The sequence below is a fragment of the Sphaerodactylus townsendi genome, linkage group LG01 (assembly GCF_021028975.2).
Source record: "Sphaerodactylus townsendi isolate TG3544 linkage group LG01, MPM_Stown_v2.3, whole genome shotgun sequence".
Classification (NCBI taxonomy): domain Eukaryota; kingdom Metazoa; phylum Chordata; class Lepidosauria; order Squamata; family Sphaerodactylidae; genus Sphaerodactylus; species Sphaerodactylus townsendi.
Window position 1 is genome coordinate 195,168,099 of NC_059425.1, and position 142,377 is coordinate 195,310,475.

At 60.0% G+C, this 142,377-nt stretch overlaps 1 protein-coding gene across 1 annotated transcript; it reads left to right on the forward strand.

Annotated features, from left to right (window-relative positions):
* Window positions 1–5,823: 5,823 nt before the first annotated feature.
* Window positions 5,824–80,649, forward strand: LOC125438395 (fibrocystin-like). Its single transcript, XM_048506843.1, has 21 exons — window positions 5,824–6,020; window positions 9,416–9,567; window positions 13,608–13,685; window positions 15,040–15,157; window positions 19,149–19,242; window positions 23,932–23,989; window positions 29,276–29,354; window positions 34,665–34,733; window positions 35,373–35,437; window positions 39,441–39,480; window positions 41,047–41,117; window positions 43,143–43,244; window positions 45,024–45,119; window positions 66,153–66,232; window positions 69,126–69,231; window positions 70,869–71,147; window positions 71,991–72,121; window positions 73,414–73,549; window positions 77,152–77,347; window positions 79,010–79,077; window positions 80,639–80,649. Exons 2-21 carry the CDS (start codon window positions 9,516–9,518, stop codon window positions 80,647–80,649), a joined length of 1,929 nt encoding a protein of 642 aa, XP_048362800.1. The 5' UTR covers window positions 5,824–6,020; window positions 9,416–9,515.
* Window positions 80,650–142,377: the final 61,728 nt, after the last annotated feature.

The following is a 142,377-nucleotide window of genomic DNA, read 5'->3' on the forward strand; positions in this document are numbered from 1 at the left end:
GAGAAAACTTTATTACAGTGAGAGTTGTGCAGGCGTGGAATCAGCCGCCTAGGAAGGTGGTGAGCTCTCCCTCACAGGCCATCTTTAAGCAGAGGTTGGACAAACACTTCTCTGGAATGCTGTAGGCCAGGGGTCTGCAACCTGTGGCTCTCCAGATGTTCATGGACTACAATTCCTATCAGTCCCTGCCAGCATGGCCAATTGGAGACCCCTGCTGTAGGCTAATCCTGCACTGGGGAGGGGGTTGGACTAGATGGCCTGGACTAGATGGCCTCTATGGCTGCTCTATGGAGCAGCAGTGGCGTAGGAGGTTAAGAGCTCTTGTATCTAATCTGGAGGAACCGGGTTTGATTCCCAGCTCTGCCGCCTGAGCCGTGGAGGCTTATCTGGGGAATTCAGATTAGCCTGTACACTCCCACACACGCCAGCTGGGTGACCTTGGGCTAGTCACAGCTTCTCGGAGCTCTCTCAGCCCCACTTACCTCACAGGGTGTTTGTTGTGAGGGGGGAAGGGCAAGGAGAGTGTAAGCCCCTTTGAGTCTCCATTAGGAGAGAAAGGGGGGATATAAATCTTCTTCTTCTTCTTCTTCTTCTTCTTCTTCTTCTTCTTCTTCTTCTTCTTCTTCTTCTTCTTCTTCTTCTTCTTCTTCTATGGATCCATCCAACTCTTTCAGCAAGAGTCCAGCATGTTCATCACGAAATTCTATAAAGAGCCAGCATGATGTAGTGGTTGAGAGCGGTGGACTCTAATCTGGAGAACTGGGTTTGATTCCCCGCTCCTCCACATGAGTGGCAGACTCTTCTGTGATGAACTGGATTTGTTTCCTGCTCCTGCACGTGAAGCCTGCTGGATGACCTTGGGTCAGTCAACAGTTCTCTCCAAACTCTCTCAGTCCCACCTACCTCTGATGTGGGGAGAGGAAGGGGAAGAGTTTGTGAGACGCTTTGAGGCTCCTTGCAGGGGTGAAAAGCAGGGTATAAATTCAAGCCCTTCTTCTTCTCTTCTAAGTATAATTTGGAAAGATGATGCAGAGGCACTGCTCCTAATCAGTGGTGGCGAACCTTTGGCACTCCAGATGTTATGGACTACAATTCCCATCAGCTCCATGCTGGCAGAAGATGATGGGAATTGTAGTCCATAACATCTGGAGTGCCAAAGGTTCGCCACCATGGTCCTATATGGTGACGCACACTCTGGGAAGTTTCCCCTTGGTGAATGTTCCACTTTCCTCAACTCTTTATCATGTGAGAATTGGCACAACCCCTGGGTGGATTTCAGGGGTCAACCAGCTTTCTGGAAAATCCCATCCACATGTGTGGACTGCTTTTGGTCAATTCAGGCGGATCTGAATTGAAATCAAATTGTTGTTGTGTGCTCCCGGGGTTGTGGAAGGGTGTACGATGGCGCCATCTACTGTGGATGTTTTAAACTGTTTCTCTGTGTTAATATTTTATGATAATCCTGTTTTTACGTTGTTTTACTATTGTTGTTCACCGCCCTGAGCCCTGCGGGGGAGGGCAGATTATAAATCGAATTATAAAATAAAAAAAAGGTTCTAGGCTCTGAACTGAATGGCTCAGACTACCTGGATCTGATCAAAAGCAGATCACTCTGTTTAGTGCTTGGATAGGAGACCACTGGGGTCTTTATGCAGAGGCAAGCGATGGCAAACCACCTTTGTTTGTTTTGTGCCTTGAAAACCCTACCAGGTTGCCATAAGAGCTGTAACGTGGTGGTACTGATAGCGGAGTCAGAAGTGATTTTATTCCACTGCTGATCTTGGTTTTAAACAAAGATGGAACTATGTTTTATTTCTGTGTAAATTAGGTAGGAACACACTGTATTAGGTAGAAAGTAGGAATTATAGCTATCTTTTATATTTGTGTCTGCATGGAACCTCCTTGGCTCAAGGCAGGAATCCACCCCTGCTTCACCTGGGCAGGTCCCTTTCATTTGCTAAAACCATGGATGGACGTTGACAAAAGGGACCCCGGATGAAGCGCCTCAATCTGCCTAATCCCACCAGCAGGCAGATAAGGGTGTCACCATCGTTAAGTTTCGTTTCCTGACCCCAAGCACCCAAAGGACTCCTTTGTGTTCTTCCCGCCAGTGCCTACGTCATCGCCTCGCCCTGCCTTTGCCGCGAAATTCAAGAAGGGACTGCCCACTGGACTCTAATTGGTTCTCATGTACCTGTAGATGTATGATTGGTTGTCATGTATTTTGTGAATGAATGGTTGTAGGCTGTCCTGTGTTCTCCCGGACTCCCGATGGGAGAGAGTGTATTTAAGATGCTGTAGAGCTGCTAGGCAGCGCAGTTGCTGTGGTGCGGAGGTGCTGACACGTAGGTCGGCATCTCAATAAAATCTTTTATTATACTCGCTGTGTCGGGTCCCGTTTCTGTTCCCCTGAGCTGCCGAGAGCTGGTTGGTCTGGAGCTATTAAAAGTTACAAGGCAGTGTGGTAACAGTACTGTCCAACACCCAAAACTTTAGAAAATATGAATAGAACAGGTTGTTGGAGGGTGTTCTGGGCTGTGTGGCTGTGGTCTGGTAGACCTTGTTCCTAACGTTTCACCTGCATCTGTGGCCGGCATCTTCAGAGGGGTGTCATAGAGACAGTGTGTAACAGACCATGACCACACAGCCCAGAAAACCCACAGCAACCAGTTGAATCCGGCCATGAAAGCCTTCGACAATACAATGAATAGAACAGATCAGCCTGAACAGCTCCGAATCCAGGAATTGCCAATTGCCCAGAGGTGGGATCCAGCAGGTTCTCACCAGTTCCCGAGAGTGGGTTACTAATTATTTGTGTGTGCCGAGAGGGGGTTACCAATTGGGTCCGCTTTTCCATCTCCACGCCCTCGCCTCCCCGAGAGGCATCCTGCCTTTAAACTGCCTTTGAACTGCCTTTGAACAGAGATTAAAATGTATTAAAATGTACGGTCAGAGGCGTATTGGGGGGAAATGGCGCCCGGGGACAAAACCTGTTCCAGGTGTCATGCCCCCTGCACTCCCTGCCCCGCACTTGAGGGCAGGAGCAACTTGGTCGAGCACCGCAGCGGCAGCAGGCTGGCAGTACCCCTGAGCCCTGCCCTAAGGAGAGGAAAGGAGATGGCTCAAACGGGCACCGTGGCAGCAGGCTGGCTCTGTCTTTAGCCGCCTCCCTTGCACCGACCCAGCTCTTCTGAGCCAGATCAGCATGGGGGAGGAGGGGCGATTTTGCGCCCATCCCCGTCATTGCCCACCTGTCCCCGTGGGCGGCACACTACTGCCTACGGTTTTCTAAGAAAGAACTGGTGATGTTCCAGGGCTGCCAATCTCCAGGCAAGGCCCAAAGTTCCCCCTGAATTACCTCCAGAATACACAGATCAATTTTCCTCCAGAAAATGGCAGCTTAGGAGGGTGGAGTCTATGGCTGAGGCCCCGCCCCTCCCCAAGCTCCGTCCCAAGGCTCCACATCCACAGCCTCCAGGAACTTGCCAACTCAGTGGGCCGTATGGCATCACATCTCCTCTACCCAAACGCTCACCCAAATCCAGAGGTGGGATCCAGCAGGTTCTCACCAGTTCCCGAGAGTGGGTTACTAATTATTTGTGTGTGCCGAGAGGGGGTTACTAATGGGGTCCGCTTTTCCATCTCCACGCCCTCGCCTCCCCGAGAGGCATCCTGCCTTTGAACGTGAAGGTTCCATATATCAATTGCGACTAATAATGTAACTCCCTGAACTGGGTTAATCCCTTTCAGGTCCTGCAATTCACTGATTCTCAGCCTTTCGTACCTTTTATCTCACCAGTCTCTATCAAAGAACCTGTGTGTTTCACCATTGCTGTGTTTGGATTTGTGAGTTGGGGCACTTTCTATAATGTGATGATGATTTAGAAATGACCTGGTGCAAAAAAATTTGGGGGGGTCGTGGTGGGGTGGCTGCCCATGGGGGGGCATCCAACTCAGGTTTTGCCCAGGGCTCAGGATTGCCTAGGTACGCCTCTGCCCCCTTTGCTGGGGTGGGGGGCTGACGAGGGAACCTGTACTAAAAATTTTGGATCCCACCACTGCAATTGCTTGATAGTATAGGATCGAATAATTAATTATAGAGTTGGGATAGGGGTATACAGTGCATCTAGTCTGAACCCCTGATCAATGCAGAAAAGTGGGAGAAAGAACCATTTGCATTGGTTAACAAGTGTAAAGGGTGCAATTAGCAAATATGATTTGCATGTGTTGAGTGGAATCCACCTATTTTAGCATATGCAAGAAACTATTAAGTTGCATGATCAATTAGTGAAGGCGTCTGAATAGTAGTTGCCTGGCGTTTTAATCCCTTTGAATGCTTCCTGCTGGGAGACTGGGTGTCTGGGTGGGGTTCACTAACCCTTGTCTTGATTCTAGCCTTTGTGTTTTTAAGTACTGGTAGCCAAACTCTGTTCATTTTCATAGTTTCTTCCTTTCAGTTGAAATTGTCCATTCTTTCTCCCTCCCTGGATATTCAACAGATCTCTCTCTCTCTCTCTCTCTCTCTCTCTCTCTCTCTCTCTCTCTCTCTCTCTCTCTCTATCTATCTATCTATCTATCTATCTATCTATCTATCTATCTATCTATCTATCTATCTATCTATCTATCTATCTATCTATCTATCTATCTATCGATATCGATATCGATATCGATATCGATATCTCTGTCTGTCTGTCTGTCTGTCTATACATATATATATAGAGAGAGAGATACTCCACTTGCTTTAGTACCATCAGATCCTCTGAAGATGCCAGCCACAGATGCAGGCGAAACATCAGGAGAAAATGGAACACGGCCACACAGCCTGGAAAACCCACAACACTCCAGTGATTCAAGCTGTGGAAGCCTTCGACAACACAACGCACAATCAGCTCAGAGCATCCCTGGCAAGTGATTGTCCAGCCGCTTCTTGAAGGTTGACCTCATTCCCCTCCCCATGTGGCCGATTCCACAGCAGCGGCGTAGGAGGTTAAGAGCTCATGTATCTAATCAGGAGGAACCAGGTTTGATTCCCAGCTCTGCCGCCTGAGCTGTGGAGGCTTATCTGAGGAATTCAGATTAGCCTGGGCACTCCCACACACGCCAGCTGGGTGACCTTGGGCTAGTCACAGCTTCTCGGAGCTCTCTCAGCCCCACCCACCTCACAGGGTGTTTGTTGTGAGGGGGGAAGGGCAAGGAGATTGTAAGCCCCTTTGAGTCTCCTACAGAAGAGAAAGGGGGGATATAAATCCAAACTCCTCCTCCTCCTCCTCCTCCTCCTCCTCCTCCTTCTCCTTCTCCTTCTCCTTCTCCTTCTCCTTCTCCTCCTCCTCCTCCTTCTCCTCCTCCTCCTTCTCCTTCTCCTTCTCCTTCTCCTTCTCCTTCTTCCTTTAAAAACGTTTTACCTAATATCCAGCCAGTTCCTTTCCGCATGTAGTTTAAACCCTTTATTGTGAGTATGAATTCTTTTGACTCCGGACACGCTTTCTTATTTGCCTGACTGTTATTTGGAGGGTTGCTCATTCACCAGTTGCTTTACTGATTTATTTGTCGGGAAAGACAGGTTAGGATGAGGTCAAATTTCAAATTGGCCTTTTCTTTAAGTTGAAAAAAAAAATCAAGTCAGAAGAGGGTCCGTGCTTTTGCAAAAATATTCTAAGTTCCGTCCTTATCTTGCGGGTGTTTATTACCAGAGCTCAAAGCTAGTTGGTTAATAGCATTAGCAGCTTATGTTAATCTTTAAACTTGCCTCAAGGATATTGGTTTTTCCCTCCTCTTTTTGCTATCCTGAGCATTCGGATTGATGGCAAACGTGTTTGAGTTTGTTGTGGGACTGGCTTCACTTTCCAAAAGGGCCGGTCGCTAGTAAGGCTGGTTTGGCATCAAGAAATAAAATAAAGCCCTTCTACCCTACGACCACCCCACGAGAGGAGGCAGAAAAGGACAGATTCACTGGATGATAAAATTAATTGGTTTATGACACCCTTCTTCCTGGGTCTGAAAAGTGACGAAGTCATCTGAAGGTAGGAGATGCAACAGTATGTGCTTCTAATTGTGTATATAATTGTGTGTTTGTATTTGTGGCATGTAAGAGGGAGATGGATGCTGCAAAGGAAACCACGTCCCTCAGTTTGCAAGACCTGAATAAGGCTGTTAATAATAGGACATTTTGGAGGACGTTGATCCACAGGGTCGCCGCGAGTCGGAAGCCACTCGATCGCACTTGACACACACACATAAAGGTGTTTGCTTTGACTCAGCAAGGGTGAAATGATGCTGCATTTGGATGTTGTCTGCCATGAAACTAGAGATGCCAGCCTCCAGTTGGGACTAGAGAAGGGGTCTGCAACCTGCGGCTCTCCAGATGTTCATGGACTACAATTCCCATCAGCCCCTGCCAGCATCTCAGGAGATTTTTGAATTAACCTACCACTTCTTCCTGGACTTTCTTTGTAGTGGAAAGCTCCGTGGGGGTCCTGCTGCCCACCTAGTTCTCTCCACCCCCCACTTTGATTTACTATGGACGTTAAATAATCATTTTAAAGCAGAGCCTTTGTCAAAAAGCATATTCCTGGGCACTATTGAAAATGGACCTTTGAAAAAATAGCATTTATCAATCCATTTATTATCATCATCATCATCATCATCATCATCATCATCATCATCATCATCATCATCATCATCATCATCATCATCATCATTATTATTATTATTATTATTATTATTATTATTATTATTATTAAAATTTAGTATACCGCCCTATCCCCGAAGGCCTCAGTTTTTTTCAGTCCATTCACATTCATCAATGTAAATGGACTGTAAATGGACTGTAAATGGATTGAAAACCCCACCCACAATACAGTGCAGTCAACCACACCTTTGCATAGCAAGTTCCACCCAAAACACTTACTGATTGGTTCCTCACTCTGGGACATAGACAATAAACATTGATATAAATAAACATTGTCCATGTCCCACTAAACATTCCCTTCTCGCTGGATACAGTGAGTAACACACTTCTCTCTGTGATACACCTCTGAAGATGCCAGCCACAGATGCAGGCGAAATGTTAGGAACAAGATCTACCAGACCACGGCCACACGGCCGGAAAACCCACAACAACCAGTATAAGAATAAAGTTTGGCGATCTTGCACACGTGTGGTGTTTTCTTTTTTTCTTTTTGTTTGAGGAAGGTGTCTTCTTGGCTTCACAGAGTTTGTATTAAAATAGCGACTGTTTGAAGGACTGGTCTACCTCCTATTAAGAAGCATCGGTAGGTGGCTGCAGCAGTCCGGAGGATCCTGAACTGGGCAGAAAATGGCAGACACTGTCATAGAAAAGGCAAACCTTGCTGATAGTTGCCCAATGCACTATATCTGGACTATTTGCAAGAGCAGAAAGGCACTTCTGTCACTTTGCCGCACCATGCACGACCACACTTAGATGTTTCGGTGGGACAGGGTATAGTTGTTACATATATCTAATTACCAGCAACTTCATCTGGGCATAGACTTGGGTGATCATTTCACCCTTGCTGGGTCAAAGCTTTCTGTAGCTGAGAAATCTTGGGGCACCCTGTCTAAAGAAGAAGAAGAGTTTGGATTTATGTCCCCCCTTTCTCTCCTGTAGGAGACTCAAAGGGGCTCACAATCTCCTTGCCCTTCCCCCCTCACAACAAACACCCTGTGGGGTGGGTGGGGCTGAGAGAGCCCCGAGAAGCTGTGACTAGCCCAAGGTCACCCAGCTGGCGTGTGTGGGAGTGCACAGGCTGATCTGAATTCCCCAGATAAGCCTCCACAGCTCAGGCGGCAGAGCGGAGAATCAAACCCGGTTCCTCCAGATTAGACACACAAGCTCTCAACGTCCTATGCTACTGCTGCTCCTGTGCTCCTGTGCTACAGCACAGTTGCCTAGCGGCTCTAAATAATTTGATGCCGTGTTTCTCTGAAAATAAGACAGTGTCTTATATTAATTTTTGCTCCCCAAGATGTGCTCTGTCTTATTTTCAGGGGATGTCTTATTTTTCCTGTGTTCTGTTCGTCGGGCGTGCTTCCAAACAAAAACTTTGCTACGTCTTACTTTCAGGGGATGTTTTATATTTAGCACTTCAGCAAAACCTCTACTACGCCTTATTCTCAAAGGATGTCTTATTTTCGGAGAAACAGGGTATGAACATTGGGTGTTACCATGCACAGCATGAAATGTTTGGAAAGTTCAAGAGGACAGGAAATGTCCACTGCCCCACCCAGTACTTACAGGCTCTCGAAAATAGTTCCAAACAAATGGTGAGGGTGGACTTCTTCCTTTTGCAGAAACTGTGCTGATGCTTTTTCGACCAGACTTTTGATGGTTTCCTATAGAACAAATTTGTGCCAACTGGGTTCAATTCCCCACTCTTCCAGGTTTGCTTCCCTGCTCCTCCACATGAAGCCTGCTGGGTGAGCTTGGGCCAGTCACAGTTCTCTCAGAACTCTCTGAGTCCCACCTACCTCTCAAGGTGTCTGCTGGGGGGAGAGGAAGGCCGCTTTGAGACTCCTTACGGTTGAGAAGAGTGGGACATAAATCCACATTCTTCTTCTTTACTTATTTCAATATTTTAATGATCTTTGTGTGCATATTTACACCGAAGCTTCCTTATCTTTCTTTTTGAGAAAAGCTTGGTCTTCTTAAAATAGACCCAATTCAGAGGTGGGATCCAGCAGGTTCTCACCTGTTCCCGAGAGTGGGTTACTAATTATTTGTGTGTGCCGAGAGGGGGTGACTAATTGGGTCCGCTTTTCCATCTCCATGCCCTCGCCTCCCCGAGAGGCATCCTGCCTTTGAACGTGAAGGTTCCATATAGCAATTGCGACTAATAATGTAACTCCCTGAACTGGGTTAATCCCTTTCAGGTACTGCAATTCATTGATTCTCAGCTTTTTGTACCTTTTATCTCACCAGTCTCTATCAAAGAACCTGTGTGTTTCACCATTGCTGTGTTCAGATTTGTGAGTTGGGACATTTTCTATAATGTGATGATGATTTAGAAATGACCTGGTGCAAAAAATTTTTTGGGGTCGTGGTGGGGTGGCTGCCCATGGGGAGGGCATCCAACTCAGGTTTTGCCCAGGGCTCAGGTTTGCCTAGGTACACCTCTGCCCACTTTGCTGGGGGGGGCTGGCTGGCGAGGGAACCTGTTACTAAAAATTTTGGATCCCACCACTGACCCGATTGCCTTAGTTGGGCTAGAAATCTGCCCTGAATGTGGATACTGATTCTTTTAAAAAATCTAACAGACAGCTTTTTGATTTCTTATAGATCACCCTGAACTTTTGATATTAAAAAAATACATACCTGTAACAAGCCCAGGTGCCCTAAGGGTTTCTAATGTAAATAAAGAACAAGCTATTTATATATTAAGATGCGTTTCTTTAACAGGGAGAAATGCGCGAGAACAGAAACTGTGTGGGTTGACTATGGACGAGCTGGTAACTTCAGTCCGAGGGTCTCATCTCCAAAGCAGAGGAGGAGATTGAAGATGAATTCTCTGCTTCAGGCCCCTCTGATGTCTGGGCTACTGTTCTTGTCAGGTAAGAGCAGCCGCACCTTTGGGAATGAGAAATCAGCACAGATTTGCACCTGTCCGCCGTTCTCTAGAACACCGCGTGCCTTTTGGAAGCTTTGGCTGCCATTCTGGACACACATCTTAATACTGGGATGTGGTTTCTTCACACCTGTCCCTCGAAATTCTTGCCATTCATTGTGCCCCTGCCAATAAATCGTTGTGTGTTTTGCTGACCAGCTTTGTCAACTTTTGTTGTGCTCCCCCCATTCTCCCATCTGTCAAGACCAGGCCTGTCAGTGCCCAGATGTCTTGCTGTGTAAGAATTGCAAATGTTTTCCTGTAACTGCTTTCCCGTTTCCCTCTTCCCTTCCTGGCAACCTCCTGGCGCCAGCTCTCCTGCAAGAAGGTGTGAACGGTTCCCAGGTTCTTTGAAGCTCTGTAGTGCAAATGTTGTAGAAATTGTAAGGCACATTTGGTGTGGGACAAATGAGGGGGGGGGGTTGAAGGATATAATCTCTGGATCTAAGCTGGAGAGCTTAGATTCAGCTTTCTATTGTTACTCTATGCGTTGTTAGTAATAAACTGCTTTAGGATTTTCCTACGGTCTCTGTTATTTCCACGTTCGAGAGCCTGACACCATCTGCCCCTTTTAGGAATTCCATGCCAATTGGAGTTGCTAGAGTGTCAGACTAAGATCTAAGAGGCTCAGGTTCGAGTCCCCACTATATAGGGAAAGCTCAATAGGGGCCCAGTGACTTGTACTCAGCCTAACCTGCCTGAACAGGTGCTTATAAAGGTGAGGTAGAGGGACAACATATGCTGCCCTGGGCATCTTAGAAGAAGGGTAGGAAAAAAAATATCATAAGGAGGTTAATCGAAACAGTGTACATCCAGTATATCTTGTTCGTGTAGGGGTTTTTACCCCTTAGAGCTGCAGAGCACACAAAGGTACATACACACAGCCAAGCATTGTCTAGTGATTGTATGCTGATGTTAAACTAAGTTGCACACAGGGCTTCTTTATTTTTGCAAACGGATATACTTCCTATATGGTTAGGAACCAGTGGTGGGATCCAAAAATTTTAGTAACAGGTTCCCATGGTGGTGGGATTCAAACTGTGGCGTAGCGCCAATGGGGCTGGGCGGGGCATGACGGGGGCGTGGCAGGACATAATGGGGGTGGGGCATTCCTGGGCTGGGCTGTGGCAAAGATGCAGCTGCTGCGCCAGTCCTTGGGCGGGAAACGAATGCATGCAGGCGCAGGCTGCCACGCACGTCGGTGCACTTCCTGCTAGACTGCTTCAAGTTCTGTGCACTACTGCTGAGAGGAGGGGCATAACTAAGGCAACAATCAAGTGGCAAAGTCCCCAATTAGTAACCCACTCTCAGCACACACAAATAATTAGTAACCTACTCTCGGGAACCTGTGAGAACCTGCTGGATCCCACCTCTGTTAGGAGCGCCATTGTCAATAGGATACGGCAGAGATAGGATTCTAATGTAGTCTGTCAAGCTAGGATGAACAGAGATACCAGATTTTCCAAGATGATGAAGAAGAGGAGGAGGAGGAGGAGAATTGGATTTATACCCCATCTTTCTTTCCTGTAAGGAGACGCGATGCGGCTTACAAACTCCTTTCCCTTCCTCTCCCCACAACAGAAACCTTGTGAGATAGGTAGGGGTCAGAGAGTTCTGAGAGAACTGTGACTGCCCCAAGGTCATCCAGCGGGCTTCATGTTCAGGAGTGGGGAAATGAATCCAGTTCACCAGATAAGAGTCCGCCGCTCATGTGGAGGAGTGGGGAATTAAACCCAGCCCTCCAGATTAGAGCCCACTGCTCTTAACCACTACACCATGCTGGTGTAGTAGTGTGTGAGAAGATGTGAACGGGCTAGGATGGGAGTTTTCACCCGAGAGTACCAATCTACACATTGAAAGGATAGATCAGTAGAGGAAAGGCTATTCCGTGTCCTGATCTATCTTTCTCCCTGACTCTCCTGTTGTCCCCTCCCTCGGAAGTCTGAGGTTAAGAGATAATGTGAAGTCCTTCATTTCCCTCCGTTTAGTTAAACCACAGTTTCCATTAATGTGGTGGAAAAGTGCTTTCAAGTTGCCACCCGCTGAAATTGAGGCTGTAAGGTTTTCAAGGCAAGAGACATTCTGAGGTGGTTTGCCATTCCCTGCCTCTGCATAGTGACTATGAACTTATTTGGTGGTCTCCCATTTAAGCATTAACCATGGCTGACTTTGCTTAACTTCCAAGTTCTGTTCAGAGCCTGCTAGCCTGGGTTGTCCAGGTCAAGCCTTCATGAAAGCAGGCTACACACATTTCTCTTCCTGGCCAAAATGTGGATTGGTTAATATGGCCATTTTTGTGTGGTGCTTGTCTTGTCCTGCAATGTTTTTTAAAACAAAAGTGCTCATTAATAGGCAGATTTATGATGTCCTAGGAGCAGCAGTGGCGTAGGAGGTTAAGAGCTCATGTATCTAATCTGGAGGAACCGGGTTTGATTCCCCGCTCTGCCGCCTGAGCTGTGGAGGCTTCTCTGGGGAATTCAGATTAGCCTGTGCACTCCCACACACACCAGCTGGGTGACCTTGGGCTAGTCACAGCTTTCTGGAGCTCTCTCAGCCCCACCTACCTCACAGGGTGTTTGTTGTGAAGGGGGGAAGGGCAAGGAGCTTGTAAGCCCCTTTGAGTCTCCTGCAGGAGAGAAAGGGGGGATATAAATCCAAACTCCTCCTCCTCCTCCTCCTCCTCCTCCTCCTCCTCCTCCTCCTCCTCCTCCTCCTCCTCCTCTTCTTCTTCTTCTTCTTCTTCTTCTTCTTCTTCTTCTTCTTCTTCTTCTTCTTCTTCTTCTTCTTCTTCTTCTTCTTCTTCTTCTTCTTCCTCCTCCTCCTTGGCAGAACATCTGGCCCAATCCTTGTCCTTTGCTGTCGAGAAACTCCTGCACAACCCCATAATACCCCTTCCTCCGTGTTAAAAGGTACAAAATAAATTTCCATAGCTGCGAGGTGTACCCAGCAGCATACCAAATACCGTAATCTGCTCTGAACTCGGCCAACAGAGATTAGAGACGAACGCTTAGGTTTCTACATTCTGTTATTGGTTAAAGACTCACTTTCGCTCCCAAGCTCCAAGCCTCACATTCTACATGCCGAGGTGACACATTTACCTGCAGTTGGCACAAATTTGTTCCAAAGAAACTTCTCCAGTTGGGTTTAGACACAAATTTTTTAGATGGTCTAGAAGAAAAGTCTATCTTGAGACTAATCGGTGAACAATTAGAAGACCATAAGAGGCAAATTTTTGCAGGAACTAAAAACCTGTGCATTCCATTTTTTTGGTCTTTCCTACCTACATAAGAGACCAATGTCTTATTTAAGCTTCTCTGGACTCTCCATCTATCCATTGGGCATTCATGTTGCCACATTTAAATGTCATCAAACGTCACTTATGGACAGGGGAGGAGCGAGGGAAAACTGCACCCAGGGTGCGCATGCACCCTGCGCCCCTGGTGTGGCCCTGTCCACCCCCACCCTGGAACGCCCTCCCCTGCCACGCCCCCTTCATGGCCCGTCCACCTGGGGTGTCATGCCCTCCTGTCCCATTGGTGCTACGCCTCTGCTTCTGGGAAATATAAATGGAGTGGATTCCAGCAAAAACTATATTTCTTTGGTTTTGACATTCCAGATTCTTTATCCCATTTATTAATTGTGAACAATATGCTTGTTAACACTTGCCTTTGGAACATTTAATATGAGGTCATAAAGGTCACAATGATGACAAATAGAAACCTTCTTAAGTGATAAAGACCCATTCACAACAGATGTGGTAGCTAAATTCTTGCAGAAATTGTGATCCAACTTGCTACAAACGTGATAAAGTCAACCACTCTTCAACTATTGGTCCTGCAAGCTGATTTTAAAAATGTTTCTGATGTACCTGTGGAGGTGCTATTTTTTATGTGTTTACTGGATTTCTTTTTGTACAAATGCCAATAAAAGTACTCATTTTAAAAAAAAATTTCCATAGTTTGGCAACTGTTTGCATTTTTTTTCCAGTTTCATTGGCAAAGGTAATCATGGAGCCAAAATATGGCAGTATTTGTGGAGGAACGTGGATCACACTAACATTGGATGGTATGTTTTGGAGTTGTGTAGCTACGGTTGAGTATTTCTAGATACAAAGCAGCATTCGTGAGACTGATAGTGTAGTCCTCAGGAGAGTTACTGCAGTCAACACTCATTCCAATGGGCAAAGGCTGGAGTAACTCTGTAGAGCATAGGTGTCAAACTTGCGGCCCTCCAGATGTTAAGGACTACAGTTCCCATCACCCCATGCCAGCATCATGCTGGCAGGGGATGATGGGAACTGTAGTCCATAACATCTGGAGGGCCGCAAGTTTGACACCACTGCTGTAGAGGATTGCTCTGTTAGAATGAGAAAATCACTTTGTTGAAAAATTGCTTTTTGAGTCCAGATGAGCCAAAGTGGTCAAATCTGGCTGCTGCATTCCCAGCTCAATCTCCATCGGTGCCTACGGCCAGCCGCCTCCCTGCCCCTCAGCCCAGCCTCGCAAGAGGAAGAGACTGAAGACGAGGCAGCAGGGAGGCATCTGGCTGCAGGCAGCGATGGAAGTTGAGCCGAGGGTGGGCAGCAGCTGCCAGCGGGTCTGCGCTTGTAGCCAACAGCCTCCCTTAAGAGCTCGTGTGTCTAATCTGGAGGAACCGGGTTTGATTCCCAGCTCTGCCGCTTGAGCTGTGGAGGCTTATCTGGGGGATTCAGGTTAGCCTGGGCACTCCAGCACCTTCCAGTTGGGTGACCTTGAGCTAGTCACAGCTTCTTGGAGCTCTCTCAGCCCCACCTACCTCACAGGGTGTTTGTTGTGAGGGGGGAAGGGCAAGAAGATTGTAAACCCCTTTGATTCTCCTGCAGGAGAGAAAGGGGGGATATAAATCCAAACTCTTCTCTTCTTCTTCTTCTTCTTCTTCTTCTTCTTCTTCTTCTTCTTCTTCTTCTTCTTCTTCTTCTTCTTCTTCTTCTTCTTCTTCTTCTTCTTCTTCTTCTTCTTCTTCCTCCTCCTCCTCTTGCAGGCCAGACCAAGGGGCACCCGGCAGGCCTGTGGAAGGCTTTGGTGTGTGTGGGGTGATTTGGGGGCCCCATGTGACCAAATAGTTGGCGCCTGGGGACATGGGTTACCCTACGTCCCTCTGGCAGGTATGCCACTGTTTCAAGTGGACATTATTTTTACCTCTAGCATTTAAATATGGGCACATGGTAGCAGGAAGGAAATGTTTGAATGGCCAGATGCAAAACACTGATTCATGGATTCGGCAAGGCTGGTGTTGAACTGCAGCAGCACATTTTGATCCAAGTCCAGTTAGCACCTTGGAGACCAATAAAATACCTGGGGCGTACGCTTCCAAGGGTTGGGGTGCGGTGGAGTGGTCTTTTTGTTACAGTTCTCTTTCAGAATGTTTTTCTCACAACCAGGCCTCTCTGTCAATGAATCTGAGCTGAACGTAGCCCTGGTGAATCCTGTATTGCCTACAGTCCTGTGCGACATTGAACCTCTAAGTTTTCATCTGCCTGTTATAAAATGCCAGACAAGGTAAAATAATATTTTCTGGGATTTTGTCACAGTTCTTACCGTGTTTGGTGAGATTCACAGCTAAAAAAGCCCACCAAAAGTGCACTAGACTAGACCAAAGTTTAAGTTAGCAATAATTATCCAGAAATCCAGTCTTTAGGATTAAACATTTTTGTCTCAGGACACAGGCATGCGCTACGCTTGTTAATGATTGTTCTTAACATTTTAAACTCTGACTTCCTGTTTGGTGCTGGGTAGAACAATGACTCCTTTTTTTCTGGTGTACAAACGAAAATCATATTTGGCATTGTGGGTTTTCCAGGCAGTGTGGCCGTGGTTTGGTAGCTTTTGCTCCTGACATTTTACCTGGAAATTACCAAAACCCACAACAGCCAGTTGATTCTGGCCATAAAAGCCTTCGACAGTACATCAATATTGCACCTCTATTATTTTTTTTTCTCATCGTTCACATTTAGAATAGAATAGAATAGAATGGAATAGAATAGAATAGAATAGAATAGAATAGAATAGAATAGAATAGAATAGAATAGAATAGAATAGAATAGAATCTTTATTGGCCAAGTGTGATTGGACACACAAGGAATTTGTCTCCGGTGCATATGCTCTCAGTGTACATAAAAGAAAATACATTTGTCAAGAATCATAAGTCTTTATGATTTATTTATAGCCGTCTCTTCCACATGGTGACTTTCCCCATCATGGCTTTGATATATTGCAGATCGGCAAAAGAAATTAAATGGCAATTTGGGGGGAGTTTTGCGGAAGCCACAGACAACACGCAAAGGCCCGCGGATGAGACATAAAAAGTTTAGAAACTCAGAAATGCACAAAACATATTTATAATATTGTATCATATCAACATATTTTGCCTTTTAATGCCATAAATATACAGAAGTTTGTTTTCAAGGATAAATTAAAAGAAAAAAAAAATCAGACTGCTGGTATGTAGGGAGGGCCAAACATCTTTATGTGAGATTTCCAGATTGTGTGGGGTGCTGTGCCCCTGTTACCGCGGGGCAACGGGTTCAAAATATTCAAGCCAAAAAGCTCAAGCCGACAAAGAATAAAATCAAAGAAATATTTTATTCTGGCCAACAAAGGGCAAGCTAGCATCAGAGGAGCCACGCTACAATGGCTGCTGTCTCTCACTTTTATAGGATAAAGGCAGGTTACATTAAAAAGGCAGAAAAAGAATACACCCCAAAGTACCATCATCATCAATCAATCATTCAAGAAGGAGGAGATTTTCCCTTTACCCAAAACATTTTAGACATTTTAGTGCATTCATTGGAGGATGTCAGTATTTCACACTTCTGACGTCCTGTGAACGAGGACCTAGCGCCATCTTATCAGTATTGTTCTCAGTTGCCCCACTTATCTACACAAAGAGCCTAAACGTTTGGCTGTGTTCTAACTTGTATCAGAAAAAGGACAGACTCATGGTGCCAACAGGCATTACAAGGCCTAAATGAACACATAATTTAATATTTCCTAAATTCCACTGGGTAAGTTAGTATAAGAACATAAGAACATAAGAACAAGCCAGCTGGATCAGACCAGAGTCCATCTAGTCCAGCTCTCTGCTACTCGCAGTGGCCCACCAGGTGCCTTTGGGAGCTCACAGGCAGGAGGTGAAAGCAATGGCCTTCTGCGGCTGTTGCTCCCGAGCACCTGGTCTGTTAAGGCATTTGCAATCTCAGATCAAAGAGGATCAAGATTGGTAGCCATAAATTGACTTCTCCTCCATAAATCCGTCCAAGCCCCTCTTAAAGCTATCCAGGTTAGTGGCCATCACCACCTCCTGTGGCAGCAGGGCTTGGAGTACAAGCAGGGCTTGGAGTACAAAGGGTATTCATCAAGGCTGTGAATCTTTGGTCAATAGAAGAAAAATAAAAATATAGTGCTTGAGGCCTGCAGGATTCTTGTTCAGCTGCTTTATGGTTGCCAACACCCCATTACAAGGAAAAGAATAATGGGGGGGGGGGAATCCTATTTATCAGTTACTTATTGGGATTAGAAAAATCCTTTTAACCGGGCTATGCGCCTACACCCCTAACCCCTGTGATGTGGAAGGGACAACTGTATTTATCTGATTCCTTTATACCTCTCCTTTCATCCCAGAGGAGACCCAAAGCAACCTATGTTGTCCCCCCCTTCTCAGTGAGATTCCATATGGCAGTGTGGGGATTTCAACAGGGCTCTCTGAGATCCTAGTGCAGGATGCCAGCCAGTAACCACACCGACTCCATCCCTCCTGCCTCCTGCTAGGCTGTATCCAGGGGATTTCATTTCTTTTTTTAAATACTTCGAACAGACTAAAGAGAGTGAGTAAAACTTGGGTGGTGATAGTGGTCTTGATTCATCTGTCTAGGCCATAGGTGTCAAACTTGCGGCCCTCCAGATGTAATGGACTACAGTTCCCATCATCCCCTGCCAGCATGATGCTGGCAGGGGATGATGGGAACTGTAGTCCATTACATCTGGAGGGCCGCAAGTTTGACACCTGTTATCTAGGCTATAACCAAAGGGAGGCTGGGATGCAAAAACAGCCTGGGAAACGTTGGAATTTTAACTTTTGTATGTTATTGTGTTTTGAAGAGATAATTTTACGTAAGGGGATTTTAATGTTGTAGTCACATAGAGAACTTGGTGAGATATTAAACAAACAAACAAACAAACAAACAAACAAACAAACAAACAAACAAACAAACAAACAAACAAACAAACAAACAAACAAACAAACAAACAAACAAACAAACAAATAGGAGTAATTTTATGTTTTAATGATGTTTCATATTAATTATTTGCTGTTATTACTGTCTATGTAATATTATCTGTTGTCCACCGTCCAGAGCCCTCAGGGGATGGGACGGTATGTAAATATGATAATAAATAAATAAATAAATAAATAAATAGTTTGGATCTATATCTCCCTCTCTCCCTCCCTGTCTCAAGCTCCTTTCCCTTCCTCTCTCCACAGCAAACACCTTGTGAGGTAGGTGGGGCTGAGAGAGTTCTGAGAGAACTGTGGCTGGCCCAAGGTTATCCCTCCAGAATGTTGAGCGGGAAAACAAATCCAGTTCACCGGATGAGACTCTGCCACTCAGGTGGAGGAGTAAGGAATCAATTCTCTAGATTAGAGTCCACCTGCTCTTAACCACTACACCTCGCTGGCTCTCAATGTGATGCCTCTGTGGTCTCCAGTCCAAGTACTAACCGGGGCCAACCCTCCTTAGTTTCCAAGAAAAGACCAACTACCCTGGGCTATCCAGGTCAGAACATTGGTAGCTATTTTTTAATTTCTTTGCTGTCCAGCCATAGCTGACTTATGATGACCTCGAACGGTTGTCAAGGCAAGAGACCTTAAGAAGAAGAAGGAGGAGGAGGAGGAGGAGGAGGAGGAGGAGGAGTTTGGATTTATATCCCCCTTTCTCTCCTATAAGGAGACTCAAAGGGGCTTACAAACTCCTTTCCCTTCCTTCCTCACAACAAACACCCTGTGAGGTGGGTGGGGCTGAGAGAGCTCCGAGAAGCTGTGACTAGCCCAATGTCACCCAGCTGGCGTGTGCTGGAGTGCACAGGCTAATCTGAATTCCCCAGATAAGCCTCCACAGCTCAAGCGGCAGAGTGGGGAATCAAACCCAGTTCCTCCAGATTAGAATGCACCTGCTCTTAACCACCACGCCACTGCTGCTCCTTAGAGGTGGGTTGCCATTGCCTGCCTCTGCACCATGCCCTGGTCTTCCTCAGAGGTCTCCCATCCAAATGCTTGCCAGGGTCTAGGCTGAGAGTACGTGATTGGTCCGAAGTCACCCAGCATGTTCCCGTGGCAGAGCAGGGATTCCAACCTGGGTCTCCCAGATCCTAGTCTGACACCTTAACCTTTTCCCCCAAGCTATAGCATAGCATGGTCTCCATTCTTCCACATGAGACTCTTGCCTCTCTTTCCGCCCTTGGTTTCTACCCGCTGCTTCTGCTCTTTTCTCCCAAGGTCTGCACATCTGGAAGGACTTTACCATCCCCAGTTGAATGGGCTGACTGCACATGTGCCAAGTCAGCTGCGATGTGACGACTGCGCATTCCAGGTATCTGTTCAGATGGGCTGAGGAGGGGACAGTGATACCCTTTCCCCCGCATCGAGGGTGTGTGATACGGGCTACTTGTATAATGTAGCAATTTGTTATGGACTCCTTTGGGAGTCCATAGCTTTGGAATCCATGGACCAAACTTCACAAAACCTGGGTGGTATTAGTAGGAGACTCTTGTGGTGATACTACCCAGGTTTGGTGAAGTTTTGTTCATGGGGGCCAAAGTTATGGACCCTAAAATGTGTAGCCCCCATCTCCTACTAGCTCCCATTGGAGTGTTTTTTTTCCAAAAAGGTGCATATACAAGCAGGTCCAGGAAAATCCTATGATAAGGGGAGGGGGGGAGGAGCGCCAGAAACAGGACTGATCTGTGCTACGTGGTTCGGCTGTGAGGAGATCTCGAGGGAACCTGGATATTTCGGGTGACTATCCCAGGATTAATCGCCAGTGAGGAAATCACTCTACACTGGAACTATCCATACAAAACACCTCCAGTTAGTTCTAGAACCAGAGACTCCAGAACTAGAGACTGTAGAACTAGAGACTCTAGAACTAGATTCTCCAACCAGCTTTGAATCTCCTACACCAGATCCAGCCTTCAGTAATGGCAACTTCCTCTTCTTTGCCAACCACAGAGAGGATAACTTAGGCAGAAGTTAGAAATAGCAACCTAATGTGGAGCATAATAATCGCCAGGTGCTCTTGTGGTGCCGGATAGTCTACTCATCACCTCGAGTTAGGAACTGACCTGGATATATATTGATAATTATTTATATTGTTGTTTAGATAACTTTATAATTTATGATATATTCAAAAGAGGGGGGGGGGAGGTAGATGTCATGTATACCTATAGGTATCTGAGTTGATGGGGTAGTTTAGAGACTCGGGAAAAGCAGTTAGAGTTGAGACTAAGAGGAGTCCAGACAGAGAGCTTCTGCATAGTTGTTTATAGATCTAACTAGACCAGTGATGGCGAACCTTTTTGAGACCGAGTGCCCAAACTGCAACCCAAACTCACTTATTTATCGCAAAGTGCCAACACAGCAATTTAACCTGAATACTGAGGTTTTAGTTTAGGAAAAATGGTTGGCTCTGAGGCGTGCGTTACTTGGGAGTAAGCTTGGTGGTAGTCGTTGGCTTTGCTTTGAAGCAACCATGCAACTCTTCGAATGGGTGAATCACGACCCTAGGAGGGTTTACTCAGAAGCAAGCCACATTGCCAGCTTACTCCCAGGTAAAGGATTGCGTTTTAGTTCTTTGCATGAAAATCAGTGGGGTTTAACAGTACTTAACAGGGTTACCTACACTGCTTCCCCAAAACTAGGTCTTAGGTTTAATGCTAATAATCGAGCCCAGCAGCTCAGACCAGCCTAGATGTGTGTGGGAGGGGGCAATTCCCCCCCCCCACATGATGAACTCTGTTTCTTCGTGCCCACAGAGAGCGCTCTGAGTGCCACCTCTGGCACCCTTGCCATAGGTTCGCCATCACTGAACTAGACTCATGGGTCAATTGTTGGTGTGTGCAGTGGGATGGGAAGTGCATTGTGTTACCCAAAATGGTCTTTGGTTGGGGAAATTAGCTACAGAGCACAAGGTTGCTTAGAGTCACTTGAGGAGCGTTGGGTAACTTGATCACTGTAATATATATAGATTGCCTCTGTATACGGGCTTCAGCTCACCATAAGAAACCAGCAGAGAAAAATAAATTCTTTTAAAAAGGATTTTATTGGGAAAATAACAAATGGAATAAAACAAAATTTCACTCACTCACTCTCTCAGTTACTGGGTAAAAACACATGTATTCAAGGTTTCCTAGGCAAAGACTGTACTATCTGAGACTTTTAAGGAAACAACAACTGAATGGAAAAATCCTGGTGTCCTTTTACCGCTGTGCTATAGAGAGTGTCTTAACCTGCTGCATCTGTGTATGGTTCTCCGGTTGCACAGCGGCAGATAGGAAGGTGCTCCAAAGGGTGATCACTACTGCCCAGAGGATTATCGGCTGCCCTCTCCCCTCCTTGGAAGAACTCGATAATTCCCGAAGCCTAAAGAAAGCCCAAAATATTCTGAGAGATCCGTCTCATCCAGCACACTCTCTTTTTGAACTGTTACCACCCGGCAGACGATACAGGTCTATCAAAACTAGGACAAAGAGGCTTAGAGACAGCTTCTACTCTAGAGCTGTGGCGATGCTGAACTCCGGGGCTTCATGTTGATGTGTTTGGGGCTGTGTAGGGATGGGTGGAGGAAGGGGAAAGTGAGGATGGGGTATGAGTCTGAAATTGTGTGCATCGAGGAATGCTGCTGTAAATGTTGTTGTGCGTGCACAATGACAATAAAATGCTTATGCTTATGCTTATGCTTAGGATATAATTTAGAGGTGAAAGATAGGTTTTGGATATACAGAGAGAAAGGATGGGATATCAAAGATTATATTACCAGTCTTGTAGTGAATGTCCAGGAAACAGAGACCTAATGGCGAGGCTCTGGATGATCTGCGCAGCTGGAACAATATCATGGACCACCATGGTGGTGTGATAATATTGAACAACTGACTGGGGTCTGAGACATGCTCGTTATAGGGAAAAACATGTCTTGGGGCAAAGGAAGTCCTTTAAGGAAAGGATTTTTCCTGCTGTTCCTGGTGAGGTAATGGTCTTGAGTATCAGACCATTGAGCTGATGACTAACCCATTATCTTGATGGATTTTGCCAGGTGTTGGACAATACAGGTAATGACCCTTAATGGGTTGTCGAAGGCTTTCATGGCCGGAATCACTTGGGTTCTGTGTGGTTTCCGGGCTGTATGGCCGTGTTCTAGCAGCATTCTCTCCTGACGTTTCGCCTGCATCTGTGGCTGGCATCTTCATCAGATCCTCTGAAGATGCCAGCCACAGATGCAGGCGAAACGTCAGGAGAGAATGCTGCTAGAACACGGCCATACAGCCCGGAAACCACACAGCACCCTTAATGGGTCTTGCAACATATATGGTCACAAGGGGATGAGTCAGAGGGAGACTCTTGAGTAGATTAAAGAAGGTAGACAAAAAGACCTGGTCTCGCCCAGGTGTGCTATTGTGCATATTCATCATCATCAATACCTTTTATGGGTATAGAACTATTGTGCATATTCAAATGCTGTTTTCTGAGTATGAGCCAGGCATGAGGTGGGGGGGGGGGGTGTTTCCCTTAAGCATTCTTGCTCATAAGGTCAAACACAGTCCCACAATGGAGTTTCTGAACCAGACTCCTTATGTCCAGGGCAGTACTTGTTCTGTTGCCTTCTGAGGGTGGGAACCACCTGGGTGGATCCTCTCCCAAAAACCACACAAGACTGTTTGCTGGGATAAACACTTGGCCACAGCCATTTATTAACCAAACAAAACAGAAGCGTGAGGCGTAACGTGGGTCTAGATCTGGCCTGTCTGCTTCCTGGCGAAGTTCCCCCGGGCGGATGCCCTGTATTGGGCTTCGCTCTGCTGAGGGGCTCTGCCGGGCAGACGCTCCCGGCAAGAGGCGTTCCCGGTTTGCCGGTTCGGCAGGGCGGTTGCCTCTTGCCGCCGTCAGCACTTCCAGATCAATACCCATGCGCCACCGCAGATGGCTATGATGGAAAAACATGCAGCACCGTAATAAAAGTCCAGGGAGAGGTGGGTGGGCAAATCACCAGCCTGCCTGAGCACATGGCCGGCACAAAGAAGGGCCAACTCCTTTAAAGGTTCCGTCAGCCCTCCCCGATGGTAATGTCAGCCCTGTCCCAACATGCTGCGGGCTTTGCTTCCGCCCTTGGTTGGGCGGAAGTAGTCACCTTGGCAGGCTCCCGATAGCAGACTTGAGCGGTACTACTCAAAGTAGACAAGTGGGCCTGTACAGCAAACCCCCACCTTCATGAAGAAAAACTCCACACAGCTGTTTCTTTCAAAAGAAGGCTTTTACCGTTGAGTTGCTCTATGTACAAGATACTATATACAGAGTATATTAAGCAGTCCAACAAAGTGCTTCGCCAGGCACTTGTTTCCCTAAGGAACAAACACACAGTACATTGCTGGCGCTTATATACATGGTTCCACCAATCACTGTAAAGGTCACTTGCATCTGGATAGAACCGGTCTGCTTGCTGTTCTCTAGCTGTCAGATCATTCCTTTCTTGCTGACTCATACCTCTGCTGGATAGGATATGATCACCATGATCTAACTGTCATGACACCCCTTCTCATATCCTAGGAAGCAGACATTATATACATTTACTTGTTTACATATTTACATTTGCAATGCCTAACATTGGCAACATGTTTTACACCTCCCCCACCCCAAGAGGCAACCACAGTCGGTGGGTGATTCACAGCTGTCTTTAGATTCTGACAGGGTAGCATTCCAGGAGAAAGACCATTCTTTCACATTTTGCGCTAACCCAGGTCAGTTGGCTACAATTGGGGCAAGAAATCCTGGTCCTACGTTCTTCCTCTTGACCCGCACATGCTTCTGGCTTTCTGTGGGGAAAGCAAAAGCACTTCTGAGACTTTTTGCACCACAGAGGGCAGGGAACCGGCGGCAGTGGGTCATCGGCCATGGTTAGCTGTAAATAAACCTGTGTCAAACCCACAAGAACCATCCTGTCATCTTTCACAACTCAGAGAGCAGGACTTCAGGAGAGTACCTTAACTAGTTGTCTTTCATGTTTTAACAGTTCTCCATCAAACATACACCTGTTCTGTATCATGTTGACCCACCATGCGGCGTTCCAGGTAAGGGACAAGTTTTCAAACAATAACCACATTTCCTTAACATTGATTTGAGATTATTATCATTTAATCCTCTGTGAAAAGGGTTGTATTATGTCAGTTAGGAGGGAGATAAATGTTCTCCTGCATCCAATTTCAGACCATCATATAGTTTTTCTGATTGTTTGTCATGATTATTTAATTAGTCGCAGCCCAAATTTTGAGTATTCCTGAATAGAACCTTTGAATTTTGTTGGGATCATATATCTTACTTGGGTTTGTTACTGCATAAATTTTATGGCAATGATATTAAGTAACCACATAAGTAAGTAAATCATTAATCTCAAGGAAAGGTGAGATATAAAAAATGTAATAAACAAATAATAAACTTCACTTTCCAATGTCATATTTTTTCCACTATTTTTGGTTGCCCCCGGTGCCATTTTTTTGCACGGTAAAACCTTTTGTTGGCATGAGCAGCAGGACTCTAATCTGGAGAACTGGGTTTGATTCCCCACTCCCTCACATGAAGCCTGTTGAGTGACCTTGGCCAGAACTCTCTCAGCTCATGTGGAGGCAGGCAATGGCAAATCAACTGCGAATGAGCGGTTGTTCACAAACCCTCTGACGGAGTCACTATAAACCGACTGTGACTCAATGGTGCTTAACTATAGTGACCAGACGTCCCGCTTTTGGTGGGACAGTCCCACTTTTAAGCAATTTGTCCTGCGTCCCGCGTGTTTTTAAAATCTCCCCTTTTTGGAAGGCTGCACTGGGAGTGCTTGCTGCGCATCTTGGCCTGCGCCGCGATGCCACCCGCAGGAAGCGCCAGGTGACAGAGGCGGGGAAACAGGCTGGAGGCGCCCGAAGGCAGTCGCGGCAGCACTCCTGCTGCCAGCGGCCTCCAGGAGTTGCACTGCCTTTTTTGGGAATGCTACGGTTTCCCAGCCCTGTCACCTGCTGGCTCCTATCAACGCAATCATGCAGCGCATCAACACCAGTTAAAAAAGGTGAAAATCTGGTCACCTTATGCTTAACACACATGCAAAACCTTGGCAGGAAGTTGAAGAAAAATTATAATGTTAGTGCCGTTTTAAGCAGAGGGACACCCTTCAAACCCGATGATGGCAAGAGGGTTATAATGCTGGTGAAGGTGCTGTTAGGGAAGCATGCTAATCCCCCCTGTGAATCTTTCTTGTGGTTCCTTTCTTTTCCTTTATTCTCTGTACAACATGTTAAAGCCTCAGGTATCAGAAATACAGATAGATCCATTAAAGCCTGCTCTATGCTAGTTGAAAAGACACCTTGATTAAGGTGACCAGATGTATGTGCGTATGTGCATTTGTGCGCAACCGCAGGAGCACACTGCCTTCTGGGGCACTGCCGTTTCCCGCCCTGTGACAGGGTGGGGAGAATCGCCCAGTGCCCAAGAACTACGATAACTCCCTGGGGCCGCCTACATCTTTCTGCGCCAGCAGGCGCCGGAGCGCACTGCCTTCTGGTAGCTGCCATTTCCCCACCCTGTCACAGAGGCGGGAAATGGCAGCGCTTAACAACCGTCTTATCCCTGCGCGGCTTCTTGCTGGAGAGCTGCCGCTGCCTTGTACCTTTTGAGAAGGCAGTCTTGGCAGCCCTAAAGCGCCCGAGGACAATTGAAATAACCCGTGGGACGCGGGACAAATTGTTTGAAGGTGGGACTGTCCCGCCAAAAGCGGGACGTCTGGTCAGCCTAACCTTGATGGACGGTTACCCGAAGTGCATGGAGGCAAGAAATCTTGGCCTGATGTGCTTCCTCTTTGCTGCATGGCGAGGGAGGAGGCACTTGGGGGTCAGAGTTCTTGTCCCGATGTGCTTCCTCTTATCCCGTTTGTGCTTCTCACTTTCCACACGGAAAGCGAGAGTACTTCTGGTGCGACTTTTCACGCCAGAGTGGGACGAGGGTGGGAAAGGCAAGGAATCAACCTGCAGCGGGTAATTAACCAATGATTTAGAAAAAATCACACAAAGAGCTACCAGCAAGTATCATAGGTCCCTGGTTCGGGACATATCATGGGCCATTTCCTGTACCCCTTTGCTTTCGTCTGCTTGATTGGCAGATGCTCCATAAATACTCACCCGAATTTGAGCAAAGGTTTTCGATTCCCATCATTTCAGCTTGTTGGCGACTCTCACCACCCTGTCATTTGGTTGTAAAAAAATCTATTCTAGCTCTGCGCACATGCTCACCCGCATTCATGAATAAGCATATGGAATTTTAAAAAGTCCTTTTGCCGAATTCTAATCCCAACTCTGTACTAGTTTTTCCGCTGATCCATCGAGCCGTCCCAAGTGTTTTTGGCTGTTCTCCCTCATTTAGGAGAAAAGGTTTTTTCATAATAGTTCAGAGCTGTCAGACTCTCAAACGTGAAAATAACAAAGACCGTAGGAAAGTCCAAAAGCAGTTTATTCCAGGTGATACGAAGAGTAACAAAGCAAAGCAGGATCTGAGCTAGAGAGCTCAGATCCAGGATCTATATCCTTTAACCCGCCCCCCCCGTTTCGCCCCACACCAAATGTCCACTACAGTTTCTACAACAATTGCACTACAGAGCTTCAAAGAACCTGGGAACCTTTCACACCTCTTTGAAGATGGGTTGGCGCCAGGAGGTTGCCAGGAAGGGAAGAGGGAAACAGGGAAATATTTACAGGGAAACATTTGCAATTCACACACAGCAAGACATCTAGGTCCTGACAGGAGCGTGCCTCCAGCTTTGGGTGTGACTTTTTGAATTAGGCAGGGTAAAAGGTGAAAGCAGTCTTTTGTGCAAGCGTTGGGTTATAACTGACTCATGGGATGGCATTCATTGAAAATGCTGGGGGGAAGAATTAGGACTAATAAAAGGAAACACTTCTTCACGCAACGTGTGATTGGTGTTTGGAATATGCTGCCACAGGAGGTGGTGATGGCCACTAACCTGGATAGCTTTAAAAGGGCTTGGACAGATTTATGGAGGAGAATCGATCTATGGCTACCAATCTTGATCCTCCTTGATCTGAGATTGCAAATGCCTTAGCAGACCAGGTGCTCAGGAGCAGCAGCAGCAGCAGAAGGCCCTTGCTTTCACCTCCTGCAGGTGAGCTCCCAAAGGCACCTGGTGGGCCACTGCGAGTAGCAGAATGCTGGACTAGATGGACTCTGGTCTGATCCAGCAGGCTAGTTCTTATGTTCTTATGTTCTTATGATGTCACATCATGACGTTTATGAGGCAGCCTTTGCGGACTGGGTGGTTTGCTGTTGTCTTCACCGGTCATCTATATCCCCAGCAAGCTGGGACCCCCTTTTTACTAACCTCAAAGAATGGAGGGCTTAGTCAACCCTAAGTCGGCTACCCGAAACCGACTTCTGTTGGGATCAAACTCAGGTTGTGAGCAGAGCTTTGGCTGCAGGACTGCAGCATATCCCTCTGTGCCAGGGGGTTCTTTAAATTAGGAAGGGGGGGGGCGCATTTAAAAATAGAAATAAAATTACATCTCACATATCAGGCTAGAGAATTGTTTTTAAATGGGATTCATTTAACACTCTTTGATGCTGCAACTAAAACATTTTGGGGTAAAAACAATGGGGGACTCCATGGAGTAAACACTTTATTTCCTGCCCCAAACTGTTTTTAGAGGTTTGTGAGGAGAGGGTCGATTTCTCCCCCAACTTGGGGGAGAAGTGAGGAGCAGCAGTGGCGTAGGAGGTTAAGAGCTCGTGTATCTAATCTGGAGGAACCGGGTTTGATTCCCAGCTCTGCCGCCTGAGCTGTGGAGGCTCATCTGGGGAATTCAGAGTAGCCTGGGCGCTCCCACACACGCCAGCTGGGTGACCTGGGGCTAGTCACAGCTTCTCGGAGCTCTCTCAGCCCCACCTACCTCACAGGGGGTTTGTTGTGAGGGGGGGAAGGGCAAGGAGACTGTAAGCCCCTTTGAGTCTCCTGCAGGAGAGAAAGGGGGGATATAAATCCAAACTCCCCATCCTCCTCCTCCTCCTCCTCCTCCTCCTCCTCCTCCTCCTCCTCCTCTTCTTCTTCTTCTTCTTCTTCTTCTTCTTCTTCTTCTTCTTCTTCTTCTTCTTCTTCTTCTTCTTCTTCTTCTTCTTCTTCTTCTTCTTCTTCTTCTTCTTCTTCTTCTTCTTCTTCTTCTTCTTCTTCTTCTTCTTCTTCTTCTTCTTCTTCCTCTTGCAGGCCAGACCAAGGGGCACCCGGCAGGCCTGTGGAAGGCTTTGGTGTGTGTGGGGTGATTTGGGGGCCCCATGTGACCAAATAGTTGGCGCCTGGGGACATGGGTTACCCTACGTCCCTCTGGCAGGTATGCCACTGTTTCAAGTGGACATTATTTTTACCATATTCAAATGTTGTAATGGTCTTTGTGTGTACCGTCGTGGGAACTCAGGTGGAAAGGTGGCATGAAAAAGTTTTAAATTTTTGGAGAAACCAAGGAGCAGCAGTGGTGTAAGAGGTTAAGAGCTCATGTATCTAATCTGGAGGACCCGGGTTTGATTCCCAGCTCTGCCGCCTGAGCTGTGGAGGCTCATCTGGGGGATTCAGATTAGCCTGTTCACTCCCACACACGCCAGCTGGGTGACCTTGGGCTAGTCACAGCTTCTCGGAGCTCTCTCAGCCCCACCTACCTCACAGGGTGTTTGTTGTGAGCGGGGAAGGGCAAGGAGATTGTCAACCCCTTTGAGTCTCCTGCAGGAGAGAAAGGGGGGGATATAAATCCAAACTCTTCTTCTTCTTCAAAGTGAAATTCTTGACAGGATATATCCAGTGCTTTAGGGCAGAGATGCAAAACATTGTAGAACCTGGGGCCACTTTGAGAACGTATATGTAAGACAACGCGCAGCACCCAGGCTGAGGCAATAAAAGTGTAGTAACCAAGTTACCTGCCTCAAAATGTTTTAAAAGGATTTTAATTATTTTAATGGTTTTAATGGTTTTAATGGTTTATTTTATTACATCTTATATGTTATTTATTGCTGTAAGCCACTCTGAGCCCTTGTGGGGAGGGCAGCGTACAAATCGAATGAAATAAATAAATATTTCCGACAGATCCTAGACCTGTTAAATTGCTTATTAGATGTATCGTTGTATCAATTGTATTCATTGACACTGTGTGTGCTGCTGAATCTCAGTGAGAAAGGTGGAATATAAGTAGTACAAACAGAGTCCTAAAGTTGTTTAAGGGTGTAAGAGAATGGAATCCAGCTTTCCCTCATCATTTACACAGATTCTCATTTTGTGCTTTTAATGTAATCTTTTATTTATATCCACTGTTTTCCCCCGATAGGAAATGTAATTCAAATCTATGGTCAGATTCTGGCCTCCAAATATGAAACATATGATTTTGATGTGGATTTTATTGATGGGTAAGTGTATTTGTTGTCTTCCAGAGTACTGATACAGATGTATTTTTCAGCCATTTTCCATACAGTATGTATGTTCCCTTTGTCTTCGTACTTGCTTTGAACTGTCACATGGAGGTGGGAATTTATCTAAAAAACTGCCCTTTTGGCGCAAATCACACAAAAACATTTGTGAAACATTTAGAATCCCTCCTGGCTCCCTTTGCCATGATGTTTGTTTGCATTCACCCCCTCAAAATGATTCTTGGCCATCATTTTATGTCCCCCCCTTTTTTGCGTTATTTGCTGAATCGATGCTTCAAAACTTCTTCCTGTGATTCCTCTTGCTCATATATTTGATGCTTCCAAGATTTCAACAAACAGGAATGCTGAAATAAGCAGGTGAGGGGAAACAAAGAGAGCTCAGAAAATGGCACCAAGGAGGAAGCAGAGAAGTGTGGAAGTGTGGAAGCAGAGAAACATTTGAAAATTTTGGAGAATTGTTTTTAAAGGGCGAATCCCCACTGAAAAAATAAACCTGTTTCCCCCCGTTCAATATGATACAGCACCTTTTTATCACGGTTGCTCCCTCTCCATTGCAACGTGCGTCTATTGAGGGGCTCGAAGTTAATCCCGGTATCAAACAACGCAACTATTTCCATGAACCCACGATCTGCTCTGCGGCTCTTTTGTTCTTTGGGATGCATTTAAAACTTTTTGAGGCTGCAAATAAAATGTCTTGGGGTAAATTTCACCCCCAACTTGGATAGCAAAGTGAAATTCTTGACAGGATATATCCAGTGCTTTAGGGCAGAGATTCAAAACATTGTAGAACCTGGGGCCACTTTGAGAACGTATATGTAAGACAACGCGCAGCACCCAGGTTGAGGCAATAAAAGTGTAGTAACCAAACTATCCTTAGGATCCAAATCCCTATATGCATTTATATTAATCAGCACAGTGAACAAATATCATGCATAGGAAGTTCATACAATGCAATTATACATGAAAGTCCAAGTTTCATTGAATATCCATACTGTTACTCAATAGTAAATACAAACAGAGATGTAAGTAGTCCTTCTCATAAATGTAATCCGATGAAACCCAAAATAGGAAATGAATGGCAAAGGCCTCTTAGGCAAAACTGGTGTGAGAATCGAGTTCCATATAATTGAATCCCCAAAATATATAAATTCAGTATTTGAACGCTTCATAGGTAAAGTAGTATTTTCAAAGAGTCTTCCTCAGAAATAAAAATTCTTTTTTGCTTTTGTTTTTAGCCTTATTAACAGCAGGTTTCTAGAATACATGAAATATAAATAATAAGCATTGCACAATATTATATAATACATGTAACATTGGGAGGATTGTAAACATGCAAGTAAATCCCTCCACCGGCCATCAATATATTAACAGTATATACTACATAATAATAATTAGTAATCATAATGCTCTCACATTTACTCTCATGCAGAGTTGATCCACCCCTCTAGGCTGTATATCATTTCTAAAGAAAGGACTTACACTGCATTCCTATAAGACCCTAATGAGTTTCAGCTGGGAATTGCCAAGTAATAATTTAAAGTGATACTAATTTTACAAGTGACAGGAAAAAGCCAAATCTCTATTTAACCCAAAGACATGACTTTTAAACTTAAAAATAAGTCTGTTTTCAGTTTGCAAAGTTAATTTTCGTAAATCCATATGTCTAGTTGCTGGGAAATGTAAAACTACAAACTTCAGATCAGTGTCCCTTTGGTTTGCTTCAATGAAATGTGTCACCAGAGGTTCATCCATATTTTGATCTCTGATATTACTTCTGTGTTCAGCTATGTGCACTCTGACCAGGCGCATTGTCATTCCCAGATACATTTTCTTAGAGGGGCAAAAAAATAATATATACGCATTGTGATGTATTGCAATTTGAAAATCCAGTTAATTTCCACGTTACTCCAGAAAATACATCATTTATTTTAACACTCAAAGACAGGGGGCACTGTTTGCAAACTGCACATCTATCGTGTCCAGTCAAAATGGGTTTTATAGCCTTCCTCGGATTCAGGTTAGCTTCTATCAATCTCTGTTTTAGATTTGGTGTATGTCTATACCCTATTCGAGGGGGAGTTGAACAGCCTGGAATATCCCTGACCAAGTCCCAATGCTTATATACCAGTGATGGTGAACCTTTTCGAGACCGAGTGCCCAAATTGCAACCCAAAACCCACTTATGTATCGCAAAGGGCCAACACGGCAATTTAATCTGAATACTGAAGTTTTAGTTTAGAAAAAATGGTTGACTCCAAGGTGTGCATTACTCAGGAGTAAGCTTGGTGGTAGTAGGTGGCTTTGCTTTGAAGCAACCATGCAACTCTTCCAACGGGTGAATCACGACCCTAGGAGGGTTTACTCAGAAGCAAGCCCCATTAAAAGCAACCGAGCTTACTACCAGGTAAAGGATCGCACTTTCGTTCTTCACATGAAAATCAGTGGGGTTTAACAGCGCTTAACAGGGTTACCTACACTGCTTCCCCAAAACTATGCCTTAAGTTTAATGCTAATAATCGAGCCCAGCGGCCCAGGCCAGCCTAGATGTGTGTGGGGGAGGGGCAATTCCCCCCCTTACACGATTATCTCTATTTGCGCGTGCCCACTGAGAGGGCTCTGAGTGCCACCTCTGGCACCCGTGCCATAGGTTCGCCACCACTGTTATATACTATCTGTTTGATGTCTGCAGCCTTTAGGAGAGATGTCGGGAGTGGTGTCCCCCAAGGATCCGTTTTGGGACCAGTGCTCTTTAACCTATTCATAAATGACCTGGAAGTAGGGGTGGGTAGCGTGGTGGCCAAGTTTGCAGATGATACCAAATTATGTAGGTTGGTGAGAACCACAAAGGATTGCGAAGAGCTCCAAGTGGACCTTGATAAATTAGGTGAGTGGGCCCAGAAATGGCAAATGCAGTTCAATGTAGCAAAATGTAAAGTGATGCACATAGGGGCAAAAAATCCAAACTTCACATACACGCTACAGGGGTCAGTGCTATCAGTCACAGGCCAGGAAAGGGATTTAGGCGTCTTAGTTGATAGTTCCATGGGAATTTCAACTCAATGCATGGCAGCTGTGAAAAAGGCAAACTCTATGCTGGGGATCATTAGAAAAGGAATTGATAATAAAACTGCAAAGATTGTCATCCCCTTATATAAAGCAGTGGTGCGACCGCACTTGGAGTACTGTGTCCAGTTCTGGTCGCCGCATCTCAAAAAGGATATTGAGGAGATAGAAAAAGTGCAGAGAAGGGCAACAAGGATGATTGAGGGACTGGAGCACCTTCCCTATGAGGAGAGGCTGCAGCGTTTGGGACTCTTTAGTTTGGAGAGGAGGGGCCTGAGGGGGGGGGGGGATATGATTGAAGTCTATAAAATTATGCATGGGGTAGAAAATGTTGACACAGAGAAATTTTTATCTCTTTCTCACAATACTAGAACCATGGGGCATTCATTGAAAATGCTGGGGGGGGAAGAATTAGGACTAATAAAAGGAAACACTTCTTCACGCAACGTGTGATTGGTGTTTGGAATATGCTGCCACAGGAGGTGGTGATGGCCACTAACCTGGATAGCTTTCAAAGGGGCTTGGACAGATTTATGGAGGAGAAGTCGATTTATGGCTACCAATCTTGATCCTCCTTGATCTGAGATTGCAAATGCCTTAGCAGACCAGGTGCTCAGGAGCAACAGCCGCAGAAGGCCATTGCTTTCACATCCTGCATGTGAGCTCCCAAAGGCACCTGGTGGGCCACTGCGAGTAGCAGAGAGCTGGACTAGATGGACTTTGGTCTGATCCAGCTGGCTTGTTCCTATGTTCTTATGTTCTTGTTTGTGAAATCCAGTGCCCAAGTGAGGCGTTGTGTTGCCGATTGGATTCTGGGTGTCAACAAATCCCCTCCATCCTTTGTTGTTGGTTTGCCACTTTGAGAACCCAAGAAAAGGGTGGTGGACATTACAACAAAATGGCTGCCAGGGAGTCTAAATGGGATGCCAACCTCTAGGTATGTCCTGGAGATTTCCCTGACAGCTCCTCTCCAGACAACAGAGATCAGTTCTCTTGGAGCAAATAGCTATTTTGGACCGTGAACTCTGTGGCATTATGGTCATTGCTGTCCCCAACCCCAGCCATCCCCGAGCTTCACCCTAAAGTCTCCAGGAATTTCCCAACCTGGAGTTGGCAACCCAAACAATCAAAATTCTTGAGCAGTTCCATGCCACGTTTTCTTCTACAATGAAGGTATCTGTCTCCAAATGAGTGCTTCTGGATTCTTCTAAAGGACTTCCTACTCCAGTGATGGTAGCCAAGATTAGCACTTCACTTTGGGGAAGAAGTAAGTGGGCGCCAGGAACACACTGGTGTGCTCCATGGTGCCCATGGGCAGTGTATTGCAGACCACTGAATTTATGGCCACAGGGAAGATAAATCTCAATCACTGGCTGCTCTGAGGTGCTAAAAGGCCCATTGGCCCCTCTTTCAGGGGAGGGGGAGTGAGGGGGCTTTCAGAGCAGCAGCGGCAAGGCCCTGTTGCCCCCCTCCACCCCCAGAAGAAGTTCCTCTGCAGAAGGTAAGTGGGCGGCGGGGATGGGGCACAGGTGCAGGGAAGATGAACTGGTTGTGAAATTATTAGAATCCCACCACTAGTCAATAGTACCAGAATACATTGATGGACAATTTGGCAGTCACAGGCACCATGTTTGGGATCTCTGCTGTATATTGTTGTGGGTATATATATATGTGGGTATATATGTGTGTGTGTGTGTGTGTGTGTGTGTGTGTGTGTGTGTGTGTGTGTGTGTGTGTATGCATGCATGCATGTATGTGTGTGTGTATATATATATATGTATATGTATATGTGTGTATATGTGTGTATAAATATATGTATGTATATGTATGTGTATGTGTATGCATATGTGTGTATGTGTGTGTGTGTGTGTGCGTGTATGTGTATGTGTATATATATGTATATGTGTGTGTATATATGTATGTATGTGTGTGTGTGTGTGTATATATGTATATGTATATGTATATATGTATATGTATATGTGTGTATATGTATATATGTGTGTGTGTGTGTATATATGTGTATGTATATGTGTATGTGTATGTGTATATATATGTGTGTGTGTGTGTATGTGTATGTATGTATGTATGTATGTATGTATGTATGTATGTATGTATGTATGTATGTATGTATGTATGTATGTATATAATTTAAATTTGATAGACCGCCCACCCCCGAAGAGCTCTGCGTGGTGTACAATATATATTTTCTCCCCTCCTCAATCCTAGGCCTGTTATTCTCAAAGCAGACGGATGGATTACCATTTGCTCACTTGCAGACAAGCAGAAGCGCAGCATGTAAGTCTTTACTTATTGTTCATTCTGGACTATAATTTACAGCGAGCTCAGCAGACAGTGGTCACATGGGTGCAGCACCTTTTGAACTATGACAGAGGAGGCATAGTGTCGTGCTAGTAACTTTCTTATTCACGAAAGACACATTCTGGATTTTCCCCCATCCTAGTCTAAACCATCCTGATCCCTGCATGGTAGAAAAATGTTCTACAGCCTTTGCAATTTTAGCTGTATTTTTGATAGGATTTTATTCTATTTGTTTTATGCCAAATAAGGGCTAAAGAAAAATTTTAAAAATAAATTTTAGCTGTGCATGTTTAAGAACTGGATTCCCCTGGCTCTTTGGCCCCTTCCGCACACGTAAAATAATGCATTTTCAAACCACCTTCACAACTGTTTGCAAGTGGATTTTGCTATTCCGCACAGCTTCAAAGAGCACTGAAAACAGTTTGAAAGTGCATTATTTTGCATGTGCGGAATGAGCCTTTCTGAAATCGCTTTGCGATCACAATAACTGGGATGAAACTGAGAACCAGGAGTAACCTGATCATTTGGAATTTGCTTATTTGATGTTCTCTCTCACTTTGGTTTCTGTGGCACCTCTGAAAAGAATATCATTTTGCATCTTTGCTTTCTTCGTAGGTACCCCATTCAAACCAGTCATGGCCTGGGAACCCTTAGGTGCCGAGTGGAAGGCAACTATATCGGTTAGTGGAAAATGGACAATGAAGTAGTTTTGCTTCTGTTGAAGGCTTTCATGGGGGAATCAACTGTCTGTTGTGAATGTTCCAGGTTGTGGCCTGGTAATTTTAGCTCTTAATGTTTTGCCCGCATCTTCAGTTGCCTGTCACATTAGATGTTCTTCTCTCCATGGCACAATATGGAGTGATCAAGTTGAGGGGTCTATGGTAGTGATGGCGAACCTATGGCACGGGTGCCAGAGGTGGCACTCAAAGCCCTCTCTGTGGGCACGCGTACACAGAGTTCATCATGTGTGTGTGTGTGTGGGGGGGAATTGCGCATCTAGGCTGGCCCGGGCTGCTGAACTTGATGTGCGTACACCTCAGCGAGCAGGGAGGACTCAGCTGGCAGGCCTGGTGCCTGTGATCCAGGTGGCTGCTGCCCGGGGGGGCGGGGGGGGGCAGGCAGCAGAGATGCTAGAGCAGTGATGGCCAACCTATGGCACAGGTGCCAGAGGTGGCACTCAGAGCCCTCCCTGTGGGCTGCAGCGCCAAACAGAGTGCCCCCCCCCCCCCACATCTAGGCTGGCCTGGGCTGCTGGGCTCGATTATTAGCATTAAACCTAAGACCTAGTTTTGGGGAAGCAGTGTAGGTAACCCGGTTGAGCGCTGTTAAGCCCCACTGATTTTCATGTGAAGAACTAAAGCGTGATCCTTTACCTGGGAGTAAGCTCGGTTGCTGGCAATGGGGCTTGCTTCTGAGTAAACCCGTTGGAAGAGTTGCACTGTTGCTTCAAAGCAAAGCCACCAACTACCACCAGGCTTACTCCTGAGTAATGCACGCCTCAGAGCCAACCGTTTTTTCTAAACTAAAACTTCAGTATTCAGGTTAAATTGCCATGTTGGCACTTTGTGATAAAAAGTGGGTTTTGAGTTGCAATTTGGGCACTCGGTCTCGAAAAGGTTTGCTATCACTGGTCTATGGTTTGTCCACCTCACAGGGGTGAGGCACATTTGCATTTGTCTGGGTTGCTGCTTCATTCACAACTGCCTTTGCAACGGCATGGTTATTCGTCTGTGGATTCACATACTTTTCAGTGGTATGTTGGGTCCTGTTTACAGCTATATGTTAGTCACATTTCTCTCCCCCTCCCCCATATTGTGGGTTTAGGCAATGATTTGATTTTGTAGTTTATATCACACAAGAAACACATCCAGCCATGACATGTGAGCTGGTAAGCAGTATGAAGTACAGCCTTCTAGTCCAATCCGAGTGGGAGCCCAGGTCTCCTGAGGTAAAATTATATTAAAACCGTTAAGATAAAATCAAGATTAGAGGCCTTGTTTCTCCATCCTGCTGTGTTCTAGGAAATAATGTTGATGTCATGGGAGGTGGGGCCGGTTGTATGTCCTGGGGTCAGTCTATCTCAATCCGTTTGTCCAATGAATTGTTGACATTGTGGTTCATGCATCCATTCCCAGCTCCTGCAGCTTCCGCAGCATTCAATTTTCAGGCCTCCATTGGCTTGGCCTCATCAACAAGTGGTGTCAAATGTGTGTCCTTCAGGGGGTCTATTGAGATACATTCATCCCCTTGGTTTGAGGCTAGAAGGCTGGGGACCATGACGTGCCTCTAAAGAGGCTGGCCGTAGACGCGGGCAAAATGTCAAGAGCTAAAACCACCAGACCACAGCCCAGAAGAAGAAGAAGAAGAAGAAGAAGAAGAAGAAGAAGAAGAAGAAGAAGAAGAAGAAGAGGAGGAGGAGGAGGAGGAGGAGGAGGAGGAGTTTGGATTCATATTTCCCCTTTCTCTCCTGCAGGAGACTCAAAGGGGCTTACAATCTCCTTGCCCTTCCCCCCTCACAACAAACACCCTGTGAGGTGGGTGGGGCTGAGAGAGTTCCGAGAAGCTGTGACTCGCCCAAGGTCACCCAGCTGGCGTGTGTGGGAGTGTACAGGCTAATCTGAATTCCCCAGAGAAGCCTCCACAGCTCAGGCGGCAGAGCGGGGAATCAAACCCGGTTCCTCCAGATTAGATACACGAGCTCTTAACCTCCTACACCCACAACAGCTGGTTCTGCTTTTGTTCTGTATAGTAAAAGGCAACAAACCGGACTAATGATATAACCTTTTGTTGGGGTTTTACCATTCAGTTTGTAAGAAGAATTGAAGAGGAGTGAGCTAACTCAGTTCCCTTCTTCTTTTCCCCAGTCGCAGCTTTCTTCTCACTCCCACTTTTAGCTTTTGCCCTAGGTCAGCTCTAAATAGTAGGCATGGAGACCCCAAGTCAGAGGCGTATAGGGACATGGGGTCACCCATGTCTCCGGGCGCATGCCTTTTGGTCACATGGGGGGCCACAGGCACCCCCACTTGACCAAACGGCATGCACCCCAGCTGCATGCCACCAAGTTTCGCCCCCTGCCTCCATCCAGGCCATCTTTTGGGCAAAAGCGGGCCTGCAAGGAGGCCAAGAAGCGGGACTCGGGGGGTGGCCCCCACCCCAAGCTCCGCCTCCAAGCGTGGGGAGGGGAGGTGCATGGGTGGGGGGCGCCCAGAGAAGGAGTTGTCTCTGGGCACCATTTCCCCCTGATACACCTCTACCTGCAGTCCAAAACTCACCTGAGCCATGAACTCCTAACCCAAGGGTCCCTAATCTTATTGAGCCTTTGGAATTCTGACTCGGGGAGGTGGGCGCAGTCACAGGATGGCAGCTACAAGAGGCAAAATTGGCCACAACATGTCAGTGAGCGAGGTTATATATCACTCTAATAGTACCTCTAATATTTCAGGTAGAAGCTCTACTTAACACAGCCCTGCTGGACAAAAGCCCAAACCTAGCCCTTCCCCATTTCCAAAAGCTCTGGGCAGGTGCCAGGAAAAGAAGAAGAAGAAGAGTTTGGATTTTTATCCCCCCTTTCTCTCCTGTAGGAGACTCAAAGGGGCTTACAATCTCCTTGCCCTTCCCCCCTCACAACAAACACCCTGTGAGGTGGGTGGGGCTGAGAGAGCTCCGAGAAGCTGTGACTAGCCCAAGGTCACCCAGCTGGCATTTGTGGGAGTGCACAGGCTAATCTGAATTCCCCAGATAAGCCTCCACAGCTCAGGCAGCAGAGCTGGGAATCAAACCCGGTTCCTCCAGATTAGATACACGAGCTCTTAACCTCCTACGCCACTGCTGGTTGATAGTGTGTATGGACACCGTACTCAGGAGGATACCTGTCCTACCCAGGATCTGCATCTCAATCCCCACTTGTATCTGTAGGGCAGAGATGTCCAACTCTGGTGCTCCAGATGTTCATGGACTACAATTCTCATCAGCCCCTGCTGGCATGGCCAATCTGGAGCACCAGAACATCTGAAGCACCAGAGTGGGACACCCCTGATGTAGGGTAATTGCTTCCTGGGTGGCACACCAGAAATGTTTCTGCTATTTTGGGCTCCAAAATAAACCAAAAGCTGGGCAGTGTAATTCCTCAGGAAAGATGCCAGATTCTTGTCAAAGTCTGGCCATCGTTTTTGGTTGCCCTGGAGAGAATGAATGACAAGAATTTGGGATGCTCTGGGCAGGCAAAGGTTTTCTTGCTGGCAGACTCAAATCTGGAGAACCAGGTTTGATTCCCTACTCCTCCACTTGAGCAGTGGACTCTAATCTGTTAAAACAATTTTGTTTCCCCACTCCTCCCAGTGAAACCTGCTTGGGTGACCTTGGGCAAGTCACGGTTCTCTCAGAACTCTTTCAGCCCCACCTACCTCACAGGATGTCTGTTGTGGGGGGAGGAAGGGAAGGAGTTTGTAAGCTACACTGAGACTCCTTACAGCTGAGAAGACCAGGTTATTAAAAAAAACTCTTCACCTTGAATTGCTAAACATGCTGGACCAAAAACTCCAGAGTTTGATGTGGGATGAAGGAAAGCCTTGAAACTCAATGGTGGGGGGAAAGGCTAGAATGGAGAGGGGCAGTTCTAGTAAATGTTTAATGTTAGAAGTACTCCAAAGTCCAGCACTAAATGCATGTTTTCTTTCTCAACAGGGTCGCATAATGTCAGCTTTTCGGTATCTAACAAGGGAAGGTGAGTGAAGAATGAGATTCTTCTAATTTTAACATAAGCAACTTGCACTGACCAAGTTAGTCTCTGGTCAAACCAAACCTCTAGGAGTTTAAAACAGAACAGTTTAATATTATTACCATAAATTTGCCACTTGTGGTGTACATGATTTTTTTTGTCAAAAACGATGACCTTGGCATGCATGCATACATGCATCCATTCATTCATTCATTCATTCATTCATTCATTCATTCATTCATTCATTCATTCATTCATTCATTCATTCATTCATTCATTCATTCATTCAATTTCTAACCTGCCCATCCCCAAAGGGCTCAGTTAACTATAAGCATGTTAAAACTATTGGCCTGTTAGAAGTTCTTTTGGACAGCAAGAGATAAAAGCCTTTATTGGGCAGAAGAGTCCCAATGTTTTTCTCGATTCTGTTAATTTGGCTAACTCTGATTTCATATAATGCATTTCTGAAGGCATTATTTTTTTGGATATAAATGATTTATAAACACCCTTTGCTTGAAGGTGTGGGAAATACAGTGCAGAGTTTGGTTCTGGACTAATGAATTCTTAACCTATGTCCGTCACCAAGGATAGTGCTCTAAACCTTTTTTTTTTCTCAGTCAGAAGTCTAGAAAATTTGTGGATAGAGTGAGTCTGTTTTGCCGTTTCCAAAGGTGTTTAATAGGTGGTATTAGGCCCCAATTCGACTAGCGAGAATAGATAAAAAAAGGGATGATCTATGCTGGAAGTGTAGAAAAAAAGAAAGGGTCATTCTTCCACATGTGGTGGAGTTGTAAGAAAATCAAAAGATATTGGAGGAAAATAACAATACAAATAGGACAGATTCTTAAAATAAGGATGGGACTAAAACCAGAGACCTTATTGTTGGGACTGACTAGAGACTGTAAATTATTAAGGAATGTGTGCAAGGACGCGTGTGTGTGGCGGCACCACTGTTTGAATCCCACCACCGTTGGAACCTGTTATTAAAATTTTTGGATCCCACCACTGGTTCAATGCCACAGAGTTCATGCTTCAAAACCTCCTTGGTCTCCGAAGGAACTGACCTGAATAGTGTGGAAATAAGCTGCATTTTAATGGGGTTGGTTTTAATATATTAATCTCAGTGTAGCTCACAAACTCCTTCCCTTCCTCTCCCCACAACAGGCACACATATATATTAATATTATAATATATATATAGAGAGAGCCACTATTTAATGATTATTTAAATCTCGATATTATTGATTTTATTTGTGCTCTATGTGTTTGTTCACGACCCTGAGCCCTCCGGGGGAGGGCGGTTTATAAATATAACAACAACAACAACAACAACAACAACAACAACAACAACAACAACAACAACAACAACAACAACAACAACAACAACAACAACAACAACAACAACAACAACAACTGGAAGATCGCCTGGTGCCACCTGGAGGTCGACATCCCTATGTTTGACTGACAGGGGTGGGAGCACTGGCTCCAATCCATGCAACTAATTTACTTCCTTTACTCTTGCCATTCTGCCTTACTTCCATGAGTCCTCATTCATTTCTTCATTTTGTTGTAGATCACTTGTGGACAAGGACGCTTGGCTCATCAGTGCTAAAGAGCAGCTTTTCTTGTACCAAACTTTCCCAGGTAACGTGCTGTGCTCCGACCACTGAAATCTGTAATGACAGGAGAGCCCAGACTGAATCCTAGTTGCCGCTTCTGACCCCCAGGGCTCAATTTGTTTGTGAAGTGCTCTTCCAAAATGAGAGATTGTGGATCACAGGTCTTGTCTGAGGGTCCTTTTCCTGGCTGCTCTAGAAGGAGGAATTCCACTTACCTACTGCATAAGGAAAAAAAATTGGTGTGGTAGCATTAGGTCACTTCCAAGAAAAACTCAGAAGGGATGTCATGCTGCTCTAGGAATTGCTGGAGACTCTGTGGTTTTAACATAAAGTTTCTGGTGTTCTCTAGAGCAGTATTCTGTGTCCTCCCACCCGATGCCTCTGGCTTTCTTCCCTAGACTGCTACTGGCAAACGTATCTGGAAGCCCCTCGGCCTGGTCCTGTGTTTGAGGGCTGCTAGTAGGTACTAAGGTCCTGTTCTTTCTACTAAACTTATTGCATGTTGCTGCAGAGATTACAAGCTGTGTCGTCTCCCAATTGCATAGGATACCATTTGACCAGAGTTCTCACAGGTTCCCGAGAGTGGGTTACTAATTATTTGTGTGTGCCGAGAGGGGGTTACTAATGGGTGATTTTGCCACGTGATTTTTGCCTTAGTTACGCCCCTCCTCTCAGCAGTAGCGCGCAGAACTTGAAGCAGCCTAGCAGGAGGTGCACCGGCGTGCGTGGCAGCCTGCACCTGCGTGCATTTGTTTCCCGCCCAAGGACTGGTGCAGCAACTGCACCCTTGCCACAGCTCCGGCCAGGAATGCCCCGCCCCCGGAATGCCTGGCCACGCCCCCGTCGTGCCCCGCCCAGCCCCATTGGCGCTACGCCACAGTTTGAATCCCACCACCATGGGAACCTGTTACTAAAATTTTTGGATCCCACCACTGCATTTGACTGATTTTGGTGAGGTTTTTTCCCCCTCTCATAGGTCATCCCAAGCTCTTCCATTCTTCATTGTGTCCTTTTATCATTACCAGAGAATTCCTCCTCACTGGGTATCAGCAGGGAATGTATCGTCTCAATGACTGCGATGCTTAATTTGGAAAGCATCTTAGAAGCACGTTTAGAATAAGGGCACTGAGACCCCCACAGAGCGGTGGCAGCCATTTGGGTCCTAAGGCATTTGGCTGAAGGTGAAAAAGAAAACGAAACAAGCCAACAATCCTTGCTGAGTTTTTTTGCGGGGGAGGGGGGGGGTTCACTCAAAGAAGGTGGAAGATTAAAGCGGTTTGAAAAATGGATCCCAAATCATGCTGGAAAAAGTTCAGTATGATTCAGGTTGCTTCAGACCCGCAACCGATGCTGCTACTATTCAGCTGCTACCTCCGGGAGTCCATGTGAAGCTCAGAGGTAGCAGCGATTTTGGGAGTTCAGGTCTAAGATGCTCAAAATCCTCCCCCCCCCCAGCTGACATTAGCGATCAGCTTTTTGAGGTGATTTTTTAAAAATTATCCTGAAGATGGTTCTCCAAATCTTCAGCAGGAGTGGCATAGGAGGTTAAGCAGCAGTGGCGTAGGAGGTTAAGAGCTCGTGTATCTAATCTGGAGGAACCGGGTTTGATTCCCAGCTCTGCCACCTGAGCTGTGGAAATCTGGGGAGTAGGTCGCCTGTGCACTCCTACGCCAGCTGGGTGACCTTAGGCCTTCAATCACAGCACCGAGACTCTCAGCCCCACCCACCTCACAGGGTGTTTGTTGTGAGGGGGGAAGGGCAAGGAGATTGTAAGCCCCTTTGAGTCTCCTGCAGGAGAGAAAGGGGGGATATATATCCAAACTATTATTATTATTATTATTATTATTATTATTATTATTATTATTATTATTATTATTATTATCATCATCATCATCATCATCATCATCATCATCATCATCATCATCATCATCATCATCATCATCATCATCATCATCATCATCATCATCATCATCATCATCATCATCATCATCATCATCATTATTAAATTGTTTTTAGGCTCACAATCAAATCCTCTCCCTTCTTTTTACAGAAATATTTTCAGTATCTCCACCTGCAGGAAGCCTGGGTGGTGGAATGCTGGTCACCATCACAGGAGACTTTTTTGATACTCCTGCGACGGTCACGATTGCAGGTAATAAAACTGAAATGAGTCTTCTTGACACTTTTGCTTCTGAAAGTAAGAATGCCAGGGTGTGGGGAAAATGGAGAAATGAATCGGTGTCCTCCAAAATGGCCTATCGTTAACAGCCTTGCTCAGGTCTTGCCAACTGAGAGCTATAGAGTCAGTCTCTGTCATGAGAGCCACAATGGTTTAGTAGTGGTTAAGAGCAGGTGGAGTCTAATCTGGAGAAACAAGTTTGATTCTCTACTATTCCACATGTTATCTGGTGAAGTGGATTTGTTTTCCCACTCCTACATTCCTGCTGGGTGATCTTGGGCCAGCCACAGTTCTCTCTGAACTCTCTCAGTCCCACCTACCTCAAACAGTGTCTGTCTATTGTGGGGAGAGGAAGGAAAGGAGTTTGTGAGCTGTCTAGAGTCTCCTGAAAGGAGGCAGCGTGTAAGGAACCAGTAACGTCCAGGCCAAAAGTAACTTTGCAAGTTCTTTATTGAGCTGGCATTCTAAGTCGATCACAAGCAATGCGGGAACTGACCCCCCAACGTTCGAACAGCCTCTTTTACGGGCTCCCCACCAGTTCCCGCCAAAGTTAGATAAACACCTTTAGTTCCCATCCAAAAACCTCCTTGAAACAGTTTCACACAGACAGGCAAAAGAAACAGGAGATACAGATCTCCCCGTTCCAGGTGTCCCACCAACCTTGTCAGAAAAGAACCTTCCAAGGTTAAGCAGCAACTTTACACAGAGGAATTTCCCCCACGGACCATATATCTTGTGATAGGGAAGTGAAACATCCCACTTTGGCCATGACTTCCGCATGGCTTCCAGGCCTCAATTGGGCCCGCCCTGCAAGAGTTCCCTTATCCCGCAGCTTCCAAAACCAGTAAAATTAAAGATTCTTTTTAAACAGCCAGGGCTGCTCCCGCTCCCATGCGGACACCACCAGAGACGGACCGGTTTATTTTCCCCACCTCGCTGCCTGTTCGCCCTGCCCCACAGCTACAGCCAATCAGAACATCAGAAAAACAGGAATGTTCGCACATCCGCAGGAATCTATGTAAACTGCATAAACATAAATTACATGAACTACGTAAACATATGTAAATGTGCGTAAACTACCGAAATAACTACAGAAATAATTACCGAAATAATTACCGAAATAATTACCGAAATAATTACCGAAATGTACGTAAACTACCGAAATAATTACCGAAATAAACTACCGAAAAAATGAAGCATAATTCACTGGAGTTCTTCCTTCCGGCCTGAACACGCTGACGGGGCAGCCAGGCGGAGAAACCGAGATACAAACAACCTGGTATGTTTGATCCCAGTTTTCCCTCGTCTGTGGGGAAAACGCCAAAGATGAGGTATAAATCCAAACTCCTCCTCCTTTTCCTCCTTCAAGTACGACAGCCTCAGTTTTTGTCATTTTGGGAAGTTCAGGTTTGATTTGGTCTAGAACAGGGGTCTGCAACCTGTGGCTCTCCAGATGTTCACGGACTACAATTCCCATCAGCCCCTGCCAGCAGGGCCATAACATCTGTACAGAAATGCAGTTACTTTATTGCGGGGTTATCCTCTAAATCACAGGTGTCAAACTCGTGGCCCTCCAGATGTTATGGACTACAGTTCCCATCATCCCCTGCATGCATCACGCTGGCAGGGGATGATGGGAACTGTAGTCCATAACATCTGGAGGGCCACGAGTTTGACACCTATGCTCTAAATAACTAGACTTGGTTAATTGCTTTGAAGCTGCCATACGATGTTTCTCTTCTTGCTTGTCAGGGACTCCCTGTCCGATTAATTATGTTTCTCCACAAATGATCACCTGCACAGCTGGAGCAGCTGGTGAAAATAGACGCCCCAACGGACCACAGCCAGGTACAGTCCACAGGAACCTCCTCTGGAGGGGAGAGGTTTTAATGCTTCTGCAGCATGCAGGGATGTAGGAGCCACGTATCCTGACGTGCTCGTTTGAGCTGGCATTGTTTTCTGTCACATTCTGTTTGCACACATCGCTCCAGCAGGACTCTTCTGACAGGCTGAAGAAACTGGGAAGTGATTGAGAGAGGCAATGTAAGGGTGTTTCACCTTCCCTCCTCTCCTGTGCTGGGAAGAGGGATGCCTTCAACTGTGTGAGTCACATTGGCTCCATATGTATTGTCGAAGGCTTTCACGGCCGGAATCACTGGGATGCTGTGTGGTTTCCGGGCCGTATGGCCGTGTTCTAGCAGCATTCTCTCCCGCCCCCCCACCCCCCCCCCCCCGCCCCCCCCCCCCCCCCCACCCCCCCCCCCCCCCCCCCCCCCCCCCCCCCACCCCCCCCCCCCCCCACATCCCCCCCCCCCCAACCCCCCCCCCCCCCCCCACCCGCCCCCCCCCCCCCACCCCCCCCCCCCCCCACCCCCCCCCCCCCCCACCCCCCCCCCCCCCCACCCCCCCCCCCCCCCACCCCCCCCCCCCCCCACCCCCCCCCCCCCCCACCCCCCCCCCCCCCCACCCCCCCCCCCCCCCACCCCCCCCCCCCCCCACCCCCCCCCCCCCCCACCCCCCCCCCCCCCCACCCCCCCCCCCCCCCACCCCCCCCCCCCCCCACCCCCCCCCCCCCCCACCCCCCCCCCCCCCCACCCCCCCCCCCCCCCACCCCCCCCCCCCCCCACCCCCCCCCCCCCCCACCCCCCCCCCCCCCCACCCCCCCCCCCCCCCACCCCCCCCCCCCCCCACCCCCCCCCCCCCCCACCCCCCCCCCCCCCCACCCCCCCCCCCCCCCACCCCCCCCCCCCCCCACCCCCCCCCCCCCCCACCCCCCCCCCCCCCCACCCCCCCCCCCCCCCACCCCCCCCCCCCCCCACCCCCCCCCCCCCCCACCCCCCCCCCCCCCCACCCCCCCCCCCCCCCACCCCCCCCCCCCCCCACCCCCCCCCCCCCCCACCCCCCCCCCCCCCCACCCCCCCCCCCCCCCACCCCCCCCCCCCCCCACCCCCCCCCCCCCCCACCCCCCCCCCCCCCCACCCCCCCCCCCCCCCACCCCCCCCCCCCCCCACCCCCCCCCCCCCCCACCCCCCCCCCCCCCCACCCCCCCCCCCCCCCACCCCCCCCCCCCCCCACCCCCCCCCCCCCCCACCCCCCCCCCCCCCCACCCCCCCCCCCCCCCACCCCCCCCCCCCCCCACCCCCCCCCCCCCCCACCCCCCCCCCCCCCCACCCCCCCCCCCCCCCACCCCCCCCCCCCCCCACCCCCCCCCCCCCCCACCCCCCCCCCCCCCCACCCCCCCCCCCCCCCACCCCCCCCCCCCCCCACCCCCCCCCCCCCCCACCCCCCCCCCCCCCCACCCCCCCCCCCCCCCACCCCCCCCCCCCCCCACCCCCCCCCCCCCCCACCCCCCCCCCCCCCCACCCCCCCCCCCCCCCACCCCCCCCCCCCCCCACCCCCCCCCCCCCCCACCCCCCCCCCCCCCCACCCCCCCCCCCCCCCACCCCCCCCCCCCCCCACCCCCCCCCCCCCCCACCCCCCCCCCCCCCCACCCCCCCCCCCCCCCACCCCCCCCCCCCCCCACCCCCCCCCCCCCCCACCCCCCCCCCCCCCCACCCCCCCCCCCCCCCACCCCCCCCCCCCCCCACCCCCCCCCCCCCCCACCCCCCCCCCCCCCCACCCCCCCCCCCCCCCACCCCCCCCCCCCCCCACCCCCCCCCCCCCCCACCCCCCCCCCCCCCCACCCCCCCCCCCCCCCACCCCCCCCCCCCCCCACCCCCCCCCCCCCCCACCCCCCCCCCCCCCCACCCCCCCCCCCCCCCACCCCCCCCCCCCCCCACCCCCCCCCCCCCCCACCCCCCCCCCCCCCCACCCCCCCCCCCCCCCACCCCCCCCCCCCCCCACCCCCCCCCCCCCCCACCCCCCCCCCCCCCCACCCCCCCCCCCCCCCACCCCCCCCCCCCCCCACCCCCCCCCCCCCCCACCCCCCCCCCCCCCCACCCCCCCCCCCCCCCACCCCCCCCCCCCCCCACCCCCCCCCCCCCCCACCCCCCCCCCCCCCCACCCCCCCCCCCCCCCACCCCCCCCCCCCCCCACCCCCCCCCCCCCCCACCCCCCCCCCCCCCCACCCCCCCCCCCCCCCACCCCCCCCCCCCCCCACCCCCCCCCCCCCCCACCCCCCCCCCCCCCCACCCCCCCCCCCCCCCACCCCCCCCCCCCCCCACCCCCCCCCCCCCCCACCCCCCCCCCCCCCCACCCCCCCCCCCCCCCACCCCCCCCCCCCCCCACCCCCCCCCCCCCCCACCCCCCCCCCCCCCCACCCCCCCCCCCCCCCACCCCCCCCCCCCCCCACCCCCCCCCCCCCCCACCCCCCCCCCCCCCCACCCCCCCCCCCCCCCACCCCCCCCCCCCCCCACCCCCCCCCCCCCCCACCCCCCCCCCCCCCCACCCCCCCCCCCCCCCACCCCCCCCCCCCCCCACCCCCCCCCCCCCCCACCCCCCCCCCCCCCCACCCCCCCCCCCCCCCACCCCCCCCCCCCCCCACCCCCCCCCCCCCCCACCCCCCCCCCCCCCCACCCCCCCCCCCCCCCACCCCCCCCCCCCCCCACCCCCCCCCCCCCCCACCCCCCCCCCCCCCCACCCCCCCCCCCCCCCACCCCCCCCCCCCCCCACCCCCCCCCCCCCCCACCCCCCCCCCCCCCCACCCCCCCCCCCCCCCACCCCCCCCCCCCCCCACCCCCCCCCCCCCCCACCCCCCCCCCCCCCCACCCCCCCCCCCCCCCACCCCCCCCCCCCCCCACCCCCCCCCCCCCCCACCCCCCCCCCCCCCCACCCCCCCCCCCCCCCACCCCCCCCCCCCCCCACCCCCCCCCCCCCCCACCCCCCCCCCCCCCCACCCCCCCCCCCCCCCACCCCCCCCCCCCCCCACCCCCCCCCCCCCCCACCCCCCCCCCCCCCCACCCCCCCCCCCCCCCACCCCCCCCCCCCCCCACCCCCCCCCCCCCCCACCCCCCCCCCCCCCCACCCCCCCCCCCCCCCACCCCCCCCCCCCCCCACCCCCCCCCCCCCCCACCCCCCCCCCCCCCCACCCCCCCCCCCCCCCACCCCCCCCCCCCCCCACCCCCCCCCCCCCCCACCCCCCCCCCCCCCCACCCCCCCCCCCCCCCACCCCCCCCCCCCCCCACCCCCCCCCCCCCCCACCCCCCCCCCCCCCCACCCCCCCCCCCCCCCACCCCCCCCCCCCCCCACCCCCCCCCCCCCCCACCCCCCCCCCCCCCCACCCCCCCCCCCCCCCACCCCCCCCCCCCCCCACCCCCCCCCCCCCCCACCCCCCCCCCCCCCCACCCCCCCCCCCCCCCACCCCCCCCCCCCCCCACCCCCCCCCCCCCCCACCCCCCCCCCCCCCCACCCCCCCCCCCCCCCACCCCCCCCCCCCCCCACCCCCCCCCCCCCCCACCCCCCCCCCCCCCCACCCCCCCCCCCCCCCACCCCCCCCCCCCCCCACCCCCCCCCCCCCCCACCCCCCCCCCCCCCCACCCCCCCCCCCCCCCACCCCCCCCCCCCCCCACCCCCCCCCCCCCCCACCCCCCCCCCCCCCCACCCCCCCCCCCCCCCACCCCCCCCCCCCCCCACCCCCCCCCCCCCCCACCCCCCCCCCCCCCCACCCCCCCCCCCCCCCACCCCCCCCCCCCCCCACCCCCCCCCCCCCCCACCCCCCCCCCCCCCCACCCCCCCCCCCCCCCACCCCCCCCCCCCCCCACCCCCCCCCCCCCCCACCCCCCCCCCCCCCCACCCCCCCCCCCCCCCACCCCCCCCCCCCCCCACCCCCCCCCCCCCCCACCCCCCCCCCCCCCCACCCCCCCCCCCCCCCACCCCCCCCCCCCCCCACCCCCCCCCCCCCCCACCCCCCCCCCCCCCCACCCCCCCCCCCCCCCACCCCCCCCCCCCCCCACCCCCCCCCCCCCCCACCCCCCCCCCCCCCCACCCCCCCCCCCCCCCACCCCCCCCCCCCCCCACCCCCCCCCCCCCCCACCCCCCCCCCCCCCCACCCCCCCCCCCCCCCACCCCCCCCCCCCCCCACCCCCCCCCCCCCCCACCCCCCCCCCCCCCCACCCCCCCCCCCCCCCACCCCCCCCCCCCCCCACCCCCCCCCCCCCCCACCCCCCCCCCCCCCCACCCCCCCCCCCCCCCACCCCCCCCCCCCCCCACCCCCCCCCCCCCCCACCCCCCCCCCCCCCCACCCCCCCCCCCCCCCACCCCCCCCCCCCCCCACCCCCCCCCCCCCCCACCCCCCCCCCCCCCCACCCCCCCCCCCCCCCACCCCCCCCCCCCCCCACCCCCCCCCCCCCCCACCCCCCCCCCCCCCCACCCCCCCCCCCCCCCACCCCCCCCCCCCCCCACCCCCCCCCCCCCCCACCCCCCCCCCCCCCCACCCCCCCCCCCCCCCACCCCCCCCCCCCCCCACCCCCCCCCCCCCCCACCCCCCCCCCCCCCCACCCCCCCCCCCCCCCACCCCCCCCCCCCCCCACCCCCCCCCCCCCCCACCCCCCCCCCCCCCCACCCCCCCCCCCCCCCACCCCCCCCCCCCCCCACCCCCCCCCCCCCCCACCCCCCCCCCCCCCCACCCCCCCCCCCCCCCACCCCCCCCCCCCCCCACCCCCCCCCCCCCCCACCCCCCCCCCCCCCCACCCCCCCCCCCCCCCACCCCCCCCCCCCCCCACCCCCCCCCCCCCCCACCCCCCCCCCCCCCCACCCCCCCCCCCCCCCACCCCCCCCCCCCCCCACCCCCCCCCCCCCCCACCCCCCCCCCCCCCCACCCCCCCCCCCCCCCACCCCCCCCCCCCCCCACCCCCCCCCCCCCCCACCCCCCCCCCCCCCCACCCCCCCCCCCCCCCACCCCCCCCCCCCCCCACCCCCCCCCCCCCCCACCCCCCCCCCCCCCCACCCCCCCCCCCCCCCACCCCCCCCCCCCCCCACCCCCCCCCCCCCCCACCCCCCCCCCCCCCCACCCCCCCCCCCCCCCACCCCCCCCCCCCCCCACCCCCCCCCCCCCCCACCCCCCCCCCCCCCCACCCCCCCCCCCCCCCACCCCCCCCCCCCCCCACCCCCCCCCCCCCCCACCCCCCCCCCCCCCCACCCCCCCCCCCCCCCACCCCCCCCCCCCCCCACCCCCCCCCCCCCCCACCCCCCCCCCCCCCCACCCCCCCCCCCCCCCACCCCCCCCCCCCCCCACCCCCCCCCCCCCCCACCCCCCCCCCCCCCCACCCCCCCCCCCCCCCACCCCCCCCCCCCCCCACCCCCCCCCCCCCCCACCCCCCCCCCCCCCCACCCCCCCCCCCCCCCACCCCCCCCCCCCCCCACCCCCCCCCCCCCCCACCCCCCCCCCCCCCCACCCCCCCCCCCCCCCACCCCCCCCCCCCCCCACCCCCCCCCCCCCCCACCCCCCCCCCCCCCCACCCCCCCCCCCCCCCACCCCCCCCCCCCCCCACCCCCCCCCCCCCCCACCCCCCCCCCCCCCCACCCCCCCCCCCCCCCACCCCCCCCCCCCCCCACCCCCCCCCCCCCCCACCCCCCCCCCCCCCCACCCCCCCCCCCCCCCACCCCCCCCCCCCCCCACCCCCCCCCCCCCCCACCCCCCCCCCCCCCCACCCCCCCCCCCCCCCACCCCCCCCCCCCCCCACCCCCCCCCCCCCCCACCCCCCCCCCCCCCCACCCCCCCCCCCCCCCACCCCCCCCCCCCCCCACCCCCCCCCCCCCCCACCCCCCCCCCCCCCCACCCCCCCCCCCCCCCACCCCCCCCCCCCCCCACCCCCCCCCCCCCCCACCCCCCCCCCCCCCCACCCCCCCCCCCCCCCACCCCCCCCCCCCCCCACCCCCCCCCCCCCCCACCCCCCCCCCCCCCCACCCCCCCCCCCCCCCACCCCCCCCCCCCCCCACCCCCCCCCCCCCCCACCCCCCCCCCCCCCCACCCCCCCCCCCCCCCACCCCCCCCCCCCCCCACCCCCCCCCCCCCCCACCCCCCCCCCCCCCCACCCCCCCCCCCCCCCACCCCCCCCCCCCCCCACCCCCCCCCCCCCCCACCCCCCCCCCCCCCCACCCCCCCCCCCCCCCACCCCCCCCCCCCCCCACCCCCCCCCCCCCCCACCCCCCCCCCCCCCCACCCCCCCCCCCCCCCACCCCCCCCCCCCCCCACCCCCCCCCCCCCCCACCCCCCCCCCCCCCCACCCCCCCCCCCCCCCACCCCCCCCCCCCCCCACCCCCCCCCCCCCCCACCCCCCCCCCCCCCCACCCCCCCCCCCCCCCACCCCCCCCCCCCCCCACCCCCCCCCCCCCCCACCCCCCCCCCCCCCCACCCCCCCCCCCCCCCACCCCCCCCCCCCCCCACCCCCCCCCCCCCCCACCCCCCCCCCCCCCCACCCCCCCCCCCCCCCACCCCCCCCCCCCCCCACCCCCCCCCCCCCCCACCCCCCCCCCCCCCCACCCCCCCCCCCCCCCACCCCCCCCCCCCCCCACCCCCCCCCCCCCCCACCCCCCCCCCCCCCCACCCCCCCCCCCCCCCACCCCCCCCCCCCCCCACCCCCCCCCCCCCCCACCCCCCCCCCCCCCCACCCCCCCCCCCCCCCACCCCCCCCCCCCCCCACCCCCCCCCCCCCCCACCCCCCCCCCCCCCCACCCCCCCCCCCCCCCACCCCCCCCCCCCCCCACCCCCCCCCCCCCCCACCCCCCCCCCCCCCCACCCCCCCCCCCCCCCACCCCCCCCCCCCCCCACCCCCCCCCCCCCCCACCCCCCCCCCCCCCCACCCCCCCCCCCCCCCACCCCCCCCCCCCCCCACCCCCCCCCCCCCCCACCCCCCCCCCCCCCCACCCCCCCCCCCCCCCACCCCCCCCCCCCCCCACCCCCCCCCCCCCCCACCCCCCCCCCCCCCCACCCCCCCCCCCCCCCACCCCCCCCCCCCCCCACCCCCCCCCCCCCCCACCCCCCCCCCCCCCCACCCCCCCCCCCCCCCACCCCCCCCCCCCCCCACCCCCCCCCCCCCCCACCCCCCCCCCCCCCCACCCCCCCCCCCCCCCACCCCCCCCCCCCCCCACCCCCCCCCCCCCCCACCCCCCCCCCCCCCCACCCCCCCCCCCCCCCACCCCCCCCCCCCCCCACCCCCCCCCCCCCCCACCCCCCCCCCCCCCCACCCCCCCCCCCCCCCACCCCCCCCCCCCCCCACCCCCCCCCCCCCCCACCCCCCCCCCCCCCCACCCCCCCCCCCCCCCACCCCCCCCCCCCCCCACCCCCCCCCCCCCCCACCCCCCCCCCCCCCCACCCCCCCCCCCCCCCACCCCCCCCCCCCCCCACCCCCCCCCCCCCCCACCCCCCCCCCCCCCCACCCCCCCCCCCCCCCACCCCCCCCCCCCCCCACCCCCCCCCCCCCCCACCCCCCCCCCCCCCCACCCCCCCCCCCCCCCACCCCCCCCCCCCCCCACCCCCCCCCCCCCCCACCCCCCCCCCCCCCCACCCCCCCCCCCCCCCACCCCCCCCCCCCCCCACCCCCCCCCCCCCCCACCCCCCCCCCCCCCCACCCCCCCCCCCCCCCACCCCCCCCCCCCCCCACCCCCCCCCCCCCCCACCCCCCCCCCCCCCCACCCCCCCCCCCCCCCACCCCCCCCCCCCCCCACCCCCCCCCCCCCCCACCCCCCCCCCCCCCCACCCCCCCCCCCCCCCACCCCCCCCCCCCCCCACCCCCCCCCCCCCCCACCCCCCCCCCCCCCCACCCCCCCCCCCCCCCACCCCCCCCCCCCCCCACCCCCCCCCCCCCCCACCCCCCCCCCCCCCCACCCCCCCCCCCCCCCACCCCCCCCCCCCCCCACCCCCCCCCCCCCCCACCCCCCCCCCCCCCCACCCCCCCCCCCCCCCACCCCCCCCCCCCCCCACCCCCCCCCCCCCCCACCCCCCCCCCCCCCCACCCCCCCCCCCCCCCACCCCCCCCCCCCCCCACCCCCCCCCCCCCCCACCCCCCCCCCCCCCCACCCCCCCCCCCCCCCACCCCCCCCCCCCCCCACCCCCCCCCCCCCCCACCCCCCCCCCCCCCCACCCCCCCCCCCCCCCACCCCCCCCCCCCCCCACCCCCCCCCCCCCCCACCCCCCCCCCCCCCCACCCCCCCCCCCCCCCACCCCCCCCCCCCCCCACCCCCCCCCCCCCCCACCCCCCCCCCCCCCCACCCCCCCCCCCCCCCACCCCCCCCCCCCCCCACCCCCCCCCCCCCCCACCCCCCCCCCCCCCCACCCCCCCCCCCCCCCACCCCCCCCCCCCCCCACCCCCCCCCCCCCCCACCCCCCCCCCCCCCCACCCCCCCCCCCCCCCACCCCCCCCCCCCCCCACCCCCCCCCCCCCCCACCCCCCCCCCCCCCCACCCCCCCCCCCCCCCACCCCCCCCCCCCCCCACCCCCCCCCCCCCCCACCCCCCCCCCCCCCCACCCCCCCCCCCCCCCACCCCCCCCCCCCCCCACCCCCCCCCCCCCCCACCCCCCCCCCCCCCCACCCCCCCCCCCCCCCACCCCCCCCCCCCCCCACCCCCCCCCCCCCCCACCCCCCCCCCCCCCCACCCCCCCCCCCCCCCACCCCCCCCCCCCCCCACCCCCCCCCCCCCCCACCCCCCCCCCCCCCCACCCCCCCCCCCCCCCACCCCCCCCCCCCCCCACCCCCCCCCCCCCCCACCCCCCCCCCCCCCCACCCCCCCCCCCCCCCACCCCCCCCCCCCCCCACCCCCCCCCCCCCCCACCCCCCCCCCCCCCCACCCCCCCCCCCCCCCACCCCCCCCCCCCCCCACCCCCCCCCCCCCCCACCCCCCCCCCCCCCCACCCCCCCCCCCCCCCACCCCCCCCCCCCCCCACCCCCCCCCCCCCCCACCCCCCCCCCCCCCCACCCCCCCCCCCCCCCACCCCCCCCCCCCCCCACCCCCCCCCCCCCCCACCCCCCCCCCCCCCCACCCCCCCCCCCCCCCACCCCCCCCCCCCCCCACCCCCCCCCCCCCCCACCCCCCCCCCCCCCCACCCCCCCCCCCCCCCACCCCCCCCCCCCCCCACCCCCCCCCCCCCCCACCCCCCCCCCCCCCCACCCCCCCCCCCCCCCACCCCCCCCCCCCCCCACCCCCCCCCCCCCCCACCCCCCCCCCCCCCCACCCCCCCCCCCCCCCACCCCCCCCCCCCCCCACCCCCCCCCCCCCCCACCCCCCCCCCCCCCCACCCCCCCCCCCCCCCACCCCCCCCCCCCCCCACCCCCCCCCCCCCCCACCCCCCCCCCCCCCCACCCCCCCCCCCCCCCACCCCCCCCCCCCCCCACCCCCCCCCCCCCCCACCCCCCCCCCCCCCCACCCCCCCCCCCCCCCACCCCCCCCCCCCCCCACCCCCCCCCCCCCCCACCCCCCCCCCCCCCCACCCCCCCCCCCCCCCACCCCCCCCCCCCCCCACCCCCCCCCCCCCCCACCCCCCCCCCCCCCCACCCCCCCCCCCCCCCACCCCCCCCCCCCCCCACCCCCCCCCCCCCCCACCCCCCCCCCCCCCCACCCCCCCCCCCCCCCACCCCCCCCCCCCCCCACCCCCCCCCCCCCCCACCCCCCCCCCCCCCCACCCCCCCCCCCCCCCACCCCCCCCCCCCCCCACCCCCCCCCCCCCCCACCCCCCCCCCCCCCCACCCCCCCCCCCCCCCACCCCCCCCCCCCCCCACCCCCCCCCCCCCCCACCCCCCCCCCCCCCCACCCCCCCCCCCCCCCACCCCCCCCCCCCCCCACCCCCCCCCCCCCCCACCCCCCCCCCCCCCCACCCCCCCCCCCCCCCACCCCCCCCCCCCCCCACCCCCCCCCCCCCCCACCCCCCCCCCCCCCCACCCCCCCCCCCCCCCACCCCCCCCCCCCCCCACCCCCCCCCCCCCCCACCCCCCCCCCCCCCCACCCCCCCCCCCCCCCACCCCCCCCCCCCCCCACCCCCCCCCCCCCCCACCCCCCCCCCCCCCCACCCCCCCCCCCCCCCACCCCCCCCCCCCCCCACCCCCCCCCCCCCCCACCCCCCCCCCCCCCCACCCCCCCCCCCCCCCACCCCCCCCCCCCCCCACCCCCCCCCCCCCCCACCCCCCCCCCCCCCCACCCCCCCCCCCCCCCACCCCCCCCCCCCCCCACCCCCCCCCCCCCCCACCCCCCCCCCCCCCCACCCCCCCCCCCCCCCACCCCCCCCCCCCCCCACCCCCCCCCCCCCCCACCCCCCCCCCCCCCCACCCCCCCCCCCCCCCACCCCCCCCCCCCCCCACCCCCCCCCCCCCCCACCCCCCCCCCCCCCCACCCCCCCCCCCCCCCACCCCCCCCCCCCCCCACCCCCCCCCCCCCCCACCCCCCCCCCCCCCCACCCCCCCCCCCCCCCACCCCCCCCCCCCCCCACCCCCCCCCCCCCCCACCCCCCCCCCCCCCCACCCCCCCCCCCCCCCACCCCCCCCCCCCCCCACCCCCCCCCCCCCCCACCCCCCCCCCCCCCCACCCCCCCCCCCCCCCACCCCCCCCCCCCCCCACCCCCCCCCCCCCCCACCCCCCCCCCCCCCCACCCCCCCCCCCCCCCACCCCCCCCCCCCCCCACCCCCCCCCCCCCCCACCCCCCCCCCCCCCCACCCCCCCCCCCCCCCACCCCCCCCCCCCCCCACCCCCCCCCCCCCCCACCCCCCCCCCCCCCCACCCCCCCCCCCCCCCACCCCCCCCCCCCCCCACCCCCCCCCCCCCCCACCCCCCCCCCCCCCCACCCCCCCCCCCCCCCACCCCCCCCCCCCCCCACCCCCCCCCCCCCCCACCCCCCCCCCCCCCCACCCCCCCCCCCCCCCACCCCCCCCCCCCCCCACCCCCCCCCCCCCCCACCCCCCCCCCCCCCCACCCCCCCCCCCCCCCACCCCCCCCCCCCCCCACCCCCCCCCCCCCCCACCCCCCCCCCCCCCCACCCCCCCCCCCCCCCACCCCCCCCCCCCCCCACCCCCCCCCCCCCCCACCCCCCCCCCCCCCCACCCCCCCCCCCCCCCACCCCCCCCCCCCCCCACCCCCCCCCCCCCCCACCCCCCCCCCCCCCCACCCCCCCCCCCCCCCACCCCCCCCCCCCCCCACCCCCCCCCCCCCCCACCCCCCCCCCCCCCCACCCCCCCCCCCCCCCACCCCCCCCCCCCCCCACCCCCCCCCCCCCCCACCCCCCCCCCCCCCCACCCCCCCCCCCCCCCACCCCCCCCCCCCCCCACCCCCCCCCCCCCCCACCCCCCCCCCCCCCCACCCCCCCCCCCCCCCACCCCCCCCCCCCCCCACCCCCCCCCCCCCCCACCCCCCCCCCCCCCCACCCCCCCCCCCCCCCACCCCCCCCCCCCCCCACCCCCCCCCCCCCCCACCCCCCCCCCCCCCCACCCCCCCCCCCCCCCACCCCCCCCCCCCCCCACCCCCCCCCCCCCCCACCCCCCCCCCCCCCCACCCCCCCCCCCCCCCACCCCCCCCCCCCCCCACCCCCCCCCCCCCCCACCCCCCCCCCCCCCCACCCCCCCCCCCCCCCACCCCCCCCCCCCCCCACCCCCCCCCCCCCCCACCCCCCCCCCCCCCCACCCCCCCCCCCCCCCACCCCCCCCCCCCCCCACCCCCCCCCCCCCCCACCCCCCCCCCCCCCCACCCCCCCCCCCCCCCACCCCCCCCCCCCCCCACCCCCCCCCCCCCCCACCCCCCCCCCCCCCCACCCCCCCCCCCCCCCACCCCCCCCCCCCCCCACCCCCCCCCCCCCCCACCCCCCCCCCCCCCCACCCCCCCCCCCCCCCACCCCCCCCCCCCCCCACCCCCCCCCCCCCCCACCCCCCCCCCCCCCCACCCCCCCCCCCCCCCACCCCCCCCCCCCCCCACCCCCCCCCCCCCCCACCCCCCCCCCCCCCCACCCCCCCCCCCCCCCACCCCCCCCCCCCCCCACCCCCCCCCCCCCCCACCCCCCCCCCCCCCCACCCCCCCCCCCCCCCACCCCCCCCCCCCCCCACCCCCCCCCCCCCCCACCCCCCCCCCCCCCCACCCCCCCCCCCCCCCACCCCCCCCCCCCCCCACCCCCCCCCCCCCCCACCCCCCCCCCCCCCCACCCCCCCCCCCCCCCACCCCCCCCCCCCCCCACCCCCCCCCCCCCCCACCCCCCCCCCCCCCCACCCCCCCCCCCCCCCACCCCCCCCCCCCCCCACCCCCCCCCCCCCCCACCCCCCCCCCCCCCCACCCCCCCCCCCCCCCACCCCCCCCCCCCCCCACCCCCCCCCCCCCCCACCCCCCCCCCCCCCCACCCCCCCCCCCCCCCACCCCCCCCCCCCCCCACCCCCCCCCCCCCCCACCCCCCCCCCCCCCCACCCCCCCCCCCCCCCACCCCCCCCCCCCCCCACCCCCCCCCCCCCCCACCCCCCCCCCCCCCCACCCCCCCCCCCCCCCACCCCCCCCCCCCCCCACCCCCCCCCCCCCCCACCCCCCCCCCCCCCCACCCCCCCCCCCCCCCACCCCCCCCCCCCCCCACCCCCCCCCCCCCCCACCCCCCCCCCCCCCCACCCCCCCCCCCCCCCACCCCCCCCCCCCCCCACCCCCCCCCCCCCCCACCCCCCCCCCCCCCCACCCCCCCCCCCCCCCACCCCCCCCCCCCCCCACCCCCCCCCCCCCCCACCCCCCCCCCCCCCCACCCCCCCCCCCCCCCACCCCCCCCCCCCCCCACCCCCCCCCCCCCCCACCCCCCCCCCCCCCCACCCCCCCCCCCCCCCACCCCCCCCCCCCCCCACCCCCCCCCCCCCCCACCCCCCCCCCCCCCCACCCCCCCCCCCCCCCACCCCCCCCCCCCCCCACCCCCCCCCCCCCCCACCCCCCCCCCCCCCCACCCCCCCCCCCCCCCACCCCCCCCCCCCCCCACCCCCCCCCCCCCCCACCCCCCCCCCCCCCCACCCCCCCCCCCCCCCACCCCCCCCCCCCCCCACCCCCCCCCCCCCCCACCCCCCCCCCCCCCCACCCCCCCCCCCCCCCACCCCCCCCCCCCCCCACCCCCCCCCCCCCCCACCCCCCCCCCCCCCCACCCCCCCCCCCCCCCACCCCCCCCCCCCCCCACCCCCCCCCCCCCCCACCCCCCCCCCCCCCCACCCCCCCCCCCCCCCACCCCCCCCCCCCCCCACCCCCCCCCCCCCCCACCCCCCCCCCCCCCCACCCCCCCCCCCCCCCACCCCCCCCCCCCCCCACCCCCCCCCCCCCCCACCCCCCCCCCCCCCCACCCCCCCCCCCCCCCACCCCCCCCCCCCCCCACCCCCCCCCCCCCCCACCCCCCCCCCCCCCCACCCCCCCCCCCCCCCACCCCCCCCCCCCCCCACCCCCCCCCCCCCCCACCCCCCCCCCCCCCCACCCCCCCCCCCCCCCACCCCCCCCCCCCCCCACCCCCCCCCCCCCCCACCCCCCCCCCCCCCCACCCCCCCCCCCCCCCACCCCCCCCCCCCCCCACCCCCCCCCCCCCCCACCCCCCCCCCCCCCCACCCCCCCCCCCCCCCACCCCCCCCCCCCCCCACCCCCCCCCCCCCCCACCCCCCCCCCCCCCCACCCCCCCCCCCCCCCACCCCCCCCCCCCCCCACCCCCCCCCCCCCCCACCCCCCCCCCCCCCCACCCCCCCCCCCCCCCACCCCCCCCCCCCCCCACCCCCCCCCCCCCCCACCCCCCCCCCCCCCCACCCCCCCCCCCCCCCACCCCCCCCCCCCCCCACCCCCCCCCCCCCCCACCCCCCCCCCCCCCCACCCCCCCCCCCCCCCACCCCCCCCCCCCCCCACCCCCCCCCCCCCCCACCCCCCCCCCCCCCCACCCCCCCCCCCCCCCACCCCCCCCCCCCCCCACCCCCCCCCCCCCCCACCCCCCCCCCCCCCCACCCCCCCCCCCCCCCACCCCCCCCCCCCCCCACCCCCCCCCCCCCCCACCCCCCCCCCCCCCCACCCCCCCCCCCCCCCACCCCCCCCCCCCCCCACCCCCCCCCCCCCCCACCCCCCCCCCCCCCCACCCCCCCCCCCCCCCACCCCCCCCCCCCCCCACCCCCCCCCCCCCCCACCCCCCCCCCCCCCCACCCCCCCCCCCCCCCACCCCCCCCCCCCCCCACCCCCCCCCCCCCCCACCCCCCCCCCCCCCCACCCCCCCCCCCCCCCACCCCCCCCCCCCCCCACCCCCCCCCCCCCCCACCCCCCCCCCCCCCCACCCCCCCCCCCCCCCACCCCCCCCCCCCCCCACCCCCCCCCCCCCCCACCCCCCCCCCCCCCCACCCCCCCCCCCCCCCACCCCCCCCCCCCCCCACCCCCCCCCCCCCCCACCCCCCCCCCCCCCCACCCCCCCCCCCCCCCACCCCCCCCCCCCCCCACCCCCCCCCCCCCCCACCCCCCCCCCCCCCCACCCCCCCCCCCCCCCACCCCCCCCCCCCCCCACCCCCCCCCCCCCCCACCCCCCCCCCCCCCCACCCCCCCCCCCCCCCACCCCCCCCCCCCCCCACCCCCCCCCCCCCCCACCCCCCCCCCCCCCCACCCCCCCCCCCCCCCACCCCCCCCCCCCCCCACCCCCCCCCCCCCCCACCCCCCCCCCCCCCCACCCCCCCCCCCCCCCACCCCCCCCCCCCCCCACCCCCCCCCCCCCCCACCCCCCCCCCCCCCCACCCCCCCCCCCCCCCACCCCCCCCCCCCCCCACCCCCCCCCCCCCCCACCCCCCCCCCCCCCCACCCCCCCCCCCCCCCACCCCCCCCCCCCCCCACCCCCCCCCCCCCCCACCCCCCCCCCCCCCCACCCCCCCCCCCCCCCACCCCCCCCCCCCCCCACCCCCCCCCCCCCCCACCCCCCCCCCCCCCCACCCCCCCCCCCCCCCACCCCCCCCCCCCCCCACCCCCCCCCCCCCCCACCCCCCCCCCCCCCCACCCCCCCCCCCCCCCACCCCCCCCCCCCCCCACCCCCCCCCCCCCCCACCCCCCCCCCCCCCCACCCCCCCCCCCCCCCACCCCCCCCCCCCCCCACCCCCCCCCCCCCCCACCCCCCCCCCCCCCCACCCCCCCCCCCCCCCACCCCCCCCCCCCCCCACCCCCCCCCCCCCCCACCCCCCCCCCCCCCCACCCCCCCCCCCCCCCACCCCCCCCCCCCCCCACCCCCCCCCCCCCCCACCCCCCCCCCCCCCCACCCCCCCCCCCCCCCACCCCCCCCCCCCCCCACCCCCCCCCCCCCCCACCCCCCCCCCCCCCCACCCCCCCCCCCCCCCACCCCCCCCCCCCCCCACCCCCCCCCCCCCCCACCCCCCCCCCCCCCCACCCCCCCCCCCCCCCACCCCCCCCCCCCCCCACCCCCCCCCCCCCCCACCCCCCCCCCCCCCCACCCCCCCCCCCCCCCACCCCCCCCCCCCCCCACCCCCCCCCCCCCCCACCCCCCCCCCCCCCCACCCCCCCCCCCCCCCACCCCCCCCCCCCCCCACCCCCCCCCCCCCCCACCCCCCCCCCCCCCCACCCCCCCCCCCCCCCACCCCCCCCCCCCCCCACCCCCCCCCCCCCCCACCCCCCCCCCCCCCCACCCCCCCCCCCCCCCACCCCCCCCCCCCCCCACCCCCCCCCCCCCCCACCCCCCCCCCCCCCCACCCCCCCCCCCCCCCACCCCCCCCCCCCCCCACCCCCCCCCCCCCCCACCCCCCCCCCCCCCCACCCCCCCCCCCCCCCACCCCCCCCCCCCCCCACCCCCCCCCCCCCCCACCCCCCCCCCCCCCCACCCCCCCCCCCCCCCACCCCCCCCCCCCCCCACCCCCCCCCCCCCCCACCCCCCCCCCCCCCCACCCCCCCCCCCCCCCACCCCCCCCCCCCCCCACCCCCCCCCCCCCCCACCCCCCCCCCCCCCCACCCCCCCCCCCCCCCACCCCCCCCCCCCCCCACCCCCCCCCCCCCCCACCCCCCCCCCCCCCCACCCCCCCCCCCCCCCACCCCCCCCCCCCCCCACCCCCCCCCCCCCCCACCCCCCCCCCCCCCCACCCCCCCCCCCCCCCACCCCCCCCCCCCCCCACCCCCCCCCCCCCCCACCCCCCCCCCCCCCCACCCCCCCCCCCCCCCACCCCCCCCCCCCCCCACCCCCCCCCCCCCCCACCCCCCCCCCCCCCCACCCCCCCCCCCCCCCACCCCCCCCCCCCCCCACCCCCCCCCCCCCCCACCCCCCCCCCCCCCCACCCCCCCCCCCCCCCACCCCCCCCCCCCCCCACCCCCCCCCCCCCCCACCCCCCCCCCCCCCCACCCCCCCCCCCCCCCACCCCCCCCCCCCCCCACCCCCCCCCCCCCCCACCCCCCCCCCCCCCCACCCCCCCCCCCCCCCACCCCCCCCCCCCCCCACCCCCCCCCCCCCCCACCCCCCCCCCCCCCCACCCCCCCCCCCCCCCACCCCCCCCCCCCCCCACCCCCCCCCCCCCCCACCCCCCCCCCCCCCCACCCCCCCCCCCCCCCACCCCCCCCCCCCCCCACCCCCCCCCCCCCCCACCCCCCCCCCCCCCCACCCCCCCCCCCCCCCACCCCCCCCCCCCCCCACCCCCCCCCCCCCCCACCCCCCCCCCCCCCCACCCCCCCCCCCCCCCACCCCCCCCCCCCCCCACCCCCCCCCCCCCCCACCCCCCCCCCCCCCCACCCCCCCCCCCCCCCACCCCCCCCCCCCCCCACCCCCCCCCCCCCCCACCCCCCCCCCCCCCCACCCCCCCCCCCCCCCACCCCCCCCCCCCCCCACCCCCCCCCCCCCCCACCCCCCCCCCCCCCCACCCCCCCCCCCCCCCACCCCCCCCCCCCCCCACCCCCCCCCCCCCCCACCCCCCCCCCCCCCCACCCCCCCCCCCCCCCACCCCCCCCCCCCCCCACCCCCCCCCCCCCCCACCCCCCCCCCCCCCCACCCCCCCCCCCCCCCACCCCCCCCCCCCCCCACCCCCCCCCCCCCCCACCCCCCCCCCCCCCCACCCCCCCCCCCCCCCACCCCCCCCCCCCCCCACCCCCCCCCCCCCCCACCCCCCCCCCCCCCCACCCCCCCCCCCCCCCACCCCCCCCCCCCCCCACCCCCCCCCCCCCCCACCCCCCCCCCCCCCCACCCCCCCCCCCCCCCACCCCCCCCCCCCCCCACCCCCCCCCCCCCCCACCCCCCCCCCCCCCCACCCCCCCCCCCCCCCACCCCCCCCCCCCCCCACCCCCCCCCCCCCCCACCCCCCCCCCCCCCCACCCCCCCCCCCCCCCACCCCCCCCCCCCCCCACCCCCCCCCCCCCCCACCCCCCCCCCCCCCCACCCCCCCCCCCCCCCACCCCCCCCCCCCCCCACCCCCCCCCCCCCCCACCCCCCCCCCCCCCCACCCCCCCCCCCCCCCACCCCCCCCCCCCCCCACCCCCCCCCCCCCCCACCCCCCCCCCCCCCCACCCCCCCCCCCCCCCACCCCCCCCCCCCCCCACCCCCCCCCCCCCCCACCCCCCCCCCCCCCCACCCCCCCCCCCCCCCACCCCCCCCCCCCCCCACCCCCCCCCCCCCCCACCCCCCCCCCCCCCCACCCCCCCCCCCCCCCACCCCCCCCCCCCCCCACCCCCCCCCCCCCCCACCCCCCCCCCCCCCCACCCCCCCCCCCCCCCACCCCCCCCCCCCCCCACCCCCCCCCCCCCCCACCCCCCCCCCCCCCCACCCCCCCCCCCCCCCACCCCCCCCCCCCCCCACCCCCCCCCCCCCCCACCCCCCCCCCCCCCCACCCCCCCCCCCCCCCACCCCCCCCCCCCCCCACCCCCCCCCCCCCCCACCCCCCCCCCCCCCCACCCCCCCCCCCCCCCACCCCCCCCCCCCCCCACCCCCCCCCCCCCCCACCCCCCCCCCCCCCCACCCCCCCCCCCCCCCACCCCCCCCCCCCCCCACCCCCCCCCCCCCCCACCCCCCCCCCCCCCCACCCCCCCCCCCCCCCACCCCCCCCCCCCCCCACCCCCCCCCCCCCCCACCCCCCCCCCCCCCCACCCCCCCCCCCCCCCACCCCCCCCCCCCCCCACCCCCCCCCCCCCCCACCCCCCCCCCCCCCCACCCCCCCCCCCCCCCACCCCCCCCCCCCCCCACCCCCCCCCCCCCCCACCCCCCCCCCCCCCCACCCCCCCCCCCCCCCACCCCCCCCCCCCCCCACCCCCCCCCCCCCCCACCCCCCCCCCCCCCCACCCCCCCCCCCCCCCACCCCCCCCCCCCCCCACCCCCCCCCCCCCCCACCCCCCCCCCCCCCCACCCCCCCCCCCCCCCACCCCCCCCCCCCCCCACCCCCCCCCCCCCCCACCCCCCCCCCCCCCCACCCCCCCCCCCCCCCACCCCCCCCCCCCCCCACCCCCCCCCCCCCCCACCCCCCCCCCCCCCCACCCCCCCCCCCCCCCACCCCCCCCCCCCCCCACCCCCCCCCCCCCCCACCCCCCCCCCCCCCCACCCCCCCCCCCCCCCACCCCCCCCCCCCCCCACCCCCCCCCCCCCCCACCCCCCCCCCCCCCCACCCCCCCCCCCCCCCACCCCCCCCCCCCCCCACCCCCCCCCCCCCCCACCCCCCCCCCCCCCCACCCCCCCCCCCCCCCACCCCCCCCCCCCCCCACCCCCCCCCCCCCCCACCCCCCCCCCCCCCCACCCCCCCCCCCCCCCACCCCCCCCCCCCCCCACCCCCCCCCCCCCCCACCCCCCCCCCCCCCCACCCCCCCCCCCCCCCACCCCCCCCCCCCCCCACCCCCCCCCCCCCCCACCCCCCCCCCCCCCCACCCCCCCCCCCCCCCACCCCCCCCCCCCCCCACCCCCCCCCCCCCCCACCCCCCCCCCCCCCCACCCCCCCCCCCCCCCACCCCCCCCCCCCCCCACCCCCCCCCCCCCCCACCCCCCCCCCCCCCCACCCCCCCCCCCCCCCACCCCCCCCCCCCCCCACCCCCCCCCCCCCCCACCCCCCCCCCCCCCCACCCCCCCCCCCCCCCACCCCCCCCCCCCCCCACCCCCCCCCCCCCCCACCCCCCCCCCCCCCCACCCCCCCCCCCCCCCACCCCCCCCCCCCCCCACCCCCCCCCCCCCCCACCCCCCCCCCCCCCCACCCCCCCCCCCCCCCACCCCCCCCCCCCCCCACCCCCCCCCCCCCCCACCCCCCCCCCCCCCCACCCCCCCCCCCCCCCACCCCCCCCCCCCCCCACCCCCCCCCCCCCCCACCCCCCCCCCCCCCCACCCCCCCCCCCCCCCACCCCCCCCCCCCCCCACCCCCCCCCCCCCCCACCCCCCCCCCCCCCCACCCCCCCCCCCCCCCACCCCCCCCCCCCCCCACCCCCCCCCCCCCCCACCCCCCCCCCCCCCCACCCCCCCCCCCCCCCACCCCCCCCCCCCCCCACCCCCCCCCCCCCCCACCCCCCCCCCCCCCCACCCCCCCCCCCCCCCACCCCCCCCCCCCCCCACCCCCCCCCCCCCCCACCCCCCCCCCCCCCCACCCCCCCCCCCCCCCACCCCCCCCCCCCCCCACCCCCCCCCCCCCCCACCCCCCCCCCCCCCCACCCCCCCCCCCCCCCACCCCCCCCCCCCCCCACCCCCCCCCCCCCCCACCCCCCCCCCCCCCCACCCCCCCCCCCCCCCACCCCCCCCCCCCCCCACCCCCCCCCCCCCCCACCCCCCCCCCCCCCCACCCCCCCCCCCCCCCACCCCCCCCCCCCCCCACCCCCCCCCCCCCCCACCCCCCCCCCCCCCCACCCCCCCCCCCCCCCACCCCCCCCCCCCCCCACCCCCCCCCCCCCCCACCCCCCCCCCCCCCCACCCCCCCCCCCCCCCACCCCCCCCCCCCCCCACCCCCCCCCCCCCCCACCCCCCCCCCCCCCCACCCCCCCCCCCCCCCACCCCCCCCCCCCCCCACCCCCCCCCCCCCCCACCCCCCCCCCCCCCCACCCCCCCCCCCCCCCACCCCCCCCCCCCCCCACCCCCCCCCCCCCCCACCCCCCCCCCCCCCCACCCCCCCCCCCCCCCACCCCCCCCCCCCCCCACCCCCCCCCCCCCCCACCCCCCCCCCCCCCCACCCCCCCCCCCCCCCACCCCCCCCCCCCCCCACCCCCCCCCCCCCCCACCCCCCCCCCCCCCCCCCCCCCCCCCCCCCCCCCCCCCCCCCCACCCCCCCCCACCCCCCCCCCCCCACCCACCCCCCCACCCCCCCCACCCCCCCCCCCCCCCCCCCCCGCGCCCCCCCCCCCCCCCCCCCCCCCCCCCCCACACACCCCCCACCCACACACACACACACACACACACACACACACACACACACACACACACACACACGCCTTTATTGGCATAGACAGAAAAACCCCTACATATATATCTGTTGGAGTGTCCAGGGTAGGTGAAGAAACATTGTCTGTGAGTAACAAAGAAGACAGCCAGGTCAATAGGTAAGGGCATCTGAATAGAAGTATGAATAACAATGAAGTCTATAGCATGGGAGTAACAATGGAGATAGCTCACAGACAATGTTTCTTCACCCACCCTGGACACTCCAACAGGTATATATACTCCACTTGCTTTCCCAACATCAGATCCTCTGAAGATGCCAGCCACAGATGCAGGCAAAACGTCAGGAGAGAATGCTGCTAGAACACGGCCATACAGCCCGGAAACCACACAGCACCCAAGTGATTCCGGCCGTGAAAGCCTTCGACAATACATTGTTTCCTACCCTGTTTTGTAGAAGGCATTCATGGCCGGAATCACTGGGGTGTTGTGTGGTTTCCAGGCTGTATGGCTGTGTTTAAGTAGCATTTTCTCCTGATGTTTCACCTGCAACTGTGGCTGGCATCTTCAGAAGATTCTGTTTCCTACCCTGTTACGTAATGACAAAAGTGGAACTGATTTCCTGACCCAGCTCTTTCTCTTCAAGGTCTCTGCCGAAAATCTCACTGGCCTGAACCCAAATGTTACAGCCCGTGTTGTCTGTGATGGAGGTGTTTTCATTAGCCCAATTTTTGGAGACATGCTTGCTACCCCTAATGACTTCACACAGGTAAGAAAGTTGGTTGAAACTCAAACCCCTACCTCCGGAATGTTAGGTGTTTTCATGTATTGGGAAACTGACGAACAATCAGCTTTCTGTGGTGGTGCTAAGCTCAGTTTTACTGTGATAAAGGAATAGTTATGAGGTAAAATAATGGTTGCTCTGATTTGGATGGTTCACAGTAGCCTGATCTTGTCAGATCTCTGAAGGTTGTCCCTGGTTAGTATTTGGAGGGGAGGTCCTGAGAGATTGACTATTGCCTGTTAAGATAAACAAGTGGCAGCAGTATCCAGGAGTGGCTGGTGAGCCAGCTGCAGGCCTTCCTGGGCAGAGAAGATTTTGCCACTGTGGTATATGCCCTGGTAACATCTAGACTAGATTACTGCATTGTGTTCTACATGGGGCTGCCCTTGAAGACAGTATGAAAGATGCAGTTGATATGGCCCAAATGTTTACTGGAGTTGGTCACAGGGATCATATCACTCCAGTTTTGTTCTGTTTACAGTGACTCCCAGTTTGATTCCAAGTCCAGTTCAAGGTGCTGACAAACCTGAAGAACCACCTTCTTCCATATGCACCTACCCATCTACTCAGAGGTGGGATCCAGCAGGTTCTCACAGGTTCCCGAGAGTAGGTTACTAATTATTTGTGTGTGCCGAGAGGGGGTTACTAATTGGTGATTTTGCCACGTGATTTTTGCCTTCGTTACGCCCCTCCTCTCAGCAGTAGCGCGCAGAACTTGAAGCAGTCTAGCAGGAGGTGCACCGGCGTGCGTGGCAGCCTCCAGCCCGCGTGCACTGGCTTCCTGCCTGTCTGGCACAGCTGCCATGCGTCTTTGCCACAGCCCCGCCTAAGAATGCCCTCATTTCTGGAATGCCTTGGTCACGCCTCTGTCGCGGCCCCACCCAGCCCCATTGGCGCTACGCCACAGTTTGAATCCCACCACTATGGGAACCTGTTACTAAAATTTGTGGATCCCACCTTCATCTACTCCTGTCATCTTTGGAGGCCCTGCATGGGGTGGTCAACCATTTAACACTAGACAGGTGTCAACCTCAGAAAGAGCCTCCTTGGTCATGACACCAAAACTTTGGCGCTCCCGCTCCAAGGAGATTAATTTATCTCCTTCTATCATTGGCTGTTTCCACACAAATCTCCTAAAACGTTTGCAAAATATATTCAATCCCATTCCTCTTTAGCACAATGTATGCCCACACTCACCCCCCTGGAAATGACTCATAGCTGCCATTGCATGCTTCCCCCCCCCTTTTAAAGTTAGTTGAAGAGTCGATGCTTCCAGGCTTCACAGTTTCGTGCAGCGGTTCTCCATACTTCGTATAATTGACACCTCAAATATTAGCCACCCCAAACAACAAAAACTAACAGAAATGATGCAATATACAGGCAAGGGGGAATGGAGAATGAACTCACAAAACAGCACCAAGGAGGAGGTTTGGGGGTGGTAGAAAAGCATGGAAGATGTTTTAAAGCAGGTGTGGGCAATTATTTTTTCCATGGGGCCGCATAAGAAACAGAAAATATTGTGGAGGGCCGGGCCAAAAGGCAGGGGGGCGAGGCGCTTTTGAAAGCCCTGCAGAAGCCGGCAGCCAAGGCAACCGGCTTCTGCGGGGCTTTCAAAGGCGCCTGGCTCCCCAGCACGGCAGGGGGGCCAGTCAGAGTTATCCGGCGGGCCGAATGTGGCCCGCGGGCCATATAATGCCCAGGTCTGTTTTAAAGAGACCACACAGCTGGGAAGCCATTTTGAAAATGTTTCAGCCCGGAGAATCATTTTTAAGAAGGATTCACTGAAAACGTTTTGAGGCTGGCAATGAATTGTTTTCAGAATCAAAGGGAGAAAAAAAACATTGCAGAACTCCATGAAGGAAATGCTTTATTTGCTGCCTCAAAACGTTTTGAAAGGTTTGTGTGGAAAGGGCCAGAGACTTCCGCTGTCAGGTGAAGCCTTTTCCATTTTGTTTGCTGTACTCCCAAAAAAACTCATGTCGGCCGAATTCCCACTGAAAATTTAATCTAGATACAACCAGGTTTCAAAAGAATCCGCACCTTTTCATCCAGGTTCCAACATCCTTGCTGCAGCATGTTTCTAGTGAAGACATCTAGGCCTGCCCCTTAGGTGTGTGTGTGTGTGCGTGTGTGTGCGTGCCTGCAATCAGGGGTGCAATTGTTAAGCTAGCAGCACCAAAATTTCAGAGTATCTTTAGGAAGCCCTCCTGATGATACCACCCACGTATGGTTCACGGGGGCCAAAGTTATGGACCCTCAAATGTGTAGCCCCCATCTCCTATTAGCTCCTATTGGAAACAATGGGGGATGGGCACCTCCTTTGGGAGTCCAGAGCTTTGGACTATCTGGACCAAACTTCACAAAACCTGGCTGGTATCAGTAGGAGACGCCCCTGATAATACCACCCAGGTTTGGTGAAGTTTGGTTCATGGGGGCCAAAGTTATGGACCTTCAAATGTGTAGCCCCCATCTCCTATTAGCTCCCCAAAAGGTGCATATACAAGGAGGTCCAGGAAAATCTCGTGATAAGGGAGGGGGAGAGGAGTGCCAGAAACGGGACTGATTTGTGCTCCATAGTTCGGCTGTGAGGAGATCTCGAGGGAACCTGGATAATTCGGGTGACTATCCCAGGATTAATCACCAGTGAGGAAATCACCATTGACTTTCCTCCCTGGTTGAAGACGGATGCTTTAAAGATTGCCACTCAAGCATTCTGATTCTTGTTTAATTTTTGCCATTGAGCAAGAAATACCGAAATCTGGCCTATTTTGGAATAAGCCCAGGGAAAATTCCTCTTTGAGAGACCAATGTTTGGCTTCTGTTCTTTCTTTACTCCCCATCGCAAGTAACTTTCCTCTCTATTCTTCTGTCTCTCCAGGTTGTGGTAGCAGTGAATGATATTCCAGCCAACTGTTCTGGCTCGTGCACCTTCCAGTATCTTTTGGAATCTACTCCTTTAGTCAGTAATCTTGACTATTCTGTGGGTAAGCCTGCGCATTTTTGCTTTTCGTTATAATTCAGTTGGTTGACCGGAACCCTGACCTGGATGGCCCGAGCTAACCCCATCTCCTCAGATTTTGGAAGCTAAGCAGGGTTGGATGGGAGACCTCCGAAGAAATCTAGGGCTGCTATGCAGAGTCAGGCAATGGCAAATCACCATTGAATATTTCTTGTGTTGAAGATCCTATAGCCGTGGTGGTGAACCTGTGGCACTCCAGATGTTCATGGACTACAATTTCCATCAGCCCCTGCCAGCATGGCCAATTTGGCCAGCAACAAATGAGTAATATAGTGGAATTTTTGGAAAAGTCTGAACCTTTAATCTAATTCTTCCGCACATGCAAAATAATGCGTTTTCAAACCACTTTCACAACTGTTTGCAAGTGGATGTTGCCATTCCGCACAGCTTCAAAGAGCACTGAAAGCAGTTTGAAAGTGCATTGTTCTGCATGTGCGGAATGAGCCTCTGTCTTGTGGCTTTTACAAAACAAACTATCATCTTAAACGTATGGTATAATAAAGTCAGTGTGGTGGAGTGACTGAGAGCAGTGGACTCTAATCTGGAGAACTGGGTTTGTTTCCTTGCTCTTCCACATGGAGCCTGCTAGATAACCTTGAACTAGGCACAGTTTTCTCAGAACTCTCTCAGCCCCACCTACCTCGCAAGTTGTGGGGAGAGGAAGGGAAATAGTTTGCAAGCCATTTTGAGACTCCTTACGCTTGACAAAAGTGGGGTATAAATCCAAACTCTTCTTCTTTTCTTCTAAAGGAGACAAAAATCCTTTCAAAACGGCCATCTGATTTTTCAGTCTTAAACTATCTGTCAACCTTACAAGGAAGTGTGTTCCAATGCACATATGCGTAATCTTTCCATACAGTGGAAACATTTGTGCATCACAGTAAAGGGGGAAAGAGTTAAAAAGTCCATGATTATGCCACGTGGTCTCCAAGCAACTCCCAAACCGTGTGAATTTTCATCCTTTTCAACAAAGAATAAAGTTTTGAGAATGAGGTCCCAGATTTGATAGCACTTCCTGAAAGCTGCACTTGGTCTTTCCTAGAAAACATCTGTATTTCTAGGACAGACACCAAAATAACCATCTGGGCACTTCATACTTGTTAAAACAGAAGCACATTTTGCCCTTTGGTCCAGAACACTAGTACTAAAACTTCAAGTCTCTCTGGGAGTGATTTCAGACATATGTGCTTACCACAGAATGTATACTTACCACTTATGACACTGATGACAGGACCGGCACAGCGGCTACGTCCTTACCACAGCCCCGCCCAGGAATGCCCTGCCCCCGGAATCCCCGGCCACGCCCCCGTCGTGCCCCGCCCAGCCCCATTGGCGCTACGCCACAGTTTGAATACCACCACCATGGGAACCTGTTACTAAAATTTTTGGATCCCACCCCTCCATACGCCTCTGACAAGAACATTCATTGATCGGAAAAGACTGACTTGAAGAACCAGGACTGGCAACTTAGGAACACGCCTCTCCTCCTCCTAAACCTAAATACAAAACCTCTCCACGGAAGGTACTTTCTTCTGCCTATCAAGTCATTTGTAGCACAGCTATACATTTTTCCTGCGTTTCACCCTGAATTTGTCATTTCAGATGATGCCGTTCATATGTTAATACACCTTGTTGGATCTGGCCTCGCTGCAGACCTCAAGTCGTTGCTTGTTGAGGTGAACCAGCAGGACTGTAAGGTCTTGGTTTCCAACCACAGCAATGCCCTTTGTCGGATGCCCTTGTTACCGGCAGGGTTGTATACAGTTACGGTGTTGGTGAGACCCTATGGATTGGCCGTCAATGCCAGCGGAGGAGCCGACATCTTCCTGAGGATTGTGCCCATATTGACTGCCATTGAACCTCCGGTGGCTTCTGAGATTGGTGTGTGTGAATAATGTGGTCTGGGTTTTTAATTTTTTTAATTTATTAGATTTGTATACTGCTTTTCCCTTTTCAGTCACAGTGTCCTTTCCAGCATTTGATAAGACACTTTGTAAACATAGCTTTAAAACTTTTAGTAGCCTGGAGTCAGGATCTGCCAACCTCCACCACAGAGAATACAAAGGGGTGGGTGGGTGTTGTGTGCTAGGAGCAGCAGTGGCGTAGGAGGTTAAGAGCTCGTGTATCTAATCTGGAGGAACCGGGTTTGATTCCCAGCTCTGCCGCCTGAGCTATGGAGGCTTATCTGGGGAATTCAGATTAGCCTGTGCACTCCCACACACTCAAAGACTCAAAGGGGCTGACAATCTCCTTGCCCTTCCCCCCTCACAACAAACACCCTGTGGGGTAGGTGGGGCTGAGAGAGCTCCGAGAAGCTGTGACTAGACCAAGGTCACCCAGCTGGCGTGTGTGGGAGTGTACAGGCTAATCTGAATTCCCCAGATAAGCCTCCACAGCTCAGGCGGCAGAGCTGGGAATCAAACCCGGTTCCTCCAGATTAGATACATGGGCTCTTAACCTCCTAGCTTCTTTCAAAGCCTTTCTTCAAAAGCTTTCTGACTCTCCCCTCACGAGGAGGCAAACTGAACTTCAGGATCATGGACATCTGCAAGCCAGAGGCAAAAAGGGGGGGGGGAAAGGATCCAGGTGTTTCCCCCCCCCCAAAAAAATGCATTTTGATGTCTTTCAGCACTTTCCTTCCCAGCAGACACTCATATATTTATGACCTAGAGTTTCAAATGTCTGTACTTCGGTACATGGTGTAATGAGATCATTTTTGAACAGGTGGGCTTCCAGTAATCCTCACAGGTTCAGGATTTGATGGGATAAAGCTGGTGTTATTTGGTCTTCAGCCTTGCCCAGTTAATGCCAACACCAGCAACGCAACGATAATTGAATGCACGCTTCCCGTGCGAGTAAGTAACACCTTCACTTTTTTGTTAACGTGGGAAGGTAAATCTGTTACTTTGCTATCCTGTATATTGTAGCTGTGTAGTTGGGGCCAAATTACCGTATATTACCTGTATAAGTCGACCCGCCTATAAGTCGAGGCACCTAATTTTACCACAAAAAACTGGGAAAACTTATTGGCTCGCGTATAAGTCGAGGGTGGGAAATGCAGCAGCTACTGGTAAATTTCAAAAATAAAAATAGATACCAATAAAATTACATTAATTTAGGCATCAGTAGGTGAAATGTTTTTGAATATTTATTTCAAAGAAAAACAGTAAACTAGCTCTGTAAGTGGAAAAGAGGGTCAGCAAAAACAATATGGTCTCAACAGTAACTTTAAAAGTACCAAAACCTTAGCTCAACCAGCAACCAAGCTACAACACAAGAGTTAAAATTCTTCAAAACTGGATTTTTGGTCAGGGGAGGAATGTTTATGTTAGCAGTAACAACATTTCAGAGTATCTTTAGGAGACCCTCCTGATGATACCACCCAGTTTGGTTCTGGGGGGCCAAAGTTATGGACCCTCAAAAGGGTAGCCCCATCTCCTATTAGCTTCCATTGGAAACAATGGGGGATGGGAGCACCCACTTTGGGGATCCATACCTTTGGACCCCCTAAACCAAACATCACAAAACCTGGCTGATATCAGCAAGAGATTATCCTGATGATACCACCCAGGTTTGATGAAGTTTGGTTCAAGGGGTCCAAAGTTATGCACCTTCAAAATGTAGCCCCATCTACTATTAGCTCCCATTGGAAACAATGGGGGATGGGGCACCCCCTTTGGGGGTCAATAACTGTGGACTCCCTGAACTTGGGTGCTATCATTAGCAGTGTCTCTTGAAAAGTCCCTGAAATTTTGGTGCTGCTAGCCTAAAAGCTGCGCCCCCTGGCAGCTGACAAAATAAAAACCCTAAAATATTTTTTAAAATACACCTCACTAAGTTGAGGGGGGCTTTTTCAGCACAAAAAATGTGCTGAAAAATTCGACTTATATGCGAGTATATACGGTACATGATAATTATAATCTGAATTGATTGTATGACTCAGAAGGTGGGGGCTTTTGCTTTTGCTTTTTTATTTTTAGGAGAGGGGTATCTTCTTCATTCCAAACTGCTGGGAAGATCTACCATGCGTGTGCTCTTAATCCAATGGCAGATATTTGTATTATCCATGTTTTAATTGTATTAGGGGGTTAATTGTCAGACTGATTTTTTAAAGGGAATATTTCCCCTTTCTGCTCTTTATTTCTAGAGAGGAGAAGACCACACAGTCCATGTGATGGTGGTCAGTGAACATGGATCTACTCTGTTTGCCAACGCGTTTACTTATGATTCTTCTCTAAACCCGGTTATTACATCACTGAGCCGAAATTCAACCAGCATAGTTGGTAAGAGAGAAATTCCCTGTACACATTGGGTTTTTTTTAAAAAAAATCTCCTGCTGTCCTTTTTCTGATTTCTTAATGTTTAGCTCTGTAGAAGCTTTGCTATTTGCTCCCACACTCAGGCCACAGATACGAGTCTCAAGCAGATAGGTCAAATGAGAGTTTTATTAATGGCTGATCTGCAACAAGAACCTGTTGAAACCACCTTCCTGCTGTATTGGTTAAGAGGTTTGATTCTCCACTCCTCCACATGAGCAGTGGAGTCTTATCTGGTGAACTGAATTTGTTTCCCCGCTCCTCCACATGAAGCCTGCTAGGTGGCCTTGGACTGGTCAGTTCTCTCAGAACTCTCTCAGCCCCACCTACTTCACAAGGTGTCTGATATGGGGTGGGGAATGGAAGGCGTCTATAAGAGAGAGAGCAAGTGTGGTGTAGTGGTTAAGAGCAGGTGGATTCTAATCTGGAGAACCGGGTTTGATTCCCCACTCCTCCACCGGAGTGGCGGAGGCTTGTCCAGTGAACCAGATCTGTTTCCACACTCCCACGTTCCTGTTGGGTGACCTTGTACAAGTCACAGTTCTTCAACACTCTCTCAGCCCCACCTACCTCACAAAGTGTCTGTTGTGGGAAGAGGAAGGGAAAGGAGCTTGTAAGTCACCTTGAGTCTCCTTACAGAAGAGAAAAGTGGGGTAAAAATCAGTGGTGGGATCAAAAATTTTTAGTAACAGGTTCCCTCGCCAGCCCCCCCTCAGCAAAGGGGGCAGAGGCGTACCTAGGCAAACCTGAGCCCTGGCCAAAACCTGAGTTGGATGCCCCCCCCATGGGCAGCCACCCCACCCGACCCCAAAAAATTTTTTTGCACCAGGTCATTTCTAAATCATCATCACATTACAGAAAATGCCCCAACTCACAAATCTGAACACAGCAATGGTGAAACACACAGGTTCTTTGATAGAGACTGGTGAGATAAAAGGTACGAAAGGCTGAGAATCAATGAATTGCAGTACCTGGAAGGGATTAACCCAGTTCAGGGAGTTACATTATTAGTTGCAATTGCTATATGCACCTTCATGTTCAAAGGCAGGATGCCTCTTGGGGAGGCGAGGGCGTGGAGATGGCAAAGCGGACCCAATTAGTAACCCCCTCTCAGCACACACAAATAATTAGTAACGCACTCTCGGGAACTGGTGAGAAACTGCTGGATCCCACCTTTGGTATAAATCCAAACTCCTCGTCCTCGTCCTCGTCCTCGTCCTCGTCCTCGTCCTCCTCCTCCTCGTCCTCGTCCTCGTCCTCGTCCTCGTCCTCGTCCTCGTCCTCCTCCTCCTCCTCCTCCTCATCGTCCTCGCCCTCGTCCTCGTCCTCCTTCTCCTTCTTCTTCTTTTATGGCTTTTCTGAAATGGGTCTGAAGATCATATTTTTTAATAGAGTGGGCTGTTGTAAAAATTTCAATCACCGCCCTCTGTTGTTAGAGATTTTAAAGCACACATGTTTTCCTTTCAAATTCTAATACCAGAGTTCATAAGCTACTTTTGATTACTGAAACCAAGTGGAGGTCGATGATTTAACCTTGCCTTTCTTCCCCATGTGGCTCTAAGACAAATTGAGGCTGCATAAGCCTGTGACTAGAATCGTATAGCTTGGTGGATGTGTGCCAGACTCTCCTAGTCCTAAAACAACATCTGGAGGCTGATTTGGAACAGGGTAATTCAATGCAGGAGAGAAAGGTGGGGAATAAATCCAAACTTTGGTTCTTCACTTTCCTCTTCTGAACAAAGCTTCGAAACACGGCCATATATGTGGGACGACCCTGGTGACAGAAAAGCATCGGAGAGTCATGGCACACATAGGCATCTATGCCTGCATCTGGACTTAATATGTTGCATTTTTTTCTGTTGCTGCTACAGTACAGTTTATTATTATTATTATTATTATTATTATTATTATTATTATTATTATTATTATTATTATTATTATTATTATTATTATTATTATTATTATTATTATCCCTCCCTATCCCTGCAGGGCTCAGAGTGGGTCACAATAAATTTCCAAAAATACAACAAAGCGTTAAAACATTAAAATATATAATATCAATACAAAAATATACTACACTATTACACCAGTATTAGAATAGATGTAAAAACTCCCCCCCCCCGTGAGAGGAGGATGCGGGTAAAAACTCCCCCCCGCAAGAGGAGGAGGAGGAGGAGGAGGAGGAGGAGGAGGAGGAGGAGGAGAAGAAGAAGAAGAAGAAGAAGAGTTTGGATTTATATCCCCCCTTTCTCTCCTGCAGGAGACTCAAAGGGGCTTACAATCTCCTTGCCCTTCCCCCCTCACAACAAACACCCTGTGAGGTGGGTGAGGGTTAAGAGAGCTCTGAATAGCTGTGACTAGCCCAAGGTCACCCAGCTGGCGTGTGTGGGAGTGTACAGGCTAATCTGAATTCCACAGATAAGCCTCCACAACTCAAGCGGCAGAGCTGGGAATCAAACCCGGTTCCTCCAGATCAGAGTGCACCTGCTCTTAGCCACTACGCCACTGCTGTCGGAGGAGGAGGAGGAGGAGGAGGAAGAGAAGAAGAAGAAGAAGAAGAAGAAGAAGAAGAAGAAGAAGAAGAGGAGGAGGAGGAGGAGGAGGAGGAGGAGGAGGAGGAGGAGGAGTAGTAGTAGTTTGGATTTATATCCCCCATTTCTCTCCTGCAGGAGACTCAAAGGGGCTGACAACCTCCTTGCCCTTCCCCCCTCACAACAAACACCCTGTGAGGTGGGTGGGGCTGAGCGAGCTCAGAAGAGCTGTGACTAGCCCAAGGTCACCCAGCTGGCGTGTGTGGGAGTGCTCAGGCTAATCTGGATTCCACAGATAAGCCTCCACAACTCAAGCGGCAGAGCTGGGAATCAAACCCAGTTCCTCCAGATTAGATACATGAGCTCTTAACCTCCTACGCCACTGCTGCTCCAAAGAAGATGGCCTCTTTTATTCTATCCAGCTGGCTAGATGGGAAAGGTCAGGTGGAACAGTTGCGTTTAACATCAGGCCTGCCAGAGGCATAGCAAGGTGGAAAAGCGCCCGGTGCACCAATGCGTCCTCTGCCATGCCAAGCCCTCATCACCCCCCACAGGGCCGTGTGCCCAGTTCATCACGCACCCCCCTGCCCCTTAAAGCACACCTCTGGGGCAGAGGTGGGATCCAGAGGTTCTCACAGGTTCCCAAGAGTAGGTTACTAATTATTTGTGTGTGCCGAGAGGGGGTTACTAATTGGTGATTTTGCCACATGATTTTTGCCTTAGTTACGCCCCTCCTCTCAGCAGTAGCGCGCAGAACTTGAAGCAGTCTAGCAGGAGGTGCACCGGCGTGCGTGGCAGCCTGTGCCCGCATGCATTCGTTTCCAGCCCAAGGACCGGCGCAGTGGCTGCGTCCTTGCCACAGCCCCGCCCAGGAATGCCCCGCCCCTGGAATGCCTGGTCACGCCCCCGTCATGCCCCCCAGTCCCATTGGTGCTACGCCACAGTTTGAATCCTACGACCATGGGAACCCGTTACTAAAATTTTTGGATCCCACCACTGCTCTGGGGCCTGCAAATTGTTCTGTTTTCTTCTTTGCAGGAGGTCAGACACTCGACATTGGTATATCATCATTTGCAAATTATGCTGGGTTTGACGTGAAGGTAATAATTGGGGAGTCGGTGGTAGAAATCCAGGAACAAACCCATCATGGACTCAGTGTAGCCCTGCCTTCTTTGACTCGTGGACTGTACAACCTTTCCGTCTTCCTGAACAACATCCCATTAGGCACTAAAGGGTAAGAGAATACACCTGCCTTGAGTTGTGATTTCTAATGGAACTTCAGGAGAAGGAAGTGGAACGAATGGAGCTCCCTGGGGGAAATCACGGCCTCATGGGACGTTCCAGCATTCTGTAGGAGAGCATGGGACGTTGTTTCAAGGGCCATCTGGTTTACATTATGACCAGTAGGGGTGGTGAGTTGGGAAACCGGGTTGGGAAGAGCAGAGCTTCAACTGAAAGCTGGACTAACGTCCGGATTCAGTTGAAACTTCCCGCTGCCACTATTTCCCAAGTCCACGTGGACTTTGGCTGTGATGCGGGGAGAGGGGGAGGGCCCGCAATCTTTTTTATTTGGTAAAATTTGGGTTTGGTTTTTAGAATCCTGAAAAGTTTTTTTTTTGCTGGGGGGGGGGAAGCTGAATAAAGCTGATAGTTACTGACTTCATTCACTTTCACTGAAAATGTCCTGGTTTTTAAACCCTGGACTCGAAATTCACTGAATAAAAAAAGATTGTGCTCACCCCTACTGGCCAGTTGTTTTAATGTCGGACTCTGTTGCCGAGTTAATGTGTTACTTCATTTTATTCTATTTATTGCATTTTTTTAAAATTTGTATTGTATTTGTATTTATTGTATTTTTGAAATGTTAAGCTTTCCTGAGTCCCTTGTGTGGGGAGGGACATACATTAAATAAATAAATAAGACAAACAAATAAGTTGTGCTAGGATTCTTATTAGTAAGTAGGAAAGAATGGTGGTATGTTCTCAAAAATAAATACAATTAGAGTTCTAGGGTGTTCCCACTAATTTAACTGTTATGGCACGTGCTTCGTATCAACTGTGGAATTTTTCATCTGAAGATGTCAAATTGGCCTGTAATAGAAAAAGGTGTCTGGTCTGTCGACCTCCTCCCAATAACCAAACGCAGGGTTGCAGAAATCAGGTTTCTTGTATCAGAATATGAACTGGCACACTCCAAAAGGTTCCCCCAAATCTGGCATTCACAAACACAGTAGCATACATATACGCGATATGCCCAAGTTCCAAACATAGAGCTGAGTAGAGGACACCGTTTGGTAATCCCGTAATTTTGTGGATTGTAGGGAATTCAATGAATGGTTGACAGCCCGTATCCAGATTGGAACCCCATAAAGTAAATGGGATTCAGTCCTCGCATTGAACATCTTTAATGTGGCAGGAATAAAATAATGTCCTCTGCTATAGAAGAAGCAGAGGATTCCAGAAGTACTCGTTGAAGACTAAGTACTACCTTTTTATGGGGGATCCATGAAAGATTGTGTGAAGAAAAGGCCAAGATATTTAAAACAATTGACCTGTTCAATAAGGATATTGTTTATTTTCCTATAATATTTCGTCGAGGATCTAGCAAAAACCATTATATTGGTTTTCTCATAATTAATTGTTAATCTATAGGAGTCACAATACTCTGCAAAGTTCTTCATAAACTGCCCCTTCTCTAGCATAGACTTCAAAGTCTACGTAGCTGCAGCATGTGCATAAATGCAACTAGTCTTTCGATGTGTGTTCGTACGGGGACCACCAACTCTCTGAATTGTGCTTTAAGTTCATGTTCAAAGTAGGAAGGACCCCAGGTGATGTGGGATTTTCTGCGTGACGAAATGCAAACACAGTGGATAAGTGTGGGGTTTATTTTCCAGGATGGAACCATTCATCCAATATTCCACAGAGGCCTTCGGAATGGAACCGTGCTGCGGTTCCTTGCTCGGTATGTATCACCGGTTTGTCTGTACGCATTGCAGGAGACTAAAAGACCACCAATAGCTCTCTTTCCCCTGATTTCAGAAATTTGTCTGGTTACATATATGTGAGATTTCCTAAATCAGGGGTCTTCAATTTGGGGCCCACCGCCATGATGGGGGAGGGCGGTATAAAAGTGGAATGAATGAATAAATAAATAAATAAATAAATGATGCCCTTATTTATTTATATATTTATTTTGTTGGTTTCTAGTCTGCCCTTTCCTGACCAGGCTGGGTTTGGGGCAGCCTTCTTTGCTCTGATGCAAGGGAACCTTTAGGAAAATGGGCCATTATAACAAGCAGATTATGTTGCATTTGCTTGCCACCGAACAGATCCTGTGAACTGCAGCTAGTTCGATCTTCCTTCCTCTTTCCCTTCCATGCCTCCCATTCTGGCTGTATCTAGAAGAAGAAGAAGAAGAAGAGTTTGGATTTATATCCCCCTTTCTCTCCTGTAGGAGACTCAAAGGGGCTTACAATCTCCTTGCCCATCCCCCCTCACAAAAAACACCCTGTGAGGTAGGTGGGGCTGAGAAAGCTCCGAGAAGCTGTGACTAGCCCAAGGTCACCCAGCTGGCGTGTGTGGGAGTGTACAGGCTAATCTGAATTCCCCAGATAAGCCTCCACAGCTCGGGCGGCAGAGCGGGGAATCAAACCCGGTTCCTCCAGATTAGATACACGAGCTCTTAACCTCCTACGCCACTGCTGCTCCTAGATTTTATTCTAAAAAGGAATAACCTATTCATTCAACCTCAATCACTTAGGCTGGGTTATTAATGAAGCATTTGATACAAAAGGCCCCTTGAGCGACTTAGGTGCTTGGCCAGTGCCTGTTATCCGCCTCTGGAACCCACCTGGGACCTGATGGGGGCAGCATGAAAGTAGACCTGTGTTGCTGCCACCTGCCATTGGCAATAGAAAGGGAAAGATTCAATCATATGACAGGCAAATATGCATGGAGACAGGGCTTTTATTTTCAGGAATGTTTGTGTGTATGCATAGAGTGTCCCTCCTGCTTTCAAGAAACAAAACAAAACACTGTCTCCTTTCCATGAAACTGTGGTGGTAAATGGCAGGGTGCCCACTTTTTAATTTTAATGGGGTTTTGTTTGTATGTGCTGTAAGAGGAAACTATGTTGTGCACCGCCCAGAGCCCTTTGGGGGGTAGGGCGGTATACAAAACCCATAAGTAAGTAAGTAAGTAAGTAAGTAAGTAAGTAAGTAAGTAAGTAAGTAAATAACATTGGGTAGGGTTTGCTTTCACTGCAGTGTTGTTCCTGACTACAGTGCCTTATTTATTCCCCATATGAATGAATGCCATAGTCATTATTTAGTGAAATGAACAGAATGAAATGGTGGAGTCCACCGGAATGGGAGCTAAACTCACCCTGTCCCTTGTAAATCGCACTGTTGAGTCCGGGGAACAATTATCTCCACTGGTTCCTAGACTGAGACACACGCAGCTCAAGGTCAGCTATTATGGACATGTTTAATTCTCACCTACAGACTTTGAATTCTTTTTCTTAGTGCAGTTGTGAAGTCTTCTGGCAATGCCCATGCATAGATGTCTATGCACACCCAAATAAACCCAGAACATGTTTTAGCCAATGATGTTTTGTTGAGGGAAACTTGGTTCAGAATCAGAGGAACTTGAAGGCAAGGGTCTCCAACGTGGGGCCCACGGGCATCATGGCCCCCACCAACACTTTTCCTGGTGCCTGCCTAGGGTTTCCCCCCCCACCCCCCCCCCCCCCCACCCCCCCCCCCCCCCACCCCCCCCCCCCCCCACCCCCCCCCCCCCCCACCCCCCCCCCCCCCCACCCCCCCCCCCCCCCACCCCCCCCCCCCCCCACCCCCCCCCCCCCCCACCCCCCCCCCCCCCCACCCCCCCCCCCCCCCACCCCCCCCCCCCCCCACCCCCCCCCCCCCCCACCCCCCCCCCCCCCCACCCCCCCCCCCCCCCACCCCCCCCCCCCCCCACCCCCCCCCCCCCCCACCCCCCCCCCCCCCCACCCCCCCCCCCCCCCACCCCCCCCCCCCCCCACCCCCCCCCCCCCCCACCCCCCCCCCCCCCCACCCCCCCCCCCCCCCACCCCCCCCCCCCCCCACCCCCCCCCCCCCCCACCCCCCCCCCCCCCCACCCCCCCCCCCCCCCACCCCCCCCCCCCCCCACCCCCCCCCCCCCCCACCCCCCCCCCCCCCCACCCCCCCCCCCCCCCACCCCCCCCCCCCCCCACCCCCCCCCCCCCCCACCCCCCCCCCCCCCCACCCCCCCCCCCCCCCACCCCCCCCCCCCCCCACCCCCCCCCCCCCCCACCCCCCCCCCCCCCCACCCCCCCCCCCCCCCACCCCCCCCCCCCCCCACCCCCCCCCCCCCCCACCCCCCCCCCCCCCCACCCCCCCCCCCCCCCACCCCCCCCCCCCCCCACCCCCCCCCCCCCCCACCCCCCCCCCCCCCCACCCCCCCCCCCCCCCACCCCCCCCCCCCCCCACCCCCCCCCCCCCCCACCCCCCCCCCCCCCCACCCCCCCCCCCCCCCACCCCCCCCCCCCCCCACCCCCCCCCCCCCCCACCCCCCCCCCCCCCCACCCCCCCCCCCCCCCACCCCCCCCCCCCCCCACCCCCCCCCCCCCCCACCCCCCCCCCCCCCCACCCCCCCCCCCCCCCACCCCCCCCCCCCCCCACCCCCCCCCCCCCCCACCCCCCCCCCCCCCCACCCCCCCCCCCCCCCACCCCCCCCCCCCCCCACCCCCCCCCCCCCCCACCCCCCCCCCCCCCCACCCCCCCCCCCCCCCACCCCCCCCCCCCCCCACCCCCCCCCCCCCCCACCCCCCCCCCCCCCCACCCCCCCCCCCCCCCACCCCCCCCCCCCCCCACCCCCCCCCCCCCCCACCCCCCCCCCCCCCCACCCCCCCCCCCCCCCACCCCCCCCCCCCCCCACCCCCCCCCCCCCCCACCCCCCCCCCCCCCCACCCCCCCCCCCCCCCACCCCCCCCCCCCCCCACCCCCCCCCCCCCCCACCCCCCCCCCCCCCCACCCCCCCCCCCCCCCACCCCCCCCCCCCCCCACCCCCCCCCCCCCCCACCCCCCCCCCCCCCCACCCCCCCCCCCCCCCACCCCCCCCCCCCCCCACCCCCCCCCCCCCCCACCCCCCCCCCCCCCCACCCCCCCCCCCCCCCACCCCCCCCCCCCCCCACCCCCCCCCCCCCCCACCCCCCCCCCCCCCCACCCCCCCCCCCCCCCACCCCCCCCCCCCCCCACCCCCCCCCCCCCCCACCCCCCCCCCCCCCCACCCCCCCCCCCCCCCACCCCCCCCCCCCCCCACCCCCCCCCCCCCCCACCCCCCCCCCCCCCCACCCCCCCCCCCCCCCACCCCCCCCCCCCCCCACCCCCCCCCCCCCCCACCCCCCCCCCCCCCCACCCCCCCCCCCCCCCACCCCCCCCCCCCCCCACCCCCCCCCCCCCCCACCCCCCCCCCCCCCCACCCCCCCCCCCCCCCACCCCCCCCCCCCCCCACCCCCCCCCCCCCCCACCCCCCCCCCCCCCCACCCCCCCCCCCCCCCACCCCCCCCCCCCCCCACCCCCCCCCCCCCCCACCCCCCCCCCCCCCCACCCCCCCCCCCCCCCACCCCCCCCCCCCCCCACCCCCCCCCCCCCCCACCCCCCCCCCCCCCCACCCCCCCCCCCCCCCACCCCCCCCCCCCCCCACCCCCCCCCCCCCCCACCCCCCCCCCCCCCCACCCCCCCCCCCCCCCACCCCCCCCCCCCCCCACCCCCCCCCCCCCCCACCCCCCCCCCCCCCCACCCCCCCCCCCCCCCACCCCCCCCCCCCCCCACCCCCCCCCCCCCCCACCCCCCCCCCCCCCCACCCCCCCCCCCCCCCACCCCCCCCCCCCCCCACCCCCCCCCCCCCCCACCCCCCCCCCCCCCCACCCCCCCCCCCCCCCACCCCCCCCCCCCCCCACCCCCCCCCCCCCCCACCCCCCCCCCCCCCCACCCCCCCCCCCCCCCACCCCCCCCCCCCCCCACCCCCCCCCCCCCCCACCCCCCCCCCCCCCCACCCCCCCCCCCCCCCACCCCCCCCCCCCCCCACCCCCCCCCCCCCCCACCCCCCCCCCCCCCCACCCCCCCCCCCCCCCACCCCCCCCCCCCCCCACCCCCCCCCCCCCCCACCCCCCCCCCCCCCCACCCCCCCCCCCCCCCACCCCCCCCCCCCCCCACCCCCCCCCCCCCCCACCCCCCCCCCCCCCCACCCCCCCCCCCCCCCACCCCCCCCCCCCCCCACCCCCCCCCCCCCCCACCCCCCCCCCCCCCCACCCCCCCCCCCCCCCACCCCCCCCCCCCCCCACCCCCCCCCCCCCCCACCCCCCCCCCCCCCCACCCCCCCCCCCCCCCACCCCCCCCCCCCCCCACCCCCCCCCCCCCCCACCCCCCCCCCCCCCCACCCCCCCCCCCCCCCACCCCCCCCCCCCCCCACCCCCCCCCCCCCCCACCCCCCCCCCCCCCCACCCCCCCCCCCCCCCACCCCCCCCCCCCCCCACCCCCCCCCCCCCCCACCCCCCCCCCCCCCCACCCCCCCCCCCCCCCACCCCCCCCCCCCCCCACCCCCCCCCCCCCCCACCCCCCCCCCCCCCCACCCCCCCCCCCCCCCACCCCCCCCCCCCCCCACCCCCCCCCCCCCCCACCCCCCCCCCCCCCCACCCCCCCCCCCCCCCACCCCCCCCCCCCCCCACCCCCCCCCCCCCCCACCCCCCCCCCCCCCCACCCCCCCCCCCCCCCACCCCCCCCCCCCCCCACCCCCCCCCCCCCCCACCCCCCCCCCCCCCCACCCCCCCCCCCCCCCACCCCCCCCCCCCCCCACCCCCCCCCCCCCCCACCCCCCCCCCCCCCCACCCCCCCCCCCCCCCACCCCCCCCCCCCCCCACCCCCCCCCCCCCCCACCCCCCCCCCCCCCCACCCCCCCCCCCCCCCACCCCCCCCCCCCCCCACCCCCCCCCCCCCCCACCCCCCCCCCCCCCCACCCCCCCCCCCCCCCACCCCCCCCCCCCCCCACCCCCCCCCCCCCCCACCCCCCCCCCCCCCCACCCCCCCCCCCCCCCACCCCCCCCCCCCCCCACCCCCCCCCCCCCCCACCCCCCCCCCCCCCCACCCCCCCCCCCCCCCACCCCCCCCCCCCCCCACCCCCCCCCCCCCCCACCCCCCCCCCCCCCCACCCCCCCCCCCCCCCACCCCCCCCCCCCCCCACCCCCCCCCCCCCCCACCCCCCCCCCCCCCCACCCCCCCCCCCCCCCACCCCCCCCCCCCCCCACCCCCCCCCCCCCCCACCCCCCCCCCCCCCCACCCCCCCCCCCCCCCACCCCCCCCCCCCCCCACCCCCCCCCCCCCCCACCCCCCCCCCCCCCCACCCCCCCCCCCCCCCACCCCCCCCCCCCCCCACCCCCCCCCCCCCCCACCCCCCCCCCCCCCCACCCCCCCCCCCCCCCACCCCCCCCCCCCCCCACCCCCCCCCCCCCCCACCCCCCCCCCCCCCCACCCCCCCCCCCCCCCACCCCCCCCCCCCCCCACCCCCCCCCCCCCCCACCCCCCCCCCCCCCCACCCCCCCCCCCCCCCACCCCCCCCCCCCCCCACCCCCCCCCCCCCCCACCCCCCCCCCCCCCCACCCCCCCCCCCCCCCACCCCCCCCCCCCCCCACCCCCCCCCCCCCCCACCCCCCCCCCCCCCCACCCCCCCCCCCCCCCACCCCCCCCCCCCCCCACCCCCCCCCCCCCCCACCCCCCCCCCCCCCCACCCCCCCCCCCCCCCACCCCCCCCCCCCCCCACCCCCCCCCCCCCCCACCCCCCCCCCCCCCCACCCCCCCCCCCCCCCACCCCCCCCCCCCCCCACCCCCCCCCCCCCCCACCCCCCCCCCCCCCCACCCCCCCCCCCCCCCACCCCCCCCCCCCCCCACCCCCCCCCCCCCCCACCCCCCCCCCCCCCCACCCCCCCCCCCCCCCACCCCCCCCCCCCCCCACCCCCCCCCCCCCCCACCCCCCCCCCCCCCCACCCCCCCCCCCCCCCACCCCCCCCCCCCCCCACCCCCCCCCCCCCCCACCCCCCCCCCCCCCCACCCCCCCCCCCCCCCACCCCCCCCCCCCCCCACCCCCCCCCCCCCCCACCCCCCCCCCCCCCCACCCCCCCCCCCCCCCACCCCCCCCCCCCCCCACCCCCCCCCCCCCCCACCCCCCCCCCCCCCCACCCCCCCCCCCCCCCACCCCCCCCCCCCCCCACCCCCCCCCCCCCCCACCCCCCCCCCCCCCCACCCCCCCCCCCCCCCACCCCCCCCCCCCCCCACCCCCCCCCCCCCCCACCCCCCCCCCCCCCCACCCCCCCCCCCCCCCACCCCCCCCCCCCCCCACCCCCCCCCCCCCCCACCCCCCCCCCCCCCCACCCCCCCCCCCCCCCACCCCCCCCCCCCCCCACCCCCCCCCCCCCCCACCCCCCCCCCCCCCCACCCCCCCCCCCCCCCACCCCCCCCCCCCCCCACCCCCCCCCCCCCCCACCCCCCCCCCCCCCCACCCCCCCCCCCCCCCACCCCCCCCCCCCCCCACCCCCCCCCCCCCCCACCCCCCCCCCCCCCCACCCCCCCCCCCCCCCACCCCCCCCCCCCCCCACCCCCCCCCCCCCCCACCCCCCCCCCCCCCCACCCCCCCCCCCCCCCACCCCCCCCCCCCCCCACCCCCCCCCCCCCCCACCCCCCCCCCCCCCCACCCCCCCCCCCCCCCACCCCCCCCCCCCCCCACCCCCCCCCCCCCCCACCCCCCCCCCCCCCCACCCCCCCCCCCCCCCACCCCCCCCCCCCCCCACCCCCCCCCCCCCCCACCCCCCCCCCCCCCCACCCCCCCCCCCCCCCACCCCCCCCCCCCCCCACCCCCCCCCCCCCCCACCCCCCCCCCCCCCCACCCCCCCCCCCCCCCACCCCCCCCCCCCCCCACCCCCCCCCCCCCCCACCCCCCCCCCCCCCCACCCCCCCCCCCCCCCACCCCCCCCCCCCCCCACCCCCCCCCCCCCCCACCCCCCCCCCCCCCCACCCCCCCCCCCCCCCACCCCCCCCCCCCCCCACCCCCCCCCCCCCCCACCCCCCCCCCCCCCCACCCCCCCCCCCCCCCACCCCCCCCCCCCCCCACCCCCCCCCCCCCCCACCCCCCCCCCCCCCCACCCCCCCCCCCCCCCACCCCCCCCCCCCCCCACCCCCCCCCCCCCCCACCCCCCCCCCCCCCCACCCCCCCCCCCCCCCACCCCCCCCCCCCCCCACCCCCCCCCCCCCCCACCCCCCCCCCCCCCCACCCCCCCCCCCCCCCACCCCCCCCCCCCCCCACCCCCCCCCCCCCCCACCCCCCCCCCCCCCCACCCCCCCCCCCCCCCACCCCCCCCCCCCCCCACCCCCCCCCCCCCCCACCCCCCCCCCCCCCCACCCCCCCCCCCCCCCACCCCCCCCCCCCCCCACCCCCCCCCCCCCCCACCCCCCCCCCCCCCCACCCCCCCCCCCCCCCACCCCCCCCCCCCCCCACCCCCCCCCCCCCCCACCCCCCCCCCCCCCCACCCCCCCCCCCCCCCACCCCCCCCCCCCCCCACCCCCCCCCCCCCCCACCCCCCCCCCCCCCCACCCCCCCCCCCCCCCACCCCCCCCCCCCCCCACCCCCCCCCCCCCCCACCCCCCCCCCCCCCCACCCCCCCCCCCCCCCACCCCCCCCCCCCCCCACCCCCCCCCCCCCCCACCCCCCCCCCCCCCCACCCCCCCCCCCCCCCACCCCCCCCCCCCCCCACCCCCCCCCCCCCCCACCCCCCCCCCCCCCCACCCCCCCCCCCCCCCACCCCCCCCCCCCCCCACCCCCCCCCCCCCCCACCCCCCCCCCCCCCCACCCCCCCCCCCCCCCACCCCCCCCCCCCCCCACCCCCCCCCCCCCCCACCCCCCCCCCCCCCCACCCCCCCCCCCCCCCACCCCCCCCCCCCCCCACCCCCCCCCCCCCCCACCCCCCCCCCCCCCCACCCCCCCCCCCCCCCACCCCCCCCCCCCCCCACCCCCCCCCCCCCCCACCCCCCCCCCCCCCCACCCCCCCCCCCCCCCACCCCCCCCCCCCCCCACCCCCCCCCCCCCCCACCCCCCCCCCCCCCCACCCCCCCCCCCCCCCACCCCCCCCCCCCCCCACCCCCCCCCCCCCCCACCCCCCCCCCCCCCCACCCCCCCCCCCCCCCACCCCCCCCCCCCCCCACCCCCCCCCCCCCCCACCCCCCCCCCCCCCCACCCCCCCCCCCCCCCACCCCCCCCCCCCCCCACCCCCCCCCCCCCCCACCCCCCCCCCCCCCCACCCCCCCCCCCCCCCACCCCCCCCCCCCCCCACCCCCCCCCCCCCCCACCCCCCCCCCCCCCCACCCCCCCCCCCCCCCACCCCCCCCCCCCCCCACCCCCCCCCCCCCCCACCCCCCCCCCCCCCCACCCCCCCCCCCCCCCACCCCCCCCCCCCCCCACCCCCCCCCCCCCCCACCCCCCCCCCCCCCCACCCCCCCCCCCCCCCACCCCCCCCCCCCCCCACCCCCCCCCCCCCCCACCCCCCCCCCCCCCCACCCCCCCCCCCCCCCACCCCCCCCCCCCCCCACCCCCCCCCCCCCCCACCCCCCCCCCCCCCCACCCCCCCCCCCCCCCACCCCCCCCCCCCCCCACCCCCCCCCCCCCCCACCCCCCCCCCCCCCCACCCCCCCCCCCCCCCACCCCCCCCCCCCCCCACCCCCCCCCCCCCCCACCCCCCCCCCCCCCCACCCCCCCCCCCCCCCACCCCCCCCCCCCCCCACCCCCCCCCCCCCCCACCCCCCCCCCCCCCCACCCCCCCCCCCCCCCACCCCCCCCCCCCCCCACCCCCCCCCCCCCCCACCCCCCCCCCCCCCCACCCCCCCCCCCCCCCACCCCCCCCCCCCCCCACCCCCCCCCCCCCCCACCCCCCCCCCCCCCCACCCCCCCCCCCCCCCACCCCCCCCCCCCCCCACCCCCCCCCCCCCCCACCCCCCCCCCCCCCCACCCCCCCCCCCCCCCACCCCCCCCCCCCCCCACCCCCCCCCCCCCCCACCCCCCCCCCCCCCCACCCCCCCCCCCCCCCACCCCCCCCCCCCCCCACCCCCCCCCCCCCCCACCCCCCCCCCCCCCCACCCCCCCCCCCCCCCACCCCCCCCCCCCCCCACCCCCCCCCCCCCCCACCCCCCCCCCCCCCCACCCCCCCCCCCCCCCACCCCCCCCCCCCCCCACCCCCCCCCCCCCCCACCCCCCCCCCCCCCCACCCCCCCCCCCCCCCACCCCCCCCCCCCCCCACCCCCCCCCCCCCCCACCCCCCCCCCCCCCCACCCCCCCCCCCCCCCACCCCCCCCCCCCCCCACCCCCCCCCCCCCCCACCCCCCCCCCCCCCCACCCCCCCCCCCCCCCACCCCCCCCCCCCCCCACCCCCCCCCCCCCCCACCCCCCCCCCCCCCCACCCCCCCCCCCCCCCACCCCCCCCCCCCCCCACCCCCCCCCCCCCCCACCCCCCCCCCCCCCCACCCCCCCCCCCCCCCACCCCCCCCCCCCCCCACCCCCCCCCCCCCCCACCCCCCCCCCCCCCCACCCCCCCCCCCCCCCACCCCCCCCCCCCCCCACCCCCCCCCCCCCCCACCCCCCCCCCCCCCCACCCCCCCCCCCCCCCACCCCCCCCCCCCCCCACCCCCCCCCCCCCCCACCCCCCCCCCCCCCCACCCCCCCCCCCCCCCACCCCCCCCCCCCCCCACCCCCCCCCCCCCCCACCCCCCCCCCCCCCCACCCCCCCCCCCCCCCACCCCCCCCCCCCCCCACCCCCCCCCCCCCCCACCCCCCCCCCCCCCCACCCCCCCCCCCCCCCACCCCCCCCCCCCCCCACCCCCCCCCCCCCCCACCCCCCCCCCCCCCCACCCCCCCCCCCCCCCACCCCCCCCCCCCCCCACCCCCCCCCCCCCCCACCCCCCCCCCCCCCCACCCCCCCCCCCCCCCACCCCCCCCCCCCCCCACCCCCCCCCCCCCCCACCCCCCCCCCCCCCCACCCCCCCCCCCCCCCACCCCCCCCCCCCCCCACCCCCCCCCCCCCCCACCCCCCCCCCCCCCCACCCCCCCCCCCCCCCACCCCCCCCCCCCCCCACCCCCCCCCCCCCCCACCCCCCCCCCCCCCCACCCCCCCCCCCCCCCACCCCCCCCCCCCCCCACCCCCCCCCCCCCCCACCCCCCCCCCCCCCCACCCCCCCCCCCCCCCACCCCCCCCCCCCCCCACCCCCCCCCCCCCCCACCCCCCCCCCCCCCCACCCCCCCCCCCCCCCACCCCCCCCCCCCCCCACCCCCCCCCCCCCCCACCCCCCCCCCCCCCCACCCCCCCCCCCCCCCACCCCCCCCCCCCCCCACCCCCCCCCCCCCCCACCCCCCCCCCCCCCCACCCCCCCCCCCCCCCACCCCCCCCCCCCCCCACCCCCCCCCCCCCCCACCCCCCCCCCCCCCCACCCCCCCCCCCCCCCACCCCCCCCCCCCCCCACCCCCCCCCCCCCCCACCCCCCCCCCCCCCCACCCCCCCCCCCCCCCACCCCCCCCCCCCCCCACCCCCCCCCCCCCCCACCCCCCCCCCCCCCCACCCCCCCCCCCCCCCACCCCCCCCCCCCCCCACCCCCCCCCCCCCCCACCCCCCCCCCCCCCCACCCCCCCCCCCCCCCACCCCCCCCCCCCCCCACCCCCCCCCCCCCCCACCCCCCCCCCCCCCCACCCCCCCCCCCCCCCACCCCCCCCCCCCCCCACCCCCCCCCCCCCCCACCCCCCCCCCCCCCCACCCCCCCCCCCCCCCACCCCCCCCCCCCCCCACCCCCCCCCCCCCCCACCCCCCCCCCCCCCCACCCCCCCCCCCCCCCACCCCCCCCCCCCCCCACCCCCCCCCCCCCCCACCCCCCCCCCCCCCCACCCCCCCCCCCCCCCACCCCCCCCCCCCCCCACCCCCCCCCCCCCCCACCCCCCCCCCCCCCCACCCCCCCCCCCCCCCACCCCCCCCCCCCCCCACCCCCCCCCCCCCCCACCCCCCCCCCCCCCCACCCCCCCCCCCCCCCACCCCCCCCCCCCCCCACCCCCCCCCCCCCCCACCCCCCCCCCCCCCCACCCCCCCCCCCCCCCACCCCCCCCCCCCCCCACCCCCCCCCCCCCCCACCCCCCCCCCCCCCCACCCCCCCCCCCCCCCACCCCCCCCCCCCCCCACCCCCCCCCCCCCCCACCCCCCCCCCCCCCCACCCCCCCCCCCCCCCACCCCCCCCCCCCCCCACCCCCCCCCCCCCCCACCCCCCCCCCCCCCCACCCCCCCCCCCCCCCACCCCCCCCCCCCCCCACCCCCCCCCCCCCCCACCCCCCCCCCCCCCCACCCCCCCCCCCCCCCACCCCCCCCCCCCCCCACCCCCCCCCCCCCCCACCCCCCCCCCCCCCCACCCCCCCCCCCCCCCACCCCCCCCCCCCCCCACCCCCCCCCCCCCCCACCCCCCCCCCCCCCCACCCCCCCCCCCCCCCACCCCCCCCCCCCCCCACCCCCCCCCCCCCCCACCCCCCCCCCCCCCCACCCCCCCCCCCCCCCACCCCCCCCCCCCCCCACCCCCCCCCCCCCCCACCCCCCCCCCCCCCCACCCCCCCCCCCCCCCACCCCCCCCCCCCCCCACCCCCCCCCCCCCCCACCCCCCCCCCCCCCCACCCCCCCCCCCCCCCACCCCCCCCCCCCCCCACCCCCCCCCCCCCCCACCCCCCCCCCCCCCCACCCCCCCCCCCCCCCACCCCCCCCCCCCCCCACCCCCCCCCCCCCCCACCCCCCCCCCCCCCCACCCCCCCCCCCCCCCACCCCCCCCCCCCCCCACCCCCCCCCCCCCCCACCCCCCCCCCCCCCCACCCCCCCCCCCCCCCACCCCCCCCCCCCCCCACCCCCCCCCCCCCCCACCCCCCCCCCCCCCCACCCCCCCCCCCCCCCACCCCCCCCCCCCCCCACCCCCCCCCCCCCCCACCCCCCCCCCCCCCCACCCCCCCCCCCCCCCACCCCCCCCCCCCCCCACCCCCCCCCCCCCCCACCCCCCCCCCCCCCCACCCCCCCCCCCCCCCACCCCCCCCCCCCCCCACCCCCCCCCCCCCCCACCCCCCCCCCCCCCCACCCCCCCCCCCCCCCACCCCCCCCCCCCCCCACCCCCCCCCCCCCCCACCCCCCCCCCCCCCCACCCCCCCCCCCCCCCACCCCCCCCCCCCCCCACCCCCCCCCCCCCCCACCCCCCCCCCCCCCCACCCCCCCCCCCCCCCACCCCCCCCCCCCCCCACCCCCCCCCCCCCCCACCCCCCCCCCCCCCCACCCCCCCCCCCCCCCACCCCCCCCCCCCCCCACCCCCCCCCCCCCCCACCCCCCCCCCCCCCCACCCCCCCCCCCCCCCACCCCCCCCCCCCCCCACCCCCCCCCCCCCCCACCCCCCCCCCCCCCCACCCCCCCCCCCCCCCACCCCCCCCCCCCCCCACCCCCCCCCCCCCCCACCCCCCCCCCCCCCCACCCCCCCCCCCCCCCACCCCCCCCCCCCCCCACCCCCCCCCCCCCCCACCCCCCCCCCCCCCCACCCCCCCCCCCCCCCACCCCCCCCCCCCCCCACCCCCCCCCCCCCCCACCCCCCCCCCCCCCCACCCCCCCCCCCCCCCACCCCCCCCCCCCCCCACCCCCCCCCCCCCCCACCCCCCCCCCCCCCCACCCCCCCCCCCCCCCACCCCCCCCCCCCCCCACCCCCCCCCCCCCCCACCCCCCCCCCCCCCCACCCCCCCCCCCCCCCACCCCCCCCCCCCCCCACCCCCCCCCCCCCCCACCCCCCCCCCCCCCCACCCCCCCCCCCCCCCACCCCCCCCCCCCCCCACCCCCCCCCCCCCCCACCCCCCCCCCCCCCCACCCCCCCCCCCCCCCACCCCCCCCCCCCCCCACCCCCCCCCCCCCCCACCCCCCCCCCCCCCCACCCCCCCCCCCCCCCACCCCCCCCCCCCCCCACCCCCCCCCCCCCCCACCCCCCCCCCCCCCCACCCCCCCCCCCCCCCACCCCCCCCCCCCCCCACCCCCCCCCCCCCCCACCCCCCCCCCCCCCCACCCCCCCCCCCCCCCACCCCCCCCCCCCCCCACCCCCCCCCCCCCCCACCCCCCCCCCCCCCCACCCCCCCCCCCCCCCACCCCCCCCCCCCCCCACCCCCCCCCCCCCCCACCCCCCCCCCCCCCCACCCCCCCCCCCCCCCACCCCCCCCCCCCCCCACCCCCCCCCCCCCCCACCCCCCCCCCCCCCCACCCCCCCCCCCCCCCACCCCCCCCCCCCCCCACCCCCCCCCCCCCCCACCCCCCCCCCCCCCCACCCCCCCCCCCCCCCACCCCCCCCCCCCCCCACCCCCCCCCCCCCCCACCCCCCCCCCCCCCCACCCCCCCCCCCCCCCACCCCCCCCCCCCCCCACCCCCCCCCCCCCCCACCCCCCCCCCCCCCCACCCCCCCCCCCCCCCACCCCCCCCCCCCCCCACCCCCCCCCCCCCCCACCCCCCCCCCCCCCCACCCCCCCCCCCCCCCACCCCCCCCCCCCCCCACCCCCCCCCCCCCCCACCCCCCCCCCCCCCCACCCCCCCCCCCCCCCACCCCCCCCCCCCCCCACCCCCCCCCCCCCCCACCCCCCCCCCCCCCCACCCCCCCCCCCCCCCACCCCCCCCCCCCCCCACCCCCCCCCCCCCCCACCCCCCCCCCCCCCCACCCCCCCCCCCCCCCACCCCCCCCCCCCCCCACCCCCCCCCCCCCCCACCCCCCCCCCCCCCCACCCCCCCCCCCCCCCACCCCCCCCCCCCCCCACCCCCCCCCCCCCCCACCCCCCCCCCCCCCCACCCCCCCCCCCCCCCACCCCCCCCCCCCCCCACCCCCCCCCCCCCCCACCCCCCCCCCCCCCCACCCCCCCCCCCCCCCACCCCCCCCCCCCCCCACCCCCCCCCCCCCCCACCCCCCCCCCCCCCCACCCCCCCCCCCCCCCACCCCCCCCCCCCCCCACCCCCCCCCCCCCCCACCCCCCCCCCCCCCCACCCCCCCCCCCCCCCACCCCCCCCCCCCCCCACCCCCCCCCCCCCCCACCCCCCCCCCCCCCCACCCCCCCCCCCCCCCACCCCCCCCCCCCCCCACCCCCCCCCCCCCCCACCCCCCCCCCCCCCCACCCCCCCCCCCCCCCACCCCCCCCCCCCCCCACCCCCCCCCCCCCCCACCCCCCCCCCCCCCCACCCCCCCCCCCCCCCACCCCCCCCCCCCCCCACCCCCCCCCCCCCCCACCCCCCCCCCCCCCCACCCCCCCCCCCCCCCACCCCCCCCCCCCCCCACCCCCCCCCCCCCCCACCCCCCCCCCCCCCCACCCCCCCCCCCCCCCACCCCCCCCCCCCCCCACCCCCCCCCCCCCCCACCCCCCCCCCCCCCCACCCCCCCCCCCCCCCACCCCCCCCCCCCCCCACCCCCCCCCCCCCCCACCCCCCCCCCCCCCCACCCCCCCCCCCCCCCACCCCCCCCCCCCCCCACCCCCCCCCCCCCCCACCCCCCCCCCCCCCCACCCCCCCCCCCCCCCACCCCCCCCCCCCCCCACCCCCCCCCCCCCCCACCCCCCCCCCCCCCCACCCCCCCCCCCCCCCACCCCCCCCCCCCCCCACCCCCCCCCCCCCCCACCCCCCCCCCCCCCCACCCCCCCCCCCCCCCACCCCCCCCCCCCCCCACCCCCCCCCCCCCCCACCCCCCCCCCCCCCCACCCCCCCCCCCCCCCACCCCCCCCCCCCCCCACCCCCCCCCCCCCCCACCCCCCCCCCCCCCCACCCCCCCCCCCCCCCACCCCCCCCCCCCCCCACCCCCCCCCCCCCCCACCCCCCCCCCCCCCCACCCCCCCCCCCCCCCACCCCCCCCCCCCCCCACCCCCCCCCCCCCCCACCCCCCCCCCCCCCCACCCCCCCCCCCCCCCACCCCCCCCCCCCCCCACCCCCCCCCCCCCCCACCCCCCCCCCCCCCCACCCCCCCCCCCCCCCACCCCCCCCCCCCCCCACCCCCCCCCCCCCCCACCCCCCCCCCCCCCCACCCCCCCCCCCCCCCACCCCCCCCCCCCCCCACCCCCCCCCCCCCCCACCCCCCCCCCCCCCCACCCCCCCCCCCCCCCACCCCCCCCCCCCCCCACCCCCCCCCCCCCCCACCCCCCCCCCCCCCCACCCCCCCCCCCCCCCACCCCCCCCCCCCCCCACCCCCCCCCCCCCCCACCCCCCCCCCCCCCCACCCCCCCCCCCCCCCACCCCCCCCCCCCCCCACCCCCCCCCCCCCCCACCCCCCCCCCCCCCCACCCCCCCCCCCCCCCACCCCCCCCCCCCCCCACCCCCCCCCCCCCCCACCCCCCCCCCCCCCCACCCCCCCCCCCCCCCACCCCCCCCCCCCCCCACCCCCCCCCCCCCCCACCCCCCCCCCCCCCCACCCCCCCCCCCCCCCACCCCCCCCCCCCCCCACCCCCCCCCCCCCCCACCCCCCCCCCCCCCCACCCCCCCCCCCCCCCACCCCCCCCCCCCCCCACCCCCCCCCCCCCCCACCCCCCCCCCCCCCCACCCCCCCCCCCCCCCACCCCCCCCCCCCCCCACCCCCCCCCCCCCCCACCCCCCCCCCCCCCCACCCCCCCCCCCCCCCACCCCCCCCCCCCCCCACCCCCCCCCCCCCCCACCCCCCCCCCCCCCCACCCCCCCCCCCCCCCACCCCCCCCCCCCCCCACCCCCCCCCCCCCCCACCCCCCCCCCCCCCCACCCCCCCCCCCCCCCACCCCCCCCCCCCCCCACCCCCCCCCCCCCCCACCCCCCCCCCCCCCCACCCCCCCCCCCCCCCACCCCCCCCCCCCCCCACCCCCCCCCCCCCCCACCCCCCCCCCCCCCCACCCCCCCCCCCCCCCACCCCCCCCCCCCCCCACCCCCCCCCCCCCCCACCCCCCCCCCCCCCCACCCCCCCCCCCCCCCACCCCCCCCCCCCCCCACCCCCCCCCCCCCCCACCCCCCCCCCCCCCCACCCCCCCCCCCCCCCACCCCCCCCCCCCCCCACCCCCCCCCCCCCCCACCCCCCCCCCCCCCCACCCCCCCCCCCCCCCACCCCCCCCCCCCCCCACCCCCCCCCCCCCCCACCCCCCCCCCCCCCCACCCCCCCCCCCCCCCACCCCCCCCCCCCCCCACCCCCCCCCCCCCCCACCCCCCCCCCCCCCCACCCCCCCCCCCCCCCACCCCCCCCCCCCCCCACCCCCCCCCCCCCCCACCCCCCCCCCCCCCCACCCCCCCCCCCCCCCACCCCCCCCCCCCCCCACCCCCCCCCCCCCCCACCCCCCCCCCCCCCCACCCCCCCCCCCCCCCACCCCCCCCCCCCCCCACCCCCCCCCCCCCCCACCCCCCCCCCCCCCCACCCCCCCCCCCCCCCACCCCCCCCCCCCCCCACCCCCCCCCCCCCCCACCCCCCCCCCCCCCCACCCCCCCCCCCCCCCACCCCCCCCCCCCCCCACCCCCCCCCCCCCCCACCCCCCCCCCCCCCCACCCCCCCCCCCCCCCACCCCCCCCCCCCCCCACCCCCCCCCCCCCCCACCCCCCCCCCCCCCCACCCCCCCCCCCCCCCACCCCCCCCCCCCCCCACCCCCCCCCCCCCCCACCCCCCCCCCCCCCCACCCCCCCCCCCCCCCACCCCCCCCCCCCCCCACCCCCCCCCCCCCCCACCCCCCCCCCCCCCCACCCCCCCCCCCCCCCACCCCCCCCCCCCCCCACCCCCCCCCCCCCCCACCCCCCCCCCCCCCCACCCCCCCCCCCCCCCACCCCCCCCCCCCCCCACCCCCCCCCCCCCCCACCCCCCCCCCCCCCCACCCCCCCCCCCCCCCACCCCCCCCCCCCCCCACCCCCCCCCCCCCCCACCCCCCCCCCCCCCCACCCCCCCCCCCCCCCACCCCCCCCCCCCCCCACCCCCCCCCCCCCCCACCCCCCCCCCCCCCCACCCCCCCCCCCCCCCACCCCCCCCCCCCCCCACCCCCCCCCCCCCCCACCCCCCCCCCCCCCCACCCCCCCCCCCCCCCACCCCCCCCCCCCCCCACCCCCCCCCCCCCCCACCCCCCCCCCCCCCCACCCCCCCCCCCCCCCACCCCCCCCCCCCCCCACCCCCCCCCCCCCCCACCCCCCCCCCCCCCCACCCCCCCCCCCCCCCACCCCCCCCCCCCCCCACCCCCCCCCCCCCCCACCCCCCCCCCCCCCCACCCCCCCCCCCCCCCACCCCCCCCCCCCCCCACCCCCCCCCCCCCCCACCCCCCCCCCCCCCCACCCCCCCCCCCCCCCACCCCCCCCCCCCCCCACCCCCCCCCCCCCCCACCCCCCCCCCCCCCCACCCCCCCCCCCCCCCACCCCCCCCCCCCCCCACCCCCCCCCCCCCCCACCCCCCCCCCCCCCCACCCCCCCCCCCCCCCACCCCCCCCCCCCCCCACCCCCCCCCCCCCCCACCCCCCCCCCCCCCCACCCCCCCCCCCCCCCACCCCCCCCCCCCCCCACCCCCCCCCCCCCCCACCCCCCCCCCCCCCCACCCCCCCCCCCCCCCACCCCCCCCCCCCCCCACCCCCCCCCCCCCCCACCCCCCCCCCCCCCCACCCCCCCCCCCCCCCACCCCCCCCCCCCCCCACCCCCCCCCCCCCCCACCCCCCCCCCCCCCCACCCCCCCCCCCCCCCACCCCCCCCCCCCCCCACCCCCCCCCCCCCCCACCCCCCCCCCCCCCCACCCCCCCCCCCCCCCACCCCCCCCCCCCCCCACCCCCCCCCCCCCCCACCCCCCCCCCCCCCCACCCCCCCCCCCCCCCACCCCCCCCCCCCCCCACCCCCCCCCCCCCCCACCCCCCCCCCCCCCCACCCCCCCCCCCCCCCACCCCCCCCCCCCCCCACCCCCCCCCCCCCCCACCCCCCCCCCCCCCCACCCCCCCCCCCCCCCACCCCCCCCCCCCCCCACCCCCCCCCCCCCCCACCCCCCCCCCCCCCCACCCCCCCCCCCCCCCACCCCCCCCCCCCCCCACCCCCCCCCCCCCCCACCCCCCCCCCCCCCCACCCCCCCCCCCCCCCACCCCCCCCCCCCCCCACCCCCCCCCCCCCCCACCCCCCCCCCCCCCCACCCCCCCCCCCCCCCACCCCCCCCCCCCCCCACCCCCCCCCCCCCCCACCCCCCCCCCCCCCCACCCCCCCCCCCCCCCACCCCCCCCCCCCCCCACCCCCCCCCCCCCCCACCCCCCCCCCCCCCCACCCCCCCCCCCCCCCACCCCCCCCCCCCCCCACCCCCCCCCCCCCCCACCCCCCCCCCCCCCCACCCCCCCCCCCCCCCACCCCCCCCCCCCCCCACCCCCCCCCCCCCCCACCCCCCCCCCCCCCCACCCCCCCCCCCCCCCACCCCCCCCCCCCCCCACCCCCCCCCCCCCCCACCCCCCCCCCCCCCCACCCCCCCCCCCCCCCACCCCCCCCCCCCCCCACCCCCCCCCCCCCCCACCCCCCCCCCCCCCCACCCCCCCCCCCCCCCACCCCCCCCCCCCCCCACCCCCCCCCCCCCCCACCCCCCCCCCCCCCCACCCCCCCCCCCCCCCACCCCCCCCCCCCCCCACCCCCCCCCCCCCCCACCCCCCCCCCCCCCCACCCCCCCCCCCCCCCACCCCCCCCCCCCCCCACCCCCCCCCCCCCCCACCCCCCCCCCCCCCCACCCCCCCCCCCCCCCACCCCCCCCCCCCCCCACCCCCCCCCCCCCCCACCCCCCCCCCCCCCCACCCCCCCCCCCCCCCACCCCCCCCCCCCCCCACCCCCCCCCCCCCCCACCCCCCCCCCCCCCCACCCCCCCCCCCCCCCACCCCCCCCCCCCCCCACCCCCCCCCCCCCCCACCCCCCCCCCCCCCCACCCCCCCCCCCCCCCACCCCCCCCCCCCCCCACCCCCCCCCCCCCCCACCCCCCCCCCCCCCCACCCCCCCCCCCCCCCACCCCCCCCCCCCCCCACCCCCCCCCCCCCCCACCCCCCCCCCCCCCCACCCCCCCCCCCCCCCACCCCCCCCCCCCCCCACCCCCCCCCCCCCCCACCCCCCCCCCCCCCCACCCCCCCCCCCCCCCACCCCCCCCCCCCCCCACCCCCCCCCCCCCCCACCCCCCCCCCCCCCCACCCCCCCCCCCCCCCACCCCCCCCCCCCCCCACCCCCCCCCCCCCCCACCCCCCCCCCCCCCCACCCCCCCCCCCCCCCACCCCCCCCCCCCCCCACCCCCCCCCCCCCCCACCCCCCCCCCCCCCCACCCCCCCCCCCCCCCACCCCCCCCCCCCCCCACCCCCCCCCCCCCCCACCCCCCCCCCCCCCCACCCCCCCCCCCCCCCACCCCCCCCCCCCCCCACCCCCCCCCCCCCCCACCCCCCCCCCCCCCCACCCCCCCCCCCCCCCACCCCCCCCCCCCCCCACCCCCCCCCCCCCCCACCCCCCCCCCCCCCCACCCCCCCCCCCCCCCACCCCCCCCCCCCCCCACCCCCCCCCCCCCCCACCCCCCCCCCCCCCCACCCCCCCCCCCCCCCACCCCCCCCCCCCCCCACCCCCCCCCCCCCCCACCCCCCCCCCCCCCCACCCCCCCCCCCCCCCACCCCCCCCCCCCCCCACCCCCCCCCCCCCCCACCCCCCCCCCCCCCCACCCCCCCCCCCCCCCACCCCCCCCCCCCCCCACCCCCCCCCCCCCCCACCCCCCCCCCCCCCCACCCCCCCCCCCCCCCACCCCCCCCCCCCCCCACCCCCCCCCCCCCCCACCCCCCCCCCCCCCCACCCCCCCCCCCCCCCACCCCCCCCCCCCCCCACCCCCCCCCCCCCCCACCCCCCCCCCCCCCCACCCCCCCCCCCCCCCACCCCCCCCCCCCCCCACCCCCCCCCCCCCCCACCCCCCCCCCCCCCCACCCCCCCCCCCCCCCACCCCCCCCCCCCCCCACCCCCCCCCCCCCCCACCCCCCCCCCCCCCCACCCCCCCCCCCCCCCACCCCCCCCCCCCCCCACCCCCCCCCCCCCCCACCCCCCCCCCCCCCCACCCCCCCCCCCCCCCACCCCCCCCCCCCCCCACCCCCCCCCCCCCCCACCCCCCCCCCCCCCCACCCCCCCCCCCCCCCACCCCCCCCCCCCCCCACCCCCCCCCCCCCCCACCCCCCCCCCCCCCCACCCCCCCCCCCCCCCACCCCCCCCCCCCCCCACCCCCCCCCCCCCCCACCCCCCCCCCCCCCCACCCCCCCCCCCCCCCACCCCCCCCCCCCCCCACCCCCCCCCCCCCCCACCCCCCCCCCCCCCCACCCCCCCCCCCCCCCACCCCCCCCCCCCCCCACCCCCCCCCCCCCCCACCCCCCCCCCCCCCCACCCCCCCCCCCCCCCACCCCCCCCCCCCCCCACCCCCCCCCCCCCCCACCCCCCCCCCCCCCCACCCCCCCCCCCCCCCACCCCCCCCCCCCCCCACCCCCCCCCCCCCCCACCCCCCCCCCCCCCCACCCCCCCCCCCCCCCACCCCCCCCCCCCCCCACCCCCCCCCCCCCCCACCCCCCCCCCCCCCCACCCCCCCCCCCCCCCACCCCCCCCCCCCCCCACCCCCCCCCCCCCCCACCCCCCCCCCCCCCCACCCCCCCCCCCCCCCACCCCCCCCCCCCCCCACCCCCCCCCCCCCCCACCCCCCCCCCCCCCCACCCCCCCCCCCCCCCACCCCCCCCCCCCCCCACCCCCCCCCCCCCCCACCCCCCCCCCCCCCCACCCCCCCCCCCCCCCACCCCCCCCCCCCCCCACCCCCCCCCCCCCCCACCCCCCCCCCCCCCCACCCCCCCCCCCCCCCACCCCCCCCCCCCCCCACCCCCCCCCCCCCCCACCCCCCCCCCCCCCCACCCCCCCCCCCCCCCACCCCCCCCCCCCCCCACCCCCCCCCCCCCCCACCCCCCCCCCCCCCCACCCCCCCCCCCCCCCACCCCCCCCCCCCCCCACCCCCCCCCCCCCCCACCCCCCCCCCCCCCCACCCCCCCCCCCCCCCACCCCCCCCCCCCCCCACCCCCCCCCCCCCCCACCCCCCCCCCCCCCCACCCCCCCCCCCCCCCACCCCCCCCCCCCCCCACCCCCCCCCCCCCCCACCCCCCCCCCCCCCCACCCCCCCCCCCCCCCACCCCCCCCCCCCCCCACCCCCCCCCCCCCCCACCCCCCCCCCCCCCCACCCCCCCCCCCCCCCACCCCCCCCCCCCCCCACCCCCCCCCCCCCCCACCCCCCCCCCCCCCCACCCCCCCCCCCCCCCACCCCCCCCCCCCCCCACCCCCCCCCCCCCCCACCCCCCCCCCCCCCCACCCCCCCCCCCCCCCACCCCCCCCCCCCCCCACCCCCCCCCCCCCCCACCCCCCCCCCCCCCCACCCCCCCCCCCCCCCACCCCCCCCCCCCCCCACCCCCCCCCCCCCCCACCCCCCCCCCCCCCCACCCCCCCCCCCCCCCACCCCCCCCCCCCCCCACCCCCCCCCCACCCCACACCCCCAACCCCCACCACCCCCCCCACCCCCCACCCCCCCCCCCCCCCACCCCCCCCCCCCCCCACCCCCCCCCCCCCCCACACCCCCCCCCCCCCCAGCCCCCCCCCCCACACCCCCCCCCCCCCCCACCCCCCCCCCCCCCCACCCCCCAGGCTCAATGGGAATTTTGACAGGTGCAGCCGCTCTGGTCTAGCAACAATAGTGGCCCCTTAAGAACATTCAATTGTCTGCATAATTATTAAAGTGTCAGCTTAGCTGACACCTGAAAAGAAGGGAAGCCGGGCCATATCGTCCAGGTTTGCTCCCTCTGGCAGGAGTTGCGTTTGTAAAGGCTGTTTCACCTTTTCTCCATACGAGGAATTTTTTTTAAACCTGTTTAGTATTGCCTGTTGTGAGTTGGAAATTCCTTGAGATTCGGAGACACAACCTGGGGAGGGCAGAATTTGGGGAATGGATTAATGTCTGTGGGGTATGATGCCATAGAGTTCAACCCCCCCCCCCCGCAACCATTTTTCTCCAGGGAACTGATCTCTGTCAGCTGGAGACAGTGGCGTAGCTGCCAGGGGACATCCGGGGACAAACGCCCCAGGCGCCCCATAGGAGTCATGTGGGGTGTGTGGAAAAATCGCCCCCCCAAACTTCCAGGAAGGAGGAGGGATGTGGCTGGGCCTCATGCGGCTTGTGCATGTTGTGCTGAGTCCCAGCCACGCCCCTCCTCCTTCCCAGAAGTGGTTGGGCCTTGCCCCCCCCCGCAGCGCCTCCCTTTGTGAGGCTCGCAAGGTCTCCTGGAAAGTGTAGCTCCCACCAGGCTACTTTTTCAGTTGGCTGCTTTTTGCAGCCCACTGAACTCAAGCAAGCAGGGGGGCATGGGGGGTGGGGGCACCACAGGGGGCACTGTGGGGGGTGGTGGTGCTGGCACCATTTTGTCCTGGGTGCCATCCCCCCATGCACTGCCTGGAGATCAGTTGTATTCCCCGGAGATCTCCAAGTAGGGTTGCCAGTTTCAGGTTGGGAAATTTTGCAGAGAGAGGTGGAGGAGGACAGGGACCTCTATGGGGCACGATGCCGTGGAGTCCCCTCTCCAAAGGACCCATCTTCTCCAGGGGAACTGGTCTTCACTTTGGAGGTGTGCTATAAATCCAGGGGCTCTGCAGGTCCCACCTGAACACTGGCATCCCTATATCCAGGCCTTTCCAGGTTGGCAAACCCTGCATCTGCTGTGCTTGTGCTGTAAAGGGAGCAGACCCTGGCAGAAAAACCCCCCAAAGTTAGTCCAAAGTTAGCAGCAGTGGCGTAGGAGGTTAAGAGCTCATGTATCTAATCTGGAGGAACCGGGTTTGATTCCCCGCTCTGCCGCCTGAGCTGTGGAGGCTTATCTGGGGAATTCAGATTAGCCTGTATACTCCCACACACGCCAGCTGGGTGACCTTGGGCTAGTCACAGCTTCTCGGAGCTCTCTCAGCCCCACCTACCTCACAGGGTGTTTGTTGTGAGGGGGGAAGGGCAAGGAGATTGTCAGCCCCTTTGAGTCATCTACAGGGGAGAAAGGGGGGATATAAATCCAAACTCTTCTTCTTCTTCTCCTAGCTTGCTAGTTTTTATTGGGTTTTTTTAATTTTAATTTTTTATTTTTTGCAGTCACTTCCTCAATTAAGCCTAAGTCAGCTTGAAGGATAGTTAAGATGGCTGAAAGGAAGGCAAAGTGTTGTCCCAGGAAGTGAGGAAGCCGATATTATAATTTGAGAAGTTCCCCACCCAAGCGAACAGCTGTCAGTACGGAGGTCTAATTAAGAACTCCCCTTCGCTATTACAATTTCGATTATTTTTTCTCCATCCCATCTCCCGCTTCCCAAAGCGCGGAGAGGAGATTTCGGGTGGGGGGGGGGGAGGAGAGAAAAGGCCCTGTTGAACCAAACTGGCACATATATCGAATCTGCTTAGCCGGGGCTGTTAAGTAAGTTTAATTAATTTACTAAGTTAATGTTCCAGCGCTGGCAAGAAAGCATCATTGCTATCAGCTGGGTAGCACGAATTGGAACCCTAAATGAGCTCATTTTTTCACAGTGGGAATTGGGGGCCAGTTAGCCAGTTGTGTGGTTTTTCCAATTTCTGCGCCTGCCCTGGGGGACTTGTAAGTTGTTCATTCCCCAGGATTAAGTGTGAGTAAGAGGGGGAAGAGAAACGAAGGCTTGATGCTCTCTTTTGACTCGAGCAGTGTCTGTTTTCTCTAGTTGCCTCTTAGTTCCCGGAACAGAACTTGCACACGCATACATGCACCCATAAACTCACGTGTACATATATTTATATACTTCAAAAGGCAGACAAGAGCAGCATCGCTTAGACATATTTCCGGAGTATATTTTTGGTTGGGAGGGTTTACAGATGTGGGCAAGCGTCGGGAGGGAGGTATGTGGAAGGTAGAGAAGAGGGCAAAACAAATAAACAATAAAAGAAGGGAAACAAAATTACAGAAATTTGCAAAGTTTGACAAATGGTGGTCTGGAGTTGCCACCAGCTAATGGCTTGCGATGATTAATAAGAGTAAAAATAATTGCATTTCATTAAGATTGATGACACCCCATTTAACCTCCCTTCTCGTTCCAGCCCTAAAGTGGAAAGCGATGAAGTTCTCATCTATAATAGCTCCTGTAACATTACCATGGAAACTGAGGCAGAGATGGAGTGTAGAGGTCCTAATCAGCCAATTACCGCCAAGATTACTGAGATATGGAAAAAACGGGGCCAGAACACTCAGGTATAATCAAATCTCTTTTATAGACTGATTCAAACAGCTTAAAATTAAATTTGTAATATTGTGTACATTTAAAGAGGGGGAAAAAAACAATTTAGGCCAGGCAGAGGCAATATATAATATTAAATGCTGTACAACTTTGAATAGCAGGGGTTTTTTTTTAATTCCAGCAGGGGAACTAATGGTTAATCATATGGTTTGTTTATCAGATACCTACAAGACTTCCCCTGTTCCTTTTAATGGCCTCAGTATCTTGCTGTTACCTGTTTGTTTTTGCAAACTCCTTTCTTCATACAAACACAACATCCCTTCCTACTACCTGGATGTTGCCTTCCGACTGTATTGCTCTGGTTAGAGATTTTGATCCTACAGATTTTGAACAGCAGCAGTTGCTTTTATTTCTGCAAAGCATTTGAGACAGGGTGGAGAGAAGAGCCATCTTTCGATGGCCACGTGAGATAGATAAGAACGTCAGGAACATAAGAACATAAGAACAAGCCAGCTGGATCAGACCAGAGTCCATCTAGTCCAGCTCTCTGCTACTCACAGTGGCACATCAGGTGCCTTTGGGAGTTCACATGTAGGATGTGAAAGCAATGGCCTTCTGCGGCTGTTGCTCCTGAGCACCTGGACTGTTAAGGCATTTGCAATCTCAGATCAAAGAGGATCAAGATTGGTAGCCATAAATTGACTTCTCCTCCATAAATCTGTCCAAGCCCCTTTTAAAGCTATCCAGGTTAGTGGCCATCACCACCTCCTGTGGCAGCATATTCCAAACACCAATCACACGTTGCGTGAAGAAGTGTTTCCTTTTATTAGTTCTAATTCTTCCCCCCAGCATTTTCAATGAATGCCCCTTGGTTCTAGTATTGTGAGAAAGAGAGAAAAATTTCTCTCTGTCAACATTTTCTACCCCATGCATAATTTTATAGACTTCAATCATATCCCCCCTCAGACGTCTCCTCTCCAAACTAAAGAGTCCCAAACGCTGCAGCCTTTCCTCATAAGGAAGGTGCTCCAGTCCCTCAATCATCCTCGTTGCCCTTCTCTGCACTTTTTCTATCTCTTCAATATCCTTTTTGAGATGTGGTGACCAGAACTGAACACAGTACTCCAAGTGTGGTCGCACCACGGCTTTATATAAGGGCATGACAATCTTTGCAGTTTTATTATCAATTCCTTTCCTGATTATCCCCAGCATAGAGTTTGCCTTTTTCACAGCTGCCATACATTGAGTTGACATTCCCATGGAAAGCCCTGCTGGATCAGCCAAGTGGTCCATCTAATCCAACATCCTGTCTCACACAGTAGCCAACCAGTTCCTCTGAAGTCCAACAACAGGGCATAGAGGCCATTGTGCTCCTCTTCAGAGACTTCCTTTATTGTCTCCCGTGCAAGTTTGGACTCTGCTTATTTTCTAAGATCGAATGAGGTCCCTCCCTCATTTTGTACTTTCCCACCAAATGTAATGGGAAGCCTTAACCTTCCCCCTCCCCCCAGCACACCAAAATGCCTCATGGGAGCTTAAAACTCTTCTAATTCCAGTTGACTTGGATGACTTATCCAGAGATTCTTCTTGAGAATGGCCATATCGCAAACTAGGCCATTGAGAACTTCTGCATGTGACTTTCCCAGGCTTGAAGCGCGGGTGGTCTTCTCTGAAACGTAAAGGGCTACTCCAAGAAGAGGAGTTTTGATTTATACCCCACTTTTCTCAAGGAATCTGAGAGCAGCTTAAGAACTCCTTCCCTTCCCCTTTCCATAGCAGACACTTTAGGCCTTTCCCCACGTTTCTCTCGGCTGCCGTCGCTGCGCGCAATTCCCAGTGCGCGGCATCCCTGTCACGCGTCCGGGCATCCCCACGACCCCACGCTCTGCACAGGGTCATCAAAAGGCGCCCTTTGCAAGGGTGCCAGGGATGCCTCGTGCTGAGGGGGCGTGACAGCGGCAGCGGCGGGGCGGCTGTACTGTCGCCGCCCCTCTCGTGGGGAGTGTCGGGGGACCCTGCGCTACTCTCCTCAAGTAGCGTGGGGCTTAAGGTAAGTGGTGAAAGGCCCCTTGTGAGGTAGGTGGAGATGAGAGAGTTCTGAGAGAACTGTGATTGGCCCAAGGTCACCCAGCCGACTCTATGTGTAGAAACGGGGAATCAAACCTGGGGAATCAAACCTGCAGATGCAACCCACAGAATTAAAAGAGGGGGCCTCTCTGCAATGGCTGGGCAGTGGCAGGTGGATTCTCCCTGACCATAGACGGCACGGTGGAAGGGAGGGAAAAGAAACGCCTCCTGCCTAGCCGTTCGCGGGCAGCAGCTCCAACCTGGGCTTTTTGCTGGTTTAGCAATTTTTGAAAAATGGGGCAGGCTCATTTTGGGGGCGAGACCTGTGTGAATTCCCCCCCGCCCCCCAAAAGGGTTATGTCGCATCCTGCACCCACTGTGTTTGCCCTGTGCGGAATCAACCTTGTCTTTAATGTCGAGAATGAATGAGCCCTCCAATGCTGATTCTGTTTAGGAAACCCTCTTCGTGGTTTAATTGGTCTGTTTCAGCAGGGGCCAAACAAATAAGAACATAAGAACTAGCCTGCTGGATCAGACCAGAGTCCATCTAGTCCAGCTCTCTGCTACTCACAGTGGCCCACCAGGTGCCTTTGGGAGCTCACATGCAGGAAGGGAAAGCAAGGGCCTTCTGCTGCTGCTGCTGCTCCTGAGCACCTGGTCTGCTAAGGCATTTGCAATCTGAGATCAAGGAGGATCAAGATTGGTAGCCATAGATCGACTTCTCCTCCATAAATCTGTCCAAGCCCCTTTTAAAGCTATCCAGAGTCCATTGAATCAAGGCGTCCATTGAATCAAGATGTAAAGCAACAATTTGGGAATCTAAACGTATGTCTAAGGGGGGTTAGTGCATTCATTCTTTTGCAGTGGCCATTGCTGCTGGGATTGGAAGAAGTTGCAAATGAGAATTCTAACATTCCCTCATGAGAATTTGCAGAGGTTTAAGGTGCAAGGGCGGGGGGGACTTAATATTTCCTAGAGCAGGGATCACCAACATAATGCCTGGGAGTGCCATAATGGCCCACCAATGCAGAGCAGCAGTGGCATCGTGGTTAAGAGCAGGTGCACTCTAATTTGGAGAACCAGGTTTGATTCCCCGCTCTGCCGCCTGAGCTGTGGAGGCTTATCTGGGGAACTAGATTAGCCTGTGCACTCCAAAACATGCCAGCTGGGTGACCTTGGGCTAGTCACAGCTCTTCAGAACTCTCTCAGCCCCACCTACCTCACAAGGTGTTTGTTGTGGGGGGGAAGGGAAAGGAGATTGTAAGCCCCTTTGAGTCTCCTTACAGGAGAGAAAGGGGGGGGTACAAATCCAAACAACTTATCATTTTTTGAAAGCCGCAGGCTAAAGGAAATCTCGTGGGGCGGGTCCGAATTAGACCCGGAAGCCACGCGGAAGTCATGGCCGAACCATGTGGAAAACCACAGAGAGCAGTCTGTGCCGCTCTGAATAAAATTAGTTATTTATTTTTCATACTTTTACCCCTCCCTAAACCAAAGGGCTCAATTGGTGTTTTCTCCTCTTCTCCAAGCTAATACTGGTCAGATTTTGAGGGGAATGTATGAGAACTCATTTCTTGTTCCTATAAATTGACAACGGGTCTGTTTGTAGGGTTGCCAACTCCAGGTTGGGAAATTCCTGGAGATTTTGAAGTCTGAGGAGGATGGGAGAAAGGAGGGAATCTCAGCCATTTTCTCCAGAGGAACTAATTTCTTCAGTTGGAGGTGCATTGCCTCTGAGCAGAGCTTTGGCATTCTGGCGAGGAGTATCCAACATCCCTGCTTTTCTCTCTCTCTCTCTCTTTTTTTAAAAAATAACTTTTCTAATTGCTTTTTAACTTCATTTAGCAACCATCAGAACATTTTCAGTGGCAGTAAAGTCACAGGAGAAAATTGGTTTTCTTCTGCTCCACCTCCGGCGTCCTTTTTAGCTTCAGCTGCCTGCCATTTCCGTTGGTCGAACACCATAAGAACATAAGAACAAGCCAGCTGGATCAGACCAGAGTCCATCTAGTCCAGCTTTCTGCTACTCGCAGTTGCCCATCAGGTGCCTTTGGGAGCTCACATGCAGGATGTGAAAGCAATGGCCTGCTGCAGCTGTTGCTCCCGATCACCTGGTCTGCTAAGGCATTTGCAATCTCAGATCAAAGAGGATGAAGATTGGTAGCCATAGATCGACTTCTCCTCCATAAATCTGTCCAAGCTCCTTTTAAAGCTATCCAGGTTAGTGGCCATCACCACCTCCTGTGGCAGCATATTCCAAACACCAATCACACGTTGCGTGAAGAAGTGTTTCTTTTTATTAGTCCTAATTCTTCCCCCCAGCATTTTCAATGGATGCCCCCTGGTTCTAGTATTGTGAGAAAGAGAGAAAAATTTCTCTCTGTCAACATTTTCTACCCCATGCATAATTTTATAGACTTCAATCATATCCCCGCTCAGCCGTCTCCTCTCCAAACTAAAGAGTCCCAAACGCTGCAGCCTCTCCTCATAAGGAAGGTGCTCCAGTCCCTCAATCATCCTCGTTGCCCTTCTCTGCACTTTTTCTATCTCTTCAATATCCTTTTTGAGAGAGTTTTGGAGTTCTGGATTTCGCAGGCTTGCTGGGGAGTTGAATCCACGTGTTACTAATTCACGAACCAGGCTTACATGTGTGTCCAAACAAGGAGCAAACTCCATGACAGAAACAATCTAATTTCTCTCTTGGGCTTCAAAGCGATGCTCTAATAAACTGTAACCTCAGATTTGGCGGCTGTTCACAATTTTTTCTCTCATTGTCGCAAACCTTGCTCTGCTGCCGCATAATCTGCTTCAACTTAAACGGCAGCATTCCTTTCTTTAAGAGAATAGTCTACATTTTTGCCTAATGGCTACACGGGGGACCCCCAACACAGCGCCCGGGGGCACCAATGGTGGCCACTGACACCTTTCTTGCCACCTACCAAGTATTCTTTGGCTGGTTGTTGTGGGTTACACGCAGTGTGTAACAGACCTCTGTCTGTGATACACCTCTGAAGATGCAGGCAAAACGTTAGGAACAAGATCTACCAGACCGCGGCCACACAGCCTGGAAAACCCACAACAACCAGTTGAATCCGGCTGTGAAAGCCTTCAACAATACATTATTCTTAGGACAATAGATTTTGCCCTCCGAAATTGCTCCACGGGGAATGCCCTGATGCAATCGGGAGTTTTGCACTGTCCCTGGTGCTGCAGCGTGGCTGCCCTGTTTCTGCCCTGGAGCCGCCCCGCAGCATTGGCTTTGATCCGCAAATTTTCTGAATAGCAAAAGTTGAGGTTCTTTTGAAATGCACCGTTATTGCTCTGGAGGCTTACGCCGCTGTGCAAAACTTCACAGCAGAACCAGGGCGAGTTTTCCCGCCTCGCCGTTCTGGCCCACCCCACCAATGGACAGGCACTGAGAAGTGGTGCCCTCCCCCCCTTGTAGTGAATAAAATGGAAGGAGAAACCCTGGTTTTTAGAAAGGAGGGAGAAACATTGGGCAGAAAAGCGGCGTGTGCAGGCGCTGTGAACGGGAGGGCAGCGATTCGCTCGCACACGCAAGGATTTCAGATTTAGATTTTAGATGGAGGTGGGTAGAGGATGGTGATCCAATACAATACAACAACCTTTGTTAGGCATATTAAAATAGGCTCCAGAGCGTTACAGACATTTCTGAAGTACAAATCAAAAGTACATTCAAAACACAGACAGATAAACTGTATCTAGCATTGAATGTTACTTAGAAAATTCTGTCACTTGTAAAAGAAATTTTGCTACTTTTTCCAAGAGCACGACCTCTGCGTTATTTAACAAAAGCTCCACAACAGAGTTGTCAGAGTCTGTTTCAGATTTGTCTAAGACCCGCCCAGGAGAGAAATTCCTAATACCCACATATCTCAGACAGTCAAGTATAATGTGAGCAAGAGTCTCCACTTGGTTTTTACAGTGTGGACAGACCCGATCCTGGAGAGGGATAGATAGGTAGCGACCCTTTGTAATGGCCGATGGGAAAGTATTGCATCTGGCCCTTTTAATAATCCATCTCTGTTGGGGGTTCAGTTAATAGTTCAAGATGTTGGCTATGTGCCCCTGTTCTGGTACTATTCAGAGCAGAAAGGGGTGAGCATGATTTATTTGCTTGGCCCAACAAGATATGGTATTCCTGTTCCTGAAGTCTGCTTTGTAAGGTTTGAAGAATCTCTCTGGGTGACAGCATACAGAGATCTCAAGTATTAAACCTAGAGAGTAGATTTTTGATTTAAGAAATTGATACCATTTGGAGGCAAATAGGTCTGGGCGCACAATATATGTTAAACTACGCTCATCAGAGTTAAAACATAGTTTGATCCAATACTTGAATGTATTCAGCCATGCTCTTGTTTCAAGTAGGTTCTGACCAGTTTCTAAGCATAGTACAGCATATGGTACAGAGTGTGGTACCCCAAGTATTTTGTAGAGGAAGCCAGATTGTATTCTTTCAACTGAGTTGTTCCATGCAGCTAGAGGATGGTGATCCCATCGCACACACAAGGATTTTAGATGGGGGGGAGGGAGGGCCCTGATTCTCAGTGCCGGATTTGTGTTCAGAGTCATTTAAAACTTAAATAGTGAAAGTGAGTGGAGGGGGGAATGGGGCAAGATTCAGCTAATCCGAATGCAGGAAACGGAGGCTGCCCGCGCATGCGTGAAAGAGACTGTGGAAGAGCTCGCGGTGCTTAAGCTGTGCTTATGGGAAAGCCCCGGACTTGTAGCAAACCATTTGGGGCCTCCCTCACCGGCCCTGAGCGAAGGAGAGAGCCGGGCAGCAGTGGGGAACTACAAGCAGGGTGAGGAGCCCCACAGCAGGACCGCTCCCCGGCTAAGCCACAGAGCATTTAGGAAGTGCAAAATCGGCCTTAGAAAGTGGTCATGGCCAGGTGATGCTGTTGCCCAGCAAAGCTTCTGATTGGTCACTGGAGATTTGATTTGCTGTGCAGATTTTTAAAAGAGTTGCATGTACTTTCACTGTGTGACTTGTTACCTAGCTTAACAGTTAGAATAGCAATGGGGAATAACTCGGCTTGGCAATGCAAGAGGCAGGCTAGGTGGGATCTTTTAGACAGCTATACCAGAATTGGCTTTTGAAATGTCCCACAGAGAATACAAAGAGACCAAATTGAATTTAAATACTTTTATACGTTTTTGGTGCAATACATTCATACAGTGAGACATGAAGAAGCTTACACACAGTTCCTAAGAGATATAAAAAGGGTAGAAAGTAGATTTGGATGCTAGATTGGGAAGGGAAGCAGCGGGGACTATACGTTACCTAAATTCAGCTGAGAAGTTCTGGAAGAAGGCAAGGATTCCTACGCCAGCATGGAAATCCAAGTGAAAGACGATATCATGTCTCACAACCAACTTGACCAAGAGGGGTTCAGGCCACTAAAATGAGCACTGAGTTTGGGGCAAATGGTATTTTTATACCCCTTTGCGCAATGTGGGGTGGGAGTAAGTAAGTTTCTATTCCTGGGTTTTCTGGGTTTCCATGCTGGAACTACTTTCAAGGCTGAGCTGATCAAGTAAAATATATTGTTTTTCTAAGTACCCAGCTATTTAGAGCCAATTGTGCAGTTGTATTAGGGGATCCTTGTGACAAACCATTCGGGGCCTTCCTCACCGGCCCTGAGTGAAGGAGAGAGCCGGGCAGCAGTGGGGAACTGCAAGCAGGTTGAGGAGCTTTTTGAGAGTCTTTTGAGAGTCTCTGCCCAGGTATTCAGATTTGGCTGAGGCTTTGAGTGGATCAGGAAGGGAACGATTGTTAAGGAGATGGTTTCTAAAGGCAGAGGAAATGCAAAGCCTTGTGATGCGGTGTATCTTAGGTCCCTTGTAATACAGCAGCCTTGGCAGGTTGTGGTATTCAAGACACAGTCCATGAGACTTCCAGCCTTAGTTATCTGGAATAACTCAATCGGTGATCTAATCTTGCAAACAGACCTTTTTGTCCTTTTGGTCTGGACATTCTGCTTCACACACACACAAATATATGGCTGTTGGCATCTGCCAGTACATATTGGATGAAAAATCATGTGAAATCCATATTTCAACAATGTGGGGTATGAAGGGTAGGGCAACAGACCGCAGGTAAGCTGTGGCAGCCGCTTTTTGGTTGTGATGGGATTCTAAAAGGTTGGGGACTTCTGGGATAAGCTGTGCAGAGGAAAATATGGAAAAACAAATAATTGCAGGTCATAAGTGCCACCTTTTTTTTAAAAAAAATATTTTTATTTATTTATTTATTCGATTTGATAAACCACCCTACCCCCAGAGGGTTCAGGGCGGTGTACAACAAACAACAATACAATAAAACAAATCGAATAACTCCAATTAAAATATACAAAACCTTAAAACTATAGCAGCAGTAGTCTTCAATCAATAATTAATAGAAGACGTCTGGCACCCAGCCCCAGTGATCAAACCCTGGGAGGGGAGGGGTTGGCAGATGGTCAAATAGATAGCCAGTGTGCAGGGCAGCACCAGGGGCGGGCTCAGCGGCCGGCCCCCTCAAAAGCCCGGTGGAACAACACAGTTTTGCAGGCCCTGCGGAACTCTCCAAGGTCTCACAGGGCCCTAACTCCTGGGGGAAGGGCGTTCCACCAGGCAGGGGCCAGGGCAGTAAACGCCCTGGCCCGCATGGAGGCCAGCCGCATCATGGAGGGGCCGGGGACCACCAGCTGATCCGCCTCCGCTGAGTGGAGGATGCAACTCGGGACATAAGGGGTGAGATGGTCCCGTAGGTATGAGGGCCCCAGACGGTAAAGGGCCTTAAAGGTCAAAACCAGCACCTTGAACACGATCTGGAATTCCACTGGAAGCCAATGCAGGCTGCATAACACGGGGGTAATATGATCTCTAACTGAGACCCCCGTGAGAAGAAGAGCCGCTGCATTTTGGACCAGCTTCAGTTTCCGGATCAGCCGCAAGGGAAAGCCTGCGTAGAGCGAATTACAATAATCCAGCCTGGAGGTGACCGTTGCATGGATCAAGTCACAGCTAACTTATGGCGCCCCCAGAGGGTTTTCACAGCAAGAGATATTCAGAGGTGGTTTGCCGTTGCCTGCTCCGCAACTCTCCCCAGGTATTCCTCGCAGGTCTCCCATCCAAATATTAGTCAGGGTCAGGGCTGAGAGTATGTGACTGGAATTCGAACCTGGGTCTCTCAGCGCTTAATCAGACACCTTAACCACTACACCACACTGGCTCTCCTTCCGGAGGCGTATCTAGGGGAAATGGAGCCCAGGGGCAAAATCTGAATTCCCCCCCAGTGCCCAGGTCTATCGCCTGGAGCCGGACCCGGCTTTCAGGTCTACTGCCTAGAGTTGGCGCTGGTGTCCAGGTCTACTGCCTGGAGTTGCCGCTGGTGTCCAGGTCTACTTCCTGGAGCTGGTGAGCGTGGTCCGGGCTCAGCGTCCCCCATGTGATTAGATGGCATGCGCCCAGGGACATGTGATATTCCTTGTCCATCATGTAGATGCACCCCTGGGAGCAGGGAGTGGCGTCGGAGGTTAAGAGCTCGTGTATCTAATCTGGAAGAACTGGGTTTGATTCCCCGCTCTGCCGCCTGAGCTGTGGAGGCTTATCTGGGGAATTCAGATTAGCCTGTACACTCCCACACATGCCAGCTGGGTGACCTTGGGCTAGTCACAGCTCTACGGAACTCTCTCAGCCCCACCTACCTCACAGGGTGTTTGTTGTGAGGGGGGGAGGGCAAGGAGATTGTCAGCCCCTTTGAGTCTCCTGCAGGAGAGAAAGGGGGGATATAAATCCAAACTCTTCTTCTTCTTCCCAATATATTCGATATATGAAAAATCTCACTATTTTTGTATTTTCACTGTTTGGGCTGCACGAAATCATGAATTGGGGCGTGTGTGTGTGTGTAAAAGGTAGGGGGATGGGGTGGGTCTGATAAGTGGTTTCAATTTTAGTTGACAGACCCCCTACTAAGATTTATGGCTCGGTGTAGTGTACGCATGCTTCTTTGTAGGGGCTTAAATCATGTCATGCAAACTGGCCTTACCTTTCCACTGGAAATAATGGTACCAGTCAGAGAAATGCATTAAAAAGCATCTTGGATGTTGGGTTATAATAATGGCGCTATTAGCAAGAGGTGCAAACTGTCACTGAAGTAATGGGGTATTGCCCTCTTCCGCCGCACCCTGGACTCTAAGGATTTAACGCACTTCTACATACGTTGAGGATATGTCTGCGTTATCAATAAGCGTGTAACCTTGCTGGTTTCGAGAGAACTTGTTTACTTTATCTGAGAAATTCTTTCACACTCTTGTAGTTCTGGGCTCCGCCAGGTAGAGACCAAACATCTTCCAGTTGCTGGCCTTTTGGTATTTTTGGCTCACCTTTAAAAATACCCTGGCCCCATTTCTGTTCTTCGGGTAACGTAGGGTTTCCCTGTTAGTTTCCCTTCCTAGTACATTTTTCTTGGTTTACCTTTTTGTTTTGTTTTTTTAAAAATCACCTTAGTGAGCAAAATAATTAGTTCTCTTAGCTCAGTACCAAAGAGTTTCAAGGTAAAATTCTGAGTATTGTTGAAGTCTTTCACGGCCCAACTCAACTGGTTGTTGTGGGGTTTCTGGGCTGTGTGCAGAGGTGGGATCCAGCAGGTTCTCACAGGTTCCCGAGAGTAGGTTACTAATTATTTGTGTGTGCCGAGAGGGGGTTACTAATTGGTGATTTTGCCACGTGATTTTTACCTTAGTGACGCCCCTCCTCTCAGCAGTAGCGCACAGAACTTGAAGCAGCCTAGCAGGAGGTGCACTGGCGTGCGTGGCAGCCTGCGCCTGCGTGCATTCGTTTCCCACCCAAGGACCGGCGCAGTGGCTGCGTCCTTGCCACAGCCCTGCCCAGGAATGCCCCACCCCCAGAATGCCCGGCCACGCCCCTGTCGTGCCCCGCCCAGCCCCATTGGCGCTACGCCACAGTTTGAATCCCACCACCATGGGAACCTGTTACTAAAATTGTTGGATGCCACCACTGGCTGTGTGGCCGTGGTCTGGTAGATCTTGGGAACGTTAGGAACATTAGAAACATTAGGAACAAGATCTAGAGGCCACGGCCACACAGCCCGGAAAGCCCACAACGACGAGTAAAATTCTGAACTCATTTGGAACATTAGAGGTTTTCAAAAAGAGCTTCTGGTAAAGTGGTCCATTCTCAAAGCTGACAAGGTTTTCCAGGCTGTGTGGCTGTGGTCTGGTAGTTTTTGCTCCTAATGTTTTGCCTGCATCTAAGGCTGGCATCTTCAGAGGCATTAAATATGCAAAGAAAGAAGCAGGGTGTAGCGGAACGCAGAATAATACACTGAGAGAAACATACTACGCCAGGACTATGGGCTACGAAAATGCCAACCAACATTACAATAAAGACAAAAGTGCTCGGTTTAATAGTGTCAAAATATCCTGTACGGGTTTGACTGCAGCATGGCCTTGTGCGGCCCACTTCCTGTAGAGTTGCCAATCTCCAGATGGTGGCTGGAGATCTGAGATTACAACTGATCTTCAGGTGACTAGGATCAGTTCACCTAGAGAAAATGGCCTCTTTGGAAGGTGGACTCTATGGCATATTTCATTGAAGTCCCTTCCCTTCCCTTCCCTTCCCCAAACCCCATTCTCCTCAGCCCACCACAACAAAATGTACAGATATTTCCCAACTCAGAGTTGGCAACCATAACTTCCTCAGATGCATGAAGTAGGGATTCCAGATCCCTGCTAGGGGCAGAAGCAGAGGTGGGATCCAGCAGGTTCTCACAGGTTCCCGAGAGTAGGTTACTAATTATTTGTGTGTGCTGAGAGGGGGTGACTAATTGGTGATTTTGCCACATGATTTTTGCCTTAGTGACACCCCTCCTCTCAGCAGTAGTGCGCAGAACTTGAAGCAGTCTAGCAGGAGGTGCACCGGCGTGCGTGGCAGCCTGCGCCTGCGTGCATTCGTTTCCCGCCCAAGGACCGGTGCAGCGGCTGCGTCCTTGCCACAGCCCCGCCCAGGAATGCCCCGCCCCTGGAATGCCTGGCCATGCCCCCATCATGCCCCGCCCAGCCCCATTGGCGCTACGCCACAGTTTGAATCCCACCACCATGGGAACCTGTTACTAAAATATTTGGATTCCACCACTGGGCAGAAGATCCCCCACTTTGAGGCTCCTCCCCTAACTCCATCTAACTGGACAGTAGGGTTCTAACTTGGCTTAAAATGAGGCCTAGCCTTGATGTCGTTAGCATGATGATGTCATTTCCAGAACTGACTCCATCACTTAGGCAATGGCTGGGGAGACACTCTAGTGTTTGGGGCAAAACTCTATGGTAAAAACAGCTTCTACCATAGAGTTTCTGTGCTGGAATACACAAAATACATAAAACAGCTCTCAGCTTAATAGTTAACAATATAAAAACATAGCGAACCACTTCTGAACCAAAACAGTGACATAATCAACTTTAACAATTTATAAATCTTTGACAAATATGTTTTCCTCAAACCAAGGAAACTATTAAGCTGAGAGCTGTTTTATGTATGAATTTGTGTGAGTTTGAGAACCTGAATTGCTGCACGCTGTAAATAATGTTGAAGTTTGGAATATTATAAGAGACAGATCTTGTTCACGTTCACAAGTGTGATAGCCTCGGGAGGCATAGTGAATTTGTCGACTTACGTGTAGCGCACCCAACTCCCTTTGATTACAAATCTGGTAGACCACCTGGAGACTGACAGCCCTACTCTCTATCTCAGTGGTGGCGAACCTATGGCACTTCAGATGTTCATGGACTACAATTCCCATCAGCCCCTGCCAGCATAGCCAATTGGCCATGCTGGCAGGGGCTGATGGGAATTGTAGTCCACGAACATCTAAAGTGCCACAGGTTTGCCACCATGGCTCTATCTGCTTATTTCCCTGACCGCTTAGAGCCCAAAAAAATACAATATCCATGACATGAGTCAAGTCCTGGTTGCTTGACATGACTATTAGTTAGACACATGATCAGGCCAACTCATCTTCCAGTCATTGCGTCACTCCACGTAGCTCAGAGTATCATGAATGGTCGAGGGGAAGCCCTCCCGTGCCATTTTCACCACTGTTTGAGGGGAACCATGCAGGGTTTTCTACGGATTCCTGGTCCCTTCTATCCCCAGATATTTAAAACTTTTTATTTTTGCTGAAGGAAATACATCTATGTATTGTTGAAGGCTTTCACGGCCGGAATCACTGGGGTGCTGTGTGGTTTCCGGGCTATATGGCCGTGTTCTAGCAGCATTCTCTCCTGACGTTTCGCCTGCATCTGTGGCTGGCATCTTCAGAGGATCTCAGATCCTCTGAAGATGCCAGCCACAGATGCAGGCGAAATGTCAGGAGAGAATGCTGCTAGAACATGGCCATACTGCCCGGAAACCACACAGCACCCCAGAAATACATCTAGTTTCCAGAAGGAAAACTGGATTATTCTGCTGGTGCCCACTCAGACCTGGGAATTTGATTGCAAGGCCATCAAAATAACCTCCTATAAGAGTGGTTCCCAAAAGTTTTGGACCCGACCCACTCTGTGGTAATCTTAGAAAATGTCTTGTAGGCCATTACTGGCTGAGATGCTGTCACCTTTGGCTGTACAACATTTGTGCTTGGAGTGGTATAGAGGTTAAGAACGATGAACTCTCATCTAGAGAGCCAGGTTTGATTCCCCACTTCTCCACATGAGGGGCGGACTCTTATCTGGTGAACTGGATTTGTTTCCCCACTCCTACGCATGAAGTCTGCTGGGTGACCTTGGGCCAGTCACAGTTCTCTCTGAACTCTATCAGTCCCACTTACCTCACGAGGTGTCTATTGTGGACGGATGAAAGGTTTGTATGCTGCTTTGGGAATCCTTACAGGAGAGAAAGGCGGGGTGTAAATCCAAACTCTTCTTCATATGCATTACTCGAAGTTTATTTATTTATTGAATTTTACCCCAGCCATCCCCAAGGGATCATCATAAAACAACAAATGCAACATCATAAAACCACAATTAAAACAGCAAGGAGCAGCAGTAGCGTAGGAGGTTAAGAGCTCGTATGTCTAATCTGGAGGAACCGGGTTTGATTCCCAGCTCTGCTGCCTGAGCTGTGGAGGCTTCTCTGGGGAATTCAGATTAGCCTGGGCACTCCCACACACGCCAGCTGGGTGACCTTGGGCTAGTCACAGCTTCTCGGAGCTCTCTCAGCCCCACCTACCTCACAGGGTGTTTGTTGTGAGGGGGGAAGGGCAAGGAGATTGTAAGCCCCTTTGAGTCTCCTGCAGGAGAGAAAGGGGGGATATAAATCCAAACTCTTCTTCTTCAATAAAATCCTGACAATATAAAAAAACTATATAATGACAGCATGAAAGCAGACAAGATGGCGACTTAAACCCAAATTTATCCCCTGGGAGGCCAATGTTTAAGCAGGCTATTTTTTTAAAAAAATGTATCAAGCACTCTGTTTCCATCCATCTTGGAAGCATTCAAAATACAAGTTGAAGTGTGAATTGGTTCATGTTTCTCTGGACACAGATGTCTCTGATACATGTCTCTGAGTATTCCTTTCAGAATTCTTTGCATTTGCGCTCCAACCTCTGTTAACCGAAAGAAACCTGTCCTTTGGAGGAGTTTAAGAGGAGTTTGGATTTATATCCCCCCTTTCTCTCCTGCAGAAGACTCAAAGGGGCTGACAATCTCCTTGCCCTTCCCCCCTCACAACAAACACCCTGTGAGGTGGGTGGGGCTGAGAGAACTCCGAGAAGCTGTGACTAGCCCAAGGTCACCCAGCTGGCGTGTGTGGGAGTGTACAGGCTAATCTGAATTCCCCAGATAAGCCTCCACAGCTCAGGTGGCAGAGCTGGGAATCAAACCCGGTTCCTCCAGATTAGATACACGAGCTTTTAACCTCCTACGCCACTGCTGCTCTTTGGTACATAATGTGATTTAACCTACAAGGGGAAAAATACATATCTATTGTTTAATCCCACAGGACTTAATTAGCTCAGAAGTAGATTTTGCTCTGAGTGTTTGGAAGGCAGGGGTGAGCAAATGGAAGGGTTTGGTTCTCAACCCGTACCTGCCTGCTTCTCCCTCTGGGGTATAATGAAATGTCAGACACCCAGCCCTTGACGGGATGTATAAACATGCTGCTCCCACGAGAAGAGAGAAATGCTCTCTGCTGGGCTTCTGGGAGCATTTGACCAGGCTTAGACACCATGGAGACATTATGTTTAGCAAGCCATCAGATTATTATTCCAGATCATTGGACCGGCCCTCATAACTGTGGTGCATGCTGTTTTAACAATGCTTCCCTCCTCTTCTGGTCCAATGGAGTTTGTGAAACTGTGTTCCAAGGGCCAAGTTGCCATGCGCTCAAAGCCTACAAAAGGAAATCCAAACAGGTAGAAGGTCAGAGCGCCAATTATCCCCAAAACCCTTGAGGAATTCCCATTATGGGGTGTGCTAACCAATAAACCTAACTGTGTTGTATATACATGACGCCACACTCAATTTGGCAACGTGCTTCTGCTTTTCTAAATGGTGTTTTACCCACGTAATCCCATGTTTCTGCATTGGATCTGTACTCTGTGTTGTAGCAAATAGGACAAGCGTGTTCAGAGTTCGGTAATCTTGGGCCTTTCACCACTTACCTTAAGCCCCGCACTACTTGAGGAGAGTAGCGCGGGGTCCCCCGGCACTCCCCGCGACAGGGGCGGCGACAGCACTGCTGCCCCAACGCTGCCGCTGTCGCGCCCCCTCAGCACGCAGCATCCCAGGTGCTCTTCTTAACGGCGCCTTTTGATGACCCCACACAGAGCGCGGGGTCATGGGGACGCCCGGGCGCGTGCCTGGGATGCCGCGCACTGAGAGTAGTGCGCAGCATGGGGGGATCGAAGAGAGTGGGGAAATGGATGTTTCTTGCATGTGCTGGATGTTTCTTGCATGTTCTCGGGGTCTCAGTGAGAAAGACAGACTCGAAATATAGAAAATAAATAAATGGAAACAAATCCTGAATTTTTGTGATGCCGTTCTCTTGGAAGATCAACCGGATTCCCCGACCTCCGTGGTTTAGTTTAGCTTCAGTGGTACTGCGAATGAGAATAAAATTGTCCCTTCTTAAAGCAAAGAACTTAATTAAGTTCACGGACAATTGGAAACCGTTAATAGAATATCTTGATAAAACAGAAACAAAAATAAATGGATGACTAATGGCTTTGAATGTTAAGGATTGTTAAATTAAGACCCAATAGAAAAAAAGTCAGACTGTTTTATTAATAATGATGCCAAAGATTTCATTTCATGTTGATACCCAAGGGCCCAGTACTGAAAAGGTAGTTCTTAAGGGTTAATATTCAGTGTAGAAGAAACTGGAAGTCTATGGCCCTTTCTGCATGGGTCAAATATGTTGCCCTGGGGACGGCAAAAACGCCGTCCCCAGGGAGCCATTCACACAGGCGGCGCTGCTGAAACGCAGCAGCACCAATCTGGCTCCTCTCCACCTCCCCCAGAGCGGCGTCAGGCCGCCTCCAAAAACCTCCCTCCTGGAGGGAGCTTTTTGGAAAACAGCGTGTTCCCGCCGGCGTGGTGCGAACAGCAGTGCCGGCAACACGCTGTTTCCCCTGTCCCCCCCCACTCACCTCGTCATCCTGCGTCGCTCTACTGGACTGCTGAGCCCCTCCCTCGCTGTCCTCCGACCCCTGAAGGTTGGAGGGCAGCGTGGGCGGGTCTTAGGAGTCCAGCAGGGCGACGCAGGATGATGAGGTGAGTGGGGGGATGGGGAAGAGGTGGCTCCGTGTAGGGGCCACTTGCATGCTCCTGTGCAAATGGCCCCCACCCCTCCACCGGCAGAATTCCTGCCGGTGCAGGGGCGCCCTTTCCGCAGTGCGGAAAGGGCCAAAGTGAAATAAGTATTTCATAATTTGGTGAATTTCTGTTTCTGTGTATAGTTTGAACTTTGCTTTTGAAGTACAAATAAAAAATTGCATACAGAGAGAGAGAGAGAGAGAGAGAGAGAGAGAGAGAGAGAGAGAGAGAATAGGGTTGTCTGATCTATTTTACTTGGATAAAAAACTGATGTAAAACCTCTGGGGTTCACCTGGAAATTGGCATCCCTTACGTTTTATTCATTCATTTATTTAAAACATTTATTGGCCACCTTTCTCCCTCATGGAATTCAACGTGGCTTACAGTCTAAATGAAAGATTATTAAAATAAAACAATAAAAATAAAACAATTACAAAAACACACAAAAGGTCACAAATTTAAAAACTCCAGTTGGGACTCCCTGTAGCTAAAATCTAAATCACCGAAAGGCCGCCTAAATAAAACCGTCTTTGACTTCCTCCTGAAGATTGGCAGTGAGAGGGCCAGGCACACTTCTCTGGGAAAATTGTTCCATAATCCTTGAGGAAGCCACCAAAAGACCCTCTCTTGTATGTCCACCACCACCAAACAAGACTCTTTGGTCGATTCCGCACTTGCGTTGTCGACCTAAGTTCGAGCTGCGTTCGACCTAAGTGCTCTGCACAATCACTGGGATCGACATGGTTTTGTACCAGCTTCGCCCCGAGTAACGGTCAAATTTCCGACTCCACTTGGGAACTACTACTTTTTCAGGGAACCACGCTCAAACTCAGCTCGATTCCAGTAAAGTGCAGAATCTCTGGTGCCAGGAGTCCCCCATTCAGCCAATCACAGCTGAGTATTTCGGGCATGCATATAGCTGGCCAATCAAAAAATGCCACCTTCATCCCTCCATTCCTGTGGCAGTTTTTTTATAACGTGTGTGGGGATAGACGGAACATGGCCGTAGAACAGTAGCCAATCGGAACGGAGCAGCGAAGAGGCACAGGATGATTCCGCCCTCCAAGCTGGGATCAAGCTGGTTGCAGTGGGGAACAATGGCTTTGACCTAGATTAGTACCCTTCTCAGGGAACTGGGTCGAACCTATTTTACTTGTGTGCGGAATCGCCCTTTGAGTAGTGGGACAGTCAGGAGATCTTAATTCCTCAGCAGGAGCATATACGAGAAGGCAGTTGTTCAGGTATCCCGGGTTCAAGCCATGCAGGGCTTTCAAAGTCAACACCTGGAATTGGATACAGGAGCAGATTGGTAGCCTGTGTAAATGCTGTAGGGGTCATATGCTTCTGGTAGCTGGCCCAACCATCTAGGTGCAGCATTTCTGCATTATCTACCGCTTCCAAACACTCTTCAAGGCCAGCCCCAAAAAGAGTGCATTGCACTACATGACACTTAAACGTGGATCCCAGTGGCTAGATCTGACTGAACCAGTAACTGTTATTTGCTGCTATTATTCATTATTTATAGCAAAATCTACTTTGGCAAAATTTACAACACACCACCTATTGGTACAAAAATGGACGAGGAAGTAATGGAAATAAAAGAAGGAAAAGAAGTCAGATATAAGATGGTCCAGGCAGTGGTGGGATCCAAAAATTTTAGTAACAGGTTCCCATGGTGGTGGGATTCAAACTGTGGCATAGCGCCAATGGGGCTGGGCGGGGCATTCCGGGGGTGTGACCGGGTATTCCGTGGGCGGGGCATTCCTGAGCGGGGCTGTGGCAAGGATGCAGCCGCTGCGCTGGTCCTTGGGCGGGAAACGAATGCACGCAGGCGCAGACTGCCACGCACGCCGGTGCACCTCCTGCTAGACTGCTTCAAGTTCTGCGCACAACTGCTGAGAGGAGGGGCGTCACTAAGGCAAAAATCACATGGCAAAATCACCAATTAGTAACCTCCTCTCGGCACACACAAATAATTAGTAACCATCTCTCGGGAACCTGTGAGGACCTGCTGGATCCCACCTCTGGTGCCCTCTTTTACTCTGAACAATGTATGGCAGGCTGAGAAAATGGCGGAAGGGTGCTCATCAAATGGTTGGGAACATATCTGAAACTTACGTATTTAGACAAAGTACGCACTGCCTCTTTGGAGGTGGACTCAAGGTGGCTCACAAAAAAAACCCAAGCAAAACAAAAGCACCCCCCAACTCCCTCCCCCCCCAAACGAAATAAATCTGTAACAACATAGGACTTATAAACATTTAAGAATCATAAACAATAAAATAAGGCATAAAAATAGCATGAAACAACATTCCGCAGCCTAAAACGAAACCACTTTAAAAAGATGGTTTCCTCCACCTCACCTTTAGTTCTGGTCTAATACAGGTGAGGCTTATATGTAATCAATAAGAATTTTGCCACCGACGTTCATGTTCTAGAATTATTTTCATTTTTTTGGTAATATTTTCTCATGTAAATGTTTTTTTCACATATACAGGAGACTGTGCGCACAATAAAGTTTTTGCATGTATAAGCACTCATCTGTTTATTTATTTATTTGGTTTATAGACCGCCCTCCCCCTAGCCTAGGGACTCAGGGAGGTGGACAACAGTGATATAAAACAGCTTAAAAACACAACATAAAACAACTAAATATCATTAATAAAACCAGGAACCATATAGCTTCAGAGGGCGTCACTTTTCTCCGCCCTCCCCACCCTTAGGTTGCATTTGATAGTCACAGAACAATAAATATGTTTTTTTGGGTCTGTTGAGTGTAAATAAATATGACGACGACGACGACGACGACAATAGCCATGGAACAGTTGCTTTCCATTGGCTCAGTGGAATGGAGTGGTTGAAGTGGTGAGCATCATTGGCAGAGAACGGAGCAAGTACTCTACTGGGTCTAGTTGTGGGGTTCAAGGGGAGCCCGGGTGCTCATTTTCCATCCCACGTGGTTTCTGTTTGCAGATTATGTCAGCCGATATACTGTGACTCTTGTGTGACTCAACTGCTTGAACTGTATGGATATTCTTTTAGAACTCTGCCCTCCACCTTCAAAAGAACTGTGTATTTTGTGTCTGATTGCGCATTTACAGAAAAATTCCTTCCCTGTCCCCTTGTGGTGTGACATTTTGCTATTAAGTCACACGTGATTTGTGGAAATCCCAAAAGTTTTCAAGGCAAAAGAGGTTCAGAGGTGGGCTGCCGTTGCCTGCCTTCATGTCATCTAAGGCAGTTCTGAGAGAACTGTGACTGGCCCAAGCTCACCCAATAGGCTTCATGTGGATGAGCAGGGAATTGAATCCATTTTTCCATATCAGAGTCCCCCACTCTTAACCACAACAACATGCTAGCCCCTTGTTCTTTTTTTAACCATATTAAGAAGAGTTTGAATTTATACACCACCGTTCTCATCCCCAAAGAGACTCAAAGTGGCTTACAAGTTCCTTCCCTTCCTCTCTCTGCAACAGATCCCTTTTGAGGCAGGTGGGGCTGAGAGAGTTCTGAGAGAACTGTGACAGGCCCAAGGTGACCCAGCAGGCTTCATGTGGAGGAGTAGGGAAACAAACCCCAGTTCACCAGATAAGAGTTGGCTGCTCATGGGGAGGAGTGGAGAATCAAATCCAGATCTCCAGATTCGACTCCACCATTCTTAACCACCACACCACACTGGCTCTTAAATCCACCTTGTGTCGCAATTTTGCCTCCCTAAAAGGAATCACTTCTTCACGCAACATGTTATTGGTGTTTGGAATATGCTGCCACAGGAGGTGGTGATGGCCACTAACCTGGATAGCTTTAAAAAGGGCTTGGACAGATTTATGGAGGAGAAGTCGATCTCTGGCTCCCAATCTTGATCCTCCTTGATCTGAGATTGCAAATGCCTTAGCAGACCAGGTGCTCGGGAGCAACAGCAGCAGAAGGCCATTGCTTTCACATCCTGCATGTGAGCTCCCAAAGGCACCTGGGGGGCCACTGCGAGTAGCAGAGAGCTGGACTAGATGGACTCTGGTCTGATCCAGCAGGCTAGTTCTTATGTTCTTATGTGTTTACACAATCTGGCTTTTTAAATGTATTTATTGATTGCTGCTGAGTTTTAATGGTTTAACTTTTATGTTGTATTATTTGCTGTCGGGAACAGCTGTGTTGGAAGCTGCCTCGAGCCCTTCAGGGATGAGGCGGTCTACAAATTTAATAAATAAATATAAATAAATATTATGTTCCCCCATCCCAATATGGTAGTCCCTCATTTAAATCTTCCTTTGGGGAATCTGTGGTACCTTCGAAAGAGATGGGCTATTGCAAAGTTATTATAAGTGCACCCCCCGCCCCACACTCCACACACAACAGTCCAAATCTTCTAAAACCGGGCCTCTTTCGGTAAATGAAACTGACTTTTCTCTATCGTCATTTTGTATCTTCCGCCCAGCGTTTGCTGCTTCCGATCATTCCGCACAGTTCTACGCAGTGGTGGGATCCAAAAATTTTAGTAACAGGTTCCAATGATAGTGGGATTCAAACTGTGGCATAGCGCCAATGGGGCTGGGCGGGGCATGACGGGGGCGTGGCCGGGCATTCCGGGGCGGGGCATTGCTGGGCAGGGCTGTGGCAAGGACGCAGCCGCTGCGCCGGTCCTTGGGCAGGAAACGAATGCACGCAGGCGCAGGCTGCCACGCACACCGGTGCACCTCCTGCTAGACTGCTTCAAGTTCTGCGCACTACTGCTGAGAGGAGGGGCGTCACTAAGGCAAAAATCACGTGGCAAAATCACCAATTAGTAACCCCCTCTCGGCACACACAAATAGTTAGTAACCTACTCTCGGGAACCTATGAGAACCTGCTGGATCCTACCTCTGGTTCTACCCCTTGTGGAATTTGTGTGCCTCAGCAGCATAAAAGATCGAAGTTTTTAAAAAGAAAAGGCACGTCTGGAAGGGATGCAGATGTTATAGCTAGCGACAGAGGTGCCTTCCACAAGGTTGTTAAACTGCAGATGGGGGGGGGAGAGAGAGCGCACCAAGATGGCTGCCACCATAACCACAGGCAATGTGCAGAGATAAATGGTTGACCCTGGCCCGTGTCAGGTTAGGATTGATGCCACTATCAGCTCTAGTGCCTTTTCCAATGATTTTTTTAAAAAGGAAAGATCTCTGATAAAGTGTGTTATCTAGTTACTGCCATGAGGACAGAAGCCCCCCGGGCACTGGTGGGGAGGAGGGAACCGAAGGAGGGAGAGGTCATTCAAAGAGGACAATCTTTGTTGGATTAAATGAGAAAAAGGACCCCACTTTAAAAAGGAAATTCAGAAGCAAAATCCAAGTCACGGCCCCCCAAAGGAATATGCAAAAAACCCTCCACCCCCCTTTTTCTTTTCCTGTGGCTGACCTGGGCCGTGGGCAAAAAGCCGGAACTCCTCCAAAAGGGGGATGCAGTAGATTCAGATGCTGTCCATCTTGCCACCGGGTCAAAACAGCTGCGATTGAGAATTGATTTGGCTCGACCTTTTGTGATAATAAAGTCACACCTAATAAAGAATCTGTGCATAGAGGGTGACGCGCTACGTTTTGCACAGAGCGATTTGGCGGGCCTTCAGTTTATCCCTTCGCTTGGGATGCTAAACACCCTCGGTTTCACTGTGTCATGGTGAATAGAGATCAATGTGACATGGGAGGATTGTTTCCCACTTTGCCTGACGCATAATTTTATAAGCCTCTTTCCATCTCCCTGAGTGGTCTTTTTTGCTGGGTGTGAAAAGTCCCAGCCTCCTCCTTAATCATCTCGGCTATCCTCTTCTATATTGTGTTCAGCTCTGTAATATCCGTTTTGAGATACTGCAACCAATACAACATGAACTTAGAAGAGAAGAAGAAGAGTTTGGATTTATATCCCCCCTTTCTCTCCTGCAGGAGACTCAAAGGGGCTGACAATCTCCTTGCCCTTCTCCCCTCACAACAAACACCCTGGGAGGTAGGTGGGGCTGAGAGAGCTCCGAGAAGCTGTGACTAGCCCAAGGTCACCCAGCTGGCGTGTGTGGGAATGCACAGGCTAATCTGAATTCCCCAGTTAAGCCTCCACAGCTCAGGCGGCAGAGCTGGGAATCAAACCCGGTTCCTCCAGATTAGATACACGAGCTCTTAACCTCCTGTGCCACTGCTGCTCCTTAGCCTATATTTTCTTGTTTCCAACTCATAGACTTTATAAACGTAAAATTATAAATTCAGTATTTGGCTAAATATGTCTCCGACACAGAAAAATAGTCGCACAAGACTCAATTTGTGTAATTTGGTTTTCTATGCTAAGGTACCCAGCCAGCCAACCACCAGGTCAAATTGTATTTATAATTGTGTGTTAATGATTAAGTTCAATCCTCGCACAATGCTACACTCACAAAGCAGCTTTATTCGTCTGTTCTGGTTTAAGAACATTTGCTCTTTGTTCTCATCTTTTGCTTCCTTCTAGCCTCCCTGCACCCTCGCTGAACTCCCATATTTAACTAAAACTCTTAGTGACTCGGCTATCTCTGGGCCTTTCCCCACTCTCGTCGTTCCCCTCTATGCCGCGCGCTGCTCTCAGCGCACAGCATCCCAGGCGCGCGCCCGGCCGTCCCCACAACCCCGCGTCCCCACGACCCTGCACTCTGCGCGGGGCCATCAAAAGGCACCGTTATGAGGAGCGCCTGGGATGCTGCGCGCTGAGGGGTGCGACAGCAGCAGCTTCGGGGCGGCTGCACTGTCGCTGCCCCTCTCAGTGGGGAGTGCCAAGGGACCCCGCGCTACTCTCCTCGAGTAGCGCGGGGCTTAAGGTAAGTGGGGAAAGGCCCACTGTGTGTTTGTGTCCTGCACCGACTTCTGTATGCTCACTTCTGATTTGCTGTGTTTACAGCTGTCACCTGTAGTCCTTCTCCCAAGTTCTAGGTAACAGCAGGTGCTACAATATGATTCACCTCAGTCAGCAAGATTTAGAGGCTCTCCAACTAGGACTGTGTGCTTGTAGCAAGATACTCTGTTCTTTCTTCGGATGCACTGGCTGTACATTTTTGAAGATAGAGGCGCCAGACTTTCAAGGCTGCTTCTAGAGGCCTCCTGGTAATAGCATCCAGGCTTGGTGAACTTTGCTTCTGGGGGTTGGGTGGGGTAAGAGAGTTCAGAGAGAACACAACCAGTAGGATTCATGTGCAGGAGGCGGGAAACAAAACAAGTCTTTTGGGGGCCCATAAAATTGAACCCCCAGAAGCAAAGTTCACCAAGCCTGGATGCTTTTACCAGGAGAATCTCCTGGAGCCACCTTGAAAGTCTGGTGCCTCTATCTTCAAAAATGTGCAGCCTGCTTACACACTCAGAAATTCCCCATTGGCTACAATGGAGACAAAGCACTGCAGAACAGAGAATCTTGGGCAAATTACTTGGGGTGCTTGTAAGGGGGGCATTTGTAAAGCTCGTGATGCCAAAATTTCAGGGTATCACCCAGATACTGTTTTGATGATACTATCCAAGTTTGGTGAAGTTAGGTTCAGGAGGGCCAGAGTTATGGATCCTCAAAGGAGTAGCCCCATCTCCTGTTTTCTCCCATTGGAAACAATGGGGGATGGGGCACCCATTTTGGGGGTTCATATCTTTGACCCCCCTGAACCACACTTTACCAAACCTGGGTGGGTTTATCCAGACAGTCTCCGAATGATACCCTGAAATTTTGGTGCCGCTAGCTTTAAAAAGGCGCCACCTGCAGGCCGAAATGTGAAAAAGAAGAAGAAGAAGAGTTTGGATTTATATCCCCCCTTTCTCTCCTGCAGGAGACTCAAAGGGGCTTACAATCTCCTTGCCCTTCCCCCCTCACAACAAACACCCTGTGAGGTAGGTGGGGCTGAGAGAGCTCCGAGAAGCTGTGATTAGCCCAAGGTCACCCAGCTGGCATGTGTGGGAGTGTACAGGCTAATCTGAATTCCCCAGATAAGCCTCCACAGCTCAGGCGGCAGAGCTGGGAATCAAACCCGGTTCCTCCAGATTAGATAAACGAGCTCTTAACCTCCCATGCTACTGCACCCCAAAAATACCCCAAAAATACAAAATACACCCCAAAAATACAAAAAAATTCAAATGGACCCAATTTTTTTGGATATACCTGAATATTTGGGTATATCCAAATGTGTTATTTGTCTTATTTGGGCATACAGATAATTTTATGCCCAAATAAATCCAAATCCGAATTTTACCGAATTTTTAGGGTATTTACCAAGTCAGTGAGTACTGCGTGGTGCAGTGGTTAAGAGCAGGTGGATTCTAATGTGGAGAACCAGGTTTGATTCCCCACTCCTTCACCTGAGTGGCAGAAGCTTATCTGGTGAACCAGATGTGTTTCAGCACTCCTGCATTCCTGCTGGATAACCTTGGCCTAATCACAGTTCTTTGGAACTCTCTCAGCCCCACCTTCCTCACAAGGTGTCTGTTGTGGGGAGAGGAAGGGAAAGAAGCTTGTAAGCCATTTTGAGTCTCCTTATTGGAGAGAACGGTGGGGTATAAATCAAAACTCCTCCTCCTCCTCTTCCTCCTCCTCGAAATGGTGAGGAGAATTGTGGGTCTTTGGGGAGGCAGCATGTAAAGGTGGGGTATAAATCCAAAACTACTCTTCCTCCTCCTCCTTCTCCTCCTCCTCCTTCTCCTCCTCCTCTCCTCCTCCTCGAAATGGTGAGGAGAATTGTGGGTCTTTGGGGAGGCAGCATGTAAAGGTGCGGTATAAATCCAAAACTACTCTTCCTCTTCCTCTTCCTCTTCCTCTTCCTCTTCCTCTTCCTCTTCCTCTTCCTCTTCCTCTTCCTCTTCCTCTTCCTCTTCCTCTTCCTCTTCCTCTTCCTCTTCCTCTTCCTCTTCCTCTTCCTCTTCCTCTTCCTCTTCCTCTTCCTCTTCCTCTTCCTCTTCCTCTTCCTCTTCCTCTTCCTCTTCCTCTTCCTCTTCCTCTTCCTCTTCCTCTTCCTCTTCCTCCTCCTCGAAATGGTGAGGAGAATTGTGGGTCTTTGTGGAGGCAGCATGTAAATTTTACAAATACATAGAATTGCTCCTGGCATGCTGTTGAGCTTAACACTGAAAGGCTCAGCAAAATATCAGCCTGTGTTGGAAATCATGCGCCAACCGTGGGAGTGCCTGCTTGTGGGTCCTTACAGCTGTATCTCTGTAGTTAAATATGTGTGCAGGGTTTGCATAAGTAATTTTGGTAAAGTGCGGTGATTCTTTCCTGTTAGGAAATATTCAGCTTAGCATGATCTGTCACCATATGGTTTCCCTGACTGCATGGTCAGGAATTGCATACATCACATAAGAGCAGATAAGGAGATATAACTATCATTAATCTTGGATGTCCATGTTATCCAGGGCTTAATTTGTGTGGAGTGATTGTGGTGGTGTGTTCTGTATGGAGCTGCCCTTGAAGACAACTTAGAAACTTCAGTTAGGGGTACGGTGCAGTTGCCCGGCTGATGATAAGAGCTAAGAGAAATTCAGCCATAAACCCAGGGGTGGATTGACCTTACGGAGAAGTCCCGGTGGGGCGATAGCCTAAGGAACCATAGCCCCAAGCCCAAGGCATAAGAACATAAGAACGAGCCTGCTGGATCAGACCAGAGTCCATCTAGTCCAGCACTCTGCTACTCGCAGTGGCCCACCAGGTGCCTTTGGGAGCTCACGTGCAGGATGTGAAAGCAATGGCCTTCTGCTGCTGCTGCTCCCAAGCACCTGGTCTGCTAAGGCATTTGCAATCTGAGATCAAGGAGGATCAAGATTGGGAGCCAGAGATTGACTTCTCCTCCATAAATCTGTCCAAGCCCCTTTGAAAGCTATCCAGGTTAGTGGCCATCACCACCTCCTGTGGCAGCATATTCCAAACACCAATCACACGTTGCGTGAAGAAGTGTTTCCTTTCCCCCAGCATTTTCAATGGATGCCCCCTGGTTCTAGTATTGTGAGAAAGAGAGAAAAATTTCTCTCAGTCAACATTTGCACAACATTTTCTACCCCATGCATAATTTTATAGACTTCAAGCATATCCCTGGTGCAAAATTATCAGGGGTCCCCACCGCTCCAACCTGGTGGTTCTTGCAAAGTGGATGGGAGCTGTTATTGCAGTGAACCAGCAGCCCCCCTCTTATGGGAACCAGCCCCCTCCCCACCTCACCCAAGGTGGATGGGCATGATCTGGGCAAAAGCAAAGGCGAACTTGCTTCTTCCTTCCCCTCTGTCAGAGTGGGCAGGGCAGGCCGGCCGCAGCCCTCTCCTTCTTTGCCTCATACCTCTATTAGGGGCATTTTTGCCTGCTGCCACAGCTGCACACCACTGAGACCTTGGAATATTTGTTTGTTTGTTTGTTTATTTATTTATTTTATTAAACTTCTATACCGCCCTTCCCCGAAGGGCTCAGGGCGGTGTCCATCAATTATATAAAAACAGTTAAAATCCATTCCACATTCATCCCAGTTAAAACCATATATAAATTATAAAAATTCAGAATGGCGATTAAAATTGTTTCCCCTTCCCCATTCTTGCACCCACTGGAGGCCAGATATTTGTCACAGAAGTGTGGTATTATCCTGGCTGGCCAAAGGCCTGGCGGAACAGGTCCGTTTTGCAGGCCCTGCGGAAACTCTGTATGTCCCGCAGGGCCCTGATCTCACCTGGGAGCCTGTTCCACCAGGTAGGGGCCAGGGCCGTAAAAGCCCTGGCCCTTGTGGAGGCCAGCCGGACCACTTTGGGGCCAGGGATCACCAGAAGGTCCGCGCCTCTGAGGGGCCGGAGGGGGAACCTAGCAAGAGGCGATATAAGGGAAGAAGGCAGTCCCTTGCATGTATATGCTGGTCGAGGAGCCTGGGAATAGCTTTAAAGGTCAAAACCAGAACTTTAAACATGACCCGGTACTCGATCGGCAGCCAGGGTAGTTGGTGCAGGACCGGAGTAATCCGGCCCCTAATAGATGTTCGCATTTTGCACAAGCTTCAATTTCCGTTGCCAGGTTCAAGTTGAGGTGCTGGGACTTATATTGAGTTGAGGTGCTGGGCCTAGGCTGTTTCAAGACCCTTTTATGCAATGCATCAGGAGGTGCAGGTCGTGCCTATGTGTAGGGAGGTACAAGATAGTTGGGTTGAGAGCATTGTTTGTGTGTGTGTGTGTGTGTGTGTGTGTGTGTGTGTGTGTGTGTGTGTGTGTGTGTGTGTGTGTGAGAGAGAGAGAGAGAGAGAGAGAGAGAGAGAGAGAGAGAGACAGCATCTCAAGGGAAAAAAATTAAAAAGAAAAATAAGTTCTGACCACAGAGTTCCTAGTGATTCCTAGAGCTACATCTGAGGGCTTAACTGGCCACCATTTTCCTCAAAAAAAGGAGGTCCATACTTCTCATGTGCTGAGGGACTGAGTGGGCCCAGCCGACTGACCTTTTCCTCAGGAAAGGGGAGGTCCATTCACGGCAGGAAGGGGAGTAGATGTGTGGAGGGAAGCAGCTTTCTGGGCTGCATCTGCTCTGGGCTGAGAGGACCTAGCTGACCGGCCGCCTGGTGACATGTGGGCCACTAGAAGAAGAAGAAGAAGAGGAGGAGTTTGGATTTATGTCCCCCCTTTCCCTCCTGTAGGAGACTCAAAGGGGCTGACAATCTCATGATTGCCATGAGCAGAACTTGAAGCAGTCTAGCAGGAGGTGCACCGGTGTGCGTGGCAGCCTGCGCCTGTGTGCATTCATTTCCGCCCAAGGACCGGTGCAGCGGCTGCGTCCTTGCCACAGCCCCGCCCAGGAATGCCCAGCCCCCGGAATGCCCGGCCACGCCCCTGTCGTGCCCCGCCCCGCCCCATTGGCGCTATGCCACAGTTTGAATCCCACCACCATGGGAACCTGTTACTAAAATTTTTGGATCCCACCACTGACTATATCAGAACAGTTGACAAGCACACCCACATGGACCTTTCCAGACTACAATCATGCACACTAGGAGGTTACCAACTGCACCTGAGAGTGCACACTACCCACAACACGCACTTCCAATGTGCACTGTCATCATATTGTGTTAACAGGGACTTTGCATTTGTGTACCATGCATGTGTGAAATACAATACATTTCTCTGTATTGCCCATGGAGGACACTCCAGTCTTCCAAAAGTAACCTTGTGGTCTCTTCTGGTGGTCCCTGGCCTCAAGGACATCTGGTTGATATTGTATTCTTCCCTTCAGGAGCAGCAGTGGCGTAGGAGGTTAAGAGCTCATGTATCTAATCTGGAGGAACTGGGTTTGATTCCCTGCTCTGCCGCCTGAGCTGTGGAGGCTTATCTGGGGAATTCAGATTAGCCTATGCACTCCCACACACGCCAGCTGGGTGACCTTGGGCTAGTCACAGCTTCTCAGAGCTCTCTCAGCCCCACCTACCTCACAGGGTGTTTGTTGTGAGGGGGGGGGAGGGCAAGGAGATTGTGAGCCCCTTTGAGTCTCCTGCAGGAGAGAAAGGGGGGATATGAATCCAAACTCTTCTTCTTCACTATAAGCAGAATGGTCAGGATATAAATATAATAAATACATACATACAATTACTATTGGGTAGTTCAGGGTTAATGTTGATGCACAACAAGTCTGTACATCTAAGAACATAAGAACAAGCCAGCTGGATCAGACCAGAGTCCATCTAGTCCAGCACTCTGCTACTCGCAGTGGCCCACCAGGTGCCTTTGGGAGCTCACAGGCAGGATGTGAAAGCAATGGCCTTCTGCTGCTGCTGCTGCTCCCGAGCACTGGGTCTGCTAAGGCATTTGCAATCTCAGATCAAGGGGGAACAAGATTGGTAGCCACAGATCGACTTCTCCTCCATATCTGTGTTAAACATCTGTGTTAAACAGATGCATCGTTCCTGTTCGCACAATTCAGCAACGACAAGGATTGTCTGATTGTTAAATTCCTGGAATGCCTTATCTCAGCATTTGAAAAGAACTGCTGTTTTCTGGGTATACACAGTGGACAGAAGTTACAACTTCAAATCCAGTCTTGCAAACAGAGATTTTGCAGATATTTATGCACACGCAGAGTTTCAAATGCATGGATAATCAGAAGGAAACAGCCTGTCAGGCCATGCCACTCTAGGTCTGGCATCTCACATGTCCGCATCAAGGCCACAGCTGGCCGGGCTGTTATCATCGCTCGAGGCCAAGGAGGCCTCCCTCCTTGCAATGTAACTAGTCAATAGAGCTTGACCGTTCACTCTTATCTGCCTTCCTCCAAAGGAGGGAGCTGCCTGTCCCAAAACAATGCTTCTGTTCACACCATTTTTTATTGTGCTGATATTATGGGAATGCGAGGGGGGGGGGGGACTAAAGGTTGAGCCATGTTGTAACTTGCAGGTACATACCAGGGGTCAGAGAGCCAAACTTCAGTTTCAGCTATCTGAACCTTGGGCTGACACGGTTCCAATAAAGCTCTTGAAACGTTCCTGAGTCTTTGCTTGTTGACTGGAGTACCAGACCCTGTATATACATCCATATAAAGCCGTGGTGCGACCGCACTTGGAGTACTGTGTCCAGTTCTGGTCGCCGCATCTCAAAAAGGATATTGAGGAGATAGAAAAAGTGCAGAGAAGGGCAACAAGGATGATTGAGGGACTGGAGCACCTTCCCTATGAGGAGAGGCTGCAGCGTTTGGGACTCTTTAGTTTGGAGAGGAGGCGGCTGAGGGGGGATATGATTGAAGTCTACAAAATTATGCATGGGGTAGAAAATGTTGACAGAGAGAAATTTTTCTCTCTTTCTCACAATACTAGAACGAGGGGGCATTCATTGAAAATGCTGGGGGGAAGAATTAGGACTAATAAAAGGAAACACTTCTTCACGCAACGTGTGATTGGTGTTTGGAATATGCTGCCACAGGAGGTGGGGATGGCCACTCACCTGGCTAGCTTTAAAAGGGGCTTGGACAGATTTATGGAGGAGAAGTCGATTTATGGCTACCAATCTTGATCCTCCTTGATCTGAGATTGCAAATGCCTTAACAGACCAGGTGATCGGGAGCAACAGCCGCAGAAGGCCATTGCATTCACATCCTACATGTGAGCTCCCAAGGGCACCTGGTGGGCCACTGCGAGTAGCAGAGAGCTGGACTAGATGGACTCTGGTCTGATCCAGCTGGCTTGTTCTTATGTTCTTATGTTCTTACCCTGACACGGCCCGGCTTGAATCACAAATCAGTATAAAATGCAATAAAGGGAGACATCTGATCAGCCCCTCCCACATACTGAACAGAGGTTCTCGGCAGAAGAGAAGCCACGATAATCAATTTAACAGTGTTAATTGACAGTTCTAGGGTAAAGGAAACATCCCATAGCCTAAAGCCCCCCCACCCATACACACACACACATACAGAGCTGTGAATTGTGCTGCTTCTGCAACCTGACACCCTTGCAAAAACTGAGCTGAGAAGCATCACTAGAGGTCAACATCTCCTTCAAAAGACCACCAACTTCAACCGATCGACAGGAATATCGGCTGAAGAAAAACTCTTCTCGCGCAAAATGAACCCGTTGGCAGTTCTTATCTTACGGTCCTCCTTCCCTTCTGTGACGTGGAATCTAGGGTCCGCCATCAGATTTTATCTAGTCATGTACAGGAACAGTATCCAAAGAACTTCAGTAAGATTCTGAGAAAGAAGAAAGAAGATCCGAAAGAGAATGAAGCTTCAAAACAGCATGCTGAGAAAGAAGAGAACGACTAAAGAGCAGGAGGAGGATAAGAAGGAGGATTTTGGATTTATACCCCCCCTTTTCTCAACCGTATGGAGTCTCAAAGTGGCATATAAATTCCTTTCCCTTCCTCCCCCCACAATAGACACCTTAAGAACATAAGAACATAAGAACAAGCCAGCTGGATCAGACCAGAGTCCATCCAGTCCTGCTCTCTGCTACTCGCAGTGGCCCACCAGGTGCCATTGGGAGCTCACATGCAGGATGTGAAAGCAATGGCCTTCTGCGGCTGTTGCTCCCGAGCACCTGGTCTGTTAAGGCATTTGCAACCTTGGGAGGTTGGTAGGGCTGAGAGAGTTCAGAGAGAACTGTGACTGGCCCAAGGTCATCCAGCAGGCTTCATGGGAAGGAGTGAGGAACCAAACCCTGTTCTCTCCCCATTTAGTATTATTGTCTCTGGAGAAGTTGTCACTTGGATACAGGTCCAGTCTACTTAGGTCTGGTCTACCCAGTGCCCTGAATTCACACATCAACTGCAGGAGCATTTCTCCCATGAGGGCATCCTAAAATCAAAACCCGCAACAACCTCACAAACGAGTGGATAGTTAAATCAATTCACACTTGTGTATATCAACATCCCATGGAAGTTAATGAGATTTTTGTTTAAGACTGAAGAGTTAATGCCTTCCAGTCCTTCCAGGGTCAAATTAAGGCTGCCCAGCACGCTACAGGACCGTGCTTGTAATAAAAGAAGATGGAAAATTCTCTCCCAAGCTATACTGGGGTAGCCTCCTGGGTTTCCACAGAGTTCTCGTGGAAGTTGGCCTGGCGTGTTTGCTGCGGGACTGATGAATGGCCCAGGCTCCCACCAGCCATTATTGGATAAATCTATTTACACAGAAAATATTGACCTGGCCCAGTGAAGTGGGACTGGAAACAGGAAGCGCGTGGGCCCCAAAGGTAGAAATGCATTTCCAGCCAAGAGTGTTAGCAACTCAAGTCCATAAACAACAGCCCGATAATTAATTACTCCGACCGGGGCTGCCTCAAATGCAGTGAGACGACTCCAAAGCCGACCGCAAAATAGTTCTGCTTGTTGATTGGGGGGGGGGGGGCAAAAGGAAAAAAACAGAAATCAAGTGGGCAGTTTTCGGTCTCCACCCATCTCCTCATCCAGCGAAGAGGCTTATTTTCAAGTGGACGGAAGCACAGTTGTGGGGAGGGGAGAGAGAGAGATGTAAATCTTGGAAGAGGAAAAGAGGGAGAATTCATTCTCAGCATGGGGGTAATCACTGCAATTTCCCAACGCAGAAGGTAAAGGCTCTTCACACCAGAGGTAATGAATTAAGAGCACGGGGTATTGGTTTGATCAAATGCTTTCACGGGGAGGGCGAAACCAATGCTGGGGGGGCACCCAAAGGGGGAGGGGGGAGAAGCCCTGTAAGAGCCCCTTCCCCCATCTGAAGGAGCAGCCTGGCAAAGCCCAGTGGAAGACGCCAAGTCCTGTCTGGTGTGACTGACAGTAGCCTAGTGAAGAATTCACAAGAGACCAATGGCAAAAGGTTTGTCTCATTGGTTCGAATTGATGCATCGAATTCCGTCTCTTCTGGTGGCTTCTTGGTTCTCCTTGGGTTTCCTGTCCACTGTCTTCCTGCCACCAAAGCTCTCCTCTGTCCACTCAAGCAGCACCAGCCTCCAGCTGAAACCTGGGGATTCCCAGAATTGCAACTCATCTCCAGGCAAGAGAGATTGGTTCTCTTGAAGAAGAAGAAGAGTTGGATTTATATCCCCCCTTTCTCTCCTGTAAGGAGACTCAAAGGGGCTGACAATCTCCTTGCCCTTCCCCCCTCACAGCAAACACCCTGTGAGGTGGGTGGGGCTGAGAGAGCTCCGAGAAGCTGTGACTAGCCCAAGGTCACCCAGCTGGCATGTGTGGGAGTGCACAGGCTAATCTGAATTCCCCGATAAGCCTCCACAGCTCAGGCGGCAGAGCGGGGAATCAAACCCGGTTCCTCTAGATTAGAGTACACCTGCTCTTAACCACTACGCCACTGCTGCTGCTGCATCCACTGAAAATGGATGCTTTGGGTGGGGGACTTTGTGTTGTCAGACCTAGCCATACCAGCCTCCACATGTGGGTCTGGCAATCCCCCAGAATTACAGATCATCTCCATACTACAACAATGGGTTTCCCCTGGGGGACAAAAGCAGGTGCTTTGGAGGAGAGACTCTGGCATGGTGCCCCACAGAAATCTCTCTCCTCCCCAGGTTCCACACCCAATACTCCAGAAGTTTCCCAACCTGAACAGGTAACCCTCTTCCCTCATCTCCCACCAGTGGCCAAGGTGGGCCTGCCAACCCTGGTCTGCTCTTACCTTGCCAACCGCACACAGCTCACCATTCCTTAATCCAGAGCAGAGCTGCCAACTCCGTGTTGGGAAACTTTTGGAGTGTAGGACCTGGGGAGGGCGGGGTTTAGGGAGGGGAGGGGCCTCAGTGGGCCATAGTGTCACGGAGGGCACCCTCCAACACAGCCATTTTGCTCCAGGGGACGTGATCTCTGTAGTTTGGAGATGAACTGCAATTCTGGGGACTCCCCAGATCCCAATTGGGGTTGGCAGCCTGAGATTCCTCCTCCCCGGCCCACTTCCTGTCTCTTGGCCGCTCTACTTCTCAACCTACCCTGCCTCCATTTAGAAGAAGAAGAAGAGAAGAAGAGTTTGGATTTATATCCCCCCTTTCTCTCCTGCAGGAGACTCAAAGGGGCTGACAATCTCCTTGCCCTTCCCCCCTGACAACAAACACCCTGTGTGGTGGGTGGGGCTGAGAGAGCTCCGAGAAGCTGTGACTAGCCCAAGGTCACCCAGCTGGCGTGTGTGGGAGTGCCCAGGCTAATCTGAATTCCCCAGATAAGCCTCCACAGCTCAAGCGGCAGAGCTGGGAATCAAACCCGGTTCCCCCAGATCAGAGTGCACCTGCTCTTAGTCACTGCTCTTAGCCACTGCGCCACTGCTGCTCTTAGCCACTACGCCACTGCATTTATTGATGAAGTGCGTCTCCTGCCCCGGCAAGCTCGCGACTTTGTCCTTCCTTTTCTTCCATTTTATCCTCAGAAAGTGCCGGCGGGCGGCAGACAACTTCTGGGGGCCCAGCAAAGGGCTTTCAAGGCAAGTGAGGAGCGGAAGTAGCTTTGCCGTTGGCTTCCTCTGCCGAGCCTTCTTTGAAGGTCTCCCAACTGCCAGCCCGGCTGAGCTTCCAAGATTGGACAAGACCGGGCCATGCCACGCCGCCTTCTCTCCCACTAAATGCCTACCAACATAGATGAAAATTAATGTTCCATCTGAGCCAAACAAACAATTTCTTCTTCTTTTTTTGATCAGTAACTACCTTTCTCCAAACACAGGTGTTAAGCAAGTCATAAATAAGACAGTGTCTTATATTAATTTTTGCTCCCAAAGATGCGCTATGTCAGTGGTGGTGAACCTATGGCAGGGGTGCCAGAGGTGGCACTCAGAGCCCTCTCTGTGGGCACGTGCAGAGTCCCCCCCTCCCCACATCTAGGCTGGCCTGGGCCACTGGGCTCGATTATTAGCATTAAACCTAAGACCTCGTTTTGGGGAAGCAGTGTAGGTAACCCTGTTAAGCGCTGTTAAACCCCACTGATTTTCATGTGAAGAACTAAAGCACAATCCTTTACCTGGGAGTAAGCTCGGTTGCTGGCTATGGGGCTTGCTTCTGAGTAAACCCTCCTAGGGTCATGATTCATCTGTTGGAAGAGTTGCACGGGGGCTTCAAAGCCCCCGAGTAACGCACGGCTCAGAGCCAACTGTTTTTTCTAAACTAAAACCTCAGCATTCAGGTTAAATTGCCGTGTTGGCACTTTGCAATAAATAAGTGGGTTATGGGTTGCAATTTGGGCACTCGGTCTTGAAAAGGTTCGCCATCACTGCACTATGTCTTATATTCAGGGGATGTCTTATTTTTCCACTCCACAGCTGCATGCTCTGGTCGACGGGCATGCTTCCAAACAAAAACTTTGCTACGTCTTACTTTCGGGGGATGTTTTATATTTAGCACTTCAGCAAAACCTCTACTACGTCTTATTTTCAGGGGATGTCTTATTTTCGGGGAAACAGGGTACATATCTTATTTGATCCCCCTGTGACTCAGTGCTGGTAGGTAGCCCCTGACAGAGAAGGGCTTTGCAGTTCCCTTTCTGTTTTTAGATATGAGACCTTTTTTCTCTCATTAGATTTTCCATCAACGCAAAAAGCCAGGACTACCTAATTACAAGGACTGAGCGTTCCATTTCCTGTTTCACTTCCAGAAGCTCAGCAGCCTGCTTTCTTTGGCCTATCTGTATATATTATCACTCCCGTAATGTGTCATGAACAGGCTGCAGCATCATGCCATGTAAAATACTGAGTTTTAAAAGCAAACATAATTGCATAATGCTGCTCAGTCCGGAAGCGCAAACGCAGGAAATAAGAGCCGGTTCCATCTGATAGTGCAATCTGAACGCACAACCCAGGATTTGGATCATGAACAGCCTATGTCCTCCCCCCTCCCCCAATTCCAAATGCTTTGCAGTATCTTTATTGCCAAAAACAATGGTTTATTTGCCAGGAAGGTAAAAAGATGACTGTGACATTTACAACTAGGCCTCTCCACAGGATTTCTGAGGCAAATTGCCAAAATACTCTAACTTGGGAACATTGACTTTTTGGAAGCAGACCACGTGAACTTTTTTTTGGGGGGGGTGTCAATCTTTATTTTGGCAGTAGCAAGTGAATACCCTAACTAACCTCTTGGGTCTAATCAACCTAAGAACAATGAAGAACACAACCCGTAACTCAAAAAGTTTACAGAATGAGAGCTTTTCACAGGTGCTCAAGTGACACAAAGGAGGAGGGGCAAAGTTATGGACTCTCAAAGGTGTAGCCCCCATCCCCTATTAGCTCTCATTGGAACCCTCTTTGAGGGTTCATACCATTGGCCCCATGAACCAAACTGCACCATACTTGGTGGGTATCATCAGGACAGCCACCTGATGATATCCTCATAATTTTGTGCCGATACATCTAAAAATGCATCCCCTGCAGGCACCCCAGAAATTTGCCCAAGATTCTTTGTTCTACAGTGACTTAGCTGCATTGCTGTCAATGGGGAATTTCTGGTAGAGGGCTGTGAGGTGCACATTTCTGAAGGTATGGTCACAAAACTTTCAGGGTGTCTTCAGGAGAGTCTCTGGATGACACCATCCAGGTTTGGGGAACTTTGCTTCAGGGGGTTCAATTCTAAGGGACCCCAAAAGGGTAGGGCCCATCTCCCACTGCCTCCTGAAGCAAAGTTCCCCAAACCTGAATGGTGTCATCCAGAGACTCTCCTGAAGATACTCTGAAAGTTTTGTGGGTTTACCATGAGAAATGTGCACTCCACAGCCCTCTATCAGAAATTCCCCATTGACAGCAATGCACCTAAGTCACTGCAGAACAATGAATCTTGGGCAAATTTCTGGGGGTGCCTGCAGGGGGCGCATTTTTAAACATATCAGTACCAAAATTTCAGGGTATTGGTGCAGTTTGGTTCAAGGGGGCCAAAGTTATGGACTCTCAAAAGGGTAGCCCCATCTCCTTAGCTCCCATTGAAAATAATGGGGATGGGGCACCCCCTTTGCAGGTCCATAACTTTGCCCCCCCTGAACCAAACTGTACCAAACCTGGGGGGTATCATCAGGACAGTCTCCTGATGATACCCTGAAATTTTGGTACCGATATGTTTCAAAATGCGCCCCCTGCGAGCCAAAACGTGAAAAACACCAACAAAATAAAAACGCAATTCGGCTGGTGATCCGAATCCCATTGAATCCCAGCTCAGATTCGGACCCTGCTCGTCCGAATTCGTCCGAATCAATGCAGATTCGGCCAAAATTCAGATTCGGACCGTCCGAATCTCCAACCCTACCTACAGGAGCAGCAGTGGCGTAGTGGTTAAGAGCAGGTGCATTCTAATCTGGAAGAACCGGGTTTGATTCCCCGCTCTGCTGCTTGAACTGTGGAGGCTTATCTGGGGAATTCAGATTAGCCTGTGCCCCACCCCACAGGGTGTTTGTTGTGAGGGGGGAAGGGAAAGGAGTTTGTAAGCTCCTTTGCATCTCCTACAGGAGAGAAAGGGGGGATCTAAATCCAAACTCCTCCTCCTCCTCTTCTTCCTCCTCCTCCTCCTCCTCCTCCTCCTCCTCCTCCTCCTCCTCCTCCTCTTCTTCTTCTTCTTCTTCTTCTTCTTCTTCTTCTTCTTCTTCTTCTTCTTCTTCTTCTTCTTCTTCTTCTTCCATGTTTCCCCAAAAATAAGACAGGATCTTATATTAATTTTTGCTCCAAAAGATGCATTTGGGCTTAATTTCAGGGGATGTCTTATTTTTTCCCCATGATTTTGTGCCCCTCCATGTTACCAGATCAGCTGCATCTGGGAATCTGTAACTAGGGCTTATTTTTGGAGTAGGGCTTATATTTCAATCATCCTCCAAAAATCCCGAAAAATAATGCTAGTTCTTATTTTTGGGGTAGGTCTTATTTTTGGGGAAACAGGGTACCTGCCTGCCTACCTGCCTGTCTGTCTATCTGAAGAGAGATAACTAATTTAGATAGATACAGAATATATTTGTTCTTTATCAGTTATATTTTACATTAAGCAGCCCAAAGGTATGCATGTGTACTTGGAGCATATACATGTGTTCGGTGTGTGTGTGTGGGGGGGGGAGATGGGGACAGTTTGATGCAAACCTCTAATTTGTCTTTTTAAATTATGGTTCACTTCACCTCCCTAATTGCTTCTTTGGTAGGAAGAACTTTGCCTTTTTTTAAAAAAGGGGAGGGGGAAGAATCCCTAAGAGCTAAAAAATAATCAACTTTTGTTGGTTTCTGTAAATATTTTTGTGTCCTTAAGGAGATAATTATTTCTATTGTTGCCTGAAACGCGGTGGCCACCCACTCCAGGAATAATTAGAGCAGATGGCTGTTAATACGTCCCTGGGAAAAAAAAAGAAGAAGAGAGAAGCAACTTGGCAATAAACCGATCCCCTCCCCCCTCCCCTTTTGTCATCTCTGAAGATGTGATTTTGCTTCCCTTCAGGTGGGTGAGGGGAGGGCGACGGGAAAGCCATTCTCTCCTGGTGTATTAATCTAAAAAGCTGTCAAGAGTCCACCACCCGGCAAGTACGCCCCATGTATTCCATCATTGAAATTAAGCGTTGTGAAAGGTGGAGCTGGCTTCCCAAGTCTGCGGCATGGGGAAATATGTACACTGTATTCCATCATTTAAAATGTTAACCTTGTCCCTCACTGGTGACTG

Coding starts and splice junctions, on each gene's coding strand:
- LOC125438395 (XM_048506843.1), top strand. CDS start 9,516: ATGAATTCTCTGCTTCAGGCCCCTCTGATGTCTGGGCTACTGTTCTTG. Junction 13,686..15,039: donor GATCACACTAACATTGGATG/GTATGTTTTGGA, acceptor TCTCACAACCAG/GCCTCTCTGTCAATGAATCT. Junction 69,232..70,868: donor TAATCTTGACTATTCTGTGG/GTAAGCCTGCGC, acceptor TTGTCATTTCAG/ATGATGCCGTTCATATGTTA.